The following is a 144,179-nucleotide window of genomic DNA, read 5'->3' as shown; positions in this document are numbered from 1 at the left end:
ATTTACGACAATGTTTGCCAATCCAAAAAAGGGATAGCGATGTCGATAATGACTGAAGTATGTGGTTAGATATGGCTTGGACACCTATCCCGCGTCACATCTAGTGCTTTAACACTAAAGATATGCGAAGGAGGCCTAGGTGTCACAGATATTCACAAAAGAATAATAGCTTTGTATTTAAAGAGATATTTAAAGTGCATTGAAACCCATCCGGACACCATCACTGCTGCACTGCTAAAAGCGGGAGAGCCTAAGAGCCTCGATCCGTCGACGAATGTCACATCGATCAGTACTAAATTAAAACATGTGCGACAATTTCACATTGAACTCAGTTACATCAGAATCGAGCGAAGAAACCAATCAGATGCAAACAACAGTTCGATAGTAGAAGTGATAATGCAAAATATGAAACGGAACAAAATTGAACATAAATATTCAGATAAGAACTGGAAGATAGTCCGGAAAAATTACGCCACAAATGTTTTATCAAGTGAAGTGAACGGCTCCAGGTACAAAGTCTTCACTAATGTCTTCAGTACAAATGAGAAGTTTTATGCTATTGGCTTATGCGACACAAATCTATGTCACAAATGTCGTCCTGTTGACACGCTCTCACACAGATTTACATGTGACCGCTATTCAGATATATGGAAGAACATCAAAAGAAAAATAGCTTTGCTAAAACGAACTGATAGTAAATATGTGGACATCTCCGACTTGTTGGTTTCAGATTAGGTAGGTTATCCCTACATGAAAAACAAAGTCATAATGTGGCTTTTCGGGAATTAAGTCAATTATATGATTAACAAGAAGGAGATGACAGCCCACTGGAGAAGAAGAGTATTTTCGGACACTGTCATTAAAAGATCACGAAGTTCAATTTGGAAATACGCTGAACATCTTCCAAAAGTCGGGAAACATGTAGCTGCTAAATTTATTGTCGTGAAACATGTAGGGGTGATAGCAACAAGTAGAGGATAGCTGCTGAGGGCGAAGTACGGTGAGGACATCGTCGGCCCCGTGGCCACAACGGTAGCCGTGAAGGCCTCAGCAGAACCCTGAAATGTCATCCGTCAAACGCAGGTCAGGTCACACTGCAAGTAATTACGAACTAAAATGACAAAGTACTCACAAAGGAATTAAAACTCGAACTAAGGGCTTGAAAAATGCAGTTGAACTGTAGAGGTTCTGTAAGCAGAAATTCATAGCTCGTCGGTTCGAATCCGGTCCGAAGGAAACATTTTTATAGTTGTAGCTCGAAAGGACGACTCACACACAAGCTGAGGTTCTTCTCGCGGCACGGGAATTCTCCTTCACCGGATTGAATCTTCACCTTGGCGACTGTCATTATCGCCGGCCGCGGTGGTCTTGCGGTTCTAGGCGCTGCAGCCCGGAACCGCGGGACTGCTACGGTCGCAGGTTCGAATCCTGCCTCGGGCATGGATGTGTGTGACGTCCTTAGGTTAGTTAGGTTTAAGTAGTTCTAAGTTCTAGGGGACTGATGACCTAAGATGTTAAGTCCCATAGTGCTCAGAGCCATTTCAACCATTTTTTGACTGTCATTATCGCAAGGAGTAGCCCGAAGCCTTAACGTGCTATCAGACGATTATGACTATTCATAGAGACAGAATGAGTAATGTATGAATGATTGAATATTAGTACTGTAATGAGCTATATTATGGCCACGATAGTTTATACGTATGTTTTGTACTACTGAAAGTTTTATAACACTCGGCATTATTTTGTACTCTCTGGTGACAATGTAGCCAACTTGATATGTTAAAAAAAGGGGGGGCGAGGTTTATGGGAGCTGCTCGCGATAAGTGGGCTATCCGGGTTCGACTCCCAGTCCGGATTTATTTCGAATTAATCCCAAACAGTTTTGTTAACGTGGAAAATATTTTAGATTTTGTTATGTTTGTTACAAGACAATGTCTTTACGCTATCACAGCTTTCCTTGGTCCGCCTCGGCAGCTACGCGGTAAGCGCGGTGGATTGCTAAGTAAAGAAGCCCGTGTTCGATTCCGGGCGGGGTCAGAGATTTTCTGTGCTCAGAAACTGGGTGTTGTGTTGTCCTTAATTTCCTATCGTCATAATTGACATTATTATTGAGATGGCTGAATTGGCACGGTCCAAAAGACAATTCAAAAAAAATTTCCTCATGGTTTGTTTACATGTTTTGAACAGCGTTTTACTACAAATGTATTGTGATTCTGTACGTTGCTCTATAATACTTCTGACAACCTGTTCAAGAATTTGCGGTAATTTTGTCAGAGGTGAAAGAACGTTCCCTGCTGTGTGGCTTGGCAACGATCACGCAGTACCCTACCGACTGCCCTGACAGTGCCTAGAATATCGAATTCATCTCCTACTCTGCGTGAGTACATATTGTCTCCACAATCGAAATGGAGTAGCTCAGCACAACTCTACTTAAGAAAGAGTCGACTACAGACAAAGGCCCACAAACAATGAAGCTTAGACGGTTAAACGAGGTGAAAAACGGCACTGACAAAATGTGGCGAAAGATGCCTGGGTGCAAGATAGTTATTACTGAACTGGGGGACGTCGTTCTGCCAATCAAGAAAACCAAAGTAATCAGAGCACATGTACTAAATGAAAAAATAAAACATGTAACTGAGGGCGAGTAAAAGAGATACTGCCTAATACGGAAAGTCGTATAGCATGAATGACTGGGAGACCGCGAAGGCAAGTTCGGCCGCCTGATTGGAAAAGTTTTTACTATCCTTCGCACCCGCAGGCACCTTTCCTTCGCAAAGTTCGGTGTGGTTACAATTAAACGTTCGCTACTTGAGAGCCCTCCATGAGAAATGAGTGATTGTAGAACAAGGAAACTTTGTGGATACATTTTTAAGGGCGGGCGGAAGAGAAATAAGGAATAAAGCATTGGAAGAAGCGCATTGCCAACTGAGGAGGTAAAATTCGTTAACTGCATACCGTCTTTACGTTCCGAGTTACAAATGCTGCTCAGTGTGACGATCATCTGCATCCACGACAGCCTGGGACGACACTAGAGAGACCATCTCACAATTGTTCACAGTGCTTTTCGAACGGTGGAACACGCAATGTTCAGATCGTGCACTGCTTGAAGATCGCAAATTGCGTCCAGCATTCTCAGCCATGGCAACAGTGACTTCTTCAACCATTTGTGGCGCAGTTGGCCGTCGGCCTTTCCCAGGAGAAACTCTCAGATCGCCATTTAATTCGAATTTCCGAATCATGTTCTTCAACTCCGATGCGAAAAGAGGATTCCTCCGTACTCCTTTTAATGCGTCGATAATCGCGAAGAGCACCGGCACCATTGTTGCTGTTTTGATAAAACAGCTTTACAAGTAAAGAACTCCTCACCTTGTGATGACTGTCTGCAACTGTAATGCACACTGATGCTTGTGTTTCAGTCCTACGTAGTCGTACTAACGACGAGTCTTGGCACTAAAGCTACTAACAGGGCAATTCCTGCAGCGCACACTATCACAGTATGAATATCATTCCTATAAAGTTTGGTACCCACACCGTAAATACTTTTCCGTCAACTGTGATTTGAATAGTGAAAGTTTAATTATAATCACCCTGCATGAGAGTTATGAGTGGAAGTGTGGCTATTAACTGTAGATGACTGCAATCCCTTGTGTGTGTAGTGCAGTGTCGTGTTGGAGATGATGAGAGAAGAGAGTGGCTGAAATCCGGTGTCAGCACATGGCCTATTCCTCTCCAAGAGGTCCAATGGCCACGCCAAGCTTAACGCCGCATCCGAATGGCGGAACCCCATCGACAGTGTCGCCTGCCCTCATTTCACGAGAAACTGTAAAGACGTTTGCAATTTAATCCAGGACATAGGCGCAAAGACTGGCGATTAGGGACTTTGCGCCATCACACTTCCTGTCCCCTCTGCCGTAAAGGCGAAAGGGAAATTGTCAAACTGGACGGTCACCCACACAAGTAACGGCCATGCCCGACGTAACTTTACTTCGATGATCTGGTGGAAACGGCCGTTGACACGCTGTCTAACAATGGGACATGGCACCAGAATGCGGTGGAATACCTTAGCGCCGGCACTGAAGCGTCGGTGCTTCGGATGCGAGCGTAATTACGAGTTGCCGTCTTACTTTCGGATGATCTGAATGTTGCAACAAGCTAGCAACAAGATCCGTTAACTGTTCCTCTGACTAACAGGCAATCTTTTGTTGACCTTCTCATGTTGTCAACATTCAAGTAAACTTTCTCAAATGACGCCTAAACGGTAGTCAAGATCATGTCTGGAGTCTGACCTTACCAGCCACGGAAATGTGTCTTGGCAGTAGAACTATTCTGGTCCCAGCAACACCTAGGAATTGCTGTGAGGGTTATTTAAAACCTCTGGATTCGAAGAAAACTGCCAATATAACTGCACTCATTTGCACAATTCTGATGTGGCTGGACAGTTACCGCCAGGCAATGGTTTCTTCCAGTGGCCAGAACCGCTTCTATGGCGCCTCTCTGGTGTATTCAAACTTAGCTCAGAAGGCTCCCTTTATAATTTAAAACGCCGTATTGGCTAAAATTACTATCTTCCGCATTAATTTAGCAAAAATTGTGGACAAAACCTCTACAAGGTGTTACAAAAAGGTACGGCCATACTTTCGGGAAACATTCCTCACACACAAATAAAGAAAAGATGTTATGTGGACATGTGTCCGCAAACGCTTAATTTCCATGTTAGAACTCATTTTAGTTTCGTCAGTATGGCTTCATTCCAACGTGATCAAATTGTAAATTTTCACAATCAACATGTGTGGGCTGACGAGAATCCGGACGCAATTGTGCAATCACGTCATCAACATAGATTTTCTGTGAACGTTTGGGCAGGCATTGTTGGTGATGTCTTGATTGGGCCCCATGTTCTTCCACCTACGCTCAATGGAGCACGTTATCATGATTTCATACGGGATACTCTTCCTATGCTGCTAGAACATGTGCCTTTACAAGTACGACACAACATGTGGTTCATGCACGATGGAGCTCCTGCACATTTCAGTCGAAGTGTTCGTACGCTTCTCAACAACAGATTCGGTGACCGATGGATTGGTAGAGGCGGACCAATTCCATGGCCTCCACGCTCTCCTGACCTCAACCCACTTCACTTTCATTTATGGGGGCATTTGAAAGCTCTTGTCTACGCAACCCCGGTACCAAATGTAGAGACTCTTCGTGCTCGTATTGTGGACAGCTGTGATACAATACACCATTCTCCAGGGCTGCATCAGCACATCAGGGATTCCATGCGACGGAGGGTGGATGCATCTGTCCTTGCTAACGGAGGACATTTTGCACATTTCTTGTAACAAAGTGTTTCAAGTCACGCTGGTACTTTCTGTTGCTGTGTGTTTCCATTCCATGATTAATGTGATTTGAAGAGAAGTAATAAAATGAGCTCTAACATGGAAAGTAAGCGTTTCCGGACACATGTCCACATAACATATTTTCTTTCTTTGTGTGTGAGGAATGTTTCCTGAAAGTTTGGCCGTACCTTTTTGTAACACTCTGTATATTGGGAGTACCACAAAACACAAAAAATCAGGAATCAAATTATATTCAGAATTAATTATTTCATATGCGAATCTCATAATCTCTAAAAGACCTAATTCCGTGGGCGACGATAGTTTGCCGTCTTTGGAGTGCGGCATTTCAATTTCCTGATTGTACTGTAACGGCGCGGTACATTGAGAGGTTCAGGAAAAGTAGGGAAAACGTGTCTTGCTACACAGTGGCGTGCAGAACGTCATTTTCGACATTCATTGAGCGCCAGTTTACCAGAGGAAGGCAACAGCATCACCGAGCTTGCGGAGGACCGAAAGCTTGGAAACAAAAGTAGCTACAAGTATTCGTGCGTCCAATGCCTGCACAATCATGAAGGACCTGGGCAAAAATTTTGACGTAACCGAGTCTTGCTTTCGAACGCTTTAAGTGAGTAGTTTTCTTTTTTCAAGCAGTATGAGGAGGAAACGGCTTGTCATCAAAAGTGATGGCTACTTTAACGTGTAGATCGAATGGCGGGACTGAAAATACGAACTGGTCGATCAAATGCAGAGCACACCAAGTGCACATTTCGCTGACGCTACGCGATAAGAAAACACTACTCCCTTTCGATGTCTATGTAGTCGCTGCCACTTCGGACTTAGCTGAAGACTTTGCTGCAGATCGTCGATCGGTGGGCCGTCAGCTAGAATTGACTGGTATCTATTGCATGAGATAACACCAGCCACTATTCAGAACTACTGAACGAACACGCACAACTTCTATCGTTCTGAAAGCTGACTTGGTACTTAAATTACACATCACCGTCCTGTACCTTGTTGTACAACTAAACGGGGTAGAAATCCGCTTGCCAGCCGTACATTTCTCTCAAAGCCGCAAACAACTAGGAAGTCAAACAAAGTGATGCTGATTCCATAAATAGAATGAGCACTAATGTTGTTAAACAGTAAATTACAATGAGAAATTTTAAAGTAATTAAATGTTATAAAATGTATACCACTGTGAAGTTCTAAAACAGGAATCCATATTGAAAATTACTGAACTTCATCTATGCTCTACAATCCAGACCACGATGAGTGGCGGGAGCTACGTAGGGCACCACCATCGTTATTTGTAGCTTCCTGTTGCATCAGCGAACAGTTGCGGGAAGAAAGACTGCCGTTAACTCGACACATCAGCTCTCATTTGTCCCGATTTTCCTTTCGTGTCATTTCTCAAAATTTATGTGAGGGGAAGGAACAACATGCTGCCTGACCTTGTGAAACGTACGCTCTCAGGATTTTTGCGGTGGATCTCCATGTGAAGCAGGACGCTTCTCTTGTAGCGCCTGTCGCTAGAGTTTGATGAACTTTTCCGGGTTGCTATTGAGCATGTTAAATGGTCCATTTCTAAAAGTGAATAAAAGTTATTACAAATAATCTACATTTCTTGTTAAAATTCATGTTGAAACCTTCAGCTGTCACCTATTTTGCACAATTCGTTACTAGCTTCGGTCAAGGTAGCCAGCTAAGCTTGATTATGGTTACTGATCGAAACCAGTAGCGAATTGTGCAAAATAAGTGACAGCTGAAGGTTTCACCATGAATTTTAACAATTATTTGGCGGCCTAATATACCCACCTGTAAACATACATATATCTGTATTTCATTGCTGCAGCTGGCACACTTCACATTTGTTTCAATCACTTAGTTAATGAATCGCAGGGCCCGAGCACTAGAATGCTTCATTTTCGAACAATATATTTGTTGTTCTTATTTGTTTATTAATTCAATTATTTATTCGTTCTAGTCAACTTCCTTGACAATAACAAATCATTATGTCAATGTTTTTTTTTCTTTCCTATTCGAATATTGATCTACACTATCTGATCGAAAGTGTCCGAACATCCCTATGCATTGCGGAATTGACCAGTACATGTCGCGAGAGGTGGACCTGACAGTATAAAAGTGAGAGGGGAGTGTTGTGTTGTTAGTGGAGAAGCAGAAACAGCAGAATCAACAGAATGGATCGGCAGAAGAGCTCAGCGACTCTGAACAAAGGCTACTCATTGGATGTCACCTGAGTAACAAATCCATCAGGGGCATTTCAGCCCTACCGAACATTTCCGAATCGATTTTTGTTGATTTGATTGTGAAGTGGGAACGCGAAAGAACAACGACGGCTAAACCGAGACCGGGTGCACCTCAAATACTGGCTGTCAGGGACTGACGAGCATTTCTTATGATGGTTGTCAGAAATTATGTGAAATCGCTCGTGTGTTCCAAAGTGGTAATAGCAGTCCAGCTAGCACAATGTTCGTAGGGAGTTCAATAGAATGGGCTGCGATGTTCGAGCATCTTCTCATAACGCACATACTCTGAAGATCCAAAGAAACTGGTACACCTGCCTAATATCGTGTAGGGGCCCCAGCAAGCACGCAGAAGTGCCGCAGCACGACGTGGTATCGACTCGACTAATGTCTGAAGAAATGTTGGAGGGAACTGAGCCGGCAGGTGTGGCCGAGCGGTTCTAGGCGCTTCAGTCTGGAACCGCGCGACCGCTACGGTCGCAGGTTCGAATCCTGCCTCGGGCATGGATGTGTGTGATGTCCTTAGGTTGGTTAGGTTTAAGTAGTTCTAAGTTCTAGGGGACTGATGACCTCAGATGTTAAGTCCCATAGTGCTCAGAACCATTTGAAGGGAACTGACACCGTGAATCCTGCAGGGCTATCCATAATTCCGTAAGAGTACGAGGGGTGGAGATCTCTTGTGAACAGCACATTGTAAGACATCCCAAATATGCTCAATAATGTTCATGACTGGGGATTTTGGTTGCCAGTGGAAGCGTTTAAGCTCAGAAGAGTGTTCCTGGAGCCGGCCGAAGTGGCCGTGGTTAAAGGCGCTGCAGTCTGGAACCGCAAGACCGCTACGGTCGCAGGTTCGAATCCTGCCTCGGGCATGGATGTTTGTGATGTCCTTAGGTTAGTTAGGTTTAACTAGTTCTAAGTTCTAGGGGACTAATGACCTCAGCAGTTGAGTCCCATAGTGCTCAGAGCCATTTGAAGTGTTCCTGGAGCCACTCTGTAGCAATTCTGGGCGTGGGGGTGTCCCATTGTCCTGCTGGAATTAACCAAGTCCGTCGGAATGCACAATGGACATGAATGGATGCAGGTAATCAGACAGGATGCTCACGTATGTGCCACCTGTCAGAGTCGTATCAGTGGTCCCACATCACTCTAACTGCACATACCCCACAACATTACAGAGCATATGCCACTGACACGCAGGATCCATGGATTCATGAGGTTCTCTCCATACCCGTACACTTCCATCCATTCCATACATTGAGACTTGTTGATGGCCCAGTATTGAAATCTGCAGTAATTTGCGGAAGGGTTGCACGTCCGTCACGTTGAACGATTCTCTTCAGTCGTCGTTGCCCTCTTTCTTGCAGGATGTTTTTCCGGCCGCAGCGATGTCGGAGATTTGATGTTTTACCGGATTCCTGATACTCATGATACACTCGCGAAATGGTCGTACGAGAAAATCCCCACTTCATCCTATCTCGGAGATGCTGTGTCGCATCGCTCGTGCGCCCACTATAACACATTCAAACGCAAATAAATCTTGATAACCTGCGCCAGACACTTGTCTTATACAGGCGTTGCCGACCGCAGCGCCGTATTCTGCTTGTTTACACATCTCTGTATTTGAATATGTATGCCTATACCAGTTTCTTTGGTGCTTCACTGTAGTTTTGTAGTCAGTGCAAAGCGACGCCTGAGGGGGTGTAAACAGCGACGGCAATGGACACTAAATGACTGTAAACGAGTAATTTGGAGTGATGAATCACGCTATACGCTGTGACAGTCCGATGGAATGGGTCTGAGTTCGGCGAATGCCTGGAGAGCGTTATCTTGCCAACATATGTACTGCCAACAGTGAAGTGAGGAGGAGGTGGAATTATGGTATCGGGATGTTTATTGTGTTAACGGTGGGGTCCCCTATTCGCGCTTAACAAAACGCTGAATGCGGAAGGATACGAACATATTTCACGGCATTATGTACTGCGTACAGTAGAGGAACAGTTCAGGGACAAGAATTGTTTCTGTCAGCACGGCAATGCACCCGGTGATAAAGCAATATCTGTGAGGCAATGGTTTATCTACAATAACATTCCTGAAATGGACTGACCAGCCTCGAATCCCCACCTGAAAGCAATTGGGAGTCTCTGAAGGGAACGCGACATTCTTTTCGAGGAGAGAAATTAGGGCGCATGCGGAGGCTCTATTTGCGAGTGGGACAGGAAAGGAAGTGACTAGTAGTGGCACAGGATATCCTCCGCCACTCGTAGTACGGCCGCGTGCGGAATATGTACACTACTGGCCATTAAAATTGCTGCACCACGAAGATGACGTGCCACATACGCGAAATTTAACCGTCAGGAAGATGCTTTGATATGTAAATGATTAGCTTTTCAGAGCATTCACACGAGGTTGGCGCCGGTGGCGACACCTAAAACGTGCTGACATGAGGAAAGCTTCCAACCGAGTTCTCACACACGAACAGCAGTTGACCGGCGTTGCCTGGTGAAACGTTGCTGTGATGCCTCGTTAAGGAGGAGAAATGCGTACCATCACGTTTCCGACTTTGATAAAGGTCGGATCGTAACCTATCGCGATAGCGGTTTATCGTATCGCGACATTGCTGCTCGCGGTGGTCGAGATCCAATGACTGTTGGCAGAATATGGAATCGGTGGGTTCAGGAGGGTAATACGGAACGCCGTGCTGGATCCTAACTGCCTGGTATCACTAGCAGTCGACATGAGTGGCACCTTATCCGCATGGCTGTAACGGATCGGCGGCCGGTGTGGCCGAGCTGTTCTAGGCGCTTCAGTCTGGAGCCGCGCGACCGCTGCGGTCGCAGGTTCGAATCCTGCCTCGGGCATAGATGTGTGTGATGTCCTTAGGTTAGTTAGGTTTAAGTAGTTCTAAGTTCTAGGGGCCTGAAGTCCCATAGTGCTCAGAACCATCTTTTGTAACGGATCGTGCAGCCACGTGTCGATCCCTGAGTCAACAGATGGGGACGTTTGCAAGACAACAACCGTCTGCACGATCAGTTCACGGCGTTTGCAGCAGCATGGACTATCAGCTCGGACACCATGGCTGCGGTTACCCTTCACGCTGCATCACAGACAGGAGCGCCTGCGATGGTGTACTCAACGACGAACCTGGGTGCACGAATGGCAAAACGTCATTTTTTCGGATGAATCCAGGTTCTGTTTACAGCATCGTGATGGTCGCATCCGTTTTGGCGACATCGCAGTGAACGCACATTGGAAGCGTGTTTTCGTCATCGCCATACTGGCGTATCACCCAGCGTGATGGTTACAGGTCTCGGTAACCTCTTGTTCGCATTGACGGCACTTTGAACAGTGGACGTTACATTTCAGATGTGTTACGACCCGTGGCTCTACCCTTCATACGATCCCTGCGAAACCCTACATTTCGGCAGGATATTGCACGACCGAATGTTGCAGGTCCTGTAAGGGCCTTTCTGGATACAGAAAATGTTCGACTGCTGCCCTGGCCAGCAAATTCTCCAGATATCTCACCAATTGAAAACGTCTGGTCAATGGTGGCCGAGCAACTGGCTCGTCACAATACGCCAGTCACTACTCTTGATGAACTGTGGTATCGTGTTGAAGCTACTGTTGTGGTTGGCAGGAGAGCCAACACCGTGTTACTAGAGGAGGCCGAAAGGCACGCGTTTTAGCTCACGCAGGCTGGCGTGAGGTCTGGAACAGGGCAAGGAAATTAGAATTTAGAAAAACGGACGTAGCTGGTGGAATACTTAACTTTAATCCATTAATGGTGAACGTCGGTCTTGACGGTACATGATTCACAGTATCAATAGTAACTGGTAATGGCGCCTTGCTAGGTCGTAGCAAATGACGTAGCTGAAGGCTATGCTAACTATCGTCTCGGCAAATGAGAGCGTATTTTGTCAGTGAACCGTAGCTAGCAAAGTCGGTTGTACAACTGGGGCGAGTGCTAGGAAGTCTCTCTAGACCTGCCGTGTGGCGGCGCTCGGTCTGCAATCACTGATAGTGGCGACACGCGGGTCCGACGTATACTAACGGACCGCGGCCGATTTAAAGGCTACCACCTAGCAAGTGTGGTGTCTGGCGGTGACACCACAGCTACATGAGCAGCTGTACCTGTACACGCCATCCAAGCTCTGTTTGACTCAATGCACAGGCGTATCAACGCCGTTATTACGGCCAGAGGTGGTTGTTGTGGGTACTGATTTCTCAGGATTTATACGCCCAAATTGCGTGAAAATGTTATCTCATATCAGTTCTAGTATATTATATTTGTCCAATGAATACCCGTTTATCATCTGCATTTCTTCTTGGTTCAGCAGTTTTAATGGTCAGTAGTGTACGTAGACGTAGACATATTCATACTGTACAGCCGTGTAGCGAGCGTGACAATTATCGAGATCGGCGGCGCAGATTGCAGCGGCGTCAAGCGGGCGCGCCTGTTTGCGCGAGGTGTTAGCAGGCCACGCGCCGTGTTTGCCAGTTAGCGTGCGATCCTCCCGTCTTGTTTGCTAAAAGGTGCGGCGCCGCGCCGCGCTCAGGCAGTCCGCCTTCCGACGTCCGCCGACGAGGAGGCAACCGGGCTGCAGCAGTACGTAGCGGTAGCAGCAGCGCTCGTGGCGGGTCGTGGGTCGTGAGTCGTGGGCCGAGCGCCGCCCTGCCTGGCGTGGGACCACGACCTCCAGAGCGCCTCTGTGGTCGTGCTGCTCGGAGCAGTGCCATTTCTGTAGCGACATCTTTGCCCTCTGCTGTCACGTTCGTTACGTGTGGAACAGATTAAACTCCGCAGTTTCGAGGGGTAGTGGATACGAGTTCGATTGCTCGCCAGTTTCGATAATCTCCCAGGTGCTGTCCTGGATAAGTGTGTGCGTGTTTTATGTGCAGGACTTCAGCTAGGCTAACATTTCAATGAAAAGCTGGAGAGCGCGCAGACAAGTGCCGCGTCATACAATTCAAGCGACTATAGGATAGTTGAAATAATGTCGCTAAGCTGGAAGTGCTAAGAAGGCCCACAATCCGGATTACAAGTGGTAAGGATCGAGGTAGTTGCCTTCATGGGCACATTCTTAACATTATTTCGTGTCACTGGACGAAACTGTAGAAATATTTCTCAGATGAATCTTTCCGACCTCATTTTCTGCCCTTCACCTCAGTTCCCTTCCTGGGTCCTCCGTTGTTCGATCTGTACCGATGCAGCGAGGGAAAACATTTATGCGGCTCAAAAGGATGAAAGTTTTCTTACATGAAACTACTCTGCCTATGACTATTTATAAGCAAGTACATGTGAACTCTTAAACCGTTCTTTAGCAACTAATGCGGTCAGTTCCTTAATTATTTTTCTGTATCTGTCATCCTCTATGCTACGTGACTCGCAAAAGGTATTCGTTTTCTTGATGGTGTTCGATGTTGCCATGTACAGCTATTTGTTTCTGTAGGAGCTCTGATCACTGAAACGCAGCGGAAATGCCTTTAAATTAATAATTAAAAATAGAGTAACGCTCGATGTCTTAGTTCCAGGATACACCACTTTATATGAGTTGTCGATTCCATTGTGCTGTCCTGTGTTTTGAATAAGCAACCGCAGAACGCATTTGCAATCGCTGTCTCTTGTAATGCTCGTGAATTGGCACTTTTAAAACGTCATGGATTTAATCGGTAAAGTTTTGCTCGTAGAACACGTTTACAAGTACAACATTAGCGGTATTAATTTACCAATAACAAAAAAGTATATCATTAGTTGGAGCAGCACAAGAGTTTACTCAATTTGCTCATTTTAATAGATCAACATCCTTCGGAATTATTCTTTGTTCGATAATAGTCGATCAAGTTACATACTTTTAACTGCCTAAAGGGACAGCTGAGTTACATGCTTTTACTTCAATCTCATTAAATTTGTTGCTCATGATTCGACGATTTTTAAGGCTGACATTTCAGTATCTATCGAATCTGGTGATATGTCGTGTCAATAATACCAGTTTTTTCAGGCTCCAACAAGCATTTCTACGAAAACTCATCAGCATAAATAAATCTGCACTTCGATTACGTGCGCTAAATCACTTATAGAGAAGCGGTATTATGTTGCCTCTACTCGGCTTACGACAAAGAAAACAGACATTAGCAAAAATCTCAGATAGCCTTTTTGATCTCAATACTTACCATGGCTATAACAAATGTACAGTATGCTACAGCGATTTCTTAATACTTAGTACTTTGTTCCTTTAAAAACCAAATACCTGACCTATACTGAACTTTGATGTAAGTTTTATTAAATGTAAAGTATCAAACGTAGTACAAAATACCACTATCTGTTATGCTGCAATGCAGCTGTGACAATACAGATTACCCTTACGATTTCTGTAAATATGGAGCCTTTATTTGAAAGGTCTTGAATGCCCGAAGTTCAAATAGCTGATGTACGTAATCTATTACCTCCTTGGCATTGAATTTCAATCTGTCCTTCCAATGAATCGTATCCAAACTATTAATTTCATACAAATGTGAAGAGGTTACTGGGTTGATATAGCTGCTGTCGATACCGACTGGTACACGGCCCTCTCTAGAAGGAATTGAATGAATAGTGTCTAGTCCTCACGAATCTCAGTTACTCGATATCACAGATGTACGCAGAATGTAACTGTGGAAAATGTGCATTTTTCCACAGTCGGATTCTACAACTTCTGAGTAGAGTACGAATTTTCATTGATTCATATCAACTTCTCCTCACAGTTACTGCAAACTTAACAGTTATATTACTGTGATCCTCTTTTCAAAATCTTTCGAATGTCACAAAAAGTAATAGCTTTCTATACCAAAAGCCACAGTAGTTTCCATATCTTGGTAGATAATGTTTTAATATAAATCACAGTGAAAAATATTTTCCTAATGAGCACTAAAATTTCTCGGAAATCTTGTTTCAGTATTTGGAACTGTTTGCACTGGTGTATATTTCTCTTAGGCTTCATTATGCAGCATCTCACATTATCATTGTTTCTGACCAGCATTCACTACTCAAAATAGTTTACTGGATCCTTTTTTTCGTAAAGAATTCTTCGGAGCAATCATATTCTAAAATAATTTCTTTTGCAACGTCATTATTTTGACCCCGAATCCTAAGACACACTGAAATAGTGTTGTAGGATCCTTTATGTGTGCGTGCGTGTGAGGGACAGGGAGAAGGGTGCAGTTGTTTATTGCTGTCCCTGTAGCTATAGATACGAGAATGTAAATGAAAAGAATGGTAGAGGGTAGTAACCGGAGCCACGAGATTCTTGCACCGACGCGAATAACCTAAAAATGTATGTCCTTCAAGTTGTACGTACCCCACTCCCTGACAGACAACACTTAGCTGTGAATTTAGCACTTTCAGACTCGAAATATTAAAAATTACATCTTTTGAATTTTCTTTTTTTATGAGATTATTAGACATACTTTGAGGGGGAACATTGTGAAAAACAACAGTTAGCATACATTAACTCTACACGTAGAGGGTGGTTTCAAATGGAGCCATTGCATATGAAATGTCGTTACTTTTGTTAGCAAGATGCAACGCAGTTCCTTTCCACAATAAACAGAGGGCTACTTGACAGAGATCAAACTTCCATCCACTTCCGTGTACACAGTGCATTGAGGTGCAATGTACTGACACATGCTTTCTTTCCATTGTATGTTATTCAACTGGAAAAACTATTTTCTAATGATTCTGACGATGTACAAGGCCATTCAGGACTTTCTGATTAGTCTGGAAAACTACTGTCACAGCATACTATCCCCAAAATCGAGATCACTGTCTGCAGCTAACACATCATCTGCAGTTTTACTGCTGCTTTCCATCTCTGAGTCGACTACGGAATTTTCTCTTCCTTTATCCTGAGAGAGTACATTGCATGAAACTGAAAATACAACAACCTGTCACAGCTAGTCATGTCGCCGTTAGAGCCGCAGTGGTTTATAAAGGATAATTACGAAAATAAATACATACATTTAATTACTATCGCAATACACAGAGCTGTAATTTGAACAGAAAAATTTTCTGTACCTAATTCATGGGCAAAAACTGCCTTACAGAGACAATTTCAATCATAATGTGAAAACACGAGACAATTGTGCACTGCATACAGAAATGGCTCCTACGTTAGCTCGTCTGACTGCTAACATTTGAAACACATGAAGAAACTGAAACTGCAGCTGCTTTAGGGCAGTACCTGTTGATGACGTAAAGGCTGGCTAGAGATGCAGCTACTGTGCATATGCCACGAAATGAGAAAATCCTAAGTGGCTTCAATCGGAACTACTTCGTCAGAAAGGGTTAGCGAAGGACACTGGTGCGCAGTCTGTTGATTTGGAATCGTATGCCTCCATTCGTTCTCGCCTTGCCGGCTAAACACTGCCGATAACGACTTCTTCCGCCACTAGGAACCGGCGTCTAAGTCGGTGCCGGTCAATATGCGTTCGGTGGAGCATGTGTTAGCGCCATCGGCTACGGTACCATATCTTAAGACGCTAGTACACGACTGGCCATTAAAATTGCTACACCAACAAGAAATGCAGATGATAAACGGGTATTCATTGGACAAATATATTATACTACAACTGACATGTGATTACATTTTCACGCAATTTGGGTGCATACATCCTGAGAAATCAGTACCCAGAACAACCACCTCTGGCCGTAATAACGGGCTTGATACGCCTGGGCATTGAATCAAACAGAGCTTGGATGGCGTGTACAGGTACAGCTGCCCATGCAGCTTCAACACGATACCACATTTCATCAAGAGCAGTGACTGGCGTATTGTGACGAGCCACTTGCTCGGCCACCTTTGATCAGACGATTTCAGTTGGTGAGAGATCTGGAGAATGTGCTGGCCAGGGCAGCAGTCGAACATTTTCTGTATCCAGAAAGGCCCGTACAGGACCTGCAACATGCAGTCGTGCATTATCCTGCTGAAGTGTAGGGTTTCGCACGGATCGAATTAAGGGTAGAGCCAGGGGTCGTAACACATCTGATATGCAACGTCCACTGTTCAAAGCGCCGTCAATGCGAACAAGAGGTGACCGAGACGTGTAACCAATGGCACTCCATACCAACACGCCGGGTGGTACGCCAGTATGGCGATGAGGAATACACGCTTCGCTTCAAATCTGCGTTCACCGTGATGTCGCCAAACACGGATGCGACCATCATGATGCTGTAAACAGAACCTGGATTCATCCGAAAAAATGACGTTTCGCCATTCGTGCACCCAGGTTCGTCGTTGAGTACACCATCGCAGGCGCTCCTGTCTGTGATGCAGCGTCAAGGGTAACCGCAGACATGGTCTCCGAGCTGATAGTCCATGCTGCTGCAAACGTCGTCGAACTGTTCGTGCAGACGGTTGTTGTATTTGCAAACGTCCCCATCTGTTGACTCAGGGGTCGAGACGTGGCTGCACGATCCGTTACAGCCATGTGGATAAGATGCCTGTCATCTCGACTGCTAGTGATACGAGGCCGTTGGGATCCAGCACGGCGTTCCGTATTACCCACCTGAACCCACCGATTCCATATTCTGCTAACAGTCATTACAGCTCGACCAACGCGAGCAGCAATGTCGCGATACGATAAACCGCAATCGCGATAGGTTACAATCCGACCTGTATCAAAGTCGGAAACGTGATGTTACGCATTTCTTCTCCTTACACGAGGCATGACAACAGCGTTTCACAGGGCAACGCAGGTCAACTGCTGTTTGTGTATGAGAAATCGGTTGGAAACTTTCCTCGTGTCAGCACGTTGTAGGTGTCGCCACCGGCGCCAACGTTGTGTGAAAGCTCTGAAAAGCTAATCATTTGCATGTCATAGCATCTTCTTCCTGTCGGTTAAATTTCGCCTCTGTAGCACGTCATCTTCGCGGTGTAGCAATTTTAATGGCCAGTAGTGTAGTTTTATTACTGCAAGGAATGGAGAAGTACGCGTCTTGTCAATAGCTTTTCATAGGTTCTTCGTAGCACAGTTAGAATTCTGCCAGGCCCGAAGAGTGGCGGCGCATGCGCAAAGGCAGCGAGGGGTGACGCATCAACAGTGGCGTTTGCCTGTCCCCTCGACGGCGCTGCCTGCGGGTCAAAGTGTGCCCCGCTATCTGGGCGGCATCTTATCTGGCAGGCTGTCTCCGGCTCTACAGTAGCCGACCAGCAGTTGGCCCGTTAGTGCCTTTCATGTGATTGTCCGCAAGTGGAAAAGTCTCCAGTCTGTGCAGTTTTACCTCGTACATCACTACACCAACTGTCGGTATTAAGTCGGCGCACTTCCATCTACTCCAATGCCCATAGGTAAGGAACGGTCTCTACGTACAGCTGTGAGAGTATCAGAAATAGGATCGGATCGGATCTGACTTACGTGAGCACACCTCTGGTTGAAGATAATGCAGACTGCATGTCTATTTTTTTTTTTCCAAAACGAAAAGCTTGAGTGATCAGTGCTTTGCTTAGTGCACGCGACAAATTAAGACATATCTTTGCGCAGTGTGTAATTAAAAAGAACGTTGTTCCACAACTGTTTGATTTTGTAACGTCCATTAATTTGTTTTGACTGATAATTTCGGCCCTTAACCCTTTATTCCCTGTTGACTTAAAACGATACCAGCAAGTGACCAGTGACAGATTTCTGAGGTTGTTTCGGGATTTTCAAATTATTTTTCTAGAAATTACCGTTTTACCTCCAAAAAATAGCTTTTACATGTGGAAAAATACCATATGTTACACTGCAGTTGGTTTTTCTGAATAGTTTCTCCATAATACTAAATGATATGAACGTGAAAGACATCATTTGTACAATATTCAAAGACAGGTTTCGAACTGGGTTTTAATCTGTACTTAAGAGTAATCGGTAACTGCTTCCATTCTATAAATAAACAGCCGCGCAGCAAAACAATATAAATGAAATAGTTGTGTGTCAGAATGCTGAAATCTATTGTAGCTTGCTGTAAGTAGACCTCATTTCTTTATTAAATCAACGGAGCATTCGTTTTAAGGTTTTATGTGGCTCTATCAGTCAAATATAATTTTTGCTTGCTGTACTAACGTAAAGCTGTCTTTTTCTACCACAGATATTTAACTATTTGCAGAGAGATTTGCAATATTTGTGCTGCAGCATCAATACATAAGATTAAACTGCAGACTCACCCGTCGCTATCAGGTTGAGCTAAACTTGTGCCCTGAGGGAGGTGTAGGCTTTAACTATCCAACAACAGGTTTCCATAATAAAGCACTATGCTGGTCAAACCAACCTTTAGATTTATGGACGCGTTCAATTTATGGAAAGCACAGAAAGTTTTTTCCTCACGCCTTCCGTTCTTGAACGGAACAGGAAGACAACCAACGTAACCTTCCAACGTCACATCAAAATTTGCATATTGTAATAAAAAACTTTCATTATACACTGTGACCAATTGTCAAAAGCTTGGAAAACCACCGAGCGAGGTGGCGCAGTGGTTAGCACACTGGACTCGCATGCGGGAGGACGACGGTTCAAACCCGCGACCTGATTTAGCTTTTCCATGATTTCGCTAAATCGCTTCAGGCAAATGCCGGAATGGTTCCTTTGAAGGGGTACGCCCGAGTACCTTCCTCATCACTTTCTAATCCGATGGGACCGATGACCTCGCTGTTTGGTCCCTTCCCCCCAAATCAACCAAGCGACCAACCAAGTTGAATGACCAGCTTTTGCAACGCGGACCGCTGCGAAACGTGCAGGAAGAAGTCACTGAGTTTCTAGAAGATACCGACAGAGATGTGGAATAATGCCGACTACTGTGCCGTCGCCAGTTGCACTAGGATCCTGGATGGCACGTGCCTGATCGACGTTGTCCCACAGAATCTCGACTGGGCTTAAATCCGCGGAGTTTGGTGGTTGGTTGGTTGTTTGGGGAAGGAGACCAGACAGCGTGGTCATCGGTCTCATCGGATTAGGGAAGGATAGGGAAGGAAGTCGGCCGTGCCCTTTTAGAGGAACCATCCCAGCATTGGAGTTTGGTGGCCGGGAGAATACGATATACTCCTTCTAGCTCTCTCTGAACCAGGTACGTACACGACGAGCTGTGTGATATGATGTTGCACTTTGATGCTGGTATATGGTATCGTGCCGGGGGAAACGAACTGTGCTGGGGTGGAGATGATCCCCAAGGGTAGATGCATACTTGTGTTGACCCATTGTGGCTTGAGGATCACGTGATCACCTACGGAATGCGAAGATCACGTCCCCCTTCCGACAACTGCTACAGAGTGTTTGCTTTCAGACTTTCATCACGCTGTACATGTCAACGGTCATATGTCAGATGGAGCATAAAACGTGATTCATCTGAAAACGTCACCTGTCGCCACGTCCAGTTACGGTACTGGCGTAGAAGTTCCAGCCTTCCTCGCCATTGAACATCCAGGAGTCACTGTTGGTAGCCCCTTGGTTCATCTGGTCAGTCAGTTGATCAACAGTTGTGCGTCTGTTGGCCCGTAAACATCTCCGCAGCCGCCTTTCGCCCGTTTTATCTACGGCACATGGCGCACCACAACTGCCTTGGTGCCGGTTTGGATAATGCTATTTTGCTGTGCACGGTATACTTTAACCGCAGCGACACTCGAACAGTTCACAAACTTAGTCGTTTCGGAAATATTTAAGCCAGTGATCATACCCTTTTGTACGTCAGATAAATCGCTCCGTTTCTGCATTACGACAACACTGCACTGTTTTCCGCATCTCCCCGACTCGCTTTATGTACCCTGCAATGCTATTGCTGCCACTTGCCGTCTGTGTGTGGTTCTTGCACGTGTCATCGAACATAGCCAGTGTACGCCCACATCCGTTCGGTTACGTCACATCGTGTATAAGGGCTAAAAGTGGTGTCAGTTGTGGTCTACTCAGCTGTGTTACTGGCTGTCTGTGTAAACGAGTTATTAGATCGGCACGCAGAGTTAAATGTATAAGGTTCAGATTGAAAAAGCCAGCGAAAGACGCCACCCACCTGGAAGCGTACTCCGACTACTGTTACGAAACTCAGGGAGGAAATAACATCCTGTTTTACTATTCTTCGTTACGATTTACTGTTGACTTTAAGAGTGGTCCCAAAAAAAAATTATCCTTTCCAGTGACATCACCCAGAGCAGAAAATAAATCAGTCGGCATAAACTGCTGTCAGCGCGTCTTTTACGACACGCGCAATTTCCATTTCATAAGGATGTCATGAATATGGATACGAGTATGTGTTTATTTCACTTACTCTGGCATCCCGCCATTGCAGCCCAGTGCCTGAAGGGTCTCTGTTCATCTCGTCAATAGCTTCCTGGCACCACAATCTTTCCTTAATATAGTAGGAGGAACGATTTTCATTCATTAAACGGTTGTACTCGTGAGAGACACTTATTCGGCTAAACCAGTGAGAGGAAAATCTCCTATCGTGAACACCCAAGGTGGACGTTGTTCTAAAACATAGGACATTAAATTGGCACGCAAAGTCGGTCTGTGGCATCTGAAATTTTTCAGACGAGCGCTGCACAACCGCGGGTTTGCTGTGCGAACAATGAGGCGCCGCGACCTACTTCTGACCGCTTTGTTTACATTGACTTTGGCTCTCAGCTTGGCGGCCAAATAAGACACTTCCTGTTCGGTGCTAGAAGTCGTCAGTTCTTATGGTTTCGCCGGCCAGTGTGGCCGAGCGGTTCTAGGCGCTTTAGTCTGGAACCGCGCGACCGCTACGGTCACAGGTTCGAATCCTGTCTCGGGCATGGATGTGTGTGATGTCCTTAAGTTAGTTAGGTTCAAGTACGAGGGTCACTCCAACAGAAATGCACACTATTTTTTTTAATCCATCTTTTATTCTACATGTTTGAAAGTTTTACAGTGTGTAGATACATCCTTTAGGGACAATATTTTTATTTCTCCACATAATTTCCATCCCTCTCAACTGCCTTACGCCATCTTGGAACCAGCGCCTGTATAGTTGCACGGTAAAATTCTGGACCAACCTGTTGGAGCCACTGTTTGGCAGCATGCACAAGGGAGTCATCCTCTTCAAACCTTTCTACCACGAAGAGAGTCTTTCAGTTTCCCAAAGAGATGATAGTCACATGGAGTCAGGTCAGGACTGTAAGGAGGGTATTTCAGTGTTGTTCATCCGAGTTTTGTGATCGCTTCCATGGTTTTTGGACTGACATGTGGCCGTGCATTGTCGTGCAACAGCAAAATATCCTGCTTTTGCCGATGTGGTCGAACACGACTCAGTCGAGCTTGAAGTTTCTTCAGTGTTGTCACATATGCATCAGAATTTATGGTGGTTCCACTTGGCATGATGTCCACAAGCAAGAGTCCTTCGGAATCTAAAAATACCGAAGCCATAACTTTTCCAGCAGAAGGTGTGGTTTTGAATTTTTTTTCTTGGGTGAATTTGCATAATGCCACTCCATTGATTACCTCTTCGTATCTTGTGAAAAATGATGGAGCCATGTTTCATCACCTGTCACAATTCTTCCAAGAAAGTCATTTCCACCATTCTCGTACTGTTCCAAATGTTCGCTGCATACCAATTTGCTTGTTTCTTTGTGAGCCACTGTCAACATCCTGGGAACCCGGCAGGCACAAACCTTTTTTAACGCCAACACTTTCAGTATTCTGCAAACACTTTCTTCCCCTATCGCAATGTAGTATGACAATTCGTTCACTGTGATGCGTCTGTCAGCAGTCACCAATTCGTTTACTCTCTGCACATTGTCTGGAGTGTGTGCAGTACGAGGCCTGCCGCTGCGAGGACAATCCTCAATATTGCCGTGCCCGCTTTCATCACGTAACCTGCATGCCCACCGACTACATGTACTGCGATCGACAGCAGCATCTCCATACACGTTTTTCAACCTCTTGTGGATGTTTCCCACTGTCTCGTTTTCACAGCACAGGAATTATATGACAGCACGCTGGTTCTGACGAACATCAAGTGTAGCAGCCATCTTGAAGACATGCTGTGACGGCGCCACTCACGGGAACAGATTGACATAAGTTTGAAAACAAGCGGGAAGGATGTATCTACACACTAAAACTTTCACACATGCAGAATAAAAACTGTAATTTTCAAAAATAGTGTGCATTTCTTTTGGAGTGACCCTCGTAGTTCTAAGTTCTAGGGGACTGATGACCTCAGATGTTAAGTCCCATAGTGCTCAGAGTCATTTGAACCATTTTCTTATGGTTTTTTACATGTGTGCTGTCTGTTCTTTAGGACATGGCCGAAAAAAAAGACACCATACACATAAACATAAGCACCTTGTCGTTAAATAATATTCTTCAATGTGGGTGCACTCTTCGTTAGATTTCTTGCGAGAATTAGGAGAGGCTGCGAGCAATGAGGAAATGTACAGGAGATACTATGTATGTAGTGTGCAACGTATGGGAATTTGGGTTGGACGCAAGCGTGCTCGGATAGCCGAAGCGGTTCAGGCGACCGCTCGCCATAAACGCGAAATCCGGGTTCGAATCCCAGTCCGGCACAAATTTTCACTTGTCGCCAGTCGATTTATTTCAGTATCCGATTGCAGCTCATATGGAAATTTCTCTTTCGCCTTATTATTCCTCGAGTCAATGAACGAATTTCCCTACCATTTTTATTTCCGTGTCAGGAAATCACTGTTTTACCTTTAGAAAGATGCAAACCTCTGTTCTTAACACATTATGACGTTTGCCTACCGATCTACTGCACTAACATGTCGTGGTAATCGAGGCACTGATTTGTTTGATAACCTGATAACTCTACTGTGTCACTTGAGTGGCTGTCCCTATCGCCCTAATTGTTCTCATCGTGTAATCTGGCTGATTAGCGGAAACAGTCGCCCTTATCATCTATCTGAAAAAGAGATATTAACGTGCGGTGGTATGTGTTTCTACATATGTCGCAGGCAGAGGTAGGTCTGGGCTGGGGACACATTGCGATAATCAGTGCTTTGTGACCACAGGTACTGACCAGCGCCACTCGTGATCTCGGCTGCTTGACTCCTTTTCACCGCAAGAGAAACAATACGGAGCAATTTCGGGATAAAAAACAATCTCTTTCTTTAAGTCATACCGGCATCTTGTGAAGCTGAGTACAGAAACATTTATTGAGAATAAATACGCTTATTTTTGCACTATATCACTACATACTCCGCAAGCCGCCATACGATGCATAGTAGAGGGTAAATTGTACCACTGTTAGTCACACTTTTCCTATTTCAGTTGTAAATGTCGTCAGTACGACCCTGATTTCACTTAGCTTTTCCTTTGCGGTTGTCATGCGAAATATACTGTGTGTTAGTGCCAACAGGATCGTTCTGCTGTCGGTTGAAAATGCCTGTTCTCTAAACTTTCTCAACAGCGTATCTCAAAAAGAACGTCTACTCACTCCAAGAATTCCCACTTGAGTTCAAGAAGCATCTCTGTAACACTTCCGTGCTGATCGAACCTACCGGTAACAAATCTAGCAGCACGCCTCGGAATTACTTTGAAGTCTTCTTTTAATCTGACTTGTTGGGGATCCAAAGTAGTCTAGCAATACTCAAGAATGGCTCTTATAATACTTCGCCCATCATAAGAATAAACCTCACGTAAACAAACACAGACTTGGTGATTGGCCAGCTGCTGTAGCACACTTACACAGGTGCTGTTACGCTTTTGGAAGCAGATCCTACTTATATATTAAACACCTTATTACCAGGCTACTGTAAATGAAACTCTTAAGATATTCAATGTATTAAGAGCCATCAACGTTTTCCTTAATTAGCTATCTAGTTTTTACTTCAAAACTCTTGTACATTCGCATTCTCTGTAACCGATAGTCATGGTCTGACTGTCGCGCGGTTAATACGTAGTGTGGAAATGGCTAACACTGCTGCCTGTTCAGTAATGAAGCACGTACGTGGAACACAGTAAAAAGTGGCGAGAATCAGATTGCTCTTAACGTTTTTCACAAGTTTACAGAGAAAATAGACTTTGAAATTTTCCGAAGAACTTTATTTCCTAAAGTTAAGTGAGTTTTCTAAGCGATAGGCCTGGCTGAACCGGTAGCGTTGTAGAATCGTAACCGCATATTCTACGGATCGCTGGTTCGATTCTCCTTTTTTTTCGATTTTGTTTCTTCGTTTAGTTCAAAACTGAACATCATTAAAATACAAAATTCATCAAAGATATCCTAATTAGCGTATATGTAACCATTTTTATGAAAACTGCACGTCTTCTTGCTCCTAATTACACATCGCACGCCAAATTCCAGTTTTTCGCGCAAATATCAATTCTTAATTATCGATATTTTAAAAAAAAATGCTTAAATTCATAAAACATTAAAAATTAAATTTTTGGGACAAATATGAAAAACCGAACACACTTTATTGGACTATTTTCATTGTTTAATACCACAGATGAGGTGTCACACAAGCGTCATAGAAAAATAGGAACAATTTTCACACCATCGAGTACACCATTCAGATGTTGCGTTTTTACAGTTACCAATGTACCACTACAGGTAGAACCCAATAAAACTTGTATGGATCCAAGTTAAGGGATTTGTCGTGAGAAATAACAAAATTAAAGGCGTCAGACGTAATGAACTAATGCACGAAGCTTTGTCACACCTGGCTGCCTAATGCTAGCGGGCTGCAGAACAGCACATAATTAAAAAAAAAAGATGTCGCTTGGATGATTCCGTAGATTCTGTTGTTGGTTGCCTCGTTAGCAACGTAGCAGATGGCAGATCCAGTACTGAAATGTATTCTTCGTATTCGGATATGGAAGGAGTTCAGAAATTACCAGACAACTGAGTGTAGCGGCTTCTGTAACTAACTGAACGGTGAAATGCTTGCAAAACGCTTTTGCGTCACACGTAGCTCTCGAAGAAAAATTACCCTATGCGCTGTGTTTAAGTTAGTAATTTTCATCACTCTTGTTTGTAATTACTATACTATGTTATCTACCGAGAAGTGCTTATGTCTTCCGTCTGCTTCCCTAAGAAGCGAATGTTAGACTTATTAGACGTATTGTTTCATCCCGTTTAAAAAGCTACGTTGTTTCCCAGCTCACCTCACTTCACATCTAAACTGCGACCGTTCACATCACTGCAGCCAGCTGGCTGGCCAGAGCTGTCAGAAAAGCTGTCGTCACGTACAGTATTGTCGCAGAGTCGATGTCACCTTATTACCGCACTTAAGTGTACTCGAGAGAGCTTGGTTCCCGCTCCATGTGAAACGAAATCCAGTGAGATTCCAGCAAGAGCAGGAGAATACATTGTGTTACGTTCGCATCAGGTTCATTCATACGATGAAGTTAGTATAATGTTCTATGCCCTGTCACTTTTAAAGATGAGCTTACATTTCCTAGAATTCGCCCAATAAACCGAAACCGAAGTCTTCTCTACAATCCACCTTACGTCCTCGTTCCATTTCATGTCGCTTTGCAACATTACGCGCAGATACAGGGTGTTTCAAAAATGACCGGTATATTTGAAACGGCAATACAAACTAAACGAGCAGCGATAGAAATACACCGTTTGTTGCAATATGCTTGGGACAACAGTACATTTTCAGGCAGACAAACTTTCGAAATTACAGTAGTTACAATTGTCAACAACAGATGGCGCTGCAAGTGATGTGAAAGATATAGAAGACAACGCAGTCTGTGTGTGCGCCATTCTGTACTGCAACTTAGGCGGGTTTTATGGGTCAGCTTGTGGCGGTTTCCCGGCTTGATAGACCGCAAGTGTCCCATATCAAGTTTCGACTTTACCGTCCGCCCCCGGTACCTCAGTGGTCAGAGGGACAGAATGTCAATCATAAGGCCCCGGGTTTGATTCCCAGCTGGGTCTGAGATTTTCTCCGCTCAGGGACTGGGTGTTGTGTTGTTGTAATAATCATCACTTCTTCCCCTTCGACGCGCAAGCCGCCGAAGTGGCGTCAAATCGAACGACTTGCACCCAGCGAACGGTCTACCCGACGGGAGGCCCTAGTCACACGACATTTACATTTTTCGACTTTACCCACACCACTGTGGTACGTTGTAAACAGTTATCGATTACACCCTGTAGAGAACAATAGCGGTCCTATCGTTCTTTACTGGGACACTCCTGACGATACCTTTGTCTCTGATGAGCGCTCGCCGTCGAAGACAACTAAATGAAAACGCCTTGTCACTGTAGTCGGTGTACTGATAACCTATTTCATCTCCCGCTTGCAACGGAAGAGTGTGCCTGAAATACATATACGCTCCTCAGTCTTTGGTCTAGTATGATGCCACCGTATTCTTCCTGTAGCGTTCTAATATTTTCATCTTTGATTACCTGATACAGGTCACTAAACACACGTTTGAGTAGAGGCACTCAAACATATGTAGCTAGTTCTAACTTTTGCGGTGGAACCAATTTTCACCTCTAGTATTTGGATCCTAGGCGAAAAATGATGGTGGGTTTTAGGCGGTGTCTACCGACGGCTCAGTGAGGCGTTTGACTCGCGGTATTTGGAGGATGTATTTGAGACCGGAGATTTCTGTGATAGTTTGGGGGAGGGGACAGATTGCAGAGTGCTGTTTTTATCGCACCATTATAGTTGGGTCAATTCGTTCAAGATAAAGACAACGCGAAGCAGAATGTTTCTTTAAATATTCTCGGTGACTAAGTGTTGTGCTTTTTAGGGTTCTGTAACTCAGTCGGTAAAAATGGACTTTGTTGTTCATCTGTCTGTCTGCCTGTCCAACAGTTCAGACCACTTCATCTCAGGAAACCATATGGGCAGCAACTTCAAATTTATGTCACATACTAGGGTCTACAGTACCTTGGTTGTGTGAAAAATATAAGCTTCTAAATCGAAGCAATCAAAAGATACGGCTATTCGTGTTACATATTTGGATGCTCACAGACGCTTCAAAACCCGAAGAGTACTTCTCCTTGAAGCAGAATCATGAAACTGCGCAAGACTCATCGTTTCACAGTACAAGTAAAGGGGAAAAAATCCAAAAACTTTTAATTTGTAGTTATATCACATAAAAAATAGTTTTTCGCCATTTTTTGTCTGCCTGTCGGTTTGCTAAGACTACTTTTTCGTAGGAATGGGTAGAGGTACTAAGTCGAAATTTCTCAAATACTAAGGTCTACAGTTCCTAGACGGTGTAAATAAATGAAGCTTCTAACTCAATCCTATTAAAAGATACAGCCAAATACGAGGTGTGTGAAACTGACAACAGGGCTGCGTTATTCTACTTGTGTCCACCGGTGTGTTCATCCCTTCCACATGCTCAGTCCGAGTTTCAGACATCACGTGATTTTTGAGAGCGCCATCAGTGAAGTTGTGTTTATGTTGTGTCTTACGAAAATGGAACAGCGGAATTTAGAGTAATGTTATGCCATCAAGTTTGGTGTTAAATTTGGGGAATTCGCGAGTGTGACCTTTGAAAAGTTGAAATGTTCCTTACCAAGAGCACAAAGTTTTCGCTGGCGAAAATCATTTTTGGATGGCCGAGAACATGTTGAAAATGAACCTTGGTGAGGGCAAACCTTCAACTTCAAAAACCGACGAAAACGTCGAATGTGTATATGCTTTTGTGAGATAAGACCGACATTTAACAATAAGGATGGACCCGTTAAACTTACACATTTACTGTGCGTCAAATTTTCACCGAAGATTTGCCAAGCTGGTGCCGAGAAACCTCACAACTGAGCTGAACGACAATCGAAGAAACGTGTACGTTGATCTTGAGAGAATTGCCAGTGATCACGAATGGTTCAGTTCTAGTGACTTTTTCTTATCCCGAAATTGAAAAAGTCTTAAAAGGACGTCATTTTGGGAGCATAGAGAACGTTCAAAAGAATGTGACCTTACGTGTTAAAAGCCTACCAGTTGAATCCTTTCAGCGCTGCTACCAAAACTGGAAACAACGACTCTACCGTTCTATTGCTGCCGAAGGGAACTACTTTAAAGGGAACAATATTGTTGTTAAAGAAAAATAAAGATTTTAGTGGTTAGAAAGTCAGTCTCATTACTTTTCTCACACACTTCGTATGTCACATATTTTGATTCTCGCTCATCAACACCCATCGATGAACTATCTATGTACATGTCAGTTCTAGCGATAAAGCGCATGCCTGGAAGTAGAGAGGTCACACGCTAGAATCTCGATCTGACCACGGATTTTTCAGTCTTCATTTTAACCTGGTCTTCACAACGAACGAAGTGAAGAGTCGCCAGAAACAACACTTGGTTCGGATTCCAAGTTAAATTCTGAGTTCCCTTTCCCAGTGGGATGATTGGGATAAGTTAGGGACAAATAAGTCGCCGAAGTGGCGTCCATTAGAAACGCTTGCACCAGGTCACTGAGCCGTACGGAATTATAATAGTAATAATATCTACATACACAATTAAGTTTGTAAGACCATCAGAGTGGGAGACCTACTCGCACTTGTCCGCTTTCTTCCTATCTTCATGATTTTGGTGTGGAACTGCCGACTTCGAAATACCACAGAAAATGTCTGCTACTATTTAAAGCTACAGGTGAAACTAAGCAACCGACATAGCTGCAATTCGATAGCTCTAAGGCATCTAATTACCAAAGAATGGTTTCATTTGGATACGCCACACCTGTAGAGACGTGTGGACTCCCTTCCTAACCCAGCTGTGGCAGTTATCACGGTTAGAGGCGATGACTAATGATCTGACTGCGGCGACAGATGTTTTGTCCAGGGTGCTTATTACGTCCACGAAAACTTCAATCGTCAGACTTACATAGATTTAGGCGCTTTATATTATAGGGCCTGAGAGTGTCAGAGACGAAATAACGTCTCTCCACATGGAATGAGAGACTTTAATACTCGAAACCTATCGTGGATGTAGTGAATAATATTGGTGACGGTAAGCTACACATTTTACTGTACTTTTTGTCTGCTGGCACCCTACCTATTCACCTGCAGCACTTCTGCTTAAGATTTTCCATACACCTTACCTAGGTTTTCCTCTGGTACCTTATCCCGCGGTTGTCATCTGTCCACTTAAATGTTTGACAACCCCATATGGTCCAACAATTTTTCCGCTTTCTGCCTTTCCGGTATTCAACGGCCCAAATTTCTTTTTCATTCAATCCTGTTTTCCAGACGTAGTTTCAGTAATTTCCTTCTAATAAATTTGAAAGTTTGAAATCTCTTTGCGTGACGAAAACTCTCTTCACTTGTTGCTTCTAGTGTCTCACTTACCATGGTCAGACCGCCCGGCTAGCGGTGCGGTATAACGCACTGCTTCCCGAGCGGGAAGGCGTGCAGGTCCCCGGCACGAATCCCCAGCGGATTAGTGTCGAGATCCTGTGTGCCGTCCAGCCTGTAGATGGTTTTTTAGGCGGTTTTCCAAGTGCCTCGGCGAATGCGGGCTGGTTCCCCTTATTCCGCCTCACTTCCACAATGTCGGCGATTGCTGCGTAAACACTGTCTCCATGTACGCGTACACCGTAATTACCCTGCCACGCAAACATTTGGGGTTATATTCCCCTGGTGTGAGACGTTCCCGGGAGGGGGAGGGGGGGCGCACTGGGGGCCGAACCGCAGAATAACCCTGGGTTCGGTGTGGGGCGGCGGTGGGGTGAGTAGACTGCTGTAGTCTGTTGTGGGGTTGTGAACCATTGACGGCTACGGCGAGGACGCAGCCTCTCCGTCATTTCGAGGTCCCCAGAAATTGATCACCACGGTCTTTTCGCAAAAGAACCGTCCCAGATTTTGCCTGAAACATTTAGAGAAACATCGTTTAACTTACTCTGGCTGCCTGGACGAGGATATTTCCACATAAAATTTGATATACGGTCACCCCTTCTTCAGCATCCTTAAGTGCAACGGGAAAAAGATTGCAAATTTTACTGCGACTCAGTTCAATGATTTCGTAGAAGGATTGTCGTCGGCGTCGGCGTCGTCAGTCCGGGGATTGGTTCGATGCATCTGTCCACTTAATATACTATTCTGCCCAAGCATGTACATCTTTGTTACGTTCGTCTTGCATCTATCTGAACCCACTTGCTGTCTTTGGGCCTTAGCCTCTAGCCACAATTGTATGTCCATCCCCCCCCCCCCCCCGGCAACACACACACACGCACAAACACACATTCCTTTCCTCCAAACTAAATGAAAGATTCCTTAATTTCTTGGGCATGACGCGTCAATTGATTCATTTTTCTTTTTAATACAGTTGTGCCATAATTTTCATTTTCCCTAATTCGAGTCAGTTCATCATTAGTTACCCGATCAACCCATCTAACCTACACCATTCTTCTGTAGCTACATTTCTAAAGCTTCTGTTCTGAAACTTCCTGGCGGATTGAAACTGTTTTCCAGCTGTGACTTGATCACGTTGGCTTTGCCTTTTGAGGGCAAGTGCTTTACTGACTGAGCTATCCAGGCACAACCCAGGACTGGCCATCACATCTCTGCTTCCGCCAGTACCTCCCTCCTAGCTTCCAAACTTCAGAGGAGTTCTCCTGCATATCTTATGGGACTAGTACTCCCACAATTGAAGATATAGCGGAGAAATGACTTAGCCACAGCCTTGGCGACTGTTTCCAAAACGAATTTTCATTCTGCAGCGGAGTGTGGTTGGATAACATACTCGGTAGAGCACTATCCCGCGAAAGACAGAGGTACCAAGTTCGAGTCCCGATCCGAGGCGCTGTTTTAAGCTACAGGGGAGTTTCAAAATAATGCAAGCTCCACTGCGGAGTGAAAATTCAGTTCTGCTTCTAGTCTTGTCCGTACTGTTTATCATACATGTTTCACTCCCGTATACCGTTACACTCCAGAAAAAGATTTAAAAAAAAAAGTGTTCGCAACACTTAGTTTATATCAGCAGTTAACATCTGTCTTTTTCACAACGCGACTCTTACTGCTGCCAGCCCACATTTTGTACCGCCTTTCCTTCTACCTTCAATTATTTTGCTGCCCGAAATAATTAGTCTACTACACTCCTGGAAATGGAAAAAAGAACACATTGACACCGGTGTGTCAGACCCACCATACTTGCTCCGGACACTGCGAGAGGGCTGTACAAGCAATGATCACACGCACGGCACAGCGGACACACCAGGAACCGCGGCGTTGGCCGTCGAATGGCGCTAGCTGCGCAGCATTTGTGCACCGCCGCCGTCAGTGTCAGCCAGTTTGCCGTGGCATACGGAGCTCCATCGCAGTCTTTAACACTGGTAGCATGCCGCGACAGCGTGGACGTGAACCGTATGTGCAGTTGACGGACTTTGAGCGAGGGCGTATAGTGGGCATGCGGGAGGCCGGGTGGACGTACCGCCGAATTGCTCAACACGTGGGGCGTGAGGTCTCCACAGTACATCGATGTTGTCGCCAGTGGTCGGCGGAAGGTGCATGTGCCCGTCGACCTGGGACCGGACCGCAGAGACGCACGGATGCACGCCAAGACCGTAGGATCCTACGCAGTGCCGTAGGGGACCGCACCGCGACTTCCCAGCAAATTAGGAACACTGTTGCTCCTGGCGTATCGGCGAGGACCATTCGCAACCGTCTCCATGAAGCTGGGCTACGGTCCCGCACACCGTTAGGCCGTCTTCCGCTCGCGCCCCAACATCGTGCAGCCCGCCTCCAGTGGTGTCGCGACAGGCGTGAATGGAGGGACGAATGGAGACGTGTCGTCTTCAGCGATGAGAGTCGCTTCTGCCTTGGTGCCAATGATGGTCGTATGCGTGTTTGGCGCCGTGCAGGTGAGCGCCACAATCAGGACTGCATACGACCGAGGCACACAGGGCCAACACCCGGCATCATGGTGTGGGGAGCGATCTCCTACACTAGCTGTACACCACTGGTGATCGTCGAGGGGACACTGAATAGTGCACGGTACATCCAAACCGTCATCGAACCCATCGTTCTACCATTCCTAGACCGGCAAGGGAACTTGCTGTTCCAACAGGACAATGCACGTCCGCATGTATCCCGTGCCACCCAACGTGCTCTAGAAGGTGTAAGTCAACTACCCTGGCCAGCAAGATCTCCGGATCTGTCCCCCATTGAGCATGTGTGGGACTGGATGAAGCGTCGTCTCACGCGGTCTGCACGTCCAGCACGAACGCTGGTCCAACTGAGGCGCCAGGTGGAAATGGCATGGCAAGCCGTTCCACAGGACTACATCCAGCATCTCTACGATCGTCTCCATGGGAGAATAGCAGCCTGCATTGCTGCGAAAGGTGGATATACACTGTACTAGTGCCGACATTGTGCATGCTCTGTTGCCTGTGTCTATGTGCCTGTGGTTCTGTCAGTGTGATCATGTGATGTATCTGACCCCAGGAATGTGTCAATAAAGTTTCCCCTTCCTGGGACAATGAATTCACGGTGTTCTTATTGCAATTTCCAGGAGTGTATTTCTAGTGACTAGTTATTCTTGGATTATTTCGACTACTTTTCAATTACCGTTGTGTTGCTCTTGTTGATGTTTATCTTATAACATCCTTTCAATACAGTATTCGTTCCCTTCAACTGATCTTCAAAGTCCTTTGCCATCTTTGATGTATTACAGTGTCATCGGCAAACCTTAGTTTTTATATCTTCTCCCTGGATTTTAATTCCCTTTCAGATTTCTTCGTTTTCCCTTTACTACTTGCTTAATGCGCAGATTGAATAACATCGTGGATAGGCTACAACTCTGTCTCACTCCCTTCTCAACCACTGCTCGTCTTTACGTTCTTATACACTTAAAACGGCAGGCTCAAGTTTGAGTAACCCTCCGCTCCGTGTATTTTGGCCCTGCGACCTTCCGTTTTTCAGAGAGTGTTCCAAACAACATTGTAAACAGCGCTGTACATCATGGAGGACAAAAGCACCAGAAATTTCCTACCTATGTCTTGCCTTTAATGGCAATGCAGAGAAGCCTTTATTAAAGCTTTGCTCTTAATGACTGACTGAGACAGTAAGGAAAATAGAAAAGGGCAAGTAGTTGTCGGTAACTATTTGTCAATGTATTTGTATAATATTTAGCTCGGGGAACGCTCTACGACCACAGAACCTGTCACGTCACGGACCTTCAGGCCAGTGAAGAGGTGCTGACGTGTTTGGGGTTTACCCATGTCATTATCACATTCGCGTTTGCACCCTAACAAGCTGTTTAAAGCAAACAAGGTAAGAAGCAGAAGGTGGTAACAAATGGCAAACTGCTTCATTGTACATCAACAATAAATATTTGTCGCGATGGTATGGACACCCGAAAGTAACAAGGTTCTCTTAAACATGACAAATTTTGACAGTCAGTTACGATGCTGCAGTAGTTGCAGCGTACAGTTTCGAAGCGCTTTGTAATATCATTCCTGATTGTTGATTAATTCTCTACTCAGTGACACGGTTACTTGCACCGACCACCATGAAAGCCCCTAACACTCTTGGGTGATCTAACGAAAGTCTTTGTTACTGAAAGACGTCAGGAGCGCTCCCTTAATGTTGGTTGTGGCGCCGCTTTGAAGAAACGTTTTCATCTACCTATTTCGGCGGATGTGGCTCGGCAGAGTGCTAGCTTATGAGATAGGGAGATGAGGCAGGCCTGGAACGAATCCAAGAGGGGTGAGTGTGGGTTCAGACGGTATTCCACGATCGTCTAGGCAAATGTTCGTCTACTCCCCAATCTCCGCCTCAGAAAATCGTATACACAAGCGGTTAAAGTACGGTAACATACACAACAAAGTTCTTGCCGTTCACAGACATACGGCGCCCACAGAGTTCCCTTCATCAGGTTAACTGCCAACTGTGACTACACGAAAGGCACCCGGACACTAAATTTGCCAAATTACAAGTAAAAACGACCACCTTATGGCAGAATGAACACGAGGAAAGACAGATTTCAGTAGACGCAACAGTGAACTGGGTATCTAGTAAACCTGAAAGCCGCCCCTTGCTGGATTTTCTTACATCTAATATTCATGAATAACACGGTGCTCACAGTTATTCTTACGATATTCCTGTGCCTCGTCTTCCCTGGGTTCCATACAAGGACATAGGGACTGACAGAAGTCCAAATCAGAAGCCTAAGTTTCAAGACTAGGAGACTAGGACGTTACAGTCTCTTCGTCCTAAGAAAAGTACTCCCTCTAAATTTTCCTACAACCTTACCAAGCTGAGAGGCTAGACAAAGTCCAGGTCAGGTTAATGCTGTTGACAAGGTAGAATTCCCACATGTTCACACGTCAAAAAGTCAACAGGCCACACTACTCTGAGCCGGCACGTTTCTTAGCGCTTATTAAATTTTGACTTTGCCGAACTCTGAGATCGAAAGGCATTGACATGAGACAAGCATTGCGACTCATACCATTCAGCAGGATCGGAATGTTTGTACTCAGGAGGCAATGATCTGATGTCCCATAGCTATGATACCTTTCCGTCTCGTGCGCAGGCTTGCATCAGAGAACCCCAAAAAGTTGTTCGGTTTTGAATTCAAGGCCATATAACAGTATCACTTTCAGCGAGCACTAGTCCACCTCGCCTGGCTTAACGCTTTTCTCTCACTGAATGAGCACTATTAGCGATCTAAATGACCCTAGCAGTTTGCGCTGCGATCGATCCGATGTTTAGCTTTTCGAACTAGTTGCTAGAACTGTCATATCAGGCCCTTCTGCAACAAGTCTTCCCTTCCTTTCAATATTTCAAGTACCACAGTTGCTACAGGAAGAGCAACGCGCAGCTTCTTCGTGAGAGAGCCTGCCTCATCCAAACTTTTAGTTTAGGTTAAAATGTCATACTAGAAGAATACGCCAGGTGCCAGTATCGGCCTTTTCTACAATCGTTTTAACAGCTGATAGATGAGAAATAACTCACCGCTACCCGCCCCTCCCACGCTGTCATCTACACCCCTCGCGATGACAGGCGGAAAGTTGCATGGCAGCGAGCGCGATATCCATCATCGACGGACAACTCTAGCTTTGTAGGAGCATTTGGAATACAAATGATAATCAATCGCGTTTACGTTGAGACGTCAGTAAAAATCATTAAGACAGTGCCGTGAAAATTACGAAGATGAACATGTTGTCGGAACCCGCGTGGGATATGATTTCGTCACCTACTTACTTACGAAAATGTGAGTTGCTCCACAGCTTCAAGCGTGATGCTGGATAGCATGTCGCCTCGGACCTTGCTGATCATATAACTGCCCTTCAGTGTCTTATTGTTTAGCACTGGTTAACATCCGCAAAGCTACACCGCTCCTTTTGCAGCTCTGTAGCTGGTAGCCAGAGGGTCTCTCATCACTACATTTGCTCCTCCTACAGCTTAAATCCCTGTGGTGAATCACCTCTAACTAGAAGGAAGCAAGGTTGGACTTCAAGCAGCTGTCACTGTCATGGTCATTGGAAATGTCACGAGATTGCACTGGTCAAATGAGGAAGAAAACGTGTCATAGCGTCATTTAAAGAGTCATCCCGGCGGTAGCTTATATTAGGAACATCACGAAACGCCAAAACGATTAGTCCAGTGTTGCAATAACAACCTAATATTTGAAACTATGCACCTGTAGCTAGAAGCTCTGTTCTGGAGACATTAACAATATCGGACAACATTTGTTGGCTTTGTCGGATAAATGTTCAATTACATTCCAAATGTTATAACAATTACTTTTTTCAAAAAATTTATCCTATAAACAAACACATTGAGTCAAGGAAGACACTGTGAGCACTCCACGTTACAAACAGAATATTTAATATCCATCATGATCACAGTGCGATTAGCAGTTTATACTACTGTCCATTAAAATTGCTACACCACGAAGATGACGTGCTACAGACGCGAAATTTAACCGATAGGTAGAAGATGCAGTGATATGCAAATGATTAGCTTTTCAGAGCATTCACACAAGGTTGGCGCCGGTGGCGACATCTACAACATGCTGACATGAGGAAAGTTTCCAACCGATTTCTCATACACAAACAGCAGTTGACAGGCGTTGCCTGGTGAAACGTTGTTGTGATACCTCGTGTAAGGACGAGAAATGCGTACCATCACGTTGACGACTTTGATAAAGGTCGGATTGTAGCCTATCGCGATTGCGGTTCATCGCATCGTGTCATTGCTGCTCGCCTTGGTCGAGGTCCAATGACTGTCAGCAGAATATGGAATCGGTGGGTTCAGGAGGGTAATATGGAACACCGTGATGGATCCCAACGGCCTCGCCTCACTAGCAGTCGAGGTGACAGGCATCTTTCATATCAGCGCCCACTCCGCTGCAGAGTGAAAATCTCATTCTGGTTTCATGACATGTATCTTATCCGCATGGCTGTAACGGATCGTGCAGCTACGTCTAGATCCCTGAGCCAACAGATGGGGACGTTTACAAGACAACAACCATCTGCACGGACAGTTCGACGACTATCAGCTCGGAGACCATAGCTGTGGTTACCCTTGGCGCTGCATCTCAGACAGGAGCGCCTGCGATGGTGTACTCAACGACGAACCTGGGTGCACGAATTGCAAAACGTCATTTTTTCCGATGAATCCAGGTTCTGTTTACAGCATCATGATGGTCGCATCCGTGTTTGACGACATCGCGGTGAACGCACATTGGAAGCGTTTATTCGTCATCGCTATACTGGCGTATCACCGGGCTTGATGGTATGGGGTGCCGTCGGTTGCACATCTCGGTCACCTCTTGTTCGGATTGACGGCACATTGAACAGTGGACGTCACATTTCATATGTGTTACGACCCGTGGCTCTACCCTTCATTCGATCCCTGCGAAACACTACATTTCAGCAGGATAATGCACGACCGCATGTTGCAGGTCCTGTACGGGCCTTTCTGGATACAGAAAATGTTCGACTGCTGCCCTGGCCAGCACATTCTCCAGATCTCTCACCAGCTGAAAACGTTTGGTCAATGGTGGACGAGCAACTGGCTCGTCACAATACGCCAGTCACTACTCTTGATGAACTGTGGTATCGTGTTGATGCTGCATGGGCAGCAGCTGTACCTGTACACGCCATCCAAGCTCTGTTTGACTCAATTCCCAGGCGTATCAAGCCCGTTATTACGGCCAGAGGTGGTTGTTCTGGGTACTGATTTCTCAGGATCTATGCACCCAAATTTCGTGAAAATATAATCACATGTCAGTTCTAGTATAATATTTTGTCCAATGAATACCCATTTATCATCTGCATTTCTTCTTGGTGTAGCAATTTTAATGGCCAGTAGTGTATTTAATACTTGCTGAGTATCCAGTTATTCCAGTCTTCTATTTAGTCCAATTCCGCCTTCCCCCTCTCTCTGCCCTTCTCAGCCCCTCTCTGTCCATCTCCTCTCACTTCCTGCTCTTCCCCTTCTCTGTCCATTTCCTCCTTCTCCTCCTCGCTACGCGTACCACTTCCACCCCCTGTCTTTGCCCATCCCTTCCTCTTTACTTTCTCTGTCCATCTCCTTTCTCTGTCCATTCTCCCTCTCCCTCTGTCTATCTCCTCCTCCCCTATCTGTGTGCACCTCCTCCTTCGCCCTCACTGTCTGACCATCTTCTCCTCCCCTCTTCTCTCTCCACGTTATCTTCAAACAAGTCGTATTAAAGAGTTTTACTACAGTAAGAAAACTACAATACTTAACTTTGGCAAAGAGATGAGTCGCAACTAAAGGGCGACGTACAAAGTAATTAATCTTCTTCAATAAGACAATCCCAAGCTGTGCTACACAGAGAGAACAAGCGAAGTGACTAGCATTGACGCTGCTATCGAAGTCGCTAAACTTGAAGCTGCTTCTGAACTGGGCCGTCTAAAAAAAAAAAAAAAAAAAAAAAAAAAAAAAAAAAAAAAAAAAAAAAAAAAAAAAAAAAAAAGGAGATGGGGCCCCTCCACGCCCGCACCAACGTGGTGACCAAACCAAAAGTTCTACTGTCATCTCCGTCAACATGTTAGTTATCTAGTAAGTGGATCACAGGATGCTGGGCTGTGATGTTATCCGTGCGTCTGGGTAAGACTACGCATTAACACGGTCCATCAGGTGATAGTGGACGAAACGCGAGTGAGGGTAGCGATTTGAAGAGCAGAGGGAAAAAGTGCCACAGCTCGTGCCGTGGGAAAAAACCTCTGCGACAGTGGGATGGGTAGTAAGAGCAGTAGTGGCTTACTAGCTGCGATAGTTCATGCAAGGTTGGATTTGTTAGTATGGGTATCATGCATCATTTCCGTGGCAAGCGATGGCGATGTATCCCAGTTGCTGCAGCCGCTACATTCCTGGAACAATCAAGATCGTTATACAGTAGTGGGAGATCGACCATAGATCATCTCACTGTGTGGGGGGTGTGTGGAGCTTGTCTGCATGCAGTGTACGGTACGGCTTCCCTGTGTGGTGGCAGTTATTCGGCAGTGTATTCCAGCTGGATATCCAGTAAATGCGTCTGATTAACAGGGGCTCGCCTGTACCGTTATGTTTGCGTATGCTTGGCCATAAATGTTAGGTCCTTACAAGTATGTCTTTTGGTCTTTTATGTTTCCATCTATGGTTGTGGTCGTAGTTCCCCAGATTCAGAATAAACGGGTTCTGCGAATGTCTGGAGTTTCTGTATAGTCTTGTGGTGAGTTTGTGGATTACCTCCGCGAGAGTCTCAAGTCGGTATTCCCGGTGAAGGTCCGCGATGCGAGTGTATCGTGGAGCATTGCTTATGATTTTGAGTACTTTGTTTTGTATGAGCTGCAGACGGCGCAGACGTGTAGGTGCAGCATATCCCCAGACAGGAGCTGCGTACGTCATCAGGGGTCGGATAAATGTCATGTACATGGACCTCGACACCCTTCTGTACAGTGTGCTACGCCTCAGTCAGTCGAGGTGCTTATGTCCTCTTCACATAGGAGCCGCTGCTGTCGCGTTGTCGTCCTGGAGAGGGGTCTGTCAGCGTGCGATTGGCTGGTCTCTTCTCACAGCCTTCTCTTCCCTGTCGTTCCCGACTGGCGTGCCGGCGCTTGAATTTACGCCGTAACGATGGTCACACAAATAGGGCGCTGTTGGTTCTTACTCCCATAGTATTTCTTCCAAGATCGTAACTAATATGGGTACCAAATTTGGTAAAATCGTTCCAGGAGTTTAGGATGAGCTTCTCGTCCGTGGTGTTGCCCACGTACGCACATGTCAAATACACTCCTGGAAATGGAAAAAAGAACACATTGACACCGGTGTGTCAGACCCACCATACTTGCTCCGGACACTGCGAGAGGGCTGTACAAGCAATGATCACACGCACGGCACAGCGGACACACCAGGAACCGCGGTGTTGGCCGTCGAATGGCGCTAGCTGCGCAGCATTTGTGCACCGCCGCCGTCAGTGTGAGCCAGTTTGCCGTGGCATACGGAGCTCCATCGCAGTCTTTAACACTGGTAGCATGCCGCGACAGCGTGGACGTGAACCGTATGTGCAGTTGACGGACTTTGAGCGAGGGCGTATAGTGGGCATGCGGGAGGCCGGGTGGACGTACCGCCGAATTGCTCAACACGTGGGGCGTGAGGTCTCCACAGTACATCGATGTTGTCGCCAGTGGTCGGCGGAAGGTGCACGTGCCCGTCGACCTGGGACCGGACCGCAGCGACGCACGGATGCACGCCAAGACCGTAGGATCCTACGCAGTGCCGTAGGGGACCGCACCGCCACTTCCCAGCAAATTAGGGACACTGTTGCTCCTGGGGTATCGGCGAGGACCATTCGCAACCGTCTCCATGAAGCTGGGCTACGGTCCCGCACACCGTTAGGCCGTCTTCCGCTCACGCCCCAACATCGTGCAGCCCGCCTCCAGTGGTGTCGCGACAGGCGTGAATGGAGGGACGAATGGAGACGTGTCGTCTTCAGCGATGAGAGTCGCTTCTGCCTTGGTGCCAATGATGGTCGTATGCGTGTTTGGCGCCGTGCAGGTGAGCGCCACAATCAGGACTGCATACGACCGAGGCACACAGGGCCAACACCCGGCATCATGGTGTGGGGAGCGATCTCCTACACTGGCCGTACACCACTGGTGATCGTCGAGGGGACACTGAATAGTGCACGGTACATCCAAACCGTCATCGAACCCATCGTTCTACCATTCCTAGACCGGCAAGGGAACTTGCTGTTCCAACAGGACAATGCACGTCCGCATGTATCCCGTGCCACCCAACGTGCTCTAGAAGGTGTAAGTCAACTACCCTGGCCAGCAAGATCTCCGGATCTGTCCCCCATTGAGCATGTTTGGGACTGGATGAAGCGTCGTCTCACGCGGTCTGCACGTCCAGCACGAACGCTGGTCCAACTGAGGCGCCAGGTGGAAATGGCATGGCAAGCCATTCCACAGGACTACATCCAGCATCTCTACGATCGTCTCCATGGGAGAATAGCAGCCTGCATTGCTGCGAAAGGTGGATTTACACTGTACTAGTGCCGACATTGTGCATGCTCTGTTGCCTGTGTCTATGTGCCTGTGGTTCTGTCAGTGTGATCATGTGATGTATCTGACCCCAGGAATGTGTCAATAAAGTTTCCCCTTCCTGGGACAATGAATTCACGGTGTTCTTATTTCAATTTCCAGGAGTGTATATTTCACATATATCAAAGTAGTTCATATATATTTGTACACATATTTCACCTGTGGCTCTAGCGAATTTCGTCCTGCAGTTTCTTTTTCAGGCAGCTTAATGTTTATGACGTCATATCTGCTGAACTATTTGTTGTACAATGATATATTTTTGTAGGTGCATCCAGAAGCATATGTGGATACCGCCTGGGGAAATGTGAAATATATTGCCAACACAGTTAGTAGTAAACAAGTAGTAAATTAAAAAGCCATAGATGATGAAACTTCCTGGCAGATTAAAACTGTGTGCCGGACCGAGACTCGAACTCGGGACCTTTGCCTTTCGCGGGCAAGTGCTCTACTAACTGAGCTACCCAAGCACGACTCACGCCCCGTCCTCACAGTCTTACTTCTGCCACTACCTCGTCTCCCACCTTCCAAACTTTACAGAAGCTCTCCTGCGAACCTTGCAGAACTAGCACTCCTGAAAGAAAGGATATTGCCGAGACATGGCTTAGCCACAGCCTGGGGTATGTTTCCAGAATGAGATTTTCACTCTGCAGCGCAGTGTGCGCTGATATGAAACTTCCTAGCAGATTAAAACTGTGTGCCGGACCGAGACTCTAACTCGGGACTCGCAGGAGAGCTTTTGGAGAGAGAGTTTGGAAGGAAGGAGACGAAGTACTGGCAGAAGTAAAGCTGTGAGGACGGGGCGCGAGTCGTGCTTGGGTAGCTCAGTTGGTAGAGCACTGGCCCGCGAAAGGCAAAGGTCCCGAGTTCGAGTCTCGGTCCGGCAAACAGTTTTAATCTGCCAGGAAGTTTCATGTCAGCGCACACTCCGCTGCAGAGTGAAAATCTCATTCTGGCCATAGATGGTGCCGCACTTTTTCATACATCTCAGTATATGACGTCATACTTTAACTACGCGTAGTAGAATGATATACTTTTGTAGGCACATTCAGCGGCATATGTGGATACTGTGTGCGAAAAATGTTGCGAAGAAAGTTAGTAGCAATGACGTAATAAATTTAAACGTCTTGCATGTTGCGGCAGTTTTTCACGCATCTTAGTGTTTATGACGCCATACGTCCTGAATTATGTGTTGTACAATGATATAATGTTGCTGGTGCGTTCAGTGGTATATGTGAATACTGTCTACAAAATGTGAATACAGTTTGTAGTAAGGAAGTAATGAATTAAAACGTCAAGCTTCATGCCGCAGTTTTACTGCACGAACAGCGAAAATGTAGTTAGCGATTACTTTCGTCATCATGTGGGGAATGTCCGCGAGAAAAGTTTTCGTTAAGGATTGAAATTACGTCTAAAGTATGTTCCAACATACTAAGCGCTCTGCGTCTGAAATACTGGATGACTCAAGTATGGCTAATCTCTCGTCGAGGTCTACGCTGGCTTTTCACCCTCACCCTTCTGACAGATAGGTGGTTCTTACGCCCACAGCGATGATTTCCAGACAGTAAGTGATATGTGTACCAAGTTGGTTGAAATCACTCCATTAGTTTAGGAGGAAATGTGGAACATACATACATACATATACATGTACATCCATTTTTATAATACTGTATGTATGGATATTATCTTCACATCTTCCATCATAATGTTAATAGATCTAATTAATAAACATATTGTATTGCATATTATGACGTGCTCGAATAGCATAACGGATAGTGCGCTATCATGTGAGACAGGAAGATGAGGCAGACCTAAATCGCATCCGAGTGGCGCATTTTAGGCTGTTTCCCACATTCGTTGAGGCAAATTCAGGGTTGGTTCTCACATTCTGCCCCAGAGAATACGATACACAAACGGAATACGTCTTCCCTCCGTTAGATTACCTTGGTCATAATAACAAGGAACAATAACGTAGAAATTAGCCAAATCCTGGAAAGGTGGACACCGTGCCAGATGCAGTGAACCTAGGGAAACAAAGAAAGAAAGACTCTCTGGAAGTGTATGCCTAACTGAGCGCCATTTTGTCCAAAATACCAAGCATTCACTAGCGGAGCTTCTCCTAGTAGAGTGAGCTTCGCCGATTACCTTGCTTTCTGATTACACAACTCGTGTTCCACGACCTTCTCCACAGACACGTCTTGCTCGTGCGACAGCGGCGTTCTTATCACTCTGCTAACAAGCAGCAAGTGCTAAGTGTTCCGTATCTGGCAGGAGACATCTGTATCGCAGTTACCGTAGGCCTCGCCCACATGGCTACACTGAGTCATTTTCGCCGCCCTGGTTGTGTAATCTGCCTCAAACTCGATTAAGAAAGAAACCAGCTAGAACATAAATGGCGTGGTCAACTCCATGTCGTTTCTGACTCAGAAATGCAATTGGAGCGATTGTACTGCTGAAACGCCCAAGATGCATCTGCCTCTCTGTTGTCGCGGGAATTTTAAAACTGAGGTACGCTGTCAGTGGCTAGTCCGTTGATCTAACCGATGAGCCTATCCTGGTTTATCAACGGAGCCCTGTCCGCAGCTCGTGGTCGTGCGGTAGCGTTCCCGCTTCCCAAGCCCGGGTTCCCGGGTTCGATTCCCGGCGGGGTCAGGGATTTTCCCTGCCTCGTGATGACTGGGTGTTGTGTGATGTCCTTAGGTTAGTTAGGTTTAAGTAGTTCTAAGTTCTAGGGGACTGATGACCATAGCTGTTATGTCCCAAAGTGCTCAGAGCCATTTTCAACGGAGCCCTCTGTATAACTGGCTCTGAGCACTATGGGACTTAACATCTGTGGCCATCAGTCCCCTAGAACTTAGAACTACTTAAACCTAACTAACCTAAGGACATCACACACATCCATGCCCGAGGCAGGATTCGAACCTGCGACCGTAGCTGTCACGCGGTTCCGGACTGAGCGTCTAGAACCGCGATACCACCGCGGCCGGCCCCTCTGTATAGCCTTCCAAATCACCCACTGGTGTAAAATTAAGAATAGCCAGTTAAAGAAGTGTTATAGGGAAGCTTAATTTGCGTAGGACACTGCTGTAGAGCAGGATAAAGGTAATCACTCACGCCACCGTGCTGTGGACGTAATAAGAAACCAAGTAATCAGCTTGAAAACCTCAAAGTGCTCTTTTAGATAATCGTACTTATTTAGTGGACATTGCAGAACACTCCAGCGTGGCTTCGACAAGCATGATTCACGTAACTACAAGCAAGATCGCCTAATAGCCCTTCGGGAGGCTGGATGGTTCAATCACCCACCACGTTGTACGTGGGGGTCTCAGCTGTGTATCGATGTCGGCGATCCAAAACGCTGTATACGTTCATCGCCAGCGTCCCGGGCGATATCTGCATATAAATTCGCCATTGCTTTGGATGACCACCACAAATGTCGTATCCAGAGTGTCGGATAAGATAGGAAATCGTTCGCTGGAAGGCGTTACAAGCTTGAACGATGCTGCCCTCCTCCAGTGCTTGGACGATACCCAGCTGGTCAAATGAGTTTCGCAATGTTCTGATTACTGTGGCGATGAAAGCAGATTCTGTCTTGGCAGGATATGTCGAGAACATCTGTCGAAAACACGCACAAGCGCGCGAACGAGCGTTACCCAACACGCTTTCTGGTATGTTTGTCATTTTCAGTGGCTAACACATTCAACAATCACCGTACTTCATTGAGTTCGTGTGACACACTATTCGACAGCGCATTAACAGTAACATCCCTTCATCATCTTCGCCGAGAGGTGAAAGTATCGTGAAACATTTCCTAAGATGGTACCCGAAATATGTGATCGTGACTGGGTACAATTCAGCTGGCTACAAGGTACTAAAACTGATCAGGCTGACATGCTCATAGCTGTATGACAATCAGATCAGGGTCAGTAATATCTTTGGGCACATGCTTAACGTTGATTTTAGAACACAGTTGCGCCATTTAGACCTATGTCAATAAAAATGTAAATGTTTTGTATGTTCAAAATGGTAAATCTCCTAAAGTTCTTCACCAATTGCCTTGAAATTTTGACACAATCTTGCTTTCGAGTACGTGCGTATTTTTATATGCCTACTGGGACGCTATATAGTATATAAATAATGTTTAAAGGGGATACGTTGTTAGCGAAAACCTCATGTCTGTAAAACGAAACTCCGACCGAACTTGCTTTTCGGCTCGTACTACAGAATCTAAACTTGCAAAAACAATAAACAAGACTCAAAGTGAGTGAGGGTGTGGAACAACAGATTGACAGAAGGATGGGAGGAAATTGACACAGAAAGCGGAAAAGAGGGGATGGGCAGAGAGAGGAGGTAGAAGGAGATTAAGAGAGAAGGGGAGAAGAAGATAGGCATAGAAATGGGGCTCGTCTTTCCTGTGCAAGCTTCTTCATCTCTGCAAAACTACAGCAAGCCACCACTATCTGAACCTGTTTACTGTATTAGACGGTCTCGTAAACCGACATACGGCCGGGAGAGCGGTGTGCTGGCCACGTGCCCCTCCATATCCGCATCCAGCGACGCCTTTGGGCCGAAGATGACACGGTGGCTGGTCGGTACCGTTGGGCTTTTCTTCGGACGGAGTTTAGTTTTTCCTGTATTAGAGACTTCGTCTTGTCTATAATTTTAAATCCCCCCGCCGCCGGTTCCCTCCATTACCAAATACAAAGTCATAACTTTTCAAAAGAGAAACCGAGGAAGATGGCGCAGTGGGTAAAGCACACCGGACTGGCATTCGAGAGGACGCCGCTTCAAAATCCCACCCGACCATTTAGATTTTTTTTCCGTGATTTGCCTAAATAGCTTGACAGAAATGCCAGATGGTTCCTTTGATAGGTCACGGCAGACGTCCTCCTCCATCCTGCCCCAACCCCAGTTTGTGCTCCGGCGCTAATGGCCTTGTAGTCGGCGGATGTCAAACAATGATCATGGCGCCTTCCTTCGGAAAAGAATTACACGAGAATTTGCTTATCTTACGCTCATATACTCTAGCTTCTTATACTCCGCAAAGCAAAACAAAAATAGTTATCAACAATTTTATTCTTTATTTTCTAGATATTCCCAACTTTATTTCCTAATTTACTGTTAAGAGACGCCAAGTAAAGAGTTAACTAATTTGTAGCATCTCTATCTTTCCATTACATCTAGTTTTCAGTTTTTTTTAAAAAAAGATTTCTTTATTAGCAAATCGATATTTAATATTTCGAAAGTCTCGGCATCTCTTAGCAAAAAAATCTGACGTAACTCTCAGCGGAAATGACATAAAAGTTGATTCTTCAAAGGTACCCAATAATGGCATAAGTACATTAGAAATTAGTAATTTCGGTTGTATATCAGAAGAATAATGATGAATTTTAGAGACAGCTATGGGAATCATTTAAATATGGAAAAGGTATATAATTCTTTTCTTTATCATGGTTAAGTCCAGTATTATGAGACTAGTAAGGGTGAATAAACTGAACAGAGAGATGCAACTCAGGCCATAGTAATATGTTTGATCTTGGATTGGCGACATAGCAAAAGTAAGATGCCGTTTGTTACCATACCGAGACGATTACATCACTGTTGTCAAAAACCACTCAGTGCCGGCGACCCTTGCTATTCTCACATTCAGATCGCAGCGAATAATTCAACCATTTTTATCTCCACCTCTTCTCTACTGTCATGGAGGATAGGGAAGGTCTATTGCCTGTCCATTTCTTCTTCGTGGAGCCGCTGTTAATAGTGAGGAAAACTATTTATCTTCAGTATCTGTTTTCTACTTAATCAAGAGCAAATAAGATGAAGACAGTTCCAGCACTCAAAGCAAACTTTAGAGCACAGGTCCGTAATACTTCCTTTACGTCATATAAAGCTGCAAAAGCCTTGAGTAATACAACTTTCCGAAGTTATTATACTTCGAAACACCGTGGCGCTATGGTTAAATCAATGGATTCGTACTAGGCATCGAAATTCGAAACCCGTTCAGGTAGTCACGAATTAGGTTTTTACAGCTACATTTAAGTGTTGGTCTTCATTTAAATTTGGAAAATAAGCGCACGGTAGTAATTGTGCTTGTACCATTCGATGTTCCCTCCCGGTACTTTGACATATGTAGCGTAGCAAGAATAACCGCCTGCGTGCGGGCTATTACCAGTCTAATTTTAAAATCACGGTCCCTACTAGAATACTATACACTCTGATTCAAAGAATATTCGCAGAATGCGCTCTGAAAACAGCTTTTCTGTATTTAAATGGGTTTCGTATCCTAAAATCGCTTGAAGCTAATGCTAATCCGGACAGATTGCTTGCTCAGTTCTGAACTGGTCCTCCTGGTGCTCTTTCTTTAATTGCCTGAATGTCAACGGGATCTCTGCGGTTTCGTGTTTTAAATAAATGAGTGTTTTTCTGAACCGACTACGGGACACTGTCGCAGCATTTGTTACACGGCTGTAGGAAACAACATTAAGGTAAAATTAAATCGCAGCTGCGCCAGACCAACGCCTTCGAATCTGTCTCGCAGATTCGATTCACGTCTGTGACAAATCTGTGTACGACAAGCCAATGTTCTGTAAGTAAAATGTAAATGTCGTGTGACTAGGGCCTCCCGTCGGGTAGACCGTTCGCCGGGTGCAAGTCTTTCGATTTGACGCCACTTCGGCGACTTGCGCGTCGATGGGGATGAAATGATGATGATTAGGACAACACAACACCCAGTCCCTGAGCGGAGAAAATCTCCGACCCAGCCTCGAATCTAACCCAGGCCCTTAGGATTGACTTTCTGTCGCGCTGACCACCCAGCTACCGCAGGCGGACAAAGTGAGGCTAGAAGAGTATGATGTACGGCACGTCATCCATCTCCGCCGATGAAGCAAAATTTTGTTCGGAATTATCGGGGGGGGGGGGGGGAGGGAGGAGGGGGGGGGTAATGAATATGCCACACTGGCTATACTTAATAAACAAATAACGGAAAATTTCAAGTCAAGATTTAGTCACGACGCCATGTTTCGAGTCACCAACCTTCTGACTGGTTTGATGCGGCCCGTCACAAATACCTCTGGGGTGCCAACCTTCCCAGCTCTGAGTAGCAGTTGCAACACACGTCCTAAATTGTCGTCCGTAGCTCACGGTCTAGTGGCTATCGTTGCTGTCTCTGGATCACGGGGTCCCGGGTTCGATTCCCGGCCGGGTTAGGGATTTTTCTCTGCCCGGGGATTGGGTGTTTGTATTGTCTTCATCATTTCAAAATCATCATTTGTAACAGTGGCTAGATTGAGTTACGTAAAAACTGGCCTGTGGTACTTCGTACGGGCGCTGATGACCGTGCAGTTAAGCGCCCTGCAAACCAGACATCATCATCTTCCTTAATTGTTTGCTAGATGTATCCAAACTCCGTCTTTCTGTACAGTTTTTGTCTTCTTCAGCTCCATCTAGTACCATGGAAGTTATTATCTGATGTCTTAACAGATGTCCTAACAACCTGTCCCTTCTTATCAGTGTTTTCCATATATTCCTTTCCTTGCCGATTCTGCGGAGTACTTGTCATTCCTTACCTTTCAGTCCACCTGATTTTTCAATATTCTTCTGTAGCAACACATATCATTGTTTCGATTCTCTTGTGTTCCGGTTTAACCACAGTTCATGTATCACTACCATAGGCAATGCTGTTCTCCAAACGTACATTCTTAGAAATTCCTTCCTCATATGAAGACACATGTTTGATACCAGTAGATTTGTCTTGGCCAGTTCTATTGTACTTTTTATGTCCTCCTTGCTTCGTTCATCATAGATTAATTTGATGCCTAGGTAGCAGAACGCGTTAACTTTATCTACTTCGTGATCACCAATTCTGATATTAGGACTCACGCTGTTCTCATTTCAGCTGCTTCTCGCTACTTTCGTCTTTCTTCGGTTTACTGTCAGTCTATATTCAGTAGACTTCATTGCATTCAACAGATACTATAATTCTTCTTGACTTTCACTGATGATAGCAATGTCATCAGCGAATCTTATCATTGATACCCCTTCATCTTGAATCGAAACCCACTTGCTTCGTCGATGTGTAGATTCAACAGTAGGTGCGAAAGACGACCATTTTTAATCCGAGCACTTCGTTCTTGGTCTTCCAGTCTTATTGATCCCTCTTGGAACCCGACTTCCCCTACAGCTTACCCCCTATTTTTCTGATAATTTCGGACATCTTTCACTATTTTACACTGTCGAACGCTAGGTCGACAAATCCTATGAACGTGTCTTGATTTTTCTTCAGTCTTGCTTCCAGTCTTGCTTGCAGAACTGCCTCTCCGGCGCCTCTACCCTTCCTAAAACCAATCTGATCGTCATCTAAGAGATGCTCGATTTTCTTTTCCATTCTTATGTACCGGGTGATCAAAAAGTCAGTACAAATTTGAAAACTGAATAAATCACTGAATAATATAGATAGAGAGGTACCAATTGACACAAATGCTTGGAATGACATGGTGTTTTATTAGAACCAAAAAAATACAAAAGTTCAAAAAATGTCCGACAGATGGCGCTTCATCTGATCAGAATAGCAATAATTAGCATAGCAAAGTAAGACAATTCAAAGATGATGTTCTTTGCAGGAAATGCTCAATATGTCCACCATCATTCCTCAACAATAGCTGTAGTCGAGGAATAATGTTGTGAACAGCAGTGTAAAGCATGTCCGGAGTTATGGTGAGGCATTGGCGTCGGATGTTGCCTTTCAGCATCCCTAGAGATGTCGGTCGATTACGATACACTTGCGACTTCAGGTAACCCCAAAGCCAATAATCGCACGGACTGAGGTCTGGGGACGAAAGTGGCGGCTGAGCACACGATCATCACCAAACGACGCGCGCAAGAGATCTTTCACGCGCCATCTGTCGGACATTTTGTGAACTTTGTTTTCTTTTTTGGTTCTAATAAAACCCCATTTCATTCCAAGCATGTGTGTCAATTTTTACCTCTCTATCTACATTATTCCGTGGTTTATTAAGTTTTCAAATTTATACTGACTTTTTGATCACCCTGTCAACAACTTGGCTCTCAAATGGTTCAAATGGCTCTGAGCACTATGGGACTCAACTGCTGTGGCCATAAGTCCCCTAGAACTTAGAACTACTTAAACCTAACTAACCTAAGGACAGCACACAACACCCAGCCATCACGAGGCAGAGAAAATCCCTGACCCCGCCGGGAATCGAACCAGGGAACCCGGGCGTGGGAAGCGAGAACGCTACCGCACGACCACGAGATGCGGGCGTCAACAACTTGGATCCATGACGTGTTAAACTGATTGTCCGATAGTTCTAGCCCTTGTTATGAAGTCATAATGCATTTCAAAAAATAATTCACATCATCAGATGAAAAAAAAAAAAGACTTGTAAGCTTAGGAACCTTTGAACATATCATTTCTGAAACGCGTAGAGTTATTACCTGAAGCAAATACGTTTGTAAATTAGAATTTTTGATTGTCACTTGTCGATTTACTTTCGAGGTAACCGTTGTTTTATGTCTTATCTGCTTTTTTATGGAGTAAGACTGTGTGGTATGCAATGCCGCTCCCTCTCGACTGCCCCCTCTCACACTGTATCACCCCTTACCGTCGTCGCCACGTGCCCGTCCCACCACAGGAGCAGAAGCGTATGAGTCAGATAAACCGTTCCAGCGCCGATCGTATGGTCACGAAAGTTGCGCGTGTCGCTCAAGTCCTGTAGCGAGAACCGTAGTATCTTTGCTTACAGTTTGTGCTCACGTCAGGCAGACGCCGCTCACGACCCGACACGAGAAAGAGAGGCCCGTGTGTGAATTTGGCAACCATTTACTCATTCACTGTGTGGCTCTCCGCAGCTATCGAGAGGGGCGGCGAGGTGCGGAGATTGGCGGCGGAAGCGGGAGTCGTCCGACTAAAATGAAAAGAGAACCGTAGCCCTCTGGCGAGTAGTGGTGATAGTTCCGGTACGGCAATGAGCGCGGCGGAGTTCTTCGACAAAGCGGAAGTCGTGGCCATTCCGATGCCGCCCACGCACGGCGAGGCGGAAGAGGCGGCGCCCCCGCGGCCGCCGCTGTCCAACATGGTGACGAGCACGACGACGACCGCGACGACGACGACGGACGACGACGAGAACAACAACACGGAGGCGGCCGTCGACGACGGGTACTCGCCGCTGCGGTCGCCCATCGACTCGATGGCCAGCTACGGCGACGACTCGCGCACGCTGCTGAACCCCGCGGTCTGGAACCGCGCCACGCCCGCCTCGCACCTCAGCAGCGCGCGCTCTGGCGCCTCCAGAAGGTACTGCCCTGTCCCTGTCTGTACCCCCGTCCCTGTGATGTGTGCTCTCTGTGTAGAGGGAGGGAGGAAGTAACAGCCCGTCTCACCTCCTCACAGCATTCCCCAGATTGCAGCTGAGCTCCACTGCGTCTATACCGTGTTCATCGTAAGAAAGGTCAGGGGCAAACTATCAACAAGAAACAACCTCCTGAGTAAGCTCACCTCCACAAAATGGGGTGCCGACCCACATACTTTAGTACGTCGGCACTTGCACTTTGCTACTCGGTTGCTGAATACGCTGCCCCAGTTTGGGAAAGATCAGCGCATGCGAAACGAGTGCATCCTCTTCTGAACGATGCCTGTCGCGTAATCACGGGATGCCTAAGACCCACCCCGGTTAGCCAACTTTATTTGCTTAGTGGCGTAGCTCCACCCAACATCAGACGAGCTATAGCAAGCGAAGCAGAGCGCCTCAAGCAGCTGCGCGACCAGCGCCATCCTCTCTTCGGACAAAACCCTCCACACACACGTCTAAAATCGAGACGGAGTTTCCTCACCTCAGTTCAACCGCTCGAAACCTCAAAACAAAAGGCCAGATTGTCAAAATGGCAAGCAACACTGCCTACGGGAGACCGGGCACCTCTAATCTCACCCAACGAAAAATTGGCCTCTGGAAATGAACTAAAATGGCCATTATGGAGAACCCTCAACCGCCTACGAACTGGGGTGGGCAGATGCAACGTAAACACGTGTAGACGGGGCGGACACGTGCCAGTGCGGACAGACCCAAACAATGGACCACCTCCTGGAATGCAGCAACATGGGGGAAGTGTGCAGGAAGGAATATCTGGCAAACGCTACGGCAGTGGCAGTTAAATGCGCTGAATTTTGGCGGGACGTGATATGATATATATACTATGTTTGTCTTTATATTGTAATGTGACTCCCCAATTTGGGTTTGTTTTATTTATACATATGTGTATTGTATTTGTATTTGTGTGTATATGTAATATGCGGGTTGTCTATGGCTTGGACACGATTAAATAAAAATAAATCGTAAGAAAAAACCTTATGCAAACATAATGTATTTGACTGGAATACTCTCTTTCAAATTCTGAAGGTGGCAGGAGTAAAATACAGGAGCAAAAGGCTATTTACAATTTGTACAGGAACTAGATGGCAGTTATAAGAGTCGAGGTACATGAGAGGGAAGCAGTGGTTGGGTGGGGAGTGAGACAGGATTGTAGCCTCTCCCCGATGTTATTCAATCTGTATACTGAGCAAGCAGTGAAGGAAACAAAAGAAAAATTCAGTGTAGGAATTAAAATCCATAGAGAAGAAATAAAAACTTCCAGGTTCGCCGATGACATTGTAATTCTGTCAGAGACAGCAAAGGACCTGGAAAAGAGGTTGAACGGAATGGACAGTGTCTTGAAAGGAGGATATAAGATGTTCATCGTTGTTGTTGTGGTCTTCAGTCCTGAGACTGGTTTGATGCAGCTCTCCATGCTACTCTATCCTGTGCAAGCTTCTTCATCTCCCAGTACCTACTGCAACCTACATCCTTCTGAATCTACTTAGTGTATTCATCTCTTGGTCTCCCCCTACGATTTTTACCCTCCACGCTGCCCTCCAATACTAAATTGGTAATCCCTTGATGCCTCAGAACATGTCCTACCAACCGATCCCTTCTTCTGGTCAAGTTGTGCCACAAACTTCTCTTCTCCCCAATCCTATTCAATACTTCCTCATTAGTTATGTGATCTACCCATCTAATCTTCAGCATTCTTCTGTAGCACCACATTTCGAAAGCTTCTATTCTCTTCTTGTCCAAACTATTTACCGTCCATGTTTCACTTCCATACATGGCTACACACCATACAAATACTTTCAGAAATGACTTCCTGACACTTAAATCTATACTCGATGTTGACAAATTTCTCTTCTTCAGAAACGCTTTCCTTGCCATTGCCAGTCTACATTTTATATCCTCTCTACTTCGACCATCATCAGTTATTTTGCTCCCCAAATAGCAAAACTCCTTTACTACTTTAAGTGTCTCATTTCCTAATCTAATACCCTCAACATCACCCGACTTAATTCGACTACATTCCATTATCCTCGTTTTGCTTTTGTTGATGTTTATCTTATATCCTCCCTTCAAGACACTATCCATTCCGTTCAACTGCTCTTCCAAGTCCTTTGCTGTCTCTGACAGAATTACAATGTCATCGGCGAACCTCAAAGTTTTTATTTCTTCTCCATGGATTTTAATGCCTACTCCGAACTTTTCTTTTGTGTTTGTTTTTGATCATCAACAAAAGCAAAACGAGAATAATGGAATGTAGTCGAATTAAATCGGGTGATGCTGTGGGAATTAGATTAGGAAATGAGACGCTTAAAGTAGTAAATGAGTATTGCTATTTGGGGAGCAAAATAACTGACGATGGTGAAGTAGAGAGGATATAAAATGTAGACTGGCAATGGCAAGGAAAGCAATTCTGAAGAAGAGAAATTTGTTAACATCGAGTATAGATTTAAATGTCAGGAAGTCGCTTCTGAAAGTATTTGTATGGATTGTAGCCATGTATGGAAGTGAAACACGGACGACAAACAGTTTGGACAAGAAGAGAATAGAAGCTTTCGAAATGTGGTGCTACAGAAGAATGCTGAAGATTAGATGGGCAGATCACATAACTAATGGCGAAGTATTGAGTAGAATTGGGGAGAAGAGAAATTTGTGGCACAACTTGACTAGAAGAAGTGATCGGTTGGTAGGACATGTTCTGAGGCATCAAGGGATCACCAATTTAGTATTGGAGGGCATCGTGGAGGGTAAAAATCGTAGAGGGAGACTGAGAGATGAATACACTAAACAGATTCAGAAGGATGTAGGTTGCAGTAGGTACTGGGAGATGAAGAACCTTGCGCAGGATAGAGTAGCATGGAGAGCTGCATCAAACCAGTCTCAGGATTGAAGATCACAACAACAACAACAACAACAACAACATGTATTCTTCCGCGTGTGCTGTCATCTCATCTACATGTACATCTACATTTATACTCCGCAAGCCACCCAACGGTGTGTGGCGGAGGGCACTTTACATGCCACTGTCATTACCTTCCTTTCCTGTTCCAGTCGCGTATGGTTCGCGGGAAGAACGACTGTCTGAAAGCCTCCGTGCGCGCTCTAATCTCTCTAATTTTACATTCGTGATCTCCTCGGGAGGTATAAGTAGGGGGAAGCAATATATTCGATACCTCATCCAGAAACGCACCCTCTCGAAACCTGGCGAGCAAGCTACACCGCGATGCAGAGCGCCTCTCTTGCAGAGTCTGCCACTTGAGTTTGCTAAACATCTCCGTAACGCTATCACGGTTACCAAATAACCCTGTGACGAAACGACTACATTTTCTAAGGACTCTCCCAATGAATCTCAACATGGTACCCGCCTTACCAACAATTAATTTTATATGATCATTCCACTTCAAATCGTTCCGCACGCATACTCCCAGATATTTTACAGAAGTAACTGCTACCAGTGTTTGTTCTGCTATCATATAATCACTGGATTTCGTTTCAGCCAGGGCCGAAGGCATGCTGTCTCAAGTATAGTCAAGTACGATAATAGGGATGTAGTTTATGCTCTGCGTTACGCGCACGTCGACTGAACTGTAGTACAGGACAACAGCTTTACCAGCTTTAACTTGGACAGCCAGCCAGCTGCTCCAGCTAACCTGCGGTAATCTGAGCAGTTGCAGTTAAGACGAAAAAAAGGGACGAGCAGAGAAATAACATAGCTTTTCGCTGGCTCTTTCTGCTTTGCTTTGTTATTGCTCGCGTAACAACTAATATGTGAGATAAGATATGTTTCTACGAAAAGAGCCCTGAAATGCTTTTTAGGGATGCTGTGCTGTGACTTTCTTTGGATCATTAATTTTCAACAAAACAAAATATATTATGTTCTTATTATTCTGGATCTGGCTTTCTATTAAAGGAACACTGTTTCGTTACTATAACTCGCTATAAAGTTCAACATATCTTCCTTACTTTACAGTTATTGAAAAGGTTACTGAAAATTATTTCGTTATCAATACTGATGTTACAGTACGCAATGTTTGTTCAACATCAAAATTTTGCAGTGGATTTTTGTTAACAGTAAAACACCAATAAGTACCACGACTAACACGAGAACATGAGACTATTATCAGAGAAAAAGATGTTTTTACTATAATGTTTGCCAGACGAGAAGAACGCACAGCAAGATTTCTTTTATGTTATTAAGGTAAATTATCTTTTTGCACTGTTAATAATATATCATCCGCAGCCCGCGTCCACCTGTAAAACACATTATAAAATCTGCTGCTCTGCCCTGCAATTCCGAAAGCTGAAAGAAATAATTTAAGTTCACTATTACCTGTCCGCTTCTTTGCGGTATGGTTGGTTTCATTTAATGCAGTTTGAATGCGCCGCGGTAGCGGCTCGTTCGTTCGTAGCGCAGCTCTGCACCACGAATAATATTTAAATAGCTGAAAATGTCTTAAAAGGATGGGATAAAAAACCAGCCAAGCTTATTACAAATCATAATGCAAGTTTTCACTAAGTAACTCTATTCAAAACATTTAGATACATTAAATTATTACAAACCCTTACCAAATCAGTACCTAATGGCGTACGTCTGTCAATCTTGACAAAAGAATGCTACACAGGCATACAATATAGCGTCACAGGCTCTTCCTACTCACGTAACTCCAAGAAGACGACAGAGAAATTAATACTCGTCACTACTACACTCCTGGAAATGGAAAAAAGAACACATTGACACCGGTTTGTCAGACCCACCATACTTGCTCCGGACACTGCGAGAGGGCTGTACAAGCAATGATCACACGCACGGCACAGCGGACACACCAGGAACCGCGGTGTTGGCCGTCGAATGGCGCTAGCTGCGCAGCATTTGTGCACCGCCGCCGTCAGTGTCAGCCAGTTTGCCGTGGCATACGGAGCTCCATCGCAGTCTTTAACACTGGTAGCATGCCGCGACAGCGTGGACGTGAACCGTATGTGCAGTTGACGGACTTTGAGCGAGGGCGTATAGTGGGCATGCGGGAGGCCGGGTGGACGTACCGCCGAATTGCTCAACACGTGGGGCGTGAGGTCTCCACAGTACATCGATGTTGTCGCCAGTGGTCGGCGGAAGGTGCACGTGCCCGTCGACCTGCGACCGGACCGCAGCGACGCACGGATGCACGCCAAGACCGTAGGATCCTACGCAGTGCCGTAGGGGACCGCACCGCCACTTCCCAGCAAATTAGGGACACTGTTGCTCCTGGGGTATCGCCGAGGACCATTCGCAACCGTCTCCATGAAGCTGGGCTACGGTCCCGCACACCGTTAGGCCGTCTTCCGCTCACGCCCCAACATCGTGCAGCCCGCCTCGAGTGGTGTCGCGACAGGCGTGAATGGAGGGACGAATGGAGACGTGTCGTCTTCAGCGATGAGAGTCGCTTCTGCCTTGGTGCCAATGATGGTCGTATGCGTGTTTGGCGCCGTGCAGGTGAGCGCCACAATCAGGACTGCATACGTCCGAGGCACACAGGGCCAACACCCGGCATCATGGTGTGGGGAGCGATCTCCTACACTGGCCGTACACCACTGGTGATCGTCGAGGGGACACTGAATAGTGCACGGTACATCCAAACCGTCATCGAACCCATCGTTCTACCATTCCTAGACCGGCAAGGGAACTTGCTGTTCCAACAGGACAATGCACGTCCGCATGTATCCCGTGCCACCCAACGTGCTCTAGAATGTGTAAGTCAGCTACCCTGGCCAGCAAGATCTCCGGATCTGTCCCCCATTGAGCATGTTTGGGACTGGATGAAGCGTCGTCTCACGCGGTCTGCACGTCCAGCACGAACGCTGGTCCAACTGAGGCGCCAGGTGGAAATGGCATGGCAAGCCGTTCCACAGGACTACATCCAGCACCTCTACGATCGTCTCCATGGGAGAATAGCAGCCTGCATTGCTGCGAAAGGTGGATATACACTGTACTAGTGCCGACATTGTGCATGCTCTGTTGCCTGTGTTTATGTGCCTGTGGTTCTGTCAGTGTGATCATGTGATGTATCTGACCCCAGGAATGTGTCAATAAAGTTTCCCCTTCCTGGGACAATGAATTCACGGTGTTCTTATTTCAATTTCCAGGAGTGTATTTATACTCGTTGTGACATATTCTCATCTTTGTTTGATATTTAATAAGTATCGTCTGTGGCGGTTTCAGTACTCGCCGACACAGAAATTATCTTTTAAAAAAGTCAGTACATAATTCTATACAAGTATAAAACATGACACATAATGGTTTCTCTTTATTGCATAAAGTTCACACAATCATTGTCCACGTCATTACAATAATTCTTTTCTCCTTTTTTACCACATATAATATGTGTTTTGCCAGGAGACGTTACAAGCTTCGTACGTAATTTAATTTTTAAAGAGAATGAAATAATATCCGGCAAAATTGCAGCAATAGTGCACGTTTCTTAGCTAACATAGCACTGTTATTGAAAACAAGATTGATGAAAATTCCTAATGTGAACACAGGGTAAATTTTCCGCCTGAGCTATGTGTTACTTAAAAGCGTCACGCAGGGACATCATCATATTGTTAATAATGAAGCAACTGTAGGTACTACTAACAGTCATTCGTCTGGTAATCTTCGAACACCTGCCATATCCAAAGCCGAGAAACACATTTCAGTACTGGAACTGTCATTTGCTACGTTGATACCGAGTCGATCAACAACAGAATCCACGAAGTCACGCAAGCACCACGTGTTCTCTTCTCCTTTTATGACGTACCGTTCTGCATCCCGCCAGCGTTCGGCAGAGACGTTGACAAAGCTTCGTGCATTCGTTCCAGTACGTCTGGCAACTTTTGATTTTTGCCTTAAAAATTTAATTTATTACGTTTTCTTAAGATTGTTATGAAAGGTTTTTTTGTTATTAAAGGTTTCTGTTATTATTTTTTGTTATTTTTGTTAATATTTTTTGTTATTAAAGGTTTTTTAAAACCTTTTTTTAAAACCTTTAATAACAATCTTCTAAAAAACGATTAACGATTTGTATTTGCAATGAAAACTGGAATATTGTGTGTAATATGCAATTAGAAACAAGAACGCGTGCATTTGTCATAAGACTCGTGATTAGATATGTGACAATCGGGATATATTTGATGAGTTTTATATGTAAAAGAGGTATGCATTCCAAATTGCACGAAAAACGAAGACGAAAGAAAGATCTAAACCAGCGATTCGCGGACGTCAAATTACGCTTCTACAACGCTACCGATTCCGCTATGTATCACATTTACTTAACTGTCTGAACATTAATACACAAAGTTCTCAGAAAACTTCAAAGGCGATTTTTTTTCTGTAAACCTGTGAAAAGCATTGAGAACAATCCGTTTCTCGTTACTGTTCAACCGTATTCCACTTGTGTTTTTCACTACGGAGCAGGAAGCAGTGTCAGCCATTTTCACACTGCGTATTAACAGTGCGACAATCAGAGCTAAACAGTACACAGACTGCGACTGTTCACGATTTTGAAATAAAAACTACATAGCTAAAGTATGATTTAGAGAAACTTTGATGGCTGTTAATACATTAGAATATCTTAAAGTTTAATTTATCCTAACATAGTAACAAGATATCTAATATATTAAGTGGACCTATTTCCAACAGCATAACAACGCCAGTGTATGTGTGTTGCTGCTGACCAATCATTGCGTTTGTGTTTGTTTACATCAGGTTTATTCTTATGATGAACAAAGTATATATTTGTGTCAATGTTGGTGGGGATGGGGGGATGCGATAGATACTCAGCATTTGTGTTCTGCTCCACCGTAAGCATGCTCCCTATCGACTTGTAGTAGGGTAGTCATAAAATCTTAATTAGCACTTCGAAAAAATAAGGTTGCATATTTATTCGTTTTGTAAATAAAACACGCCTTTTTCTTGCTTCAACATATTTTATTTGTTCCAGACATCTTCGGTGGAGTCTAAAATTATACAGTATTGTTTTAATATGGACGTTTTAAAGTTTTAAACATGGCTGCTAAGTTCGGTGATCGATGTGAGATATTTGTAGATTAAAAAACAGTTCACGTTTTATTTCTTAAGTACAAAGTGATTATTTACAGTTTTTCTAGTCTTTGGCTAGTATCTGCCGGATAAAAAGAGATCAGTAATGAACAGATGTTAGTTTTAGGATATACGTCGTTAGGTTGAAGCATCTACATAAACAAACCAAATAAGAACTGAACTCATATTAGTTACGACTTTAAATCACAGTTTTCGGTAAAATATCTATAGCTAGCGACAGGAGAATCATAGTGCTCCACAGCAACTACCGCAAAGAACAAGAAAATTGTGAAGAAAGAAGTTCATAACGTGAAAATGTGCTTATGTTCCGTAAGTGAAGTTATAGCGCGACATCCAGCATGTGACCAGGTGAGAGAGAAAGCAGATGCCAGCCAAAAAGTCGATTAACTGTAAGTAATCACTTATTTGCGTAAAACGTGAACTGTTTCATAGGCTACAAATATCCATCAAAACAAAACTGTGTCATTCTAGATCCACTGATGATGCCTTAAAGTAAAAAGTGAAACGCGTCATAAAATATGGTGCAGCAAGAAAAAGTTGTTTTTCTATTTACAAAATGAATATTTCTGTGCTTGTTGCGGATGATGGCCACGCACACAAACTTGTTACGTAACTTTTTTTGTTAGTTAAGACTTTCCCGACAAAGTATTTGAACAAATCGTTCTCGGGCGAATTTCGTTGTGCAATCCACACAATACTTCGTTGGCGTAACCGACAGACACTTCAGCTGGAGCGAATACTTTGCTGGGCTACTTCAGCCTTCCTAAAATTCTGTAGTCGACATTTTCGTATTGGGATAGAATAATGAAAGAAACCGTTGAACTTCGCAACCCGACAAATCTCGTGAACAAAGATGCAAGTTTCCAGCTTAACACAGGAAGGCATTCATGGCCTGCAATATTAAAGCCACAGCGGCCACAAAGGGAACCACTGATCAGTCAGTTGATGACCCTTCAGTAGAGACTTAAATATTCCTACGACATCGGCGAGGCTGGCCACGGCGCCAGCGCGGACACGTCTTTAATTTTAATATTCTTATCTAACAGCTACATATATGTTATATGTTTCTCTGTATAGCCTCCTGAAGAAGGGCATTAAGTGACTAAAACCGGCCACGAAATTACATTTCTTATACGCAGCTGGTTGCTGATTATTTCGTTCTATTTACATATCAGTAAACCACAGTTCCGTTACTTAACTGGGGAAATTTATATACATACCGCAGCCTCTTATAACATTTAAAATCTAACACTGACACAGTACTCCCACAATCACTTAACGTCCAAACTGCTTCATCATTAAGGGGCTCCGGAACGCCCTATACTTGCAATGTTAAAATAACGCTTATAAATTACATCTTTCCTCACAAAGTATTTGAGGTAGGAAGTTCAACTTTTTACAGATTATTTATTGGAATATGGGCTACAACTTAACACAGGGATTTTACAAAATTATAGTTCAGTTATTAAAGATGATTTTTTTCAATTGTAATGAAAATTCACAACATTTTTTGCAATTTTTTATTTATATATTCAAAAATATACAGTTTTTTGGAAAAAGGCTGTGTTAAATTATGCAGAAGGTACTGTGTAACATTTACTGAAAGTTTGAAACAAATATGTTTGGACGATCCTTAGAAAACGTGTAATTAGTATGAGAAAATGAAAGTTTTGGGAATCGAGCGACAAAGAGTGGATTAACTTTTTAGTGCATTCCAGGTCCATAGGATGGATTATCTTCATCCTCTGCAAACTCCTCCTCCAGCTTCCTCTTGTTCCTCCTCCTGTTTACTCTTGCTTGTGTTTCTAGACTCTTTACAGCCCTGTCTGCAGCCCGAAGGCGTTCCTTGTCTAAAGCAAGCATCGCTCGTACCATGTTAGAACCTATCTTCATTCCCATATTTCTAAATACCTTGCACCTTACAATGTTGCCATCATTGAAAGTCGCAACAGCATCATACACACCAAAGTGAAGTGTTTCTATTCCAACAAATACAGTCTTGGGGATTCTCGACCATATAACACTATTTACACTTTCATTGGGGTTTCGAGTTTTTCCGTGAATACACTTTTTCAACAGTTCAGGTGCTGCTAAGTCTCTGAAAATAGGTTAGCCACAACACATACTTTATCTCACATCACTAAAATGTACCTAATGAACACGGACGTTAATAATAACACCATTTGACAGCAGTTTAACAGCGCCACGGTGGGTCACGCCCATGTAGAACACATTTCAAAAAAAAATTAAAAATTGTTGTAGTCTTCGGAATTGAATAAATTATATATCTATTAAAAGGTAATAGTCTGCAGATTCAGAAAACGCAAAAAAGTAAAAATTGAACTTTTCATGATTTTGAGCCTTTCCGGAGCCCCTTAAGACAAAAACTAAAAAAAAACTCCGCCCGAACAGGCCATGAAGGCCCAACGCTACCGACCTGCCGCCGTGTCACCCTCAGCCCACAGGCGTCACTGATGCGGATATGGAGGGGCATGTGGTCAGCACATCGCTCTTCCCTCCGTACGTCAGTTTACGAGACCGGAGCCGCTACTTCTTAATCGAGGAGGTCCTCAGTTTGCCTAACAGGGCTGAGTGCAACCCGCTTGCCAACAGTGCTCGGCATACCGGATGGTCACCCATCCAAGTTCTAGCCCAGCCCGACAGTGCTTAACGTCGGTCATCTGACGGGAACCGGTGTGACAACTGCGGCTAGGCTGTCGGCCATCATTAAGACGAACACATTCAGATGGTAGAAACAAAGGATGAACTGCTTTAACCTTCTTGGCTTCCTTCGATAGGCCCTGAACAGTGTCTGCCTGAGCTGCATACTTCTGGCATCAGCTTTGCCGACTCGTGTCTCGTGGCTCCCTACAATCTCGCGCCAAGTACCGGACCTCTTACACCTATAACAGGAGTCGGCAAATTATTTGAGGTGGGGCTGGATTCTTTTGAAAAATTTTTGGCGAGGTCCAGAAGAAACATCTCACATTCATTATTATTCTTTTATATTTGAGTCACAAAATTATATGAAATACAATAGATAGGGATATTTTCACTCAGAAATCAAGAAAAAAGCTGATATTCCTTACTAATTTTTTGTTTCAATTGTCACTCTCAAACTGATATTAACTCGATAGATAACCACATTTGCATTAAAAAATCCAGAAAAAACCTATATTCTTCACTAGATTTTATTTTTGTTTTCCCTCACAATAAATATTAAATACCCGATGATCAACAAATCAGTAAAAATTTGAAAACTGAATAAATCACGGAATAATGCAGATAGAGAGGTACAAATTGGCACACGTGCTTGGAATGACATGGGGTTTTATTAGAACAAAAAAAATACAAAAGTTCAAAAAATGTCCGACAGATGGCGCTTCATCTGTTCAGAATAGCAATAATTAGCATAACAAAGTAAGACAAAGCAAAGATGGTGTTCTTTACAGGAAATGCTCAATATGTCCACCATCATTCCTCAACAATAGCTGTAGTCGAGGAATAATGTAGTGAACAGCACTGTAAAGCATGTCCGGAGTTATGGTGAGGCATTGGCGTCGGATGTTGTCTTCCAGCATCCCTAGAGACGTCGGTCGATCACGATACACTTCCGACTTCAGGTAACCCCAAAGCCAATAATCGCACGGACTGAGGTCTGGGGACCTGGGAGGCCGAGCATGACGAAAGTGGCGGCTGAGCACACGATCATCACCAAACGACGCGTGCAAGAGATGTTTGACGCGTCTAGCAATATGGGGTGGTTCTAATAAAACCCCATGTCATTCCAAGCATGTGTGTCAATTTTTACCTCTCAATTACATTATTCCGTGGTTTATTAAGTTTTCAAATTTATACTGACTTTTTGATCACCCGGTACAATATACAGGCATATTTGTACTGAAAAACCCAGAGAAAACTTATTCAGTGCTAAATTATTAGAAGAGTCGCGGCTTTGTCTAGGGCGGCCCTGGCGGCAGTGCACGGGAGCAGCGACAGCATCTGCGGCTGCGTCCGAGTATTCGGTTTGTCGCCAGAGAGGTGGCGTGGCGTTCTTCTTTTCTACCAATCAGCAATGCTTCGTTATTCCATTGGATTTGGTGCCTCCGTGGTTTAAAGTTAGATTGATACAAATAACAAGGCGCTGACACTGCTCGGCAGTGCGTTCGTCGCACAGGAAGACGTCGGGCAGCTGTGCAGATAAAATATTGTGGGAATTTCGCAACGGTATGCTTCGTTTCACCTGATAACCGTTTCTGCAGTTTTTTTGTCTCCATGTCGAATTTTTCGCTCTGCAGCGACGTGTCCACTGATATGAAACTCTCTGTCAGGTTTAAACTGTGTGCCGGACCTTGCTACTCCTGCAGGTTTCGCAGGAGAACGACAAGTTTGGAGGGTTGGAGACGAGGTACCGGCGGAAGTACAGCTCTGAGTTTGGGTCCTGAGTTGTGCTCGTGTGGTTCAGTCGGTAGAACACTTGCCCGCGAAAGACAAAGGTCCAGAGTTGAGTCACAGTCTGGCACACTGTTTTAATCTGCCGGAAATTTTGTTTTTTGCTTGTTTGCAGATACATGTTTGCAGTTCTCGTGTACATTAAACATCCTCCCCTCGCCCCCCAACCACCCCCCTACAGTACCATATGACCAAAACAAAATGGCGCATCCCAGCGATAGTCGAGTATAGTGCAGTAATTAGGTTTCGGCAGCAGCGGAAATGTTGCTGCCGTGTCAGGTGACTTCTTTAGCTGTCTGCATTGACCGTCAAAGCTGTGCATTTCTGCTGCTGCCGAACATTAGTTATTCCACTTCACTTTATCACTAGCCTGCGCCATTTTGCTTTGAAACCTAGAACTTCATAAAAATGTTCAAATGTGTGTGAAATCTTATGGGACTTAACTGCTAAGGTCATCAGTCCCTAAGCTTACACACTACTTAACCTAAATTATCCGAAGGACAAACACACACACCCATGCCCGAGGGAGGACTCGAACCTCCGCCGGAACCAGCCGCACAGTCCATGACTGCAGCGCCCTAGACCGCTCGGCTAATCCCGCGCGTCCCCTAGAACTTCTGCAACAATGTAATTTCAAAAGGTAATGTCGGTGTATACCAGGGCTACAGACACGTAACTGCAAACAAGCAAAAAATTAATCACGTAATTTTATTTTTTTCGAGGTGGTGATTAATTTTGCCTACACTCAACATTCGTTGAAATGTTGGGTCATGTCACACATGTTCAGATAACGTAAGGGCATGCAGCCAGGTGACGTCGTCGACAACCGCGGATGTTTCGACAAGAGCACGCCCTGCCACTTTCATGGCAAAACTTGAAAATGGCAGTATGTGCTCTTGTCAAAATATCCGTGGTTGTCGACGACTTCACCTGGCTGCATTCCCTTAAGTTACTTGAGCGTTGTATACGCCGGGACAAACGAAGGTCTCACATTGTTTACTTCTACGGGGAGAAAATGTATCGTTGCTTGCAGAGGTGGGATACAAAATAAATGGTTCAAATGGCTCTGAGCACTATGGGACTCAACTGCTGTGGTCATGCTCTGAGCACTATGGGACTCAACTGCTGTGGTCATAAGTCCCCTAGAACTTAGAACTACTTAAACCTAACTAACCTAAGGACATCACACACATCCATGCCCGAGGCAGGATTCGAACCTGCGACCGTAGCGGTCGTGCGGGTCCAGACAGTAGCGCCTTTAACCGCTCGGCCACTCCGGCCGGCGGTTGGATACACTTCGCAGCAATGCAATGATACTGCAATGTGCGTTCTCATTTTCACTGAAGTGTTGTGATCAAAATGATGTTGTAACGTTTGCCAAAACTGTGCATCATATTAATTCTTCTGTCGCCAATAGCATCAAACAACGCTCTGAACTAGCTCTTATTCGTGAAAGGATCCATTACATTCGTCGACTGTTGGTTTTTCTTTCCAACGAATCGTTTCGGCTTCCTTCAACGATTGCTTCAAAAATTTTGTCTTTCTCGTGGGACTGGCTGGATGTTGCTTCACGGTCGTACTCCGAGTGGGAATTTTATTCTGTAACTGCCCGGAATTTGGCAATGTTTGTACACTTCCATTGCTTGGAGTCTAATACTACATATCAATGTTCTGTGATAAACCTCACGGGAAAAGCTTTTAACGGTGCAGCTTTATCCGTGCTAGAAAAGGTTTACATTTTGCACCGACTCCAAAGCGTTTGCAAGTGGTTGATTCTATTAGTTCTATTGAACAGGCCGTTTTGAAACTACCTTCAGATGTTGCAGAGGACGCTAGGTGGGGGGCACATCGTGTGTTGACTGGGGCACGTAACATCAAAGCGGCTGAGAGGGCTGTTTTACGCTCATTTGGAGTTGATCCGGATATTATTATACGGACAAGGACAATGCTACCGTTGTTCTGGACAAGCAGGATTACGTTCAAAAGATCAGTGTTCACTGTCTGATTCAGCCTATCGTAGGATCGGTGCTTACCGCACAAAAAGTGCTGAGAGAAGCACTTAACAGCCTTCCGAAGAAAAGTTTCTTGTCGCAGGAAACTATCAAGAATCACAATTCTTATTGAGCTGTTCGCCCTAGGTTATACGGCCCTCCGTAGGTCCACAAGGAAAACGTTCCTCTTCGTCCGATTGTGAGTAAAGTAGCGAAACACCTTGCTACTCTGTTAAGCCCTATAGTAGGTCGGTGTGGACACCACATTAAGAAGCCGACGGATTTCTTACGTCGATTAGAGGGAACGCGTTTGAATGACTTTGATAAAAAAAATTAAATGTTCAAATGTGAGTGAAATCTTATGGGACTTAACTGCTAAGGTCATCAGCCCCTAAGCTTACACATTACTTAACCTAAATTATCCGAAGGACAAACACACACACCAATGCCCGAGAGAGGACTCGAACCTCGGCCGGGACCAGCTGCACAGTCCACGACTGCAGCGCGTAAGACCGCTCGGCTAATCCCGCGTGGCAATGACTTTGATATTCTAGTCTGTTATGATGTGGTCTCTCTCTTCATACGGGTTCCTCTGTCTGATTCGTTACGGCTAATTGTAGTTCGGTTTGGAGCCGAATTAAGGAACCTATTCCGACGTGTGTTGACTTCTAGTTACTTTTTATTCAATCACCAGTGTTACTAGTTGCGATGGGAAGCCCGTTGTCATCTATCACTGCCAATTTGTGTATGGAAGATTTCGAAGAAAGTGTCTTGGAGTCGGTGGCTTTGAAACCTGCAATTTTTCAGATATATAGTCAGCACTTTTTTTTTTTTTTTGGCCTCGTGGCAGTGAGAATTTGAATGACTTTTTAGAACACCTGAATTCAATCCACTCGAACATTGGTTTCACGATGGAGGTGGAAAAGGATGGCTGCCTTCCTTTCCTTAATGTGCTCATCAGGAGGAAGGTTCTTTGTGGCATGTCATTTATAGGAAGCCTACTCACACTGATTTGTATATGCAGGCTGACAGCTCTCACCATCCGACTCTACGTGAAGGGTTCACAGGCCCTATGACATCTCGGACCCTGAGAGTTTGTCAGCTGTGTTATCCCATCTAGAAGTCACCTTTCGTCATTATGGTTATAGTGTAAGACAAATTAGGCGAACGTTGTGCTGTCGACCAACTGTGCAGCGGGTGAGAGATGGTAATACCGAGATGGCTCCATTTCGTACAGGATTGGTCGTATTTTGTGGAAATGTGAAGTGTGTTTTTCGACTACCATGTAAGATCAGGGTCCTTTTTAGGTTCCGTACATTTTGACTTAGTTTGCTTAAGGCAGATGTCTACCGTTTCTCTTCATACGTTGGCCAGACTATCAGGACCGTGGAGGACCAGTGCACCAAGCGTAAGCGGCACAGATGCTTACAGCAGCCGAGAAAATCCGCCATTGCAGAACATTGTCTTGGCACCGCTCATCCTATGGAATACAACAACACGGATATTGTGGCATGCACTTCCAGCTATTGGGATAATTTTTTTTAAGAAAGCTGTTGAAATTAAATTAGTATGTAACCTTATAAATAGAGATGGTCGTTTTTGCTTAAATTCTGTATGGAATACTGCTCTCTCACTTGTCAAAAAGAGGGACAGTGTTTATGCTAATCCCCTGTTGATTATTGTTTCACTATCAACAACTTCTGACGTGTGTATGTGTGGGTGTTATCTTTTGTGCAGTTTATCTGAAAACCGGGGTTCTAAATTCGCTTGCACAGCGCTTACTTGCTGTAGCTTTGCCTTGAAAATGGCAGGGCGTGCTCGACGGTTGTCGACGACGTCATCCAGCTGTTATTTGGATATTGTATACGCCAGGAGAAACTAACATCTCAAATGCCACACATTGTTTAGTTATCTGGGGTACGAAACAGCTATTACATAAAAATTAAATTCATTAATATCCTCCAATGATTCTCATTTGTTTAAAAACTGGAAGGTTTCGCTAAATGGGACTCAACTTTAGGAGGAATAGGAAAAAAGGCCATATGTGCGTGCAGAATGACCGAATATGCGCTGGGAGGAAGGTACACAACACGGATATTGTGGCATGCACTTACAGCTATTGGGATAGTTTTTTTAAGGAATCTGTAGAAATTAAATTAGCAATCTTTGACAATGTAGGTTTCAGTGATTGAAAGTATATCTGAGAACGCACTAGGCGAGTGGGAATGTTCTGTCTGTACTGTGTATTTTAGTGGTATGATGACAGTGAACCACCAGCACCAGTTTAGTCTCATTGTGTGCTCGCCGTATAAGTAGTCGATTTACTTCATTACTTTCAGGAACTGAACTGCATCATAGTGATGTAGCAGGCCCATTATCCTTTGTACGGCCAAAGACTCATGGGTAGGCAGGGTTACGTAGAGCAAGCGTAGACGTGCCTCGAAAAATGGTTCAAATGGCTCTGAGCACCATGGGACTTAACATCTATGGTCATCAGTCCCCTAGAACTTAGAACTACTTAAACCTAACTAACCTAAGGACAGCACACAACACCCAGCCATCACGAGGCAGAGAAAATCCCTAACCCCGCCGGGAATCGAACCCGGGAACCCGGGCGTAGACGTGCCTCGCCTGAGTTGTAGTCGAAGGGTGATTCGTCTCGCTAGGTAGTCGCCAATAACCCCCGCCCACACACTGAGGCTGAACCAACACTGATTGTTCGCTGCCACTGTACTGTTGAAACCCTAGTACAGGCAGAACTTTCCCACTTGCCTGGTGTGTTCTCACGTAGGCCTACAATCACTGAAACCTGCGCTAACAAAGATCTTTCATCTCCATCTTCAACTGGGCGCACCTGCCTCGGAACGCCTTTCAGGCTACATGTCCATGTGACTACCAACGACACTACAGACCGATGAAGCTATAGGCGCCGGCGCCTGTCTCTAGGCCATCCCTTCGGCAACAGTGTTGGCTTTGTACGCTGACGGAAGAAAGACGGAATGTCTCGCAACGTTGTCTGTTAGTCGGTGATCGCGACTGATTGCCACAGCCGCCACTGAAGAATATGGAGCTAGCTGCTGCATAGGCCGGCCTTGTCTTCTATGAATTTGATTCTCTGTTGCCTTAGTGGATGAAAGTTGCGGACACGGGTTTCCATCTGAAGTTTATTCTTCTTCTGGGACACTCTGACATCTCCCATTTTTTTCGGTATGCAGATGGCAACCCGTGTCCGAAACCGTCATTCACCGAGGCAACAGAGCATCCCATTCATAGGAGACACGCCTGTCTGCGCAGCAGATCGTGGAAATCAGTCGCTATCACTGAATAGCAAATAACACTGCGAGACGTTCCGCCTACGGCCCGTCAGCGTACAACGTCAAGTTTGCTGCCGAATGGGTGCCCTAGTGACAAGCACCGGCGCCTAAAAATGCGACGATCTGTAGCGTCGTTGTATGAAGTTTCCAGAAACGGGTTCCTATCCTCGATTTGTTCATCAAGACACCCTCGAAATAAATCGCAACATTTCTGGGACATCCTGTATACGCATCCAATATCCATGAGGTTGTCTGTCTTTTCTTATCCCTTGGAATCGAGCAAAGGGTATTCCTGATGCAATCACGAACCACTGACGTGGCTACATATCTCATTCACCTCCATAAATTAGGTACTTTTGCCATTGCAGTCTGTTCCCTGATCCATTTGCTTGTTTTCGTATCTCGCCTAGAAATTAACCAAAAACAGTTTCCATTGCTCGCTGAGTATGATTTTTCACATTTAAATCCAATCGCTAACTACCTACGGTCAAAACTGCTAATGGACACAGACTGTAAACCTTGCCATTTTACGCGTCTGCCGGCCGCGGTGGTCTAGCGGTTCTAGGCGCTCAGTCCGGAACCGCGCGACTGCTACGGTCGCAGGTTCGAATCCTGCCTCGGGCATGGATGTGTGTGATGTCCTTAGGTTAGTTAGGTTTAAGTAGTTCTAAGTTCTAGGGGACTGATGACCACAGATGTTAAGTCCCATAGTGCTCAGAGCCATTTTACGCGTCTGTTTATTTCTTCTGCTGTCCGTCTCCTCTTGTCCTCACTTCTCATAAAAAAAAAAAACACTGAAGTGTATCTACGCTTTCATTGTTAATTTTTTAAGCTCTTCTTTTCGATAAGTTCGTCGTACTGAGTTTTAGTCTTATTCTAATTCATGCCTGCTTTCGAAATTACTGGATGAAGTTATTCTATTCATTCTGGAAGTGTATCTGCAGTACAGTAAAACGTCATTCACAAAAAGCAAGTAGTTCTGAAATGCTTCATTAACCCATTTTCCTTCCTTGTCTTTCCAGTTTAAGGATGTCAAGACTTCATTTCGTGCTCGTACCTTTCATGGCTGTGGTCATTTTCCATCAAATTATTCAGAGTTGTAGACCACATCATATTAAAAAAATTAACGTTTCAACCAGTACTGCACGAGGCTGTCATCAGGATTTGTAATGCATTGGACTTAAAGTCGACGACGATCGCATTATTGACGGAGCACAAGCTTGGATTGCTGAAAGTATGGGGAAAGGAAATTCGTCGTCTCCTTTTCAAAGAAATTATTCCAGCAATTAACTTTCATTATTTAGAGAAATCACGTAAAAAGGCTCTTTTTCTAGTTACTGTAAAATATAGTGATTTTTTGAAAAAACGTTCAGTAAACCTGCGTCGTAGCGGTGATATCAAAAATGTTATATTGACCTTTACAAATAGAGACTGCACCATCATCTCCATAATGCCGATCGATTTAAGAACAACTTTCCTCAACTATTTTTGCTGTCTGCTTTTCGCGTTAATTTCTTTGTTGTTGAAACATCCGGCATGTTCCGTTACATAGCCTGGAACACGAGCTTCCCATCGCAACTAGTACACTGGTGACTGAATAAAAAGTAAGCAGAAGTCAACACACGTCGAAATAGGTTCGATAATTCAGCCCCAAACCGAACTTCAATCAGTCGTAACGAATCAGACAGAGGAAACCGAATGAGGAGAGAGACCACATCATAATATCAGAGTCATTCAAACGCGTTCCTCTAATCGACGTAAGAAATCCGTCGACTTCTTAATGTGGTGTCCACACCGACCTACTATAAGGCTCAACAGAGTAGCAAGGTGTTTCGCTACACGATATGTCGGAGCACCAACTTTATTCACAATCGGACGAAGACGAACGTTTTCCTTGTGGACCTACGGAAGGCCGTATAACCTAGGGGGAACAGCTCAATAAGAATTGTGACTCTTGATAGTCTCCTGCGATAAGAAACTTTTCTTCAGAAGGCTGTTAAGTGCTTCTCACAGCACTTTTTGTGGGGTCAGCACCGATCCTACGACAGGCTGAATCAAACAGTAAACACTGCTCTTTTGAACGTAATCCTGCTTGTCCAGAACAACGGTAGCATTGTCCTTGTCCGTAGGTACAGTAGTAATATCCAGATCAACTCCAAATGAGCGTAAAACAGCCGCTTTGACATTACTCTTGGGACACCTTAACCTGCTTCCTTCTCGTTCTACTTGTAACACTAGGAGAGGTCATTTTCATGATAGGTTCAAATGGTTCAAATGGTTCAAATGGCTCTGGGCACTATGGGACTCAACATCTTAGGTCATAAGTCCCCTAGAACTTAGAACTACTTAAACCTAGCTAACCTAAGGACATCACACACACCCATGCCCGAGGTAGGAGTCGAACCTGCGACCGTAGCAATCCCGCGGTTCCGGACTGCAGCGCCAGAACCGCTAGACCACCGCGTCCGGCTTCATGATAGGTCTACACTCTATGAAGGTAGAAAAATATCTGCCAACTGCTCAGATACTGACGCTGTTGACATACTACCACTTCAAGCTCTTTTCTTCGTAGTGTGTGCATGCTGTCCACACTACCACTTTTTGTAAGAGGTATAGGGGAGGTGTCATACTGGTAAAAATGTACTCGTTTTTTCGTCCATGGTGCTAACTAGATTTTAGTAGCGCCTTGAGGTCAGTTTGGGACTATGTCGTGTTCGTTAAAACAGAGTGCGATTCCTTTCACAATCTGTAGCCAATTGACCTAGCCTTAATGATGATGATATAGATGAGTCCTTAAAATCTAACCTGAAGATAAAATAGCGGAAACATACTGCATACAACAACGTACTGTCCAGACAAAATCGATGTTTCTGCTGCGACTTCCTATTCTTTACTTAGCGACAGACAGAAGAAAACGGGGACTCGATTGATCAGCGGTAAACGCAACAGTCAGAGCGTCAATGACCGATAGTTAATTGTTATCACTCAGATGACGAAGTGTTTGCTTCTTCTGTCTATACACTCAGCCAACGTCATCTCTCGTATATTCTCACAGTTTGTTCCGCGTTACATTGCAGACACAAACGGTATCACTGATTCATTTTCTAAATGGTAGCACAATTTCAAAAAATTGTGTATAAGCATAATGTTTCCGGCGCATTTTGCTTTCTGCAGGAGCTGCAAATAAAACTTCAAATAATTCCGAAGTGATTCAGCTGAGAAATCTTGTTTGGGAGTCACACATTTACAGTCGTAGCGTTTGACTGGTGTGAACATTTTCACTTCCGTGTAACGGAATAAGAACCCTAATCTTCATTTTTCGAGTCTGACTCAGCTAAAGTAATTTCACTCGTGTGGAAAACCCTAGCGATCTGACCACAGTGTTAAAGACATTCAGTACAAAGCTGCAGTAACCACTGTGTTACAGAGTGACTTAGATGGCCTTGGAGAGGGTGGTAAACGGTGTGTGTGTGTGTGTGTGTGTGTGTGTGTGTGTGTGTGTAAACTTCTGAGGTCATCGGTCCCTCGACTTACACTCTACTTAAACTAACTAATGCTAAGAATAACTTACACACCCATGCCCAAGTGAGGACTCGAACCTCCGGCGGGATGGGCCGTGCAATCCGCGGCATGGCGCCTCGAACCGGGCGGGCACTCCGCGCGGCAGGTAAACGGTAACTTGATATGTTTTACATTAGTAACTCTCATTCGTTTATAGTGAACGACCGGTTTTCTTATGATGATTCCTAACACCTTCTTGTTTTTTTTTCACAAAGAGTCTGGAAGTTGTTACGAAGCTTTATTGTGATTTTTATCTTGAGTGAACAGGCTGGATTTTACTCGGCCGAAGGCATGTAATAGTCTGTTTCCGGACAAGTAACAGTACGAACAGGGGAAAGTAACTTGGTGGTTAATTTTAATAGCGATAAGTTTTCTTTTTCGTTTCATGGTATGGCATGTTTTTTTTTTCTTTCAGGATCAATACAGATGTTGAAAAGTACCTTGATTTACGCCTCGCTAGTGGAAACACTTTTTCAAGAAAGTAACCAGGAAATGTCCTAAAAGTAACGGCCAGCAATTGCCAAGTCCTATCAGATCTATGTAAAATAGGCGTGCAATTAAACCATAACCGTGGCGTTGTATTATCCGAATAGAAGATATCATAGTAAGTAAAACAGTCTATCTATAACGTGAACATCCGTGCTATTGCCCAAACTTCGGAATATGATTCACGTGACCGGCTACCTAGGAAATAACTTCTTTTATGCTGTCTGGCAGACAAGAACAAGAACATTACAGCAGTGTAGTCATAACTGAGAAACTGAAAAACGAGTCAACCCATGTCGCTTCAAGAACACACACACTTGATTCACTAAAAACGCTCCATGGTGTAACCAATGAAAAGACTGAACCGTCAAACATTCAGACGATTGTAGGGTATCCAACTCACCTTTCTCTTTTTTTTAGTCAAGTTGTTCCACAAATTTCTTTTTTCCTCAGTTCGATACAGTACCTCCTCATTAATTATTCGATCTACCCATCTAATTTTCCATCTTCTTCTGTATCACCACATTTCAAAACCTTCTATTCGCTTGTTGTCTGATTCACTTATCGTCCTTATTTCAATTCCGCAGAAAGTTACACTACCCTCCATAAGTTTGGGATTACAAAGGAGCAAGGTTTGAGTGAGTTATTGGTTAGAATACAGAATAGCATGCTCAAATAACTATTAATAATGACACAGTGTTGAAGAGATAATTATTGTACACACACATTCATAGTGGTATTGCTCACTTTTATATAAATTGACTTTATCTGGCCGGCCGCAATGTCCGAGCGGTTCTAGGCCCTTCAGTCTGGAACCGCGCGACCGCTACGGTCGCAGGTTCGAATCCCGCCTCGGGCAGGGATGTGTGTGACGTCCGTAGGTTAGTTAGGTTTAAGTAGTTCTAAGTTCTAGGGAACTGATGACCTCCGATGTTAAGTCCCATAGTGCTCAGAGCCATTTGAACCATTTGACTTAATCTGTCCAAGCAATTCTACTAAACATGTTAGATGGCGCCAGTAGACGGCACAGCTGTGTAGACGTACGTTGTTTACAGTTCCGTTCAGTTGTAGTTCCGTCTATATTAGGACAAGCCGTGAATGAAGGTGAAAATAATTGAAAATTGCCCGAAAGTGCCAGATTCTTTATGAATCACGGGTAAAGGTAATCACTTTGCACGAAGAAGGCAACGGTGTCCGACAAATATCAAATAAATTGAAGATTTCCATCAGCATAGTTGTCAAGACCGTACAACGGCAGCGAGATACAGGCTCCTAAGATGTTCGTACTCGCTCGGGAGCACCCAGGAAAACATCAGAACTCGAGGAAAAGAATTTGGTGTGATGAGGAAACGTAATACACTCCTGGAAATTGAAATAAGAACACCGTGAATTCATTGTCCCAGGAAGGGGAAACTTTATTGACACATTCCTGGGGTCAGATACAACACATGATCACACTGACAGAACCACAGGCACATAGACACAGGCAACAGTGCATGCACAATGTCGGCACTAGTACAGTGTATATCCACCTTTCGCAGTAATGCAGGCTGCTATTCTCCCATGGAGACGATCGTAGAGATGCTGGATGTAGTCCTGTGGAACGGCTTACCATGCCATTTCCACCTGGCGCCTCAGTTGGACCAGCGTTCGTGCTGGACGTGCAGACCGCGTGAGACGACGCTTCATCCAGTCCCAAACATGCTCAATGGGGGACAGATCCGGAGATCTTGCTGGCCAGGGTAGTTGACTTACACCTTCTAGAGCACGTTGGATGGCACGGGATACATGCGGACGTGCATTGTCCTGTTGGAACAGCAAGTTCCCTTGCCGGTCTAGGAATTGTAGAACGATGGGTTCGATGACGGTTTGGATGTACCGTGCACTATTCAGTGTCCCCTCGACGATCACCAGTGGTGTACGGCCAGTGTAGGAGATCGCTCCCCACACCATGATGCCGGGTGTTGGCCCTGTGTGCCTCGGTCGTATGCAGTCCTGATTGTGGCGCTCACCTGCACGGCGCCAAACACGCATACGACCATCATTGGCACCAAGGCAGAAGCGACTCTCATCGCTGAAGACGACACGTCTCCATTCGTCCCTCCATTCACGCCTGTCGCGACACCACTGGAGGCGGGCTGCACGATGTTGGGCGTGAGCGGAAGACGGCCTAACGGTGTGCGGGACCGTAGCCCAGCTTCATGGAGACAGTTGCGAATGGTCCTCGCCGATACCCCAGGAGCAACAGTGTCCCTAATTTGCTGGGAAGTGGCGGTGCGGTCCCCTACGGCACTGCGTAGGATCCTACGGTCTTGGCGTGCATCCGTGCGTCGCTGCGGTCCGGTCCCAGGTCGACGGCCACGTGCACCTTCCGCCGACCACTGGCGACAACATCGATGTACTGTGGAGACCTTACGCCCCACGTGTTGAGCAATTCGGCGGTACGTCCACCCGGCCTCCCGCATGCCCACTATACGCCCTCGCTCAAAGTCCGTCAACTGCACATACGGTTCACGTCCACGCTGTCGCGGCATGCTACCAGTGTTAAAGACTGCGATGGAGCTCCGTATGCCACGCAAACTGGCTGACACTGACGGCGGCGGTGCACAAATGCTGCGCAGCTAGCGCCATTCGACGGCCAACACCGCGGTTCCTGGTGTGTCCGCTGTGCCGTGCGTGTGATCATTGCTTGTACAGCCCTCTCGCAGTGTCCGGAGCAAGTATGGTGGGTCTGACACACCGGTGTCAATGTGTTCTTTTTTCCATTTCCAGGAGTGTAGATTCAAAAACTGTCCGTGAATTGACTGCTGAGCTACACACAAATAGGGATACACCAGTTATTGAGTCAACAGTGAGACGGCGCTTGGCAGAAAATAACCTCCAGAGCTATGTAACACCGAGGAAACTATTTTTGCGCCCTGTTAACAAGAATAAAAGGGTTAAATGGGCTACGACACACCAGCATTAGACAGCAGGGTACTGGGAAGAGTCTTATTCACTGATGAATCCAAGTTCTAAATATTTCCAAGGAGTCCTTTGATAATTCAAAAATCAGCGCATCTTTAACTAAGACAGGACACAGAGGTGAGTTTGAAAAGAGGGCTACAAGACACAAACTAAATAATTTTATTAGTCTTCAGAGTAAATCTATTAAATGTACACCAGGAAGCAGGAAATGAGCAGGTGTACGAAATACATACAGCAGAACCCCAGATACCCGAGCCAACGTTAAAGGAAGTAGCAGATGCAATCAACAAATTGAAAAACCATAAAGCACCAGGATCAGATTGCATAACTGCAAAATTAGTTAAAAAAAGGGGTACAGAAATTGGTGGAAGTAGTTCACAAAGTGATAACTAAAGTATGGAACTCAGAGATGATGCTTCAAGAGTGGCAGGAGTCGATTCTGATCCCAATTTTTAAGAAGGGCGACAAAATGGATTTTAGTAATTATAGAGGGATATCGCTATTAACAGTATGTTCCAAAATTTTCTCGAATATTCTGCTAAGCAGGCTTAGACCATATGGAGATGAAATTGTGGGGGATTACCTAGCTGGCTTTCGGAGGAACAGATCAACTATAGACCAAATATTCACCCTGCGTCAAATTTTGGAAAATAAATGGGAATACAATAAACCAGTTCATAAATCTTTTCATAGATTTTAAAAAAGCATATGATTCAGTATTGTAATCAAAATTGTACAGAATTCTTTTGGAACTTGGAATACCAAAGAAGTATGTTAGATTTATAGAAGCGAGTTTGAAAAACACAAAAGGTAGAGTACGCGTGGGGAAACTGGAGTCAGAAGAATTTGTAGTAAAGAACGGACTTGAGCAGGGAGATGCCCTGTCTCCGCTACTTTTTAATTTAGTCCTAGAATATATTGTACGAATGGCAGCAGATAATTCAGAGGGTGTGGAGTTAAATGGAAATATTAAGATATTAGGGTATGCAGATGATCTAAACATCATTAGCGATAGGAAAGAATCTGTAACAGCAAATGCGAATGCGTTAATCAAGGCTAGTGAAGATGTAGGTCTAAGGATAAGTGAAGACAAAACTAAATACCTGGTTACTACAAGAATGCCAACAGCAGTAGATCAGGAAATGTTAAGAGTTGGAGACATGCAGTTTGAAAAAGTAAACACATTTAAGTATCTAGGCGTGGACATCACTTCGAGAAATGAGATTGAATCCGAACTGAAGAAGAGATTACGGGCGGGAAATGCGTGCTACTTCTCACTGAATAGATTACTTTCATCACGGATATTGTCTAGGAATTTAAAGATTAGAATATACAAAACTATTATTCTACCAGTTATGCTGTATGGGTGTGAGACTTGGTCTCTCACTGTGCAAAATGAAAAGCCGTTTCGAGTATTTGAAAACAAAATTTTGAGGAAAATTTTCGGAGCAAAAAGGGATGACATTAGCGGAGAGTGGCGAAAACTGCATAACGAAGAGGTTCACGAACTCTATTCCAGTCCTGATATAATCAGAATTATTAAATCACGTAGGCTGCGATGGGCGGGTCACGTAGCTCGAATGGATGAGGGCAGGGCAGCGCGCAGAGTACTGGTAGGGCAGTTACAAGGAGACGGCACGACCGTGGGGTCGGGGATTTGTCGGAAATTTTGTGTGGTGAAAGAGGACGCCTAACATCTCACTTGGTTAAAATATTAGGACGCAGTACTCGGAAAATCCCGAGAAAAATCGATCCAAAGTTTCTTAGGTGCCGTATGAGTATAAAATGTTAGTCCATTCCCGAGCCGCCGTTTGACCTACATGGTTAGCGCTCGGACCATTACGCCAGAGGTCTCGGGTTCGATTCCTCGTCCGGTACTTTTTTTTCCTTCTGTTGCTTGCAAAATTGCAGCGCATTGTTACAGGAGAATCGTGAAATTAATTCCTGGGAAGATTGTATAAAAAATCATTCTATAATTCACCATCAATTATCGTCACCAATATTCCGAGACATGATTCAATATTCCTGGTTTGCCTCAAAATTATCAGAAACTCAAAACATTTTCGTAAATGTTAATGGGGCATGTTTTTGTACAGATTTATTGCAAACGCCCTGTGATTGTAAAAAAATCCGTTTTTATACGTTGCGCAAGATGTAGCAAAAATTATTGCTTTGTGTGTTTTTACGATAATTACCACTGCGGTCCTTGTTTATAATTATTATATGTATAAAAATTGAATGTTTCCCAATCGACTTTGTTATTCTGATTAAAAACCCAATGTTTTTTCCTCATATACTTTACAATGAAAAATGAAAAACCCACCGCCATGAATTGTGTTGTTGGACAAAAAGAAAATAATTTTTATTCAATGATGTAACTAATTTATTAAAGATAATGTAGGTTTGGGAAACTTACTGAATAATTGGTGGAATAACGAAAGAAAATGAAACAGAAGAGAAAAACAAGTGCTGGAGGAGGAATCGAACCCGAGACCTCTGGCATAAGAGTCCGAGCCCTAAACATCTTTTTTTTTTTTTAAAAAAAAAGTCTCCGACCCAGCCGAGAATCGAACCCGGGCCCTTAGGACTGACATTCTGTCGCGCTGCCCACTTTTTTTTTTCATTTGTTCGATGTAGCTCGTTGCGTTTGGTCTGGGCGGACGGCACAAGACATCCGTTCAAGTTGATCGTTGATTCCTTGACTCAGTTTTTTATTACAGAGAGGATGCAGCCCTCTGACCGAACACGCTGAGCTACCGTGCCGGCAAACATCTAGGACAGACGGCGGCTCGGCAATGCACTAACATTTTGTACTCATATGGCACCTAAGAAACTTTGGATCGATTTTTCCCGGGATTTTCGGCGTAGTGCGTCCTAATATTTTAACCACGTGAGGTGTTAGGGGTCCTCTTTCACCACACAAAATTTCGGACAAATCCCCGACCCCACGGTCGTGCCGTCTCCTTGTTCGAGGGAAAACGTCCTGTGGGGAGACCGAGGCGTAGATGGGAGGACAATGTGAAGGCTAATTTGAGGAGCCTAGGTATTGAAGGTGAATTGAAGGAAATAGCCCGAGACAGGGACAGATGGCGAAAATATGTTGCTGCGGTAATGGACTCTCGAGTCCGGTATGAGCAGTGAGTAAGTAATTGAGTCTTCAGAGTAAGCACAGCTCGACGCAACCTCATTCATTAAACTGCTGGAAGTACGCAAGAAATGTCGGATCTTGCTTCCTCTTCCCGCAGTGTGTGACCCGCCGGCTTGTGCCCACAGCCGGCCGCGGTGGTCTAGCGGTTCTGGCGCTGCAGTCCGGAACCGCGGGACTGCTACGGTCGCAGGTTCGAATCCTGCCTCGGGCATGGGTGTGTGTGATGTCCTTAGGTTAGTTAGGTTTAAGTAGTTCTAAGTTCTAGGGGACTTATGACCTAAGATGTTGAGTCCCATAGTGCTCAGAGCCAATTGAACCATTTTTTTGTGCCCACAGGAGCCGCTACCGGAAGGTGCGTCGGCGAGTCGTGCTGAAGAGCGGCGAGTGCAATGTGGTGCAGACGCACGTGGCGCAGCGCCGGCTGCGCTACATGCAGGACATCTTCACGACGCTGGTGGACACGCAGTGGCGCTGGACGCTGCTCGTCTTCGCGCTCGGCTTCATCCTCAGCTGGCTGGCGTTCGCCGTCATCTGGTGGCTCATCGCCTTCACGCACGGCGACCTCGAGCCCGAGCACCAGGAGGAGGACTCGGGGTGGCGGCCGTGCGTCGTCAACCTCAACAGCTTCGCCTCCTGCTTCCTGTTCAGCATCGAGACGCAGCACACCATCGGCTACGGGTCGCGCAGCACCACGGAGGAGTGCCCCGAGGCCATCTTCGTCATGTGCCTGCAGAGCATCTGCGGCGTCATGATACAGGCCTTCATGGTGAGCTCCACACTATTACTTAACTCCAAAAGCAGATGCATTCAATGTACTCGCTACACCTGTCTCTCTAAAAATCCGAGCGCTTTCGACAGTATCGACCACTGCCTCGATCAGGAAAGTAACTGCTGTCAAAGAAGTAACGGAGTCACACAGAAGTGACTATACAGGGTGTTACAAAAAGGTACAGCCAAACTTTCAGGAAACATTGCTCACACACAAAGAAAGAAAATATGTTATGTGGACATGTTCAAATGGTTCAAATGGCTCTGAGCACTATGGGACTCAACATCTTAGGTCATAAGTCCCCTAGAACGTAGAACTACTTAAACCTAACTAACCTAAGGACATCACACACACCCATGCCCGAGGCAGAATTCGAACCTGCGACCGTAGCAGTCCCGCGGTTCCGGACTGCAGCGCCAGAACCGCTAGCCCACCGCGGCCGGCTGTGGACATGTGTTCAGAAACGCTTACTTTCCATGTTAGAGCTCACTTTACTACTTCTCTTCAAATCACATTAATCATGGAACGGAAACATTACACCAACGGAACGTTCCAGCGTGACCTCAAACACTTTGTTACAGAAAATGTTCAAAATGTCCTCCGTTAGCGAGGATACATGCATCCACCCTCCGTCGCATGGGATCCCTGATGCGCTGATGCGGCCCTGGAGAATGGCGTATTGTATCACAGCCGTCCACAATACGAGCACGAAGAGTCTCTACATTTGGTACCGGGGTTGCGTAGACAAGAGCTTTCAAATGCCCCCATAAATGAAAGTCAAGAGGGTTGAGGTCAGGAGAACGTGGAGGCCATGGAATTGGTCCGCCTCTACCAATCCATCGGTCACCGAATCTGTTGTTGAGAAGCGTACGAACACTTCGACTGAAATGTGCAGGACCTCCATCGTGCATGAACCACATGTTGTGTCGTACTTGTAAAGGCACATGTTCTAGCAGCACGGGTAGAGTATCCAGTATGAAATCATGGCGGTGAATCGAGGAAGTACAGTACATACTGACGAAACTAAAATGAGCTCTAACATGGAAGTTAAGCGTTTCCGGACACATGTCCACATAACATCTTTTCTTTATTTGTGTGTGAGGAATGTTTCCTGAAAGTTTGGCCGTACCTTTTTGTAACACCCTGTAGAGCTTAAATACACTCCTGGAAATTGAAATAAGAACACCGTGAATTCATTGTCCCAGGAAGGGGAAACTTTATTGACACATTCCTGGGGTCAGATACATCACATGATCACACTGACAGAACCACAGGCACATAGACACAGGCAACAGAGCATGCACAATGTCGGCACTAGTACAGTGTATATCCATCCACCTTTCGCAGCAATGCAGGCTGCTATTCTCCCATGGAGACGATCGTAGAGATGCTGGATGTAGTCCTGTGGAAAGGCTTGCCATGCCATTTCCACCTGGCGCCTCAGTTGGACCAGCGTTCGTGCTGGAAGTGCAGACCGCGTGAGACGACGCTTCATCCAGTCCCAAACATGCTCAATGGGGGACAGATCCGGAGATCTTGCTGGCCAGGGTAGTTGACTTACACCTTCTAGAGCACGTTGGGTGGCGCGGGATACATGCGGACGTGCATTGTCCTGTTGGAACAGCAAGTTCCCTTGCCGGTCTAGGAATGGTAGAACGATGGGTTCGATGACGGTTTGGATGTACCGTGCACTATTCAGTGTCCCCTCGACGATCACCAGTGATGTACGGCCAGTGTAGGAGATCGCTCCCCACGCCATGATGCCGGGTGTTGGCCCTGTGTGCCTCGGCCGTATGCAGTCCTGATTGTGGCGCTCACCTGCACGGCGCCAAACACGCATACGACCATCATTGGCACCAAGGCAGAAGCGACTCTCATCGCTGAAGACGACACGTCTCCATTCGTCCCTCCATTCACGCCTGTCGCGACACCACTGGAGGCGGGCTGCACGATGTTGGGGCGTGAGCGGAAGACGGCCTAACGGTGTGCGGGACCGTAGACCAGCTTCATGGAGACGGTTGCGAATGGTCCTCGCCGATACCCCAGGAGCAACAGTGTCCCTAATTTGCTGGGAAGTGGCGGTGCGGTCCCCTACGGCACTGCGTAGGATCCTACGGTCTTGGCGTGCATCCGTGCGTCGCTGCGGTCCGGTCCCAGGTCGACGGGCACGTGCACCTTCCGCCGACCACTGGCGACAACATCGATGTACTGTGGAGACCTCACGCCCCACGTGTTGAGCAATTCGGCGGTACGTCCACCCGGCCTCCCGCATGCCCACTATACGCCCTCGCTCAAAGTCCGTCAACTGCACATACGGTTCACGTCCACGCTGGCGCGGCATGCTAGCAGTGTTAAAGACTGCGATGGAGCTCCGTATGCCACGGCAAACTGGCTGACACTGACGGCGGCGGTGCACAAATGCTGCGCAGCTAGCGCCATTCGACGGCCAACACCGCGGTTCCTGGTGTGTCCGCTGTGCCGTGCGTGTGATCATTGCTTGTACAGCCCTCTCGCAGTGTCCGGAGCAAGTATGGTGGGTCTGACACACCGGTGTCAATGTGTTCTTTTTTCCATTTCCAGGAGTGTATCTATAGAGTGAGTACGGTGTACTGCGCAGGTCGCCAACATCAAATCAAAATTTTGATGTGAGTTACGGACAGCGCAATTTCCGTATAGTTTGGGCTAAGGCTGAAACTTTAACATTGCACTTATGTGCAGTCTTAATTATTAGTAGCAGCAGTGGTGATTAACTGTTATTCCCGTTTGATTCGAAACGAAATACAGGATGGCGCACGAAATGTGTTACCATTTTGTTTTTGAATATAAACTTTATTGTCAATACAATCTGAAAGGAACATATACTACAATGAAGAGCCGTCCATGGAGAGTTGTTCTAACTCAGCACATGCTCAGTATGTCCACCATTTCGTTTCCTAACTTCCTTCAAACGAACACTGACGTTAGTGATTACCCTACGGCACATGTCTTCCGTAATTTCCCTGCAAGCTTGAAGAGTAAGTCTTCTGAGCTCTATTAAATCCCGTGGACGTTTCGAGAAAAATTTTTTCCTTTAGGAACCCCCAAAGACAAAAGTCACATGGATTGAGGTCTGGACTATTGGGGGGCCAATTTTGTCCGTCATTGAAGCGACCTGGAAACCTGAGTGCAAAAACTCCAACACAGTGTTTGCAGTATGTGGCCTTGTTCCATCTTGCATGAACCACTGCGTGTTGAAGGGCAAGGCAGCAGCAAGAAGCTATGGAATGAAGCTATTGCGAAGCATGCTCAAATAACGCTCGCTGTTCACAGTTTCTTCAAAGAAAAAGGGTCCCATAAGTCCGTGACTGGAAACTGCTGCCCACGCTGTAATCCTCGGAGCATAATGTTGCCGTTCATGAAGCACTTGTGGGTTTTCAGTGGCCCAAAAGCGTACATTTTGTTTATTAACCACACCGTCTAAATAAAAATGCGCCTCGTCTGAAAATCAAACGTTGTTGAGAGTTTCTTCCCTATCCTCCGCCCAGTGAGCAAACAGTAGTCTCTGCTGCTTGTGTTCTTCAGTGAGGTTCTGTGCACAGGTCATCTTGTATGGGTACATATGGAGGTCACTTTTAAGAATGCGTTGAACGGAGCGTCTGAATATTCCCAGTTGCACTGCAGCCTTTCTACACGATTTCCCGGGACTTCTCTGTACAGCAACTAGTACCGCTTCAATATTCTCCGGCGAACGAACAGGTTTAGGCCGAGGTCGCTTCGCTTCCAATACTGTTCCTTCCCGTACAAATTTATCGTACAACCTGTGGATGGTCTCCTTGCAAGGGACCCATCGTATGTTAAACTGATGTCGAAAACGCCTCTGAGTCACAAGGCTTTTCGTTTCATGAAAAAGTAACACAATTGCCGATCGTTGCTGTGTCGTCAGTCTTCCATTGTCAGCCATTGCTGCTTACTAGCGGCAATATCGTGAAATACACGTCATTTCGTAACTCATTTGTTTTTCCAAGCTCTGCTGGTACTGCTGTAGAGATCCCAGCGGGATATCTAATGTGCGTCGTAAATTGTGAAAGAAACAATTGGTAACACATTTCGTGCGCCACCCTGTACGTCAATGAAGGAAAAGTTAGTTTTCGTGGGTAAGTACCACAAAGTTTGGTTTCAGTTGTCGTAGAGCAAACAGCCGCTTTGCAGTGATAAGTGTATTGAGACATAATGTAAAGATGAAGTAATATCGTCGGCTACTTTTGCTTTACGGCCATATGCACTCTGAGACAAAAAATGACGCACAGCGAAGGAATTATCCGAATGTGATGGAAATCGGTAGATGTGATGTGCATGTACAGAGAAATAAATGATTAAATGATTAGAATATCAGAAAACTTGAATGATTGTTCGAGAGAAAGAGTTTCACAAATTGAGCAAGTCAGTAACGAGTTGGTCCACCTCTGGCCCTTATGCAAGCAGTTATTCGTATTCGCATTGATTGACAGAGTAGTTAGAGGTCCTCCTGAAGGATACCGTGCCAAGTCTGTCTGACTGGCGCGTTGTTGTTGTTGTTATGTTGTTATGGTCTTCAGTCCTGACACTGGTTTGATGCAGCTCTCCATGCTACTCTATCCTGTGCAAGCTTCTTCATCTCCCAGTACCTACTGCAACCTACATCCTTCTGAATCTGCTTAGTGTATTCATCTCTTGGTCTCCCCCTACGATTTTTACCCTCCACGCTGCCCTCCAATACTAAAGTGGTGATCCCTTGATGCCTCAGAACATGCCCTACCAACCGATCCCTTCTTCTGGTCAAGTTGTGCCACAAACTTCTCTTCTCCCCAATCCTATTCAATACCACCTCATTAGTTATGTGATCTACCCATCTAATCTTCAGCATTCTTCTGTAGCACCACATTTCAAAAGCTTCTATTCTCTTCTTGTCCAAACTATTTACCGTCCATGTTTCACTTCCATACATGGCTACACTCCATACAAATACTTTCAGAAATGACTTCCTGACACTTAAATCTATACTCGATGATAACAAATTTCTCTTCTTCAGAAACGCTTTCCTTGCCATTGCCAGTCTACATTTTATATCCTCTCTACTTCGACCATCATCAGTTATTTTGCTCCCCAAATACCAATACTCATTTACTACTTTAAGTGTCTCATTTCCTAATCTAATACCCTCAACATCACCCGATTTAATTTGACTACATTCCATTATCCTCGTTTTGCTTTTGTTGATGTTCATCTTATATCCTCCCTTCAAGACACCATCCATTCCATTCAACTGCTCTTCCAAGTCCTTTGCTGTCTCTGACAGAATTACAATGTCATCGGCGAACCTCAACGTTTTTATTTCTTTTCCATGGATTTTAATACCTACTCCGAATTTTTCTTTTGTTTCCTTTACTGCTTGCTCAATATACAGATTGAATAACATCGAGGAGAGGCTACAACCCTGTCTTACTCCCTTCTTAACCACTGCTTCCCTTTCATGTCCCTCGACTGTTATAACTGCCATCTGGTTTCTGTACAAATTGTAAATAGCCTTTCGCTCCCTGTATTTTACCCCTGCCACCTTTAGAATTTGAAAGAGAGTATTCCAGTCAACATTGTCAAAAGCTTTCTCTAAGTCTACAAATGCTAGAAACGTAGGTTTGCCTTTCCTTAATCTTTCTTCTAAGATAAGTCGTAAGGTCAGTATTGCCTCACGTGTTCCAACATTTCTACGGAATCCAAACTGATCTTCCCCGAGGTCGGCTTCTACCAGTTTTTCCATTCGTCTGTAAAGAATTCGTGTTAGTATTTTGCAGCTGTGGCTTATTAAACTGATTGTTCGGTAATTTTCACATCTGTCAACACCTGCTTTCTTTGGGATTGGAATTATTATATTCTTCTTGAAGTCTGAGGGTATTTCGCCTGTTTCATACATCTTGCTCACCAGATTTTCAAAATCCCAATCTGGTTGGAGGGCCCTGCCCACAATTCTCCAAATGTTCTCAACTGAGCAGAGATCCAACGACCTTTCTGGCCAGTGCAAGGTTCGGCAAACAGTAGAAACTCTCGCCGTGTGCGGTCGGGCTTTATCTTGCTGAAATGTAAGCCCAGGATGGCTTGCCACGAAGGACAATAACACAGGGCGGAGAATATTGTTCTGAATAAAACCAACCCGCTTTCAGAAAAAAAGAGTATTGCGTTACTTATTGAACGCCCATCGTACTACTTTTGAATAATATGGACACCTAAAACAGCTGTACTGCGCCTTGTTTACGTGAAGATGCACAGCAGAGCCCTGGGTTGCGACTAATACGAACTCTGTTCAAATGGCTCTGAGCACTATGGGACTTCACAGCTGTGGTCATCAGTCCCCTAGAACTTAGAACTACTTAAACCTATCTAACCTAAGGACATCACACACATCCATGCCCGAGGCAGGATTCGAACCTGCGACCGTAGCAGTCGCGCGGTTCCGGACTGCGCGCCTAGAACCGCGAGACCACCGCGGCCGGCACGAACTCTGTTAATGGGGTCAATATCAGTGGAACAGCTAGCTGAAGCCCCTTGTGTAAATGTACAGAGATGACCTCAAATATGTGCTTTTGTTTATTTGCCACATCTGCATGCGTGTATTCCTTACGACGGTAATCCCTTGTTTACTTTTCTCTGAACAGCTGTGTAACTATGTGAGCACTAGCGCGAGTTTTGTTAGCTGTGACTCATCCAGTGCACAAGCTTTCTGTAGCGTTGACTCGTACGAAAATAAGCTTTAGTGTAAATGGAGGTATGAATCGGTTTCTTAGTGTTAAGGAAAGCCTGCAGCTTTCTTGATTTCTTGCAGATTGTATTAATACACACTAGCGTAATTAATTGGAAATATTGACCGAGGCAAGTGGCGCAGTGGTTAGCACACTGGACTCGCATTCAGGAGGACGACGGTTGAAATCCATCGAGATTTAGGTTTTCCGTGTTTTCCCTAAATCGCTCCAGGCAAATGCCGCGATTGTTCCTTTGTAACGGACACGTCCGATTTTCTTTCCCACCCTTCTGTACGCGAGCTTGTGCTCCTTCTCTAAATGACCTCTGCCGATGGGACGATAATTGTAATTCTTCCTTCCTTCCTGGAAATATTGATTACAAAATACACTGAAACGCTAAAATGGATGTAAAATAGCGTGTTTGTAAATTCCACACAGAAAGGTATAGAACTAGGAAATCCCACAGCGGCTTTTACCACGAGACTAGTAAATGTGACGCAGTACAAGGCCGTTGGACGCAGTGGCGGATACATACAGGGGCACGCGGGAACCCCCCCCCCCCTTCCCCTTGCGGAGCCGACCGCAGTGACACCCGCGCCGCCCTCGCCAGTCAGCCCGCATGTTATTCGTTCGTTTCTTTCGTCAGTCGAATTGACTGAATCGAGTTATCGAGTAGTTGTATTTTCCTATGTAGTACGCGGTCCGCTTAATCGTATTTTATACGTTTCTGTTTGGCACATATATAGCTAACACATACCTACGAGAAAAGTAGCTGGCGTTCTAGTGATCTCGATACGTTATTCTGTCTCGCATTTTTTCGAGAAAAGTCGCGGATATTCTACTGTTTTCTTGTACAGAGAACCTTCGATACGTAGCGTTATAAACACGGATTAATCGCCGAATAGGAAGCTAGTTTGCATTCAGAAATATTAAGACTGTAGAATGAACGAGTAAAAAGTCCTAGTTGAAGCAAATGCAAGTGTGAAGATTAGTCGAGAGTGAGAATGACAAGCTGATTGTGAAGTATTCATAATAGTAATTCACAGCGATTTCTCAGTAAAAATACTGTTCCGAGACTCGTAACAATATTTTTACTAATAAAGTAATAATAGTTTACCATACCTAACTCGTAATACGAGTCACGTATGGGAAACTATCGATAGGTATATCTCCGGTAATAGTGACTTTCGGGGAGATTCCTAAAAACGCATTGTTACAATATAGGCCCTCTATGAATGCACTACAAAGGAACAGAATCGACAATAAATTGCCGAATGACGTCATTATTGGAAACTCTCCCTTATATTATACGTTGTAAGGTATTGGCTTGTCGTTTTCACAGTAGGTATTTCTTCACACTCCATAAAAGTCTGCCAGTGAATATTCTGGCAGCGAATGTTCTCGAAACAACCGAGCCACATATATAAGGGAAGCAGAGTCGCTGTTAGTTTGAAAGCTAAAATCGTTGCGATAACTTGTAACTCGTCAAAAGTGAAGAACTGCGATTATTGGCTATTACCACGGACTCTAATCAGTGTTGTGCTTAGTGATATTAAAAATACGCGGAGTTTGATCATGTGTGTTTTAGTGCTAAGTGTACTAGTGTTGCATTTTTCACTGCGAATAAAGTGTTTATTCGAGAATAATTGGCATCTAATTTACCTACGTCGTAACGGTATAATAAAATGGATCGTTATGTAATAAGAAAAAGAAAAGTGGAAACACCTCAAGATTCCGGTCACCATTCAGCCGCAAAAACACAACCAGATGTACAGGCAGAGCCCAAAACTCGTCGAAACTTTAATCCCACGGTTATTGGCAATTATTGGGATATATTAGGGTCAATAAATATTAGTGATGATTTAAACACAAGCTTCTCACAGCTCAAGGAAACCTGAAAAAGGTTATACCTTTCCTACTTCCGAGCACAACAAGAGGGGACGTGTTGAATGCAGACAAGTGCATGATAATCACTTTGAACAGTATCCATCGCTAGTGTTCTCACACGTTAAAAAAGGACTTCTTTGCATTAACTGTTCAAGATTTGTGGATATTAAAATGGTTGAAGGAAAGAAATTCATTATCACCAACTAACTTGTAACTGAAATACTAACAAAGTTTCCAAAACTTACTGGTAAAGATGGTGACCTTGAGACCCACTCTCAGCTCAAGTACCACGTTGAAGCGTCAGCAGATGCAAAATTATTTTTGGCGACACGAAGCAACCGCGAACTTGAGGTCATAAATCAATTTTCAAGACAGAGAATGGAAAGTAGTAGGGAAAACAGACTGTCTTGTACCTATAATAAAAACAATCATATTTCATGGAAAGCAAAATATTTCTCTGCGGGGGCATAGAGATGATGGGAGTCTACTAGGAAACGAAAATGATCGTGAAAGTATAATGACTAACGATCGAGCTCTCTCTAAATGCGAGTTTATTATCAGTGTGTTTACACTTAGTGACATTATGAGCATAATATATCCAGTCAGCAAAATTGTACAAGACTCTAGCTTGGACGTCGCGATGGCAGAAGCAAAATTATATGCGACGCTCAAGGTGCATGACAACATAAGAGCTAATGCTGATAGCCACTTTGCTCGTTTTGTTGAAGAGGAGGGGGCAGTTATGGAAGAGTTAGACGTAGAGGTGAGTGGTCCTCGCCTTACAGGCAGACAAAGACACAGGGAAAACTGCGATCATAATGATGGTGCTATCACATATTGGAAAAGAACTGTTTTTATTCCAGCACTGGACCATGTTATGACTGACATGAGAGAACGTTATGCTGAACAGAATATTTATCATTTAAAATTCAACATACTTTTGCCCTCATAACTACTGAAACAAGACGGTAATGATCTGGCACATAAATTGAAACTGCGCTTAACTGAACTACCGTTCTTTGAAGAAGAATCACTCTTTGTGATCAGAAAGAGACTAATGGGAGAGATTCTTCAATACAACTAAACGAGTATAGACGCCCTTAATGGTCGTCATTCTGTTATGCAAGCGTTCTGTTTGCCCTAGATCTGACTATCCTACTTTTCACAAGCTGTACAAAATATTTGCTTGTCTACCTGCACCTATTGCTACAGTAGAAAGAAGTTCTTCAACATAGCGCCGTACAAAGACATGGCTGAGTTCGACAATGAAGGAGGATCGACTTAATGGCTTAGCTCTGTTGAACACTCACCATGACATTGATTGTCCTATTGACGATATAATTAACCAATTTGACAGGAAGAATAGGCACATAGTATTCATCGTTTAAGGAAGAGAACCACAATTGTAACTTTTTTATATCATAAGATGGCACTGTCTTGTATATGTGTATAATCAGTTTAAATAAAACTTTCTTAAACTTTGCATGTGACTTGATTATTTTTTATTACATAAAAGTAAAGGTAGCTCAAGATATCCTTAGCACCCCCTCCTTGAGGTTTTTGTGTATGCGCTGCTGGTTGAACATATAGTAGCATTCGAGCGATACGAAATCTGGATTTTCAAATTCGACATTTTACCTCTGTTAGAATTCTCAACGTAAATCAAACGTACGATAGTCGTATCATATTTGAAATACTGTTGAAAGCAAGTATCAGTGATAGCGCCTCTGATATTTAAGTACAGCATTGCCCGGGTATTCATTTTGCCAATTTTCTATAGAAACGAACACAAAAAATGAACTGTGTTTGTAAAAAATTTCATTTACACGTATTCGTGAGAACCACACCTTTGAAATTATAAAACAGCCGCACAAAGAAATACGCATAATGTAGAAATGTATAAGATTAAGAACAGCGTGCTTGATAGTTTCTGTACGCTGGACGCAGTTGATTCGCGGCACCGGAGCTGCTACAGCGTGTTCTGTAAATAGCTCTGTGGCAACATCTCACCACAGCTCTATAGATCGCTATTGTTTCCGCCTACAGCCGTTTGCGCTTCGCATTTGAAAGCTGTCAAAGCTGTTTTGGGAAATTGGAAGTCTTACAAGCGATCTGCATGGACATATTTGCATGCTGTCACGACTCGGAGACTTTCAACAACAGAACTTCATCCAGTTCGGTTTTTGATTTGTGCCACAGTCCAGCCCTTCGAATTGAAAACGTCTAATAACAGGACGAAACTCGGTTTTCTCCATTTTCAATCACAGTCGACACATTGACCGGTTCAGGCCGCTGTGAACAATGAACTGTATATTGTTGAAATTCTTTGTGCGTTCCTTGGAAGCTTCTGTATAGCAAATTACCTGTTTAGGATATCATGCACTCACGCAGTTGAGATGTCTAGTCTCAGCAATCTCACGAATTTTTTATTCGGCGCTCTTGCATTACCGAAGCGCGCTTCACCTTCGGTGCTCGTCAGACCACTTTTAAATCGATTAATAGAAAAGTAAAATGTCTTCAATGATTGCGCAGAGTGCGAGAGAACTCTATCCAGTTATATTCTGACTTGAGCAGCAGTCCAACCCTTCAAATTAAAATGTTTAATGACAGCACGAAACTCGGTTTTCTCCATTTTCAATCACAGTCGACACACTGACCAGTTCAGACGGACGTCTACAATGAAGTGTACTCTCTACATTGTTGAAATTCTTTATACGATCCTTGCAGCAGTCAAGCTTACCAATCAGGAAAGCACATAAAAAAAATTCCATTCTTTCATGGCAATTTACCAGACTTATCAAAACACTTTCGTACAATGACGATAAAAAAAGGCAACACCAAGAAGGAGTTGTGCGACTTAAACTGGAGTCTTGGGTATGTTCCTACATCTGAAAAATGATGTCTATTCAAATTTCACGTCAGTCGCATAAGAGTGGCGGTAGTAGCAGGGATCGAATGAAAGGTAGAGCCACGGGTCGTAACACATCTGAAATGTAACGTCCACTGTTCAACGTGCCGTCAATGCGAACAAGAGGTGACCGAGACCTGTAACCGATGGCATCCCATACCATCACGCCGGGTGGTACGCCATTATGGCGATAACGAATACGCCCTTCCAAAGTGCGTTCACCGCGATGTCGCCAAACACGGATGCGACCGTCATGATGCTGTAAACAGAACCGGGATTCATCCGAAAAAATTACGTTTTGCCATTCGTGCACCCAGGTTCGTCATTGAGTAGACCATCACAGGCGCTCCTGTCTGTAAAGCAGCGTCAAGGGTAACCGCAGCCATGGTCTCCGAGCTGATAGTCCGTGCTGCTGCAAACGTCGTCGAACTGTTCGTGCAGATGGTTGTTGTCTTGCAAACGCCCCCATCTGTTGACTCAGGGCTCGAGACGTGGCCGCACGATCCGTTACATCCATGCGGATAAGATGCCTGTCATCTCGACTGCTAGTGATACGAGGCCGATGGGATCCAGCGAACCCGCCGATTCCATATTCTGCTAACAGTCATTGGATCTCGACCAACGCGAGCAGCAATGTCGCGATACGATAAACCGCAATCGCAACAGGCTACAATGCGACCTTTATCAAAGTCGAAAACGTGATGGTACGCATTTCTCCTCCTTACACGGCCCGCATCTCGTGGTCGTGCTGTAGCGTTCTCGCTTCCCACGCCCGGGTTCCCGGGTTCGATTCCAGGCGGGGTCAGGGATTTTCTCTGCCTCGTGATGGCTGGGTGTTGTGTGCTGTCCTTAGGTTAGTTAGGTTTAAGTAGTTCTAAGTTCTAGGGGACTTATGACCACAGCAGTTGAGTCCCATAGTGCTCAGAGCCATTTGAACCTCCTTACACGAGGCATCACAACAACGTTCCACCAGGCAACGCCGGTCAAGTGCTGTTTGTGTTTGAGAAATCGGTTGGAAACTTTCCTCATGTCAGCACGTTGTAGGTGTCGCCACCGGCGCCAACCTTGTGTGAATGCTCTGAAAAGCATATCACAGCATCTTCTTCCTGTCGGTTAAATTTCGCGTCTGTAGCACGTCATCTTCGTGGTGTAGCAATTTTAATGGCGAGTAGTGTATGTTAGATAGACAAATGTATTCCGTAAATTTCATTACTCTATATTAATTGGCCGGCCGTTGGTGGCCGAGCAGTTCTAGGCGCTTCAGTCTGGAACCGCGCGACCGCTACGGTCGCAAGTTCGAATCCTGCCTCGGGCATGGATGTGTGTGATGTCCTTACGTTAGTTAGGTTTAAGTATTTCTAAGTTCTAGGGGACTGATGACCTGAGATGTTAAGTCCTATAGTGCTCAGAGCCATTTTTTTTTTCTATATTAATTATTTAATGGTGCCTCGATTTTTTCGTCAGTGTACGGTGTATCATCGTCATTGCGTGCGGCGTTCTGTTCGCAGGTGGGTATCGTGTTCGCCAAGATGTCGCGGCCGAAGCAGCGGACGCAGACGCTGCTGTTCAGCCGGAACGCCGTCATCTGCCTGCGGGACGGGCTGCTGGCGCTCATGTTCCGCGTGGGCGACATGCGCAAGTCGCACATCATCGGCGCGACGGTGCGAGCGCAGCTGATTCGCACGCGGCGCACCAAGGAGGGCGAGGAGCTGGCGCAGTCGCAGTGGGAGCTCGACGTGGGCACCGACGACGGCGACAACAACCTCTTCTTCATCTGGCCCATGACCGTCATCCACCGCATCACCGAGACCAGCCCGCTCTACAGCCTCTCGGCCGCAGACCTGCTCGACACCAAATCGGAGAGCCGCTTCGAGATAGTCGTCATCCTCGAGGGCACCATCGAGTCCACGGGACAGACGACGCAGGCGCGCTCTTCCTACCTGCCCACGGAGATCCTGTGGGGCCACCGGTTCGAGCCCATGGTCGCGTACAACAAGGAGCGCCAGGCGTACGAGGTCAACTACAGCCTCTTCAACAACACCCACACTGTAGACACGCCGCTGTGCAGTGCCAAAGATCTCGCCGATTTCTATCGCCTGCAGGAATTCGCTCGATCTCCCGGTACGTATGTCGTCGGGGACGGCGCTCTGGAAGCGGTGCCAGCAATAGCGGATGCAACACGTTGAAAGGCTGCTTTTTGCAGCTTTCATTGTTAATGGGTCTTTAGTGGAATTTAGAACACATCGATAAATTGTACCCTCTTAAAATCATCACTGGTCTCATTAAGCAATGTTATTAATGTCCTCGCGACACAAAAAAGAACTCTTTTTTTCTCATGTTCCCGTCATGTCAATTTTCTCTTCGCTTGTTGTGTGGCGGTAGTGGCTGCTCATGCGGGAACTTTATATAGAAAGCCAACTAAATATCACATGCATGTGTACCTTACTATGTTGTGTGTCTGTGTGCGATTAGAATATTCTGCTCTTACATGTGTGATTTTGTTATTTGAGACAATAAAATGAACACACTCTTCTTACGTTGGTAGGGAACTTACAAAACACAATGGAGATCGATGCCTAAGGTACAGGTTTTGTAAATAAATTTGTTGAGTTAGGTCGCAATAAGATTTTATTTGGTGTGCAATTGTTACGATGTGATGTATGTAACTGCTGTGTGACATTATCCCTCACCAGGTCCTTGCCACAATCTTCCTCCCTGTCGCTAGCGTGTTTTCTGTGTGTTGTTTCAACTTTGGATTTGGTTTCGGTTCTGCGAGATAGGGTTACGAACACAAGCACGAAGAGGGTACGCGCAGCGACTCGACGAGTGGTTAGTGAAAAACACTGCTGACAAAGAAACTCGAAGATCCTAGAATTAATCTTGAGCGAACTATCTTAGATTCACTATCGGATATCTGTTCACTGTGTCTGCAAATTTGAAACAAAAGATTAGAATCACGACACGCCAAAATCTGTAAATACAATATTTACCAACATCATACATCACGACTTCCACAATACTCTTGTGCTCTACTACCACTGTTGTTGAAACAGTTAATCCAGTTTAACCATCAAGACACAGATTACCGAACTTTTTCGGAAATATAAGCAATTGAACTGCCTCAAAATTGCGCGTTCTGCAGATTTCACGCTAATGTCTGAGGTCTTCTGAGCAATAAATGTTTCCGTCGGCACATGCCACTTGGTACAACAATTTTGTTATTTCCATTTCCTAGACGTGATAGGGCCACAAAAGGAGCAATGAGGAAATAGCAACATCGTCTCACACAGCGCAAGATCTTGCACCGTGTCGGAAGAATACCTGCGTAATTAAGTTTCAGACAATCGCTACTTTATGCCGTGGTAGCTCGGGATCACCACTTCTCGTAATGTGGCTGATTACACAATCCTGGCAGCAGTCAACACTCCCTGTACAGTTTTACAAGAAGCATATCCTGTAACGAACGATGCTTCACAACCTGAATTAGGAAACAACGCTTACGGCGTTCATACATATCTGAACAAATTTGATGTTACTTTGCTCCAGCCCAACTTTCATCTTTATTTAATTTAAATTTCGTACAAGGAGCTGCTCGTATTATCGCGTCTGAACAGCCTATTGATCATTAGTATTAGGTATCTTTGGTAAGTTGCAAGTACGTAGTTGGACTTTTAAATAACGAACCATCGCTACAGTTAAATGCTTTACTGAATGATGTAATACTGTCAAACCTTTTCTTCCGTGTTCTACAAAACAACACGCTGTTGTAAGTAATATATACACATAGGTACGTTTAATACTATAAAACAAAATATTTTAGCTACGTATTATCTATCACTTGTACTCAACAAAACTGTTCACGAATGATCTCTGTGCCGTTTCGTCAAGATGTAGCTTTATGTGATTTATTTAGACTAAGAATAGATTGAAGTTTATTATCATTGATTTTTTTTTCTTTTGACTAAAACTGTCATAAGAAGGTGCATCTTAACGCGCAGTTCAAAAAAACCTTTGCCCTTCGTGAATCCTACGTTACATAAGTAGATAACTCTAATTAAATATAAAATTCAATAACCATCTATCACTGAAAATTAATTAATCATGATCAGACTTATCACTTAAGAAATTTCTTTTACTTGCGGCACGTCACAACACATAATGTAACAACTTCCCCTTAGATTGTGAAGCAATGCCGACCTTTTTAAACCAGAGAAATAATTGAATGTTAAGTCAGCGATGCAATTTTTATCGACAATGTTTACCTCTGTTTTATTTCGGCTTAAAATAAATATTTAATTTCTTATTTATTTTATTTTCTCAAATATTTTGCCATGAAATATTTCTTTCGGTAGTAATCATTTATAAGGATAATGTTTCCTTCTTTAGTTATTTTCATTTTGTATGACATTCTACCCAAATAATATTACCAAGTCAGACGTAATACTAAAACACTGCATTTCTGAATTTTGTATCTTTCGTTCCAGTAAATAGTAGCAAATCAATAATATCTTTGTTTTTAAATCTATCTTACGAATTTCTGGAAGTTTCTTTACAGTTTTTTTATTGGAACTCAAATAACTTTTGGGGAGAACTCGTTTATTTGTAAATAATGTTCAGGACTTCTTTATTTTTGGTTTACGTACCAAAGCTTTTTTTAAAACTTTTCCAGTATATCATAAATAGAGTGATTTAAAATAGAAAACAAAAAACCTAAGTGCCACTCCACTTGAGCGAAGAAACTATACAATCCAAGCAAAATTTAAGCTTCTTCGGGTGTTGGCGAATCGCGTCCCATTATCGCTTCCTAATTTGATGGTCACTTGCCACTTATATAAAATGAAAATAATGATAATACTGTGATATACGTGCGTAAGTGGTTCCAATGTGTTACTACTTAACCTGAAGGGAAACATCTTTGAAGTTTACGGGCGATCAACACTGTACGACCAATAGATAGTTTCGTTCCGATATTCCCTGGTGCCTGTTTAACCAAGTTGCAAATTGAATCACTATCGCTCAATCCAATCACCGGTCCGATACATTTTCTACAACAATGGTGCACCACACTGTCCTCTTAGTGTGCACAATACCTCCACGTAATACAGCTAGCATTCAGTTCTCCCAGAATGCGCCAACCACATGTACAGAATTACAGCAATACTCAATTACCTCTGAACTTGCTAAACAGGAACACTAGTTAGTAAATATGGAGCAATCCAGATCAACATTTGACCTTCAGTCCAATCATGTATCCCCAATTGAGTGTTTGGTGTCAGTGCAATACTCACCCAACAAATTACTTAAGCCCGCTCTTTACCATAACGTTGCCACACCTCCATAACTAGCCATTCAATGTTTCACAATGGGAACCACTAGACAGTTCTCACTGGTGGAAACTCGCAAAGTTAAACTAATCAGTCAGCTTCCTCGAGCGAATAGTTACTCAGACTTTGTAAGTATTCAAACTATACTACCATTGAAAGTTTCACTATTCCGCTGCGACTATCCGTTCTATAGATCATTGTAACTGCATGAATAACCATAACAACATTCAGTAACCGTTCAAATTATCATAAAAATTATAACAATTAAAAGGTCAAGAATGATGAGGTATTTCCGAAAGCCGCATAGCCGTATAAAGGTGCTTTATTTCGAAACTACCGGTTTCACGTCAGTATAGACGCATCTTCAGGTGTATCTGTCAAAAATACAAATCACTGTGTGAAATTTTTCAATGGTAGAAATACAGAGCCATAGTGATGACATTCCACAAGAAACAATGACGAGGACTCACAATCGTTATACATATTTCCATATGTATATGAACAATTACGGAGTCCCAGCTCTTGGGAAATAATCCACGTTAAAAGTCAAACCATAATGGTGGGTTGTCGGGATCAAATTAAGTGCTCCCAAAGGATGCTTGTAAAATGTGCAAAGCATGACTGCTGAATGAGCCAGGCCTAGAAAAAAGCAGAAGAAAAACTAATAATGAATGGAACATTACTGTGGACAGAGATAAAATGCCTAAAAATAACTAACGTCTAGGAATGGTAGTATAAGTACACGGGAAATATTATCCCAAAAATAATAATCCAGTAAGGACCCAAAACGTAGCTATTTTTATAGCTTAGGCCTACCGGATAATACCACGTGGAATATACTTTGAGATCCGATAGACACAAACTGTATAAAAGCAATGACGTAAAACTTAGAATCCCGTGTAATGTGCGTACTTCTGCCGTATAGATAACAAGCCGATGTGGTGTAAGCAGGCCTTGGAGGTCAGCAATACACTCGAAGGCGGAAGGTCACGTCGACTAAGAGTCAACCAAAGTAAACACATGAGCAGCTGCAAGGCGGAAGTCCAGCAGGAATACAACCGAAGACTGGGAACCGCATTACATAACTTTAAAAATCCGTAGTTTATTGTAGGTACGAATGAAAAATAAAATATAATCTACTTTACATCAGTACCTCAGTATTATAAAACTACTAAAGGAGTAGTATTTGAGTATTATACATCTGCTAAATTGTAAATTTCACACAGTGCTTTGTATTTTTTGACCGATAAACGTGAAGATGCGTCTACTTTGACGTGAAATCGGTAGTTGCGAGTAAAGCACCTGCATACAACTATGCGGCTTTTGCAAACACTTCATCATTCTTGACTTTTTAGTTGTTGTAAATTGTATGATAATTTGAATGATTACTCGGAGCTGAATGTTGTTGCTGTTATTCAGAATGTCTCTGAGCGGTGGTTGCCCTCCCCAAAAAGTTGTTTCTCTTATTGTAAAGGTCAGCAGGTCACCTACACTGAGAAGTCCGAATGTGAACTAGATGCCCAGTACGACTTCTCCACGATTAACTAACCATAAGACCCATTTAAACCATTTTGGAAAGACTTACACAAACAAATGTACAGTTATACCATTACTTTCAACAATTAAGCCATTATTTCGAATGATCGTCGACTCTTCACATCGTGGCCGGCTGCTACTATTGCAAGATCTTGCTGCTCGAGCTGCTACTGCTCTCCGCTACCGACGTAGGTATGGTCTTTGCCGCTCGAAGCACGAATACACTTCATCGCTTCTGCATTGGTACTCTACAACATATTTGAACAAACACATACAATATATAAGTAACATTACAGTAATTAACAATGAATATTCGATCCGTATCATAGTAAATTCAGCTACTGCATCAATTGGTCAAGATGACTGCCGTTAACTAAAATAAAACATCTTCCTTTGACTCCTCACAACTTCATTAATTTTCATCCCAGTTCACGAAATTGGCAATCGCTAGTGCATGTTTGCAGTTAATGTCATCTTAAAGGAAGCAGGATATTTGGCCTCACAGAGACGAAGGTGAAGGGTCACTGTCAAACTTCAAAAACCTTTGTAGTGTTGCAGAGATTTTTTTGTAGGTTCAGCTAGAATATGTAAGGTAGAAACAGTCCCGCTATGGAATACTTTTATTTATTTCGATAACATCTCTAGAAAATTCTCTGATGAAATAAATCCAACTGATGAAAGACAATTTGACTAGTTAAGTTCTATAGGTGCCCCGCTGGATGAATTGCAGGTGTCTTTATTGTGTTTTAACAGTAAACTATGGCCAAACCCTAAAATAACAAAATACAGGCCAGATGGAAAATGTTGTGCAACACTTTCTTCTTTCTGAGTAAAAGCGTTATTTGGTCTTTCTGCTAATGTAATGGTTTTATTTCTACTGCCGAACTCACTACACATCAAAAAAGAAACCCATTTAGCTGTGTTTTTTATCAGCTGAGTGACATGGAAACTGCAGCATTTCTGTCACTCTTAATACATTTAGAACTACTATTTCAACTTAAGTGAATGCAATTTGCCATATGTTTATTCCCATTTCCTGTTCAGTTCAATGACGAGATGAAATTTAATAACATACCGAGTGCATCGGTTACATGATGTTGGAAAGGAGTATGTACTATCGTTCTTAATAATATATGTATTCCTATAGCAAATTTGACCTCGCTTAGCCTACAACTGTGAGAAACAGCTCTTGGAAGCTTCTTCACCCTTCCAAATTCGGGACGTGCGACTGCTGAAATGTTCAGTGGAAATCTAGACACGATTCCGAACAGGCATGCATATATACCGTAATGGGTGACAGAAATTTCAGTCAAAGTGGAAAAAGTCTCAGGTCGACTGCATGCATAATAAATTTTTGTAAGCTATAGTAAAGGTGTCAGCGGAAAACAGTTACTTCTCTAGCATGCACGAAGTTTACATTGATGTGATGGTGTATTACATCTTTCAACAACAATCTCGTTCTGTTTGCAGATGTTCATACCGGTATAAGAATCAGTTATCACAAAGCTGCAGCACTAAAAATAAATTTAGATATGTAAACCTCCATCAAGAGACAAAGGAGGATAAGATTTCTGCGCTGTTTTTAAAGGCAAAATTTGCAAATTCGCTGCGAAACAGGTAGCATTCCTTCTACAGTATAGGTTAATATATAAATCAGATCTGATATAAATCACAAGATGTGCTAATCGACGTTGATCTTTTCATAATAGGTAAAAAGTTCCCCATGACACACGATATAGTTATACAGGGTGTTACAAAAAGGTACGGCCAAACTTTCAGGAAACATTCCTCACACGCAAAGAAAGAAAATATGTTACGTGGACATGTGTCCAGAAACGCTTACTTTCCATGTTAGAGCTCATTTTATTACTTCTCTTCAAATCACATTAATCATGGAATGGAAACATTACAGCAACAGAATGTACCAGCGTGACTTCAAACACTTTGTTACATGAAATGTTCAAAATGTCCTCCGTTAACGAGGATACATGCATCCACCGTTCGTCGCATGGAATCCCTGATGCGCTGATGCAGCCCTGGAGAATGGCGTATGGTATCACAGCCGTCCACAATACGAGCACGAAGTCTCCCTACATTTGGTACCGGTTTTGCGTAGACAAGAGCTTTCAAATGCCCCCATAAATGAAAGTCAAGAGGGTTGAGGTCAGGAGAGCGTGGAGGCCATGGAATTGATCCGCCTCTACCAATCCATCGGTCACCGAATCTGTTGTTGAGAAGCGTACGAACACTTCGACTGAAATGTGCAGGACCTCCATCATGCATGAACCACATGTTGTGTCGTCCTTGTAAAGGCACATGTTCTAGCAGCACAGGTAGAGTACCCCGTATGAAATCATGATAACGTGCTCCATTGAGCGTAGGTGGAAGAACATGGGGCCCAATCAAGACATCACCAACAATGCCTGCCCAAACGTCCACAGAAAATCTGTGTTGATGACGTGATTGCACAATTGCGTCCGGATTCTCGTCAGCCCACACGTGTTGATTGTGAAAATTTACAATTTGATCACGTTGGAATGAAGCCATACTGACGAATCTAAAATGAGCTCTAACATGGAAATTAAGCGTTTGCGGACACATGTCCACATAACATCTTTTCTTTATTTGTGTGTGAGGAATGTTTCCTGAAAGTTTGGCCGTACCTTTTTGTAACACCCTGTATAGTTCGAAAGCTGTTAACGAACGAAGCAAACATCCATTCTACATTCAGTATACAATTTTACGAGATCAAAATAGTTTGGTGTACGTAGAAATATATTACAAATGACTTACTCTACATTTTATTACCAAGTATATCAGAAAATGCACCGAAAGAAAACAAGTGAAGAGGCTGGAATTTTCTGTCTCCACTACGACATTAGAAAAGTTGTGCTATGTATGACCACAGTCTAATAGACTCAATAATACTGCGCAATAATGTTAGGCAGTATTATTGACGTACTCCCTATACAGCTCAGTAAATTGTGCAGTAATAATGTGGTTCGGATCGTCGACGCTCAAGGCGCTGCTACTATAATAAATTCTCTACTTGGTTGTAAGCAGGAAATAAGGTGGACGAAAAATTTGATCAAGGGGCGTCAAAGATCACTCATGAAAACTTGTTGAGTGAATTGAGAATGACCAAAAAAAGCCATAACTTTTTCGGTGTTGATGGTCCAACGGTTGATACATTACTGGAAATGGTTGTCTACGTACATACGCGTCCCTACACAGAGGCACTCCCCCCCCCCCCTCCCACCCTCCCTTTCCCAATTGAATCTGGAGTACGGCTTTTTTTTATTCATTACAAAATGTTTATACGCTTCTAGAAGTGATTTCCCAAGATTCCGCTTAATCTCTCGTTTAGCCAAATGTTGCACTACTGTGGATTTAGCCATTGCTGTATAGTCGTTTGTTGTTTTAAGTACAATATCGAAGTAATGTACGTGTAATAAATATTGAATGATTAACCACCATTCTCTGGGATATAATGTTTTGTGTGTCATCTAGAACATTTAGTTCTTGAGGCAGGATACGCCCCAAAACTGACCAACTCAACTCATCTATATAACAAATAGAAATTTTAAGAGTCTTGCACTCCCCTCAGGTTAAATGTCTGCGGACGCTCAAATCCCCATTATCAAAAAACAAAATACCACAATGGGATACATAATCCCACGAGGTCAGCGTTTACCTGTTATGGTACAATATCCTGCCACTGCCAATTCTTTCGAAGACTTTAAATTTACAATTGCAGTTTCACCTTATACGTAGTAGCGGAAACGTGTAATGCAATAATACACACACTAAACGATTATTTTCGGGTAAGTAATGTATACACACATATAAACATCTACATATACAAAACTGTTAAGACTTCTGTGGCTACTTGTTGACAAGCTGCCACGTGTTTCATTTCGCGTCTGAGGTGCTGTGGTTCACAATTTCGTCTTGCTCGCGTTACGGGCATATTAATCATGCCTCTTTTCTGGCTCAGGTGGTGATTTCATAATCTGTGCAGGTATCGGGCAGTTTGTGTCGGTTTTCGATACACGCTGTGTCCCTGGTTTTCACCATCCCTTGTGACCAGCACATCTAGAAATGTTGGTTTTTGTCCTTTTATACTTCCATGGTCAATTTTATGTTGGCGTGGAGGCTGATCAAGTGTTTTAGAAAGTCACCGAGCTGTTCCTCACCAGGGCTCCACACAACGAAGGTATCATCGACGTATCTGTACACACCTTAGTTTTACATGGTGCCAAGCCCAATGCCTGTGCTCCGAATTGTTCCATGAAGAAGTTTGCCACCACTGGACCAAGAGGACTACCCATAGAGACGCCTTCCAGCTGTTGTAGAAGTTGCCATTTCACGTGAAATAGCTCGGGGTGAGACATGCCTGAAATAGCTGTGTGATGTCTTGCGGGAAAATGGAACCGATGTTTTCCAGAGAGTCACTGAGTGACATTTTCGTAAACAAAGAAGCAACATTAAAGCTGATCAGGATGTCGTTCGGTGCAAGTTTTAGTTTCTTCAGCTTCTCGATGAAATGTCCTGAGTCCTTTACATATATGTGTCAGACTTCCCCACGTGCGGGTGTAGCAGACAGCCGAGTGTTTTTGTTTGTTTAAATGTCGGAGAGCCAGGAGAGCTGGTTCAAACGGCTCTGAGCACTATGGGACTTAACATCTATGGCCATCAGTCCCCTAGAACTTAGAACTACTTAAACCTAACTAACCTAAGGACATCACACAACACCCAGCCATCACGAGGCAGAGAAAATCCCTGACCCCGCCGGGAATCGAACCCGGGCGTGGGAAGCGAGAACGCTACCGCACGACCACGAGATGCGGGCTCCAGGAGAGCTAACAATCGGTCTCAGTAGAACGTTATTCTTATTGTTTTGCGCAGGACAAAAAACTACCATTTCTAGATGCGCTGGTCACAATGGATGGTGAAAACCTGGGACACAGCCCATACCGAAAACCGACACACACGAACCGATGCCTGCACAAACCATCAAATCACCACCCGAGCCAGAAAAGAAGCATGATCAATATGCTCGTTAACGCGAGCAAGACGAATATTTGAGCCGTAGCACCTCAGACGCTAATTGCAACACCTGGAAAGTGTTCTGAGGACCAATGGGTACTCCACCAGTTATAATAGAAGTATAACAGAGTCAAACATTCCGCTAGGTGACACATCAGAAAAATAAACGTCGGGTACGGCCTTTCTGCCATACATTCCTAGAGTGACGGACAGAATCGGCCGTATACTGCGCAAACACGGCGTAAAGGCTATTTATAAACCGACAAAGAAGATCAAAGAGTGTCTCAGATTGGCAAAGGATAAAACAGATCCACTTGCAATGTCGGAAATATACCGCACACCATGCAGATGCGGAAAAGTCTATGTCGGAATGACTAGACGATCAACACCAGAATCACAGAACATAAGCGACATTGCAAGTCGGGGCAGAAATCTGCCATGACAGAGCACACGCTGTGTGAGACCGACCACTTAGTAAAATTCGCCACAAATAAGTTCTGGCTGTAGAGAAGAACTACCACACCTGCTTGCTCAGGGAAGCTATGGAAATACACAAACATGAGAATAACTTCAACAAGAAAGAAAAAAGCCTCAAGGTAAACGGATCCTGGCTTCCCGTGCTGTAGCGATGGCTGTTGCAGGTATCAAGACGAGAACCGTACCCGAAAGGACCGCGAAGAAGCCCTTGGATTGGTTCAAATGGCTCTGAGCATTATGGGACTTAACATCTGTGGTCATCAGTCCCCTAGAACTTAGAACTACTTAAACCTAACTAACGTAAGGACATCACACACATCCATGCCCGAGGCAGGATTCGAACCTGCGACCGTAGCGGTCACGCGATTCCAGACTGGAGCGCCTAGAACCGCAAGGCCACACCGGCCGGCCGAAGCCCTTGGACGCTGGCGCGCCAGGTACATGGTTTGCAGCCGCGAGCTCGGCTCCAGTCCACCACCAGCAATGGAGAGCGAAATTTTGACAATGCCAGCCACTCGTGCTGGCGAAACGTCAAAAAAATCATCAGATGAACGTCGGTCGAAGTACCCGAGACAGAAACGCTCCACGGCGAGCTGGCGTCATACCAAGCCAGACGGACAGATTTGAAATGACAATATTTTCGCCATCGACTGTTATTATTGGTTATTTTTCACTGTTGACATTTCCAGGCGGGACCGGTCAGGGCCGTACCAAGGGGATGCCGAGATGAGCCCACGCCAAGGCACTGAGAGGGCGCAAAAACTGGCCAAAAAGAAAGAGACGATTTAAGAATTAGCTGAAAGAGGTACAATAGTTTCGTCCAAATGGCATCAAAAGAAACTACTACTACTACGGAACAGACTTATATCTGTAATACGGTTTGCGGCAATGGTGTGCTTCCCACCCACAGCTGTCACCTATACACAGCTCGCTCGTGTTCTACAGTGGAGTTCTTGCTATTACATCGCTGTGGTTTTATAGCATCTGAAAGGACGAGAGGACGCTGAAGGTTTGCAGCTAGAATGAGATTCAGCAGTGGAGCAAGTAAGCAGAAAAGGTGGAGGAAATATGTAATTTGCTTGATCCTTCAGTACTTTTGCTGTTCCAAAGTTCCAGTCAGCTCAATTTGCTGCTTAATTAAAAAAGAATTCAAGAATAAGCCAAATGTGACTGATTAATACAATTACGGGAGCTGTGAGTCATGGTGTGTACAGGCAGCTATGCTCTGTTCATGTAAGTGAAAACCCCATGTAAACAGATGTATACTCTGCAATTGCTCATCAGCAGCATTGCTCGAACATCTGATGTCATAAGATCACAGGAAGCAGGCCTTTGCGTGTGTATTAACACAAATGGAACTCTTGACAGCATCTAAATGAAACCCTAACACAACGAAAGTCTTAAGTTTGTTTGCCAGTCACTGTGTTAAACATGTAACCCATGCTGTTTTTGAATCAAGTCTCACTGGGCAGTTGGTTTCCCCATGCCTGCCAAACTGCTCCACATGGGTTTGCTAGGTTGCCTTAAAACTATCCTCAAGCGACACTGCAATACAAGATGGTCTTTCAGGCTTCAAGCTGTGGCAGCTTTTCACAAGGTATTACAGGATCTGACCAATGGAAGTAAATGGAGCACTGAAGCAGCAAAATTGCTTTGATCATACTCAGAGAATGTGATAACAAATATGTGTATCTTTCAGAGATGCGGTCTTATGCATTTATAAAATTGGACTGTAGTAAAAAATCATTGCAAGGAAAGAGTGTTAACTGTGATGTTGCATCCAGAGTGCTACGTGTCAAAGCTATCTATGATTCTACATACAATCAAAGCAGTTTTACTATTAAAAGATTAAGAATGAGTTGAGAGAGTGGCTGGAGTGATGGCAAATGTGAGGCGCTTGATCTGTGCTGAGAAATTGTTTCAGTTGCAGAATAATGAGTGAAATGGAAAATAAACCTCACATGTATCACACCATTTCATCTTACTTTAATTTCTTGTTGTGATTTGCCTTAAATATGGGCTTCATATCTTATTCTGAAAACTGTGCAGCTGATTTTCACACAAATATAGCAGAGATATTGATACAGCGAAGCAAGTTCATGAAACAGCTTCATTCAAGTTCCAGGATAAAGATGTGACAATCAATACAATTCATTTTAGTAATTTTTCAATGGTGCTTCATTTTTATTAAACCTTCATACAAAATTATAAGGTTTTCTAATTCTGCACATAAAAAGTTACAGAAAGGAGCTTTTTGGTGGGACTTTGGTACAACTGTAGTACTGGTAGTTGATACATATGGGGACAGCTCACAAACCTGTCCAGTCACCAGCGTATAGTGGTCAAACATAAAACTTTCAAGTAGTGTGAGTAAAACTGGTATAAAACAACTTAGAAGCAGTATCACAAATGAGAGCACTGCCTGGTTCAATGATGATGATTTTGGTTTGTGGGGCACTCAATGGTGTAGTTATCAGCACCCATACAAACACCCAATTGCTTCACTTTTCAGCCTTGCCATTTTCCTGAATGATGACGGAATGATGTGGAGAACACAAACACCCAGTACCCAGGCAGAGAAAATCTCCAACCCAACTGGGAATCAAACCCAGGACTCCTTGATCCAGGGGCAGAAATGCTAGCTACTATACCATGGGCTGTGGATGCCTGGTTCAAGTCAATTACAGTAAAATAAAATTGACTCACACTAGGTAATGTTCTCATTTCTGCTACTCCTTCCAAATTGTTTTTATTCCAATTGTCCACAACTGCATTGTATGTAGACTGCTCATAAACATACATGAAACTTTCATGTTTTCTTTGGGTCACATTGTCGCAGAATTAAAATAAAAATGATTCCGATCCTCCAGTTTTAACTGATGTTTTTGGAAGCTTTCCCTTGGTTGTAAGGCAAACGCTGGAACTGGCAATCTTCTCCCAAATGTTCCCAGTTGGCATTCCCTTTGCCCACTACCATCTTGCCTGATATTTGGCTGCAAAGTACCTGACCCTCCAACAATGGTCATTGCTAAAACAATACATTCTACACTTGGGTGTGGAGAATGAATTGTTGTCAGTTCAAAAAATATGTACAACTGTGGTACCTGACAGAAGGAAAATGATGAAAATTTACGGAACTTACTAGCTTATTATGCCACATTATCTGATTGCATATTTAAAAATGGGCTGTGATAATCAAAATTATTTCTACATACTTCCCCTTTCTCAATCTGCCCTCAGTTTTAGCAATGAAATGTCACTGAGATGTTCATCAGTCGATCTAGAACCTCAAACCCAGAAGATATGAATTCTACAATAATACTGCTCATTAGTAATTAATTTTACACCTGATCTCTTCCACTTCCCTATCCCAAATTAGAGATACTAGGCTTAACTCAAACTTCTCAGTGCCAGTACTTTGTTTTCCAGATAATAAGTTCAAGTTATGCCACACCAATGAGTTTATATGCAAATTACATGTAATCACATCCCACAAAGGAAAGTGGGACTATCTCCTTGGATTGGGTTCCACCACGACCTCTGTCATCACCTATTTCAAACCCAAGCAACCCTGCAAGTGCTCCTGCTGTTGCAGATTCCTGCCTGATGCTGAGCAGTTTGGAGACACCATCAAGAGCTGCAAATGCACCAGGCAGCAAACCATAACCACTTGCAGTAGTGCCCAAGTGTAATCTACCAAGACGATCACTGCTCTGCCTCTGTGTCTGCCCAGAAATACCTACAAAGTTGACCTCACCTGAAACTGCAAAAAAGGTTAAATCTGTTGATCTTCCAGCTGAGGGTCCCACTAAATCTACTCGACACTGAAGTTACTCTCCACAATATTCTGTCTTACAGAAGAAACCTAATCACTACGGAAACAAGTGCAGTTAACAAACAACTAATGGGACTGAAACACCTCATAAATTTCCATAGCAAAATGAACCAAACAACTGCATCTCTCTCCCTGCCCCAACATCAGGGGCTCATTGCCACTCTCCATCTAATGATCAGCAATAGCAAATAACCTCTTAAGAAATTAAAACGGACTTTTCCTTTCTGTATGTTGATGATTTCAACAACAAACATATCACCAATGCAGCACCTCTCACAACAAGAAAATAGACATAATGCAATAGCCATTGCAGAAGCTAAAGCTAGCTCCCAGCAGCTACATCTGCAAGGCTTGATTTACTATCGCTCCACCGGAAACAACTACAGAGTTGATCGATTGACTATTATGCACAAAAAAAAAAGCCCTGCCCATGCTAAAATTAGAGCTACAACCAAGACATTGTAGCTGTGAGGTATAAAACCCCCTGAATAGCTCTGTCAACATTATCTCTACCTATGTTCCACCAGCAAGACCAACATTTGAATCCTTAAAGGTAACTTTAATACAATGAATACCAACTTTGGCAATATATCACTAACACCAAAACTGTTGTGCTTGAGTGAATCCTTGATGATGTCCCACTTGTCTGATTAATGAACTAATCACTCATGTTTATCAATCAAGAAGGTTGCCTGTTCCTGACCAAATCCTCTGCTCTGTTCCAATTGCTTACCTTTGCTCTCATTGTTAGACAGCTAAAAGTGTTGGCAGTGATCAAATTCCCAGACTGTTTTCTACTACACTGCTAGTACAATGTAAAACCAATGAATGGACAATTAAGATGATTCAGCAGTTCACGAAAACTGATTGGAATAAGTTAGTAAGTTCACTCAAGACAAAGCTTCTCAGCTATAGACAGTGAAACTACAAGTGTCTGAATCACTACAATAACAGAATCATAGAAACCTTTAATATAGCACCAGCAGAAGTGGTGCCTACTAGACTGTCAAATCATGAAGAGGGAACAATCCCTATTACAGTGTTTATTGACTTTCAAAATTGAGACAGACATTTAGTCACGGTTCATTTTCACATGTCAGATCTATAACAAATATGATCCTATTTGAAACTGCATGCCCTTGGATTCATACAGTTGGTAATTAGCTGATGATTTTGTGTTAACATGTTTGTTATAGCTTGGTAAAGAACTGCATGAAATAAAAAAACATTAGAGAAAAATCAGTTTGTGGTGTTCAGGCAACATTGTAAACCCATTCCTGCCTGTCTAATTCTCACTGATGAAAGTTGTTTGTCATCTAAAGTCACATTACGGTGTTAGAATATTGCTGTTACATTAATTTATTCCATTTTGTAGTAAGTTAGAACACAAAATATTAAATTTCCATAACTGGGAGTTCATGAAGATGAGATGACAGCAAAATTGGTCCCCTGATTTTTGATACTGGAATAGTCCAGTGTAGACTTCAAGAACGAGGCATAAACAATTTGGAACATTATTAAATAAGAAACAAACAAAAATAGATACCCAAATAAATCTGAGCTGCCAGAACATAGCTCTGGCTGAAATTGTGACACTTTCAAATTACTGTTCACCACAGTCAATTATTATTTCTTCACAGTGGCAGCAAATGTTGCACTCAATGATAGATTACCAAATACAGATGCATTATATTTAGTTGTGTAAACACTGCATACACTGCCAACAAATAAAATTCATTAGGTCATGACAAAGTGATTGTAAAAAAGCCACAGTTGTGTTTATTAACTGTTCTATTGTAAAAAAAGAATCACAATTGTGTTTATTTTCTGTTGCTATTACAGTCAGTATAAAGCAATCACTCCAGTTCTGCAGCAGCCATTGTCTAAAATGACTAAAAAGTAGTAATTCTCTTGCCTATGATGGTATTTCTAGCATAATGTTATGGATAAATCTTGTATTCACTTGATACAGTTATCCTTTAGCTATCTTTACTGTCAATGACTCACGGCATATTTTCTGACAGGTTTAAATATCCTCTAGTAATATTCATCAATAAAACTGTAGATAGGTAGATCTCCTGATTACAGACCCATTTCACTCTATCATGTCTTTCCAAAAGTGTTTGAGAAAGTGGTCGTTGAGGAATATGGACTCTTTTTAACTCTGCAGTTTAACTTTTTCAAAGGATTCTCCACCTTGTCAAAGTCCTATTGTGGCATTAATAGCAACATCTCGCATGGATAGTCTTATCTTCATAACAAAAAGCAAAGGATCTCATTGGCAGAAAGTGTCACATGGACAAAACTAGCCTCACAATGGGAGAAAACAACATTTGAGATCCCACAAGTATTAGTACTGGTATTCCTCTCATTCTTAACCAGCATAATGAAAAAACCAGTGATTTTAAAGGGTGATTCAAACTTCATAAATTGCTGAACAGGCCTACTAATGGTTCATAGCTAATAGTTTAATTCTTAATTTCACAGTGACCCATGCTATAGAATATGAAGCAGGAAAAGTGATCTGCTAGCATCAGAAGTGGACATTAATGGGCATACTAAATGAAACAATGTGTAAAATTCCTTGTGGTCCAGTTGTATAACAGGTTAAAATGGAGTTAACTTATCATGAAGCCCAGTTCAGCATCTCTTATTCTGTTGACCTAAAGACAAATGTACTGATTTATTTTGCTTATTTTAACACAATGTTGTCTTCTGATACAGTGCACTTCAAATAAACAGTGCTTATTCAGCAGAACACAGCAATAATAATATTATTAAAAATAAGTAATCATACATTTTTAGATGCATTTTTAAGGATCTTGGAATTCTTACATTCACTCTTTAATGGCTCTTGTTGATGAGAGCAAAAATCAGTTTTGATGCACTGTGATCTACACAATCACAATCAAAGACACAAAAATAATTTTCACATAGAGTTTGCTCCTTGTTTGGGGTTGAAAATGGAGTTATATACTTTGATTCAAAGACATTCAACAAGCTTTCATCTAAAATAAAGTTCAAAAGAAAATTAAAAACATCTGATTAGCTACATAGCAAGTAGCAGCATTCTCTGGAATGCTATATGACAAGTAGTAATGTATTGTAAACAGGGCTCTGTGTTTACGGATGTAGATACCTATTATCTTTGGAAAATACTGATGAAATCAAGTAAATATTTAGTTAGTAATATTAGACAAACTGTGGTTAGTTAGTTTAACTGAGGAGGTAGCAGCTTTCTTTCTCATTTACTTGATTAAATTTAGCTGGCACAATCTTGAGTCGTATAATGATTGTTTATTGTTAATACAGTACTCAAGTTAATTTTCTATGATTTATCTTTTGTTAATGTATACCTTGACTTGCTCCACATCCCTGAAGGTTTTCTTTGTTGATGGGATCTACACACACACACACACACACACACACACACACACACACACACACACACACACACACACACACACACACACACACAGAGAGAGAGAGAGAGAGAGAGAGAGAGTTTCAGAATATTTCAGTTCAGTCTACTTCATGCTAAAAATTCTTTGTTATGTCTTAAGTTCCAGAAAAAAATTCCAGAATATTTTTGCATTTGTTCACCCCCAGCTATCTTACCTGATAGCACTCGAGGAATTTGCAACTTAATGAATGTGGAAAGGATATTAACATTACTTTAAAAAATAATTAAAAACTGATGCTCTTCAATAATTACTAATAATTTAGTTTCACAAAATCAAGAATTCCAGGATGATAGCAATAAGTAGAAATGGAAAAAGGCAATCGCTCATTTCAATATATCAAACTAAAAGCTTTCTTTTCAGTATAAAAATTAAATATAAATTTTCTTTTTAATATTGATGCCTTAGTTTTCGTTATTACTTTTAAGTGAGATTATGTATAAAGAATTTTATGATATGTGGAACAAGTAAGAACTATATCAGAATAATTTTATTAAGACTGCATTTTCTGTGACATATTGTCACCCAGATCTGGAATAAGTATAGTATGAAGAAAAAAGGCAAAGTTTATATACAAGAAGCTGAAATTCTGAGTTCTGTAAACAAACATTTAAAAATAGATAAAAATTACTGCCTACCCCCCAGAGCTGTTCATTCATTCTTCAGGTGTGATCTTCTCATCTAAGAAAGCTAAGAAATAACTGAAACTTCCCGTCAGATTAAAACTGTGTGTGGGACCGAGACTCGAACTCGGGACCTTTGCCTTTCGCGGGCAAGTGTTCTACCAACTGAGCTACTCAAGCACAACTCACGTCCCATCCTCACAGCTTTACTTCCGGCAGTACCTCGTCTCCTACCTTCCAAACTTTACAGAAGCTCTCCTGCGAAACATACAAGACTAACACTCCTGAAAGAAAGGATATTGCGGAGACATGGCTTAGCCACAGCCTGGGGGAAGTTCCCAGAATGAGATTTTCATTCTGCAGTGGAATGTGCACTGATATGAAACTTCCTGGCAGATTAACACTGTGTGTGGGATCGAGACTCGAACTCGGTACCTTTGCCTATTTATAACTATTTTTCCTGCTTTTAAATGTGTCCATCAGCTGTATATGGAATTTCTTTTTTTGAAGGCAAGTATTTGCCAGCCAGTCTGTCTCCTTGTAATTTTTGTTTTTTCAAGTGAATTTCCTTTTTGATAGAATGTTTTTACACACCAAGTCATCAAGGAAAAACAACTTTACTCTGTATAACCCCAGTTCTACTGCCTGTTAACCAGTCTATAAAGAGTGTTCAAACGAAAAGGTTCGAAACATCGTAACAACCAAACCAGATGAAATTTGCATATGCTGCTTTGGATAATATAGTGAGACAACTAGGGACATGAATGTAGTGTTGTCCCCTCCCCCTAAAGAACTCCCCTCAGCAGGCAAGGATGTCATTTTTGACATACAAGGTCACTGAATTCCTTGAGCACAGTAAAATCATTAACAGTGACACATAACGTGAGACACTAAGCAGTCTACACACGTCCATCAACAGCAAACACCTGGGATGCTCATGGAGGGAGTGATTCTGCTCCGTGATAATGCATGTCCTCACCTCTACAGTGTCTCACAAAGTCTAACAGCCAAGTCCAAGTGGGAGCAGCTTGAGCCTTACAGCCTGACACATCGCGCTACAACTTCCATGTGTTTGGTCCACTAAAACAACACCTCAAAGGAAAGTGTCTCAACTCAAATGATGAACTGAAGGATACAGGGGAGGATTGGCTCCAGCCACATCCACAGGAAGTCTCCGAACAGGGGATCCTTCACCTTGTTTCACAGTGCAATAGTTGTGCTCAGGCCTCTGGTGATTACTTTTACATAATAGCTTCAATTATACCTGCAGTGTTGTTTTATACCTTATCTTTTGAACACCCCTCATACACACATAAAAAATAGTTTTGCATCACCTCGGTTCTGAGAGTTCTCGAAACCTGTACAGAAAATTGAAATAGAGATCAACATAAGCATCATTTTCTCACTTTTTATTGCTCATGAAACCACACATTGCATGTTATACCACCATACAGCAAAACCTTCAGAGGTGGTGGTCCAGATTGCCATACACACCAGTACCTCTAGCACCCAGTAGCACATCCTCTTGCATTGATACATGCCTGTATTCATTTTGGCGTACTATCCACAAGTTCATCAAGGCACTGTTCATCTACATCTACATTTATACTCCGCAAGCCACCCAACGGTGTGTGGCGGAGGGCACTTTACGTGCCACTGTCATTATCTCCCTTTCCTGTTCCAGTCGCGTATGGTTCGCGGGAAGAACGACTGTCTGAAAGCCTCTGTGCGCGCTCTAATCTCTCTAATTTTACATTCGTGATCTCCTCGGGAGGTATAAGTAGGGGGAAGCAATATATTCGATACCTCATCCAGAAACGCACCCTCTCGAAACCTGGCGAGCAAGCTACACCGCGATGCAGAGCGCCTCTCTTGCAGAGTCTGCCACTTGAGTTTGTTAAACATCTCCGTAACGCTATCACGGTTACCAAATAACCCTGTGACGAAACGCGCCGCTCTTCTTTGGATCTTCTCTATCTCCTCCGTCAACCCGATCTGGTACGGATCCCACACTGATGAGCAATACTCAAGTATAGGTCGAACGAGTGTTTTGTAAGCCACCTCCTTTGTTGATGGACTACATTTTCTAAGGACTCTCCCAATGAATCTCAACCTGGTACCCGCCTTACCAACAATTAATTTTATATGATCATTCCACTTCAAATCGTTCCGCACGCATACTCCCAGATATTTTACAGAAGTAACTGCTACCAGTGTTTGTTCCGCTATCATATAATCATACAATAAAGGATCCTTCTTTCTATGTATTCGCAATACATTACATTTGTCTATGTTAAGTGTCAGTTGCCACTCCCTGCACCAAGTGCCTATCCGCTGCAGATCTTCCTGCATTTCGCTACAATTTTCTAATGCTGCAACTTCTCTGTATACTACAGCATCATCCGCGAAAAGCCGCATGGAACTTCCGACACTATCTACTAGGTCATTTATATATATTGTGAAAAGCAATGGTCCCATAACACTCCCCTGTGGCACGCCAGAGGTTACTTTAACGTCTGTAGATGTCTCTCCATTGAGAACAACATGCTGTGTTCTGTTTGCTAAAAACTCTTCAATCCAGCCACACAGCTGGTCTGATATTCCGTAGGCTCTTACTTTGTTTATCAGGCGACAGTGCGGAACTGTATCGAACGCCTTCCGGAAGTCAAGGAAAATGGCATCTACCTGGGAGCCTGTATCTAATATTTTCTGGGTCTCATGAACAAATAAAGCGAGTTGGGTTTCACACGATCGCTGTTTCCGGAATCCATGTTGATTCCTACATAGTAGATTCTGAGTTTCCAAAAACGACATGATACTCGAGCAAAAGACATGTTCTAAAATTCTACAACAGATCGACGTCAGAGAGATAGGTCTATAGTTTTGCGCATCTGCTCGACGACCCTTCTTGAAGACTGGGACTACCTGTGCTCTTTTCCAATCATTTGGAACCTTCCGTTCCTCTAGAGACTTGGGGTACACGTCTGTTAGAAGGGGGGCAAGTTCTTTCGCGTACTCTGTGTAGAATCGAATTGGTATCCCGTCAGGTCCAGTGGACTTTCCTCTGTTGAGTGATTCCAGTTGCTTTTCTATTCCTTGGACACTTATTTCAATGTCAGCCATTTTTTCGTTGGTGCGAGGATTTAGAGAAGGAACTGAAGTGCGGTCTTCCTCTGTAAAACAGCTTTGGAAAAAGGTGTTTAGTATTTCAGCTTTACGCTTGTCATCCTCTGTTTCAATGCCATCATCATCCCGGAGTGTCTGGACATGATGTTTCGAGCCACTTACTGATTTAACGTAAGACCAGAACTTCCTAGGATTTTCTGTCAAGTCGGTACCTAGTATTTTACTTTCGAATTTACTGAACGCTTCACGCATAGCCCTCCTTACGCTAACTTTGACATCGTTTAGCTTCTGTTTGTCTGAGAGGTTTTGGCTGCGTTTAAACTTGGAGTGAAGCTCTCTTTGCTTTCGCAGTAGTTTCCTAACTTTGTTGTTGTACCACGGAGGGTTTTTCCCGTCCCTCACAGTTTTGCTCGGCACGTACCTGTCTAAAACGCATTTTACGATTGCCTTGAACTTTTTCCATAAACACTCAACATTGTCAGTGTCTGAACAGAAATTTTCGTTTTGATCTGTTAGGTAGTCTGAAATCTGCCTTCTATTACTCTTGCTAAACAGATAAACCTTCCTCCCTTTTTTTATATTCCTATTAACTTCCATATTCAGGGATGCTGCAACGGCCTTATGATCACTGATTCCCTGTTCTGCTCTTACAGAGTCGAAAAGTTCGGGTCTGTTTGTTATCAGTAGGTCCAAGATGTTATCTCCACGAGTCGGTTCTCTGTTTAATTGCTCGAGGTAATTTTCGGATAGTGCACTCAGTATAATGTCACTCGATGCCCTGTCCCTACCACCCGTCCTAAACATCTGAGTGTCCCAGTCTATATCTGGTAAATTGAAATCTCCACCTAAGACCATAACATGCTGAGAAAATTTATGTGAAATGTATTCCAAATTTTCTCTCAGTTGTTCTGCCACTAATGCTGCTGAGTCGGGGGGTCGGTAAAAGGAGCCAATTATTAACCTAGCTCGGTTGTTGAGTGTAATCTCCACCCATAATAATTCACAGGAACTATCCACTTCTACTTCACTACAGGATAAACTACTACTAACAGCGACGAACACTCCACCACCGGTTGCATGCAATCTATCCTTTCTAAACACCGTCTGTGCCTTTGTAAAAATTTCGGCAGAATTTATCTCTGGCTTCAGCCAGCTTTCTGTACCTATAACGATTTCAGCTTCGGTGCTTTCTATCAGCGCTTGAAGTTCCGGTACTTTACCAACGCAGCTTCGACAGTTTACAATTACAATACCGATTGCTGCTTGGTCCCCGCATGTCCTGACTTTGCCCCGCACCCGTTGAGGCTGTTGCCCTTTCTGCACTTGCCCGAGGCCATCTAACCTAAAAAACCGCCCAGCCCCCGCCACACAACCCCTGCTACCCGTGTAGCCGCTTGTTGCGTGTAGTGGACTCCTGACCTATCCAGCGAAACCCGAAACCCCACCACCCTATGGCGCAAGTCGAGGAATCTGCAGCCCACATTGTCGCAGAACCGTCTCAGCCTCTGATTCAGACCCTCCACTCGGCTCTGTACCAAAGGTCCGCAGTCAGTCCTGTTGACGATGCTGCAGATGGTGAGCTCTGCTTTCATCCCGCTAGCGAGACTGGCAGTCTTCACCAAATCAGATAGCCGCCGGAAGCCAGAGAGGATTTCCTCCGATCCATAGCGACACACATCATTGGTGCCGACATGAGCGATCACCTGCAGATGGGTGCACCCTGTACCCTTCATGGCATCCGGAAGGACCCTTTCCACATCTGGAATGACTCCCCCCGGTATGCACACGGAGTGCACTTTGGTTTTCTTCCCCTCCCTTGCTGCCATATCCCTAAGGGGCCCCATTACGCGCCTCACGTTGGAGCTCCCAACTACCAGTAAGCCCACCCTCTGCGACTGCCCGGATCTTGCAGACTGAGGGGCAACCTCTGGAACAGGACAAGCAGTCTGTTGGTTCAGACTGTCCCACTTCTCAGTGGTGATTCGGCGTAGACCGCTCAGAGTGGTTGGTGGGTCACGTCACCCATAAACAGCCCTTTTCAATCTATCCCAGGCATGTTTGATAGGGTTCATGTCTGGAGAACATGCTGGTCACTGTAGTCGAGTGATGTCATTATCCTGAAGGAAGTCATTCACAAGATATGCACAATGGGGGTGCGAATTGTTATCCATGAAGACAAATGCCTCACCAATATGCTGCCAATATGGTTGCAATATCGGTGGGAGGATGGCATTCACATATCATACAGCCATTACGGCGCCTTCCATGACCACCAGTGGCATACGTTGGCCCCACGTAGCGCCACCCCAAAACAGGAGGGAACCTCCACCTTGTTGCACTCACTGGACGGTATGTATAAGGCGTTTGGCCTGACCGGGTTGCCTCCAAACACGTCTCCGACGATTGTCTGGTCGAAGGCATATGGGACACTGATAGATGATGAGAATGTAATGCCAATCCTGAGCGGTCCATTCAGCATGTTGTTGGGCCCATCTGTGCCACGCTGCATGGTGTCTTAGTCGCAAAGATGGACCTCGCCATGGACACTGGGAGTGAAGTTACATATCATGCAGCCTATTGCACACAGTTTTGAGTTATAAAATGATGTCCTGTGGCTACATGAAAAGCATCATTAATCATGGTGGTGTTGCTGTCAGGGTTCTCTGAGCCATAATCCGTAGGTAGCAGTCATCCACTGCAGAAGTAGCCCTTGAGTGGCCTGAGTGAGGCATGCCATTAACAGTTCCTGTCTCTTTGTATCTCCTCCATGTCTGAACAATATCACTTTGGTTCATTCCGAGACGCCTGGACACTTCCCTTGTTGAGAGCCCTTCCTGGCACAAAGTAACAATGCAGACATGATCGAACTACGGTATTAAAGCGTCTAGGCATTGTTGAACTACAGACAACATAAGCTGTGTCCCTCCTTCCTGGTGGAATGACTGGAACTGATTGGCTCTTGGGCCCCCTCCATCTAATAGGTGCTGCTCATAAATAGTTGTTTACATCTTTGGGCAGGTTTGGTGACATCCTTGAACAGTCAAAGAGACACTGTCTGTGATACAATATCCACAGTCAACATCTATCTTCAGGAGTTCTGGGAACTGGGGTGATGCAAAACCTTTTTTGATGTGTGTACATAAGTATTTAGATTATCAGAGAAATTTACTACAATGTGCATCATAGTTTCCTTGTCCACATTTTCACTACTAGTTGAGGTAAAGCTAAAGCCATTAGGGATTGTTGGCTGAGAGACAGAGTCAGCCACCTACTTTTTCTTTCTTTGTGCATTATGGCACCTTGTCTTTATGAGGAGCAAATGTTGTGTCTTAAGAGATAAGGGAGACAATCAGAGGAAAGCATGATTGGTTTAGACATCAGGAAAATGGACTGGGATGGATTATTATTTGCTTACTTTGCATCATTTCCAATGGAATCGCTTCTGGTACATGTAGACCTGGGTGCACAGTACTAACTGAGCTCTTGCAAAGCACACAGGACATTTATATCCCTAATGAAAAGGTAAACAGTCAGGCTACAATCCCCTGGAGCCCAGAGCTTTCCACATTCAGGTGAAAGGTAAGATCAAGAAGAGCTTATCAACATGCTTTAGGGTAATCAGAGCACACTGCAAGGCTCCATAAATACTGGGGAATTAAGACATGCTACAAAAATTGCTTCAGGATGTTAAATGAATGGGAAAACTGTATACATTATTGACTGAGAAGCCTAAGGGACCTACTGTCATGTCCATAATTTGTAAACAGGGTGGCTCAGCGACAACAGGATGGAGGAGTCAGCAGAATATCTGCTAACCACCCTACTTCCAGATAATAACACAAACACAGATACTGAGATACACACTCAACTTAGAAGTAAACTATTTAATCTATTTAATAAATACAACAATCAGATGTTGGTTATACATTTCTCTCATGAAGAAGTTGCTATTGCTATCAATTTCTGAGCTCAGAACTGGAGCCCTGAGGTCTTGTGGATGGTAGGTCCACTTGTAGTGCCATATCTGACAGCATTTCTAAATGAGGCATTGCAGATAGGTAGGATTCCAACTATATAAAAAACTGCTAGAAAGGTAGTGATTAAAAAGAAAAAGAATGTAGACCCAGATTCAATGAAAAGTTATAGATCTATTTTGTTATTAAATGTCTTGGCCAAAGTTCAGGAACATCTGTTCTGTGACCAATTTCAGGTGCACAGGGAGCTCTTGGGTCTAAATCAATATCAATATGGATTCAGAAAACGGAAGTCTATAGATGGTGTGGTTAATATAGCTCTTCAGATTGTAGGAAATTCGACATCAGAGTATGCAGTCACACTAATAATTGACAATGCAGGCGCATTCAGTAGCCTTTGGTGGACTGCATGTTTGCACCCCTCCAAGCTCTCAGAGTCCTCAAATGTCTGTATGAGAGCTTTGTAGGTTATTACAGTGGATGTAGTGTCCAGAGGCTTGCAGGGCAGAGTAAGGTAATCAAAAAGATTACCAAAATGTGTTGTTGTACATGCAGATGACATCCTAGTAGTTGTATCTTCAGACACCAGGACGAGACTTGAGGAAAAGACAAATGATGTGCTTGCTCAGATACAGCATTGGTGGAAGGGACACAAGCTGACTACAGCTGTTCATAAAACCACATGCTTAATTCCGAGGGACTGATGACCCAGCAGTTTGGTCTTGTCCCCCACCCCTCAACCAACCAACCTACTTCTGAAGGGAAGACTTTCCCTTGCCAGAAACCTTTCGCCAAGGCTTGGCAAGGTCCCTGTAAAAAAACAGTACTGTTTGTAGATAGTTAGGCATTTTTCTAGACAAGAAAATAAACTTTCTAGAACAGGTAAAATCTATTACTCAGAAAGCAGCTGAAATTATACATGAGAGTGTCTGTGGTGGCACTGATAACTATAAGTTACTGATGCGTAGGGTTACGACAGATATAACCCTAATAAAAAACTCACGGGTATAACATTATTTCTTCAAGCTATACAGAGCTTGCTAAGGTTCTTGACAAAGAATTATTCACACAGTAGAATTTGAGGAAAAGATGTTGGATCATGTGAGAGAAAATTCATCAATAAGTATCTGTCACCATACATGTGAGATGCATACATCAAAGAACACAGTGTGGGGAGTGCTGGTGTTGTAGCAATTACACCTTTATGATGGAAAACCCTTTGTAAGCAGCTTACAGTGAAGCCATACAAATTGTAGCTCTTGCAAGCCATAAGCTAAAGTGACAAATTGCACCATCTGCATTTCTGCATTGATATGCAAAACCATCTTGAAAATGATGGGTTCCCAAGCAAATTAATATTCAGTGGATAATGACACTTTTAATCTTTTGGGAAAAGTCACCTGACACATAACATGCATATGGATGAAGAGAATCCATATGCAAGTGCCTAATACATCTGGGATTCTGAGAAAGTTAACATGCACTACGCCAGTCTATGGACCCTTCTTCTTCACTGAAAACACTGATAGTGGTATCACCTATTTCAACATGCTGCAATTGTGGCTCATGCCCCAAAGTAAAACAGATAGCAAGGGTTTTTTCTTTTACCAAGATGGAGCTTCTCCACATTCCCACAAATGAGTAAGAGGTTACCTGAATGAGACTTTGCCATGTCTCTGGATGGACTGTGCTGCAGTCACTGACCTGCCACCACTTGAGTGGCCACCACTCACTTGCAATTTTTTGTTGTGTAGTTGCATCAGGGATAGGATTTTGTACCACTCCTACCACAGAACTTTGAAGACTTGCAGCAGTTGTTCTTACCATCACTCCTGATATGCTGGGTTGGATATGAGCAGAACAGGACTATTTATTAGACATGTGCCATGTGATGAAGCGTATGCACATTGAACACTTATAAACTTTGTTAAAAAGGAGATACTTTGAGTGTTTGTTTTTCATGAACTGAAGCACCTGTCATGTTGTTCTTGGTCATTTTTTGAGGTTTTCCACATAAAATGACTCTGTACAAACATTTGTAGAATCTGCATCTCAACATACATTGATCTTAATATGTTTACAAAACGTGAAATACAACATATTATATTTCTTCATCATATTAACACTGTTTCAAGTTGCTTACTGTGGTTATATAAAGTGTAAATTGCTTTCCGCTTACTTAAAAATTTAAATGCAGTTAATGTAGCATTTAATATTGCATCAAGTTTCACATTATACTTATGTTTGTAACTTTGTGTTCCTGTGTATGTACTGTCCTGCTTATGCACTCAAATAAGTTATGTTGCTCTTCCATCACTAATGTGTGTTTTGTGTATTACTGTTTGTTTGGCAACAGATAATGCGTTGAGTGTACCTATGAATCCTTCCCTTCGCCGGGTGACCAGTGAGCCTAATACTGTGCACAGCCCTGCTGACATCAGAGAACAGTTGCTTTCACTGTAGCATACTTAGTTTGAACAAGGTGTGTGTCAATATGTCTGTTCCACTTGCAGAGTTATTTTTTGTATGCATAAAAAATACTCACATATTAAAACCACTATTTACTTTTTGATAATGTAATTTATTTAATTGTGATAACAAAGGGGTTGATAACAAAGTAATAAATTATGAAGCCATCATATGTGTCATAGGTAAAGTAAATTAGCACTTAACCCTTTATTCATGTAGATGAGTGGTGAGTGTTAGATGTTCATTATCAAGCAAGGTAAGTACACACAGGGCAAAAAAGTTACAGTCTCTCTATTGCAGCTCCAACATGAGTCACTGGCTTATACAGTTTTTGCAACCATTACAGTTTTCTATGGCTCTTATCTTTGAGACAAGGCCTCAGACTAGTATGGTTCCTATATGTTCTTGGAAAGCACCTAAGGTCACTCAACACCAACTTCATCAGCATATATGCTGACTCTAGATAAGTCCATTAATGCCATAAAAATTGTTATTAAAAACTCCAGACTTCCATGGTTTCTGCAGCGAACAATTCATAAATAAGTAAATAAACTGAATTTTATAAAATGGGATAAAATAATAATGCGCAATGTCACATACAATTATGAACATCATTTATTCTAATTCCATCTGTAATGTGTGTAGTCACACACACACACACACACACATACACACACACACACACACACAAAATAATTTTAAGCATGAAGAATTACAGCATAACTTAAATAGCAATGGACCTGCACCCACAACATTGTAGGTATTATGGGTTTTTGCTAGCCTAGCATATGCCATGTTAATTGTATGGCCAGTTATTGTGGCATTGATTGACCTCCTTTGGCCATACTTGCTTTGGTTTTCTAAAAGACAAGGCCCTTACAGACTCATGGGCTAGATACCATCATTATATTAAGCTGTTTAAAATAATTTCTAAATAGTTCTCATGGGCTAACTCCTGCACTGCATCTTATAGCCTCCTTTTGCCATTAAACATTAATTTTGAGTCTAAAGAGTTACAACATAATTTAGATGACAGTGAAAGAGTTCATAATATATATATAACAGGAGTTCTGTACTGACACATCCCCTCAGCTTTTACAGCAAGTAGTTGAGATATGTTAGTCTGCCATAGATTTTCCCAAGTGGGTATCCAAGCTAATATAAAATAGTTAAAATCCTTTGGTTTGACTGTTTTCTTATAATGACTGGGACCATTAGACTGAACATAATACCTTTAGTTTTACTGTCACTTTTATATAGTACATTAGCCTGAAATATTTATCCATTGCTATCAGCATACTGTGATGTACATTTTTAAGGTTGGTATCACACGTAATGAGTGTTGTGTCATATGCATACTGCTCTGTATAACATGGTACAATTGAGGATAAATCATTCATATAAATTATCACCAGAAACATCAAATAACGGATCTCTGAAGCACATCCTTTGCAAATGAAAGAGAATCTCTTGTGATTATTTATCTTCAGTAACTGTTTCCTGTTTCAAATAAGTCTGCATTAAGGCATTTTAAGCATAGAGCATTCTCCCCTACTCTATACTGGTATTTTTGGTCAGAGACTATATCAAATGCCTTCCTTGGATCCAATGGTGTTGCACAGATTATCTCTTTATTTTCAAAACAACTGTGTACTTTTACTATTACACAGCTCAACTACTTTGACTGTAGAAAGGATGGTCCTCCATCTATTACATTGTGATGAGCTAATTGTAAGTATATTATTAGATTTAAAATATTGGTTCATTTATTTATGTAATCATCTCCAATATTATAGGTATATGTGAAATAGATTGATAATTATCCAGAGATGGTATGCCTGTTTTCTTAAGAATTTGTTTAGCTACATATATTTTCAAACATTCTGGATAATTGTCTTCTTTTAATATTTTATTAATTATTTTAATCAGTGGATCTATTTATTATTTTTAGTGCATTTTATAATATTATTTGAGAAGCCATAGTAATTCTTTACTCTAGATTTGCTGAACTTAGCTACTGAGTCATTGACTAACTTCTATAGTACGCAAGTCCAGCAAAAGCTATCTCTTAGTATATTGTTTGTGGCTGGTAGTAGTGCCTCTCACTTACTTACATCTTTAATGACGTTGTCGTCTGAGAGTGGACTGGCCAAATGTGTTTCTTTTACGTTTATTTTTATAGATCACTTGCTACGCATTTTGCTGCCTGGATTGGAGACCCATTTCACAAACATTTCCTTGCTAGCATTGCTATACTTAGACCTATAATGATATAATAGTCTTATGATTCCTATTTTACTTAGTTGTGAGGTGAACTCCTTCTTTACATGCTTCTTTGCTTGAATAATTCCCTGTAACTTTTAGGGTATAAGAAGTTTTTGTTTGATTAATTAACATCTACATTATGGTTATTATTTTATTCCATTTTATCAAATTCAGTTCATTTATATATGAATCACTGATTGCAGAATTAGTCTGAAATTTTTAGTAATAATTTTTATGACTTTATGGACTTGTCTGAAGTCAGTGTAAATGTATAGGAACCACTCATAGCCCAAGGCCTTGTCTTGAAGATATAGGCCCACAGAAAACTGCAATGATTATAAAAATAATTTAGGTCTGTGACTCATGTGGTTTTGGCTCCAGTTCATAAACAGCATTACAAGTCAGAGCTCTTTTTGTATCATGAAAGTAACGTAAAAAGAAGGGCCAATGAAGTTTGCAACATGTTGTTCAGACTCATAAATGACTCTTACCTCAAACAACAAAAAATTTCTTTATCTTTCCTCTAATGGTTGTCTTGGGCAAAACTACAACCACACAATGATTTGATTTTGTCTTGGGTCTTCAACAAGACAATGCATTACTCTTCTATTAGAGACTATTCCTTTCTTCCCAGATGTTGAGATTCCGGTTCAATACAGAAATAAAACTAAAGAAAGATGACAATATATATAGGTCAGAAAAGTATAAAGTCATAATCATTTACTGACTTACTAGTGATAAAATTAAAAACTCACAAGGTTTTTTTTTATAATTGATGGAAATACAAGTGTATGAAATGTTCTTTAGCCAAATAATCGCTAGGAATACCATTGCTGACTAAAAAAATTTAAAATTTTTCCTAGTAAATGATCGGAATTGTAACTGTCAACCTGTTCATTTCATAGTACCACTTGCATCCTACATCTTCAATTATTTCTAGGATATATTCCAGTGTGTGTCTTCCCTTACATATTTTACCCTCTACAGATCCCTCTAGAACCATATATGTTATTCCCTGATGTTCTCCCCATGTCCTATCATTATGCCCTTTGTTCTTGTCAGTGTTTGCCATACATCGCTTTATTCGCCAATTCTGTGGCCAACCTCATCTTTCCTTACTTTTTCAGTCAACATAATTTTCAACATCGTTCTATAGCACCACATCTCAAGTGCTTTGATTCTCTTCTTTTCCAGTTTTTCCGCACCATACAGTGTGTGTATATTCTCAGACATTTCTTACAATGCTTGATATTACCAGACATCTCTTGGCCAGAAATGCCCTCTTTGCCTGTGCTAAACTGCTTCTTATGTCATTGCTTCATCTGTCATGTTATTTTGTGTTGTACTGTATGAAAATAGACTCACGGGCACAACGGTGGGTTCTTTGGTTTGCTCTGGGAGGAGGTTGAGTGGAAATACAACAAATAAAATATCAGTTCACTTTATTACACTATAGAGATGAAGATTTACTTAACTTTGTACAATTCACTTCCACAGGAGTGTTCTGAGTAGTTAGAACTATCTCTGAATATTAAAGTATCACTTGATATGAACAAATTTACAAGACTCGTCACTTGAAGAATATCTGACAATGTTCACCTTTGCATTACGCCTAAGATATTAATAACTGGTAGCCTACCTAACACAAATGCTGTTGTATTGATTTTGATTGTTGACTGCAAACTGGGCCAGGCATCCTTCTGCTCTGCAATAAGTAGATCATTGATAGCAACGGCATAGTGATGCCGTAGGAGGTGTGGCTACACTGGTGTTGCTCATCTGGTGATGCAGCATGTGAGGACTATACTCTTCTGTGGCTTCGTTCCAAAGTACCCACCTTGCTCTAGCACTCCATTCTTTGGACAACACCACATCCCCCCCCCTCCCCACTGCCCTCCCATACCTCTGCACTGTTGTTGTGTACGATGGATGCATGTAGACATGTAGACGGTGTGGGGGGGGACTGAATGCAGACACAGGTGAGGAGACAAGGTGTGTAACTGTAGCCGATGGCAGCTCCCTGACTGCATCCCAGCATCCATCTTGTGGGTGACCTGGAACACAGGCTGAAAAACCAGTCACAGGCTGCATGCCCACATACAGAGGAGCAGGTGCTGTGGTCAGTTGAACACGAAACTAAACTTCTGGGGTGCTATGATGACCTTCCATGGGCAGAGTGTCCATGGACATTGGTTCAGGCTGTGAGATTGGTGCCGGCATTGGTGGCGATGGGATGGTGTCCTTCGTGGGTGCCACAGTGGATGTACCAGTCATGAATGGCAGAAAGATGGAAGTGACAACTGGTGTGGGCCACAGTGACATGCTGGGTCCACAGACAAACATGCTGTGGCAGAATCAATGACATACTCAGAAGTGCACCGCAGCAGGTTTTGGCGGTGCTGCAATAGTCCTGCAGAGCCTTAGATAATGTAAAAAGAATGTCCAGTGGCATTTGTAATGACTCCATGCTCCCAGCACCGTTTCTTTCAAAGAACTTTGTAGAAGACTTCATCCTGCGGCTGAAATTTTGTCTGACCTTGCAGAACAGATTCCTATCGTGGCAGCCACAGAAGATTCAAGAGGATACAGTGACTATGACCATATAACAGTACTACTAGCAACTACCTGTTAGGCAGCAAGGAGCGGTAAAAGGACATGAAAATTTATGGTGCCTGTTCCCTTGTGCAGGAGGCATGGAATTTCTCCATGTGACTTTTGAATGTACGAGAGAACCATTCAGCTTCACCATTAAACCATGGGTCAAAAGCTGCAGGTGTCGCGTAATGTATGCCATTTGCAGCACATGACTTTTGGAAATTGGTTGACATGCACTGTGGTCTATTGTCTGAAACAATGACCTCTGGAAGACCTTTAAAGACAAAAAAATGGAAGATGAAGCTGAAACAGTACTTGCAGTAGTGGTGGATATCATGGACAACAAAAGGGAAGTTATTATAAGTGTCTGCCGCTAACAGGCATTGTGTGTTCCAGAACAGACCTGCAAACTCATATGAATCTGTTGCCACAATCCAAACGCACATGGCCAATCAAAACAACATTGTAGTAGAACTGATTGATGTTTTGTACAAACTTTGCAACAAGATGCCACTTGCTCAATCTGAGCATCCATGTCATGCCAAGTACAATAACATCAGGTGAGTACTTTTGTGTGGATTAAACACCAATGATCTTTTCACAGTAAAAAAAATAAAAATTCCTGCTGGAGGAAGTGAGGAATCACAACATGTTCATCATTGTTCTCTGTATGCAACAGCAGAACACCTGACTGTGTGGGTAGTGTGTGACAATGTGATAAATAGTGACGCACCATTGGTTGGGGAATTACTTCCAATCTGTGTGGCCACCCTTGGCACACATATTACAAAACAACCTGAAGAGCTGCATCAGAAGCACTTGCTGTGGCGACACACTGAAGACCAAGAGGAAAATTTTAAGATTTTTGAAATCCTGAGAATCAATTTGAAAACATGATTCCTCAAATGAATCAAGCACTAATTGGTAACCAAGGCAACAAGTCAGTGTTCAAATGTTGGGCAGTGAGCCTGTATAAAAAGTCATACTGGTAATTGGACAATATCAGAGCCCAGCATTGCAATTTTTTATGCATCCTCAGCTATCATGACAGGCTCAGCTGAATCAAACATCAACAAATATGTTCTGGCATTCTTTGGATCACACAAAAGAAACATTTTTGCAGCACAGCTGGTTGAGCAATGCAGCAATATGTGCAACATTATGAATAAATTTTATATAATAGGTGAGCTTCCTCATGACTGATTTGAACTGCTTAATGTTACAGGATTAACCTTTACTTTAAAATTATTGAACTGACATAAACTGCTTGGGACAGGCTGTGTGTGAAAAAATCACGGCCCTAGATTGTTCTTCACTGTAATGGATGCTTCAAACTCTTTAGCCCTTCCTAAACCTGTTTCAAACAGTTCCTTTTACTTACTACACAAGTCACAACCATTAGTGTGAGGCATGCTGCTTTGTAACACATTGCCTCATATGCACAGGTTCAACAAATCAAATAAACTTAACTGAAAAATGTTACCACTATTTCTAGAATTGTGTACATGAAACAAAACACATTTTTTCGCTCTGTAAAAAGTTGCAGGTAAACCACACACGCTAAGGATTGGAATTTCTCATCTGTTGTAGGCAGACAAAATAGAAGTAGGTTGTTGTAGCAGTGGGCTATCAATCCTGTCATAAGTATCTTTATTAATTAGGGAAACAGAAGAACCGGTGGTCATCTATAACAAAGTGCCTGTTGTTACACTTGTGTTTTTTTTTTTTGGTCATCAGTCTACTGACTGGTTTGATGCGGCCCACCACAATTCCTTTCCTGTGCTAACCTGTTCATCTCAGAGTAGCACTTGCAACCTACGTCCTCAATTACTTGCTTGACGTATTCCAATCTCTGTCTTCCTCTACAGTTTTTGCCCTCTACAGCTCCCTCTAGTACCATGGAAGTCATTCCCTCATGTTTTAGCAGATGTCCTATCATCCTGTCCCTTCTCCTTATCAGTGTTTTCCACATATTCCTTTCCTCTCCGATTCTGCATAGAACCTCCTCATTCCTTACCTTATCAGTCCACCTAATTTTCAACATTCGTCTATAGCACCACATCTCAAATGCTTCGATTCTCTTCTGTTCCGGTTTTCCCACAGTCCATGTTTCACTACCATACAATGCTGTACTCCATACGTACATCCTCAGAAATTTCTTCCTCAAATTAAGGCCGGTATTTGATATTAGTAGACTTCTCTTGGCCAGAAATGCCTTTTTTGCCATAGCGAGTCTGCTTTTGATGTCCTCCTTGCTCTGTCTGTCATTGGTTATTTTATTGCCTAGGTAGCAGAATTCCTTAACTTCATTGACTTCGTGACCATCAATCCTGATGTTAAGTTTCTCGCTGTTCTCATTTCTACTACTTCTCATTACCTTCGTCTTTCTCCGATTTACTCTCAAACCACACTGTGTACTCATTAGACTGTTCATTCCGTTCAGCAGATCATTTAATTCTTCTCCACTTTCACTCAGGATAGCAATGTCATCAGCGAATCGTATCATTGATATCCTTTCACCTTGTATTTTAATTTCACTCCTGAACCTTTCTTTTATTTCCATCATTGCTTCCTCGATGTACGGATTGAAGAGTAGGGGTGAAAGGCTACAGCCTTGTCTTACACCCTTCTTAATACGAGCACTTCATTCTTGATCGTCCACTCTTATTATTCCCTCTTGGTTGTTGTACATATTGTATATGACCCGTCTCTCCCTATAGCTTACCCCTACTTTTTTCAGAATCTCGAACAGCTTGCACCATTTTATATTGTCAAACGCTTTTTCCAGGTCGACAAATCCTATGAAAGTGTCTTGATTTTTCTTTAGCCTTGCTTCCATTATTAGCCGTAATGTCAAAATTGTCTCTCTTGTCCCTTTACTTTTCCTAAAGCCAAACTGATCATCACCTAGCGCATTCTCAATTTTCTTTTCCATTCTTCTGTATATTATTCTTGTAAGCAGCTTCGATGCATGAGCTGTTAAGCTGATTGTGCGATAATTCTTGCATTTGTCAGCTCTTGCCGTCTTCGATATTGTGTGGATGATGCTTTTCCGAAAGTCAGATGGTATATCGCCAGACTCATATATTCTACACACCAACGTGAATAGTCGTTTTGTTGCCACTTCCCCCAATGATATTAGAAATTCTGATGTAATGTTATCTATCCCTTCTGCCTTATTTGACTGTAAGTCCTCCAAAGCTCTTTCAAATTCCGATTCTAATACTGGATCCCCTATCTCTTCTAAATCGACTCCTGTTTCTTCTTCTATCACATTAGACAAATCATCACCCTCATAGAGGCTTTCAATGTATTCTTTCCACCTATCTGCTCTCTCCTCTGCATTTAACAGTGGAATTCCCGTTGCACTCTTAATGTTACCACCGTTGCTTTTAATGTCACCAAAGGTTGTTTTGACTTTCCTGTATGCTGAGTCTGTCCTTCCAACAATCATATCTTTTGCGATGTCTTCACATTTTTCCTGCAGCCATTTCATCTTAGCTTCCCTGCACTTCCTATTTATTTCATTCATCAGCGACTTGTATTTCTGTATTCCTGATTTTCCCGGAACATGTTTGTACTTCCTACTTTCATCAATCAACTGTAATATTTCTTCTGTTACCAATGGTTTCTTCGCAGCTATCTTCTTTGTACCTATGTTTTCCTTCCCAACTTTTGTGATGGCCCTTTTTATAGATGTCCATTCCTCTTCAATTGTACTGCCTACTGCGCTATTCCTTATTGCTGTATCTATAGCGTTAGAGAACTTCAAACGTATCTCGTCATTCCTTAGTACTTCCATATCCCACTTCTTTGCGTATTGATTCTTCCTGACTAATGTCTTGAACTTCAGCCTACTCTTCATCACTACTATATTGTGATCTGAGTCTATATCTGCTCCTGGGTACGCCTTACAATCCAGTATCTGATTTCGGAATCTCTGTCTGACCATGATGTCATCTAATTGAAATCTTCCCGTATCGCCCGGCCTTTTCCAAGTATACCTCCTCCTCTTGTGATTCTTGAACAGGGTATTCGCTATTACTAGCTGAAACTTGTTACAGAACTCAATTACACTTGTAATTACACTTGTAATCGAACAAAAAGTTTGTCAGCCTGCCTGCATGTTGCAATGGAAGATTTTGCAATGCAGAAGTGGGAGGTTTGCCCTGCACCATTGTTAATGGCTTCACCACAACTGTAAACACTTATTGACAGCTATGTGGCAGCTGCACGTTCACTCAGTCATGGCTGTTTGCTGAGACTAGGTTGCCACATAGAAACATTGTCTGAATGTGACCTTGCCATCTGCATTGGTGGCATTTTCCACCACGAAAAGGTCAAGCTTTCTGGTCACGATTCAAAAAGCACTCACAACAAGACTTCCTCACAGAATTTTGTTGCACATGTCTTGTACCACAAAATTGATAGTTTTTACTTCTAAGCTTCCTCTTTGTCTGAATCCAATTTTTAACCACTTTAGCACTTGCACACACTTTAGACTGTGTGACTTGTGCACTGTGGACAACAGACATACATGGAGCCTCAAAGTCAACCTATGTTAAGTTCGCAATAGTTTGAGATTCTACAACAGACAGAACTGTTTTTAACAGGGTGTGTTAGTTTAGAATTGCAGCATGAATGTGTGCATCTGATATATTCTGTATGGTTGAATCATGTAACATGACATTACTATAATTGATTCCACAAGAACACTTACAGTTCCAATGCCTTGTGAGACCTCTGAGTTTGGCAATCCACTGTGTTTTAGTGTTTGAGCAGGCTGAAGATTGTTCTGACTTTTCTATATGCTGTGTCAGTCCTTCTGGCAGCCATTTCTTTTTCAATTTCTTCTGATTTTTTTCCGTAGCCAATTTCATCTTGGCTTCCTTGTGTTTGCTATTTATTTCATTCTTAAGTGACTAATATTTCTGTATTCTTTAATTTCCCTAAACGTTTTTGTACTTCCCTCTTTCATCAGTCAGTTGAATTATTTCTTCTGTTACCCAAGGTTTCTTTGCAGTTATCTTCCTTTTGGCTATGTTTGTCTGTTCAACTTCCATGAAAGCTCTTTTTGGAAACATCCATTCCATTTCAATTGAACTGCCTGCTGTGATATTCCCTGCTGTGATATTCATTATCACAGTATCTATAGCCTCAAAGAACACACACAAACACACATGCAGACGAAGAAATTATGTTGTATGAATGTAGGCCTGGAAATGTTTTGTTTCCATGTTACAATTCATTTTCTCCAACTCACTGACCATGGGAAAGACACACAAACAGAATACACCAGCGTACCACATGTAACTCTTTCTCAAAACAGATGTTCAATATGCTTTCAATGGGCATTGATACATGCATCAACCCATTGTTGTAGTGAATCTCAGATGTGCTCATGTATCCCTAGAGTATGGCAAATTGTTTTGCGCCCTTCCATAATATGGGCATGGAGACTCTCAATATCTTGTATTGGGGTTCCATACACAAGAGCTTTCAAATGCCCTCACAAGTAGAAGTCCAGTGAGCATAGGTCCAGACAGCATGGAGGCCAGGCAATTCATCCATCTGTACCTATCCATCCATCACTGAATCTGTTATTTAGAAGCCGACAGACATTAACACTAAAATGAGGAGGTGCTACATTGTGCATGAAGTTCATGTTTTATTGCAGAGCTAAAGCTACATCAGCTAGTAAATCAGGTAGAATATTCTCTATGAAATTATGATAACTTTGTCTGTTGAGCCTGGGTGGAAGAAAGAGAGGGCCTACCAAACAGTCATTAGCAATGTCGCATGGCAACAGGGACATTTAAAACAAAACACTGGCAGTACACAACATAGCCAGACGTGAACAAGAATGCATGTTCCCCATAATTGTAATGTTCTGTTCTTGTGTGTTTCCCATGATTACTGAGTTGGAGAAAACGTGCTGTAACATGGAAACAAAGCATTTCCAGATTCGTGTTCACATAACATAATTTCTTCATCTACATGTGAGGGATGTGTCCTGTAATTTTTGCCATATATTTTTGTTAAACAGATCCATCATTGTCTCTTGAGAGTGCAATCTGATTTGTGTAAATAGCAAACTTGTCCGGAGTGTGTAGCAAAGACAAAAAGGCATTGGGGGAAGGAAAAAGGGACAAACAGTAGAAAAATGGTTTTCATGTAGACTTTGCTTCCTTGCTTAGAATTGAGCATAGCATTATGCATTCTGATGCAATGGTGTTTAACAAGGTCTCATCCAACATAAAGCAAGGAACTGGAAATCCCTAACAATTCAAAACAAAATTAAAAACATACCTCCACAATTCTTTATTCTACAAATTACGTGATTATTTGGAGTCAGAGACTAAAAATTCCTGATGGTCACATGCCAAGTATCAATGTTCGCTGCAAACCTATGTCAATCATAATAGTGTACTGTGAACAGTTCTCTTTTGTAACAAATGTAGGTACATATTTTATGTGAAAAATACCAAAGTAATCAAGTAAATATTAAGCTATGAATGGAAGATATACAACAGCTATTTTTAAAGTAGTGTCTCTTCACAATTTAACAGGGTACATTTAGAGAGTATTATCACAAATAGTATGGTACTAAACAATATAGTGGCAGGCCAGAGCTCAAAACCCAAATGTTACCTTTTGTAGGCAGTTTTCTTGTTGACTATGATACCCACATATGACTAATCACGCACCCACACAACTTCACTTCTGTCAGTCCCACTCTCCTACGTTCACAAAAATATTACAATGTATCTTTAATCCATGGGAGAGTGCCACAGAGATACTGAAGGAACTGAATTGAAAAACTTGAAGATAAATATAAACTATCCCGAGAAAGTCTGTTAACAAAGTTTCAAGAACTGGCTCTAAATAGTGACTCTAGGAATACACTACAATCCCCTTTGTATCACATAGAGATCATGAGAATAAGACTAGAATAATTACTGCACGCACAGAGGCATTCAATCATTCTTCCCGCACTCCATACATGACTGGAACAGGAAGAAACTCCAATAACTGCTACAATGGGACATACCCTCTGCCATGCACCTCATGATGGTTTGCAGAGAATTCATATAGACTTAGATGTAGATCTTGCTGACTAATGCTCCTGAAGGGTTGTTTCCAGAATTAATCTTTCTTCTGCAGCAGAGAGTGTACTGTTTTGAAACTTCCTAGCAGATTGCAACTGTGCTCAAACAGGACTCAATTCTAGAACCTTGTTTTTCACCAATTATTTCTTTCTTTTTGCGGTAGATGCCAATAATTTGGGGATATTGTTCTTCCAAGTTCATGCTGAATATGGTAGCCAATGCACTGAACTTTCCATACTTAGTTCTTACAGCTATTACCTCATCCCAATTTTCAAATGACAAGACAATAGAAAACTGTTTGCATGTAGCGAATTTAACTTTATAATTTGGCTGTGATGATATGTGACACCTAGGTCTTCAGGTACATTATGTGAATCACCATTTCTATTTGTTACTGCATGGCCTATTGTTAAAGTAACTATTGTTTCACATGTAATTCTTAATAAGACATGATAATTACTTAATATGCCTTGAAAAATATAGGATGTAATGTAACAATGTTATGAAAAGGATAGTTGCTATTCGCCATACAGCAGAGATACTGAGTCACAGATAGGCACAACAACAAGAAGACCGTTAGAAAGTGAGCTTTCAACCAATAAGGCCTTCATCAGAAACAGAAAACACGCACATACACACTCATGCAAATGCAATTCACACACATGTGAGCACAGTCTCTGGCTGCTCAGGCCACACTCAGCAGCCAGAGACTGGTCGTGTGTGTGTGTCTGTATGTATGTTGTCTATTTCTGATGAAGGCCTTGTTGGCCAAAAGCTCACTTTCTGACAGTCTCCTTGTTGTTGTGCCTATTTGCGACTCAGAAACTCTCCTATGTGGTGAGTAGCAACTGTCCTTTTCATAACATTGTTAATGTGTTTTGAAAAATTGTAGTATTGGTAATAAGTGTGCTTGTGTTAACATTTAATTTTCATAATTACTGCTTTGTTTATTACAATATTTATCTTTTGTAACAGTTGCTACTTGGTAAAGAACACCTGAATATCTCCTTTGGTTTAATGGGACACATATGCAATGATTAATCTGTCGAGCTTACTATTTTTGCCTGAAAGTTCTGCAACCAATATTTCAAAGTTTAAATTTTCTTTACATGCAATGAGATGAGATCTGACCAAATTGTGCCTAACTTAGCACAAATACAAGGATGACACTGTTTGAAAGCTGTTCTACAACAAAAATTTTTAAATTTATATACTTGTAAAACTGCAAATGAAATTTAATCTTTCTTGCATCAACATTCAGTACCACACATAAAAGACGCATCTGGTGATTGAAAAATAGGGTCTAAGTACTACACTGAAGCACCAAAGAAACTGGTATAGGCATGCATATTCAAATAAAGAGATATGTAAATAGGCAGAATATGGTGCTACGGTTGGCAATGCCTATATAAGACAACAAGTATCTGGTGCAATTGTTAAATCAATTACTGCTGCTACAATGGCAGATTATCAAGATTTAAGTGAGTTTGAACGTGGTGTTATAGTTGGTGCATGAGTGATGGGACACAGCATCTCTGAGGTAGCAATAAAGTGGGGATTTTTCTATATGACAATTTCACGAGTGTATCATGAATATCAGGAATCTGGTAAAACATCAAATCCCCGATATCACTGCAGCTGGAAAAAGATCCTGCAATAACAAGACCAATGACGACTTAAGAGAACCATTCAACATCACAGAAGTGCAACCCTTCCATAAATTGCTGCAGATTTCAATGCAGGGCCATCAACAAGTGCCAGCATGCGAACGATTCAACGAAACATCATCAATATGGGATTATGTAGCTGAAGGCCTACTCGCGTACCCTTGATGACTGCACAAGACAAAGCTTTATGCCTCACCTGTGCCCTTCAACACAAACATTGGACTGCTGATGATAGGAAAGATGTTGCCTGGTCAGACGAGTCTCATTTCAAATTGTATCAAGTGGACGGACGTGTACAGGCATGGAGACAACCTCATGAATCCATGGACCCTGCACGTCAGCAGGGGATTGTTCAAGCTGGTGGGGGCTCTGCGGTGGTGTGATGCATGTTCAGTTCGAGTGATATGTCTAGATATGACTCTGACATGTGAGACATACCTAACAATCCTGTCTGATCACCTGCATCCATTAATGCCCATTGTGCATTCTGACGGACTTGGACAATTCCAGCAGGACAATGTGACACCCCACACATCTATAATTGCTACAGAGTGGCTCCAGGAACACTCTTCTGAGTTTAAACACTTCTGCTGGCCACTAAACTCCTCAGACATTAACATTATTGAACGTATCTGCGATGCCTTGCATTGTGCTGTTCAGAAGAGATCTCCACCCCCTCATACTCATACAGATTTATGGACAGCCCTGCAGGATTCATGGTGTCAGTTCCCTCCAGCACTACTTCGGACATTAGTCAAACCCATGCCACATAGTGTTGTGGCACTCCTGTGTGCTCATGGGACCCTACTTGATATTAGGCAGGTGTACCAGTTTCTTTGGCTCTTCAGTATATATTTCATTACAAACACATTGTACGTTCTGGTGACAATGATTAAACAATTTATTGCTTTACCTTTTGCTTTTACTCTGAATGGTAAACTTCTAGTTGCCCTCCAATTTTGATTAGTTGATGGAAGAACATAGATTCCGATCCTATCCTAACTATCCATTTTTGCCCTGCCTTCAACTGTATATGCTAATTAGTTTCCATGTATTCAGTAATCCCAAAAACCCTTACATGTTCACTGACATAGGTTTTATTATCCTACTGTAGATCTACCGATTGCCATCTCTCAGTGTGCTTGGTAGCCCATGAGCCGTCACTCAGCTGTACGAGCCATGTGCTACACCTCACATTGAACAGTCACTTTCTTTAAGGAAGTTTATCTTATTAAGATTAAAATGTTCAAAATAACCTTCAGTAGCTTATTACACTGTAATCTGATGCATGAGTGATGGTGGTTCACACAGGTGGAGGCGTGGATGGGGAGTGCTGCCGGTTTCAAGAGAGAGTTATGGTACACACTTCAATGTGTTCACATGTAAATGTGTTTTGTGCCTGAAGAATGTGTATATCCCACAAATTATGCCTCTCAGTTGCTTATGTAGAATTTGTCACTTACCATCACCATCAGTGACATTAATTTACAACAAATGTAATAACAATTCACTAAATAACTTGATGTGATGAAGTTTCATGGTTGCACTGGCTATGACATCTACTACAGAGCATTCAGAACACTACAGAATGCTCACTAGTTGTTGGAGAATAAATAACGTAGTTGCACAGAATGAGCCTAAACTCTTTGTTCTTGGCTCCAACTGTAGTGGCTTAAAGTCACATGCAAATACTGAAAGTCCATTAGCTTCATCAAACAGTCATTCCTCATCTTTCATAGCAATTATAGATGATATTTTGTGTTCTGTGAGGTATCTGATGCTGCGGTCCCATAAAACTCTGTTTTGCACTGTCTGGATATCTAATCACATAGTGTGTAGGGAATGAAAAAAATGAATATAAAATATCTGGTTGTTCACAGGGTTAAAGCTAAGCTTTAACAACAGATTCCGGGCAGTAAATCTACTGAAAACACAAAAACTGGAGAAAAATGTTGAGTGGTTTTCATTTATCTATGAAGTCTCTATCAACTGTCTGCAGGATATCAAAAACTGGCATCAAGTCAGCACTATTCATAAGTATCTTTATCATTGAAACATAAATTTAACTGATTTAACCAATAATCATTTACATCAACAATGTTTTAGCCAGAGGGGCTACTCAAATAAAAAAAATGAAAACAACACTAAAAAATTCGCAGATAAAAATAGTTAATGTATTTAGCATGAATTTCACTGTAGCAGAAATTCAGTCATTCACAATTTATTGATTCATAGCATATTAATTGTGTGAACTTTTTTCTTCAGCATCAAGACTCAGTGACCTTGGAAGCAGTTTGTACTCTTCTCAGCAATATTTACTACCAGACGAGCAAAGGAACAGTAAAACTGCAGTGGTTTGCTCACAGAATGCACCTTTATTGGATGTCCCAGACTCAGTAGATATTAACAACTTATCTATTGTAAACACACTTGATGAAACTGTTGTCTGACAACAGTAGACAGATTTTTTATAGCATAAAATAAGGGTTTCTTATGCCAAGAACTGATGGACTACATTAACAAGCCTTGAAAATAACTGGTCTGAAAAAAGAAGTTTTGAACAAATTTGTTTAAATGAAACATTCTACCTCTAATTTGTTTGAATGGAACACACTGTGCAAGGAATGGCCTGATTCACCTACTGCTCACAATCACCCACAAGTTCACAATCACCATCAAGTTTTTGCACTTGAAATTCAACATTTTCTTTATAAAAGATGGTTTTATTAAATCCAATAAAAGAGAAAATAGTTTAATAGTGACTCTTTCCAGAAGTAGCAGAATTTGCTCCTTCAGAACTAGTCATAAATAAAAACTGATTTTGACATTACAGATTGTTTTACTCCAATAGTTAACTTTTCTGGTGACCTTTTATAATGTGCTTAAAACTATAGCTGTGACCATAACAATCAAAATTTACATTTTCGTGCTGTATACTGTGATTCAGTAACTCAGCATCAAAAATTTATATTAATTGGTAAAATGTGACTATGAAAAGAATAATGTGACTAAAATAAATGGTTGTACATGTAATTTTTCAGTGAGAAGAAAGAAAATATAAGTAATGGAAGCAATAAAGCGAGTATTTACAAACTGTTTTGTAGCTCTGTATTACTGAATTATTTGTCTTTCACCCGATTATCTCCTGCAAACCAATTTTCCATTTTATGATTTTGCTTCAAAATAAACAGAAGCTTTGAACAAAGTGGGAGCAAATTTGCATTTAATTGGGTTGGGATAAAGTGAGTATTGCCTGACTATCTTTATTTGATCCACTGCTTTTCTTAATTAGTAGTCACAGATCATTGATGTCTGACAGACAGATTTTTTAAAAATCTGTCTGCATGTGACTTGTGTATTGTGAAAGATATAGAATGTAATATAAATAATAAGCCAAACAGTATAGTACAGAACTGCTACAAATAGCTGCAAAGAGATCACTGCTTAACTGAAGACTCAACAGAGAGCATATGGTTACTGGCACAACTTATATATTGACAGTTCAAAACAACAAAGTGATTGACAGATAACTGTTGACAAACGAGCTACCAAAGCAACAACCAAACACGTAACAAGCTTGCTTGTGTCTTCTGTTTTGGTTTCCAATGTTATATTGCTCTGCAGAAGACAATTACAAACACTAACGTAACTGCTGTCACTCATTTCCATCATATGCTTTGTTTCTTTGTGTCGATTTGTCTTATAAATATGCAAAAGAATATCTACAGCTAATAGAGAGAAAGGGCTGCTGAGTGATAAGCTATTATGGTCCTGCATGACAAACTCAGAACTGTGGGTTAACAGAAAATAAGCAAAGGAACTCAGTACCAAATAGCAGAGCTGTTGATGCCACTGCCATATTAGCATGTGGGCAATGGCAAACTGACATCACCCCTTTCTGTGCCTAACTGTCAGTCACTTTGTTATCCCGATCCAGGTACAGAAGGAATATTTTATTATCATAACTTGACAAATAATCAGTGAAATTAAATTTTTTATTTGCCTGGAACAGGAAACAAAATGCAGATTCCCAAAAGTTTCATATCTAATATCTTAAGCAGAAACTGAGTGCTACTGTTTTCACCATCAGAATACTCTCCACTATCACTGTTGCCACATATTTTTGTATAGTTACCTTAAATGAGCTGCAGAAGGTGGTCAGGAGTTGTTCACATACTTACAAGGGTATAACACTTAATGCCTGCCCTTACTACTTCTGTCAAGGATAAGGCTTTCTATGACTCATAGTACAAAATTTATTCTGTAATATACAGTACGTATTAATCATCTTGCCAAGTTTAGAAGCACCTGATGGCATTTTTCTGTGTGTATGAATTTTTTAAAAATCTGTGGCTACAGCTAAATACAATTTTCTTCAAAAAATATACAAGACTATATAACAGAACAAGTACCACTTAATGCATTATACAAAGATAATTCATCAATGGAAATTTAGTGTTCAACATCCTTTACTGTCAAAGGGTAACTGTTTCTTAATCCCTCTCCACACCTTCTCTGCCCCCCTCCCTCCAAAGAAACACATAATATACATTCATAGACAATTACCAAAGTGTGTTGTTTACCTCAATTCTTTCAATGCACAAACTTCCACTGAATATTCAAAATCAGCAGCACACTGGACAAAAGTTGACAGAATGAACAAATGAGCAGTTGCAATTTGGGAGTGACATTACAAGTCTTTCTAAATTCATTTTCTGAATGAAAACAGCAACCAACTAAACCACCAAGGATACACAACATAACTCAAAACATTGAAACAGAACAACCACTACTGTTACTCTCAGAAAAAAAGCTACTTTTTTAACCAAGCAAAGAAACATACATTTCCTGATTGCTAGGCAGATTACATATTGTCAGGTCATAAATATGCTAAACACCAGGCCATCCTCTGCAACTCAGTCTTTAAATTAATACAATTTCAGGTGTGCAGCAACAGCAAAGTAGATGCACATCTTACAGTTTTAGGCCTAAAATAGAAAACCAACCAAAAGTTTGTATAATACAGTGAATCTCAAAAGAAAGTTTAATTGGATGTGTCAAAATAAAATAGAGATTGAAGTCTATCAACAAAATCTTTATTTATTATTGAAACCTACAGTTTAGGAATTTATTTATTAAGAATAATGTCATTTAAATGCAATCCAGCACGACTACAGCACACATTTCAACAATGAACAAAATTTTGCACGATGCCTCGACACATAGGCACTGGGATGGCTGGGACAGCTGCCATTTGTTACAGATGTTTTCTTTCAGTTGCTCCAGAGAAGTCAGATTATTGACATAGACTTTAGATTTGACATATCCCCATAGTAAAAAATCTGTGGGGCTCAAAATCTGGACTGACTGGGTGCTGGACTGACTGGAACGATTTTATGTCACCACTCTTGGAGATCAATGTACCTGGGGAAATTTCACAAACTCGCAGTACAGACACATTGAATGTGTGTGAATTTTGGCACTTCAGGCAACAGAAAGTCATTTAACATCATACCGTAATGTTCCAAATTCACTGTACCTGCACGACCGCACTCATCCTCGTAAATGTACAGCCCAATTATTCCTCAAACTGATATCATAGCCAGATACAGTAACTTTTTGTGAATGAAGGGGGTTATCATGCTTTCGTTTAGAATGCACTACTCTCCAGTAGTGGAAATTTTGGTTATTGATATGACCATTCAGGTGAAAAATAGCCTTGTCAAAAAACCAGACGTTGTTAAATGAAGGGCACTCAGTCCCATCATTAATGGACTGCAGACTATGTCAGGCATCCTGAGGCTTTAAACATTGCAACAAGTGGATTTTGTAAGGGTTCAGTTTAAGGTCTTTTTGCAGAGTTTGGTGACCTGATAATCGATACACATTTGAAGAACTAGCATGCTTATGAATAGCGAGGTTAGGATTGTCTTGAGCAGACTGATTTACACTCTCCACCGATTCACCCATTCTTGATGACCTCGGTCGCCTCAATTACTCTTTGGCCAGTGTTGAACCAGTCACTAGTGGGCTTGAGGTGGTGGATACCTTGTGCCATTCCTGCACTGCGTATGTGTGAACTTGATGCCAGACTGCAAATGCGAAGTTGCTTCCATGTTAGTTGCTTGTAATGCCCTTTATGATTTACTTTGTGTCAATAGTGAGTGCTAATTAAACTGCTAGCTCATAACATTTGTGTGTCCCATATGTCAACATTACTATAAATGCCACTGAGGTTCATGGAGGCATGTTAAAAAAGCACACTCATCTAAGGAAGAAGAAATTGTGCGAAGAAATTAAGAACAAAGGAGAAGGTTATCATCTATGTAATTCGTGTAACAAAGGTTTCAGTCAAGCGTCAGCTCTTCAGTGGCATGAAAAATTGTTCCATGCAGGAGACTCATCTCATGACCACAGGACTGCTACTACACTGACAGAAAAAATTCCAACACCAGTAAGGAGTTTTGCGATATAAACGAAAGTTGGTAGGCATGTTTCTACATCTGAAAGGTGATGCCCATTTAAATTTTGTGCAATCACTAAGGAGTGGTGCTGGTAGCGCCACTATGAGGATGCAAACTAGGTTAGCTTTAAAAACATGCTGTAACTGTCATGAGCGTTAGTTATTTTTTACATTGGATGTGGTGAATTATGTTAGACAAGATCACCTTCAAGGCAACATAGGTGCCATTATCAGCACTTCACTTAGTTTGAACAAGGTCATGTAATATGGCTGTGAGAAGTTGGATGTTCCTTCTGTGATACTGCAGAAAGACTCGGTAGCAATGTAGCCACTGTACATTGTGTCTGGTAGTGGTGGTCATGAGAATGTAGAGTTGCAAGAAGAATGGGCTCCGGATGGCCACATAGCATTCTGAGAGAGAAGACCATCGTGTTCAGTGTACGTCTCTGGTGCACTGTACTGCATCTGCTGCAGCAATTTCAGCAGTGACACAACAAACTGTTACAAATCAGTTATGCACAAGTCAGCTGGGGAAGCACGGGGAGAGCAGCAGTGGTAGGGGAAACGCCAAATGTTGGAGGGGAAGTGCAGTTCTAAACTGAAGCCTACAATCACATTTTTTTGTTAAATGGGGCTCCTCCACACCCACACTTGCGTGGTGACCATTCATAAACATGTCCTGTCATCTCTGCTTTCATTAGTATGTAAAAGGTATCACACTGAAGATGCAGCAATTTATTTTTGCCTGGCTTGTTAACCATTTGTAACTTTCAGAGAAGAGTCATGAGTGGTGAATTTTGAGTAAATCCTACACATTTCTCTGGTTGAAATGTCAAAATTTACTTCTTTTGCCAAAACACAACTAGAGTTTACACTGTCTCACCTCATTAACATGTTGTGCAGACACAACTGCGAGAGAATTCTGAAACAATGGTTTATAACGTTTATTAAGTGAGGAACAGACTCAAAAGCTTATGAAAAAGCACATCCTTGGTATAAGAAAAAGTGTAATGTCTTCACATACGTTGTTCCACAACCCATAGCATTTCTCGTTTCACCAGCTATCAATGACCCTTAAAAATTACATTCTTTCACCAATATTTATGACATATGAGGAATGTTGTGGATATTTTACTCTGGCTTTATCAATGGCACAGAACGACTGCAGATGAGTGTGCTACATCAGATCGATTTTCTTGAGACTGATGACAGGTACCTCTACCCAAGTCTAAAGAAAAATTCAAAACATTAGCTAAATTTCATACGCAATGACCTCTATTTTTTTCATTGCACGCTTTTCCTAATTTCGCGGAGTGTCTTATTTTCATGTGAGTATCACAACAACTATGACTATTAATGAAATGATGGGCACATCATCATGAACTTAACATACAAAGCTGAAGTCAAACAAAAATGAAATTTTTTTACCAATGAGTTTCTGTAAAATCCTCAGAGAAAGGTTGCAGGGTGTGCACCTTAATTCTGTCATCGCTGAACAGCCAAAAGGTGGAAAATACTTATAGGCCTCTCCTTCGGAACAAACGGATCAACTCGCCGATCACCTCGGACGAAAACCAGTCACTGCACATAGGCCATTCTATCATGCGCGAGCTATATTTTAAGGACAGCTCTGAGCCACATGCCATTTGTGACTTAACTGGTGTCAAGCGAGAGCTCGTTGGAGGTCAGTGTGGAAGTCTGTTGTGTTTTCTGATGAAAGCTGGTTCTGCCTCGGTGCCAGAGATGGCCGTGTGTTGGTTAGAAGGCCACCAGTGGAGTGCCTGCACCCAACCTGTTTGCACGCTATACATACTGGCCTACACCTGGAGTTATGGTCTGGGGTGCAATTTCATATGGAATCAGGAGCACCCTCATTATTATCCCACAGACCATGACTGTACATTGTATATTAGTTTGGTGATTCAACCTGTTGTGCTACTATTCACGAACATCATTCCACAGGGTGTTTTCCAACATCTCTACAGGGTGTTGACATACTGCCCCGGCGATCTCAGTCACCAGATATACCTCCAATTGAGCACTTAAGGGATTGTAATGCCTTTACAGGAAAATTAACAACAGCATCATCTGCAAACAGTCTAAGACAGCTGCTTAGATTGTCTCCTAAATCACTTATATAGATAAGGAACAACAGAGGGCCATAACACTACCTTGAGGAATGCCAGAAATCACTTCTTATTTTCTAGGTGACTTTCTGTCAATTACTATGAACTATGACCTCCCTGATAGCAAATCAGGAATCCAGTTGCAGATTCTGTAAATCTAGAAATACAGAATCAATTTGAAATCCTTTGTCGGCAGCACTCAACATTTCATGTGTTTGAACACAATATATGTTCAAAATCCTGGTGCTACCTGAATGTCAACCGAGAAACTCTTAAATCACATTATAGAAATTCTGTCTAGGATGTTGAATTAAAGACATGTGGGATGGAAGTGAGAAGTACAAGGATGTGCTGAAAAAGAAT

At 43.1% G+C, this 144,179-nt stretch overlaps 1 protein-coding gene and 1 pseudogene across 2 annotated transcripts; one reads left to right on the top strand and one right to left on the bottom strand.

Annotated features, from left to right (window-relative positions):
- The first annotated feature begins 50,892 nt into the window (after positions 1 to 50,892).
- On the top strand, positions 50,893 to 138,320 carry LOC126163158 (G protein-activated inward rectifier potassium channel 3-like). Of its 2 annotated transcripts, XM_049920092.1 has the most exons (5): positions 50,896 to 51,344; positions 79,741 to 80,170; positions 93,226 to 93,838; positions 121,479 to 121,604; positions 137,493 to 137,627. In XM_049920092.1, the coding sequence occupies exons 1-4, from the start codon at positions 51,016 to 51,018 to the stop codon at positions 121,583 to 121,585; spliced, it is 1,479 nt and encodes a 492-aa protein (XP_049776049.1). In that variant the 5' UTR covers positions 50,896 to 51,015; the 3' UTR covers positions 121,586 to 121,604; positions 137,493 to 137,627. The 2 variants fall into 2 exon arrangements, with proteins under 2 accessions (XP_049776048.1, XP_049776049.1); XM_049920091.1 differs by lacking the exon at positions 121,479 to 121,604 and having other exon boundaries at positions 50,893 to 51,344; positions 137,493 to 138,320.
- Positions 62,090 to 62,207, bottom strand: LOC126163562 (5S ribosomal RNA; annotated as a pseudogene).
- Positions 138,321 to 144,179: the final 5,859 nt, after the last annotated feature.

Source organism: Schistocerca cancellata, chromosome 2 (assembly GCF_023864275.1).
Source record: "Schistocerca cancellata isolate TAMUIC-IGC-003103 chromosome 2, iqSchCanc2.1, whole genome shotgun sequence".
NCBI classification, from domain to species: domain Eukaryota; kingdom Metazoa; phylum Arthropoda; class Insecta; order Orthoptera; family Acrididae; genus Schistocerca; species Schistocerca cancellata.
Note: the sequence above shows the minus strand (reverse complement) of the source record. Positions and strands in the feature narration are given on the sequence as shown.

Excerpts from the sequence above, each read along its gene's own strand:
- LOC126163158 (XM_049920091.1), top strand. The coding sequence starts at position 51,016 with ATGAGCGCGGCGGAGTTCTTCGACAAAGCGGAAGTCGTGGCCATTCCG. Across the intron at positions 51,345-79,740 it reads CGCTCTGGCGCCTCCAGAAG|GAGCCGCTACCGGAAGGTGC; the intron begins GTACTGCCCTGT and ends TTGTGCCCACAG. Across the intron at positions 80,171-93,225 it reads TCATGATACAGGCCTTCATG|GTGGGTATCGTGTTCGCCAA; the intron begins GTGAGCTCCACA and ends TTCTGTTCGCAG.